This window comes from Ruditapes philippinarum, unplaced genomic scaffold (genome assembly GCF_026571515.1).
Source record: "Ruditapes philippinarum isolate M1 unplaced genomic scaffold, ASM2657151v2 ctg3681_1_1_1_1, whole genome shotgun sequence".
Lineage (NCBI taxonomy): Eukaryota > Metazoa > Mollusca > Bivalvia > Venerida > Veneridae > Ruditapes > Ruditapes philippinarum.
The window spans coordinates 66,173-210,351 of NW_026866106.1; the positions used below are offsets into that span (position 1 = coordinate 66,173).

The 144,179-nt window shown below is 31.5% G+C and overlaps 3 protein-coding genes and 1 long non-coding RNA gene across 12 annotated transcripts; 3 read left to right on the forward strand and 1 right to left on the reverse strand.

The window, feature by feature from the left end:
- The first annotated feature begins 22,955 nt into the window (after positions 1-22,955).
- LOC132731351 (uncharacterized) lies at positions 22,956-23,823 on the forward strand. The gene is made up of 2 exons (XR_009625871.1): positions 22,956-23,295; positions 23,635-23,823. It is a non-coding gene; the product is annotated as an uncharacterized LOC132731351 (long non-coding RNA).
- A 24,345-nt stretch (positions 23,824-48,168) lies between these two features.
- On the forward strand, positions 48,169-115,730 carry LOC132731350 (roundabout homolog 1-like). Of its 9 annotated transcripts, none has more exons than XM_060717523.1 (28): positions 48,169-48,226; positions 81,533-81,785; positions 82,143-82,529; positions 86,583-86,861; positions 87,207-87,345; positions 92,082-92,209; positions 92,652-92,776; positions 92,995-93,154; positions 97,651-97,872; positions 98,209-98,298; positions 98,423-98,607; positions 98,875-99,025; positions 99,243-99,370; positions 99,615-99,852; positions 100,371-100,486; positions 101,067-101,232; positions 105,961-106,038; positions 106,344-106,505; positions 106,840-106,932; positions 107,410-107,603; positions 107,989-108,187; positions 108,569-109,379; positions 109,557-109,675; positions 109,869-110,048; positions 110,421-110,555; positions 111,124-111,186; positions 112,999-113,216; positions 113,787-115,730. In XM_060717523.1, exons 2-28 carry the CDS (start codon positions 81,725-81,727, stop codon positions 113,793-113,795), a joined length of 4,836 nt encoding a protein of 1,611 aa, XP_060573506.1. In that variant the 5' UTR covers positions 48,169-48,226; positions 81,533-81,724; the 3' UTR covers positions 113,796-115,730. The 9 variants fall into 9 exon arrangements, with proteins under 9 accessions (XP_060573506.1, XP_060573504.1, XP_060573503.1 ...); XM_060717521.1 differs by lacking the exon at positions 48,169-48,226 and adding an exon at positions 67,381-67,824; XM_060717520.1 differs by lacking the exon at positions 48,169-48,226 and adding an exon at positions 67,381-67,820.
- Positions 115,731-121,519: 5,789 nt separating this feature from the next.
- On the reverse strand, positions 121,520-137,340 carry LOC132731354 (MKI67 FHA domain-interacting nucleolar phosphoprotein-like). Its single transcript, XM_060717529.1, has 5 exons — positions 137,182-137,340; positions 127,276-127,413; positions 126,610-126,718; positions 124,904-125,115; positions 121,520-122,524 (listed from the first exon to the last, which is right to left on the reverse strand). Exons 1-5 carry the CDS (start codon positions 137,278-137,280, stop codon positions 121,733-121,735), a joined length of 1,350 nt encoding a protein of 449 aa, XP_060573512.1. The 5' UTR covers positions 137,281-137,340; the 3' UTR covers positions 121,520-121,732.
- Positions 137,341-141,951, forward strand: LOC132731352 (putative malate dehydrogenase 1B). Its single transcript, XM_060717528.1, has 3 exons — positions 137,341-137,465; positions 138,957-139,069; positions 140,638-141,951. Exons 1-3 carry the CDS (start codon positions 137,381-137,383, stop codon positions 141,934-141,936), a joined length of 1,497 nt encoding a protein of 498 aa, XP_060573511.1. The 5' UTR covers positions 137,341-137,380; the 3' UTR covers positions 141,937-141,951.
- Positions 141,952-144,179: the final 2,228 nt, after the last annotated feature.

Genomic DNA, 144,179 nt, shown 5'->3' on the forward strand with positions numbered 1-144,179 from the left:
GATTAAAACACTTTGTTTAAATGCTACCCTGTGACATTTGAATATTCAATGGTCTCAGATTTTTATGTGAAATTTAGAAGAAAATAGAATGAAGAAATACAGAGTTTCATTTTGATATCTATTTTAATCATAAAATATAGAAATTTGCATAAACAGGTATCATCAACAGCATTGCATTCCAAAATTATCTGACGTCAAAATAGTGTGACATTCCCAGGAACCAGTTTAGCATCGCATGTATTTATAATTATTAGGGAAAAACTTGGTAGCTAATTTCTCGGAGGTAAGTTGAAATATTTTTTGGTTCAGTTGAACAAATTTTTTGACCATACCTTAGCATATAAAAAAAAGAAATTATACACTATAATTATACAATATAAGTAAAATCTAGTGAATAATATTTGTAATACTTATAACACTGTATAAACTTTGAACTTTGGTAGCTTTATATATTTACTCCAGAATTAAGAATATTTTGGGTTTTTCCAAGCTTATAAATAAGCGTAACAGGTTGACTAATCAGTTGTGACCGGTAGTGCACAGTGTAAAGGCGTAATAGTAAAAGTTTGCACTGGGTAATAATTTAAGGTCAAAAAAACCCACATTTTCCCAGTTCCAGTTCCGGATAACATCTATTTCTAGTGGCAAAAGTTCAGATGTATTTTAGTTTGTATAACAACTTGGAATGAATTGACCTATGCTCATTAAAGTGTCTGTTATATTAAAGTACATTGAAATTAAATTTTATTATCGAATAAATGATCTGATATCACATATCATATAACACTTTGTAGGGGATAATTATGGTACAGTTTTGATTAGAAATTACAATGTCATAAAGTGCTTTTGTAATTAACAACTACCTTTAAACTAGTCCTGCCTTTCAAGAAAAAGAGCCCAAATTACTTTAATATCTGTGATTAAATTTAAGTGTAAAATGGATTAATTTGATGGCTGCTTTTCTATACATGGATGAGATTAACAGTGTGAAATAGTAATAATTATACTTTAATAATCATTTGGTTTGAGTAAAGACCAGAGATTTTATATTGGGGTGTGGGGATTAAAAGGTGTTGGGGTAAATTGGTAACAGAAAGGGTGCCTTTGATGTACTGCATGTATTATAGGATAAAAGAAAATTGTCTGCAGTAATAATCTCCCCAGTATACACTATAACTACGTAGGTTTTAGCGTAAACTGTAGTTATGTTAATTATGTAATATATTGTTTTAAATTGGAACATCATTTTTCGTATGTTTGAAAGAATATTAACTGTAGAGTCTAATAGAAACGGCATGTTTTAAACAACAAAGAGACATGGTGTTGATAGTTCATAAGACCAACATCATTTCATGTTGAATAAAAATGAGTGAAGAAATTTTTGTTAAAAGGTTATAAACTAAGAAGTATTTGAAACTGTTATCTTTCTAAATAGTGAGGTATAGGTTCTGTATAACCCATGCCGGTAGCATTCACAAAACTTTTTAAAAAAAGGCCAACTGTATCTGCAGAATGTGCTGACTGGCCTGATTATTATGGTGGCATTGGCCTAAAGTTATTATTGCTGCTGCTAACACTCATTTGGTTAAGAAATGAACTAGGGGCTGCACAATTCTTGATCCTGTTATGCAAACTTTTAAAAAATCTATCAGAAAATTGTCAGCCTATTCTATTATTTTCAATCACTAGATTGTATATTGCAATGAAATGAATGCATGTTAGTAAAGGATGTGGCCAGAAGTTGGTCAAGTGGTTAATGACACTGATTTTAAATCACTGACCCCCTCATACATGTGGGTTCAAATCTAGCTAGAGACTTTAAGTATTCTTACATACAAAGAAACTATCCAGGTTGGGTAACGAATATGGGCGGTTCTTTTACGCAGGTGCCAGCCTCCTCCATTAGTTTATGACTGTGTAACTCAAACTGACCTCTATCTAACAATTTTTTTTGGTCACTTTATCAGGTTTATCAATCTCAATTATTTTTTTTAATGGTTTCTACATGATCCTTGAATCAAATGAATAAATATATTTTTATGGTCACATGGTACCTATCATAGAATATCATATTCTAACTTGTATTAATATTTTCAAGACAGGCTTGCATGAAAATTAACATCTGTTGAGTAGGGAAAAAACTGAATGTTTGCATTTCAATACTCGTTTTCATGGATTACAGTTTCTAATATGTTTTAAAGTGGAAATTAAATAAAGTAATTATTCAGATTATATCTCATTTCCTTGCTGTAAAATATCGGCATTATTAGTATGCTATAGAGTGTTGACGCGATGAGAAAATAATCCATTGGAGGGTAGATTTAGGGTCATGCTGTATTTATAAAATGAAATGATTTCCCATTTTATATTTGAATAGGGCTTTTATAATGTATAAATTGGATTAAGATTATGTAATGAGAGAACAGCGGAAATTGTTTGTAAAGAACACTATTGAATATTTGATTAGATTGAATCAATTTGGATAAATATCCTTCCTCAGAAACTCTGTCTTTCATTTAAATCATAATGTTCGTATTTGCATACAACTGTACTTTACCGTCAACTTTCCAATATGTTGTATTCACTTAAACGATTCTGTTAGAGTGACAGTAATTTCTTGCTCATGCTACCTTACAGTGATAGAGCCATACCTTACAGTTTTAGAGCCATACCTTACAGCTTTAGAGCCATAGAGCTATACCTTACAGCTTTAGAGCCATACCTTACATTTTTAAGGTCATACCCTACAGTTTTAGAGCTATACCTTACAGTTTTAGAGCCATACCTAACAGTTTTAGAGCCATACCTTACAGCTTTAGAGCCATACTTTACAGTTTTAGAGCTAAACCTTACAGTATTAGAGCCATACCTTACAGTTTTAGAGCCATACCTTACAGAGCTACACCTTACAGATTTAAAGCTATACCTTACAGTTATAGAGCTATACCTTACAGTTATAGAGCTATACCTTACAGTTATAGAGCTATACCTTACAGTTTTAGAGCCATACCTAACAGTTTTAGAGCTATACCTTACAGTTATAGAGCTATACCTGTAACAGTTTTAGAGCCATACCTAACAGTTTTAGAGCCATACCTTACAGTTATAGAGCTATACCTTACAGTTATAGAGCTATACCTTACAGTTATAGAGCTATACCTGTAACAGTTTTAGAGCCATACCTAACAGTTTTAGAGCCATACCTAACAGTTTTAGAGCTATACCTTACAGCTTTAGAGCCATACTTTACAGTTTTAGAGCTAAACCTTACAGTATTAGAGCCATACTTTACAGTTTTAGAGCCATACCTTACAGTTTTAGAGCCATACCTAACAGTTTTAGAGCCATACCTAACAGTTTTAGAGCCATACCTAACAGTTTTAGAGCCATACCTTACAGCTTTAGAGCCATACTTTACAGTTTTAGAGCTAAACCTTACAGTATTAGAGCCATACCTTACAGTTTTAGAGCCATACCTTACAGAGCTACACCTTACAGTTATAGAGCTATACCTTACAGTTATAGAGCTATACCTTACAGTTATAGAGCTATACCTTACAGTATTAGAGCTAAACCTTACAGTTTTAGAGCTATACCTTACAGTTTTAAAGCTATACGTTACAGTGATAGAGCCATACCTTACAGTTTTAGAGCCATACCTAACAGTTTTAGAGCTATACCTTACAGTTTTAGAGCCATACTTTACTGTTTTAGAGCTATACCTTACAGTATTAGAGCCATACCTTACAGTGAGAGTTATACCTTAACAGTTTTAAAGGTATACCTTACAGTTTTAAAGCTATACCTTACAGTTTTAAAGTCATACCTTACAGTTTTAAAGCTATACAGCCATACCTTACAGTTTTAGAGTTATACCTTACAGTTTCAGAGCTATATCTTACAGTTTTAGAGCCATACCTAACAATTTTAGAGCTATACCTTACAGTTTAGAGCTATACCTTACAGCTTTAGAGTCATACCTTACAGTGAGAGTTCTACCTTAACAGTTTTAAAGGTATACCTTACAGTTTTAAAGCTATACCTTACAGTTTTAAAGTCATACCTTACAGTTTTAAAGCTATACAGCAATACCTTACAGTTTTAGAGTTATACCTTACAGTTTCAGAGCTATATCTTACAGTTTTAGAGACATACCTATAATTATCTTACATAATTTTCATTTCAAATTTTACAATGTTTTTTTTTTAAGAATTATTGTCTTCAAGATAATTTGATGGGAAGTAATTTGACCAATATAAAGTTATTTCAACAGAGACATCTCTTAATATTCTTTGCCAATTTATCAGATCAGATTGATAGACAAAGAAAGGCAGACAACAATAAAACATTATGTTTTATATATGTTCTGTATAGAAATGTCTAATATTCTGTTTGTTTTGATGAAGTACCAGACTATTGCGGCTGTACTAATAGCTCATAAAATTAAGAAATAAGAAATATGTCAAATTAAAATATGCTGCTGAATAAATCGTAGCCAAAGGAACAGTAACTACATCACATTTTCATATTAATCAGTTGCCAATTTGCTGATCAGGTGCTGAGTCTTTTTATTAGTAAAATAATGAACTAGAATAAAGGAAGAAAATAATTATTATTCTCTAGTTATATTATAAATTTTCAGTTAATTGTTAGTTTGCTTTCATTTTAAAAATTTCAGTGGTTTTATATTTATTTAATATTCCAAAGTTGGTTGTTTTTGATAGATATTCTCTATTTTAAGAACTTGTAGAAATTGTGTAAAGTTACAATATATCATTTATTGTAATTTTAAATGTCATATATTGCGTCGATAATCACTTCAAGGAATGATCTTTAATAAAAGTTCAGTAGTCTGAAAGCATTCGCCAATTTTTTAAATTTTTTTTTTTTTAAATAACTTGGTTCAAAAATAGGTGATATTGATATTGAGGAAAAAAAAAATATATATATGACATTAATGTACTGAAATAAGTGTCAGGTGGCTAGCAGAATTAAAGAAATAAAGATAACAATTTCATTTAACTGTCAAATTACAGCGCATATTTTTGTGAAAGCACTGTCAAAATCATAAGGAAATATATTTCAAAGGCATTGTACATATATCATTTTATACACAATTTTTTTTTTTTTTTTAAATGAAAATGATAATATCAAAAGTTTATATGGGTGTATGTTTGGGTGATTGAATATTTTAGTGCAAAAATAGAAAATCGGTTATGATTCATTATTTTGTGACCGTTTTGTGAGAATTTTTTATATTTTTTTTAAACCTTTACAGTGTAAAAATTTTATTTGCCCATTTGAAAAAATAGGACATGCTTGAATTGGATCACCCTTCAAACTTGAACATCACCTTTGGCCTCCAGTATTTGAACTGTCTGTTATTCTGAAATTGTATAATGGACTTGCCTTTCTTTAAATTTGGAACAGTGAAGTGATGTCATTGTCAAATTAAAAAAAGTTGAGCTGCCACCAATATAGATTCTGGACAGAATACATTTTAATGAATCTAGCCGCAGCCTACAGAAACCCCATCATGATCTTCACTGTTTAAAAATCATGAAACATTGCCTATAAAATGAATCATATGATTTTATTAATATTGTCATATTTGATTTTCATAGACTTTCCTTAAAATATATCAGTTTTTGAGGTAAGAGATGTTGCCATCATTAGGGAAATTTTATCTCCCACATAATTTAAGGATATAGTCAGACATTTATTTTATTCGAAGTTGAACCTATGTCAGAACTGCATAGGTTAGTTTTCTAATAACATTCATGATTTGTATCAAATGAAAACCCTGTTGTGTTTGTAATCCTTTAATATAGAAACTCCATAAAATGTTAAATCTCCAATTTTGGAGGATTAAGAGGCAGTTGGATACATGATGCATTTAATGAAGTTAGACAGAAGCTCTAATCTAGATGAATGTAAGTGATGTATGTTACAGAATTTGAAATATTGTAACAGAGGTTTTTACAGTGTTGCAGATATAATCGTCATTTTAATACACTTGTATTTGAAATAGTAATTTAAATTTACCCATTGAACTGTGATTTTAGCGATGTCGTAGACAAATTGGGAAAAACCGACAACATAAATTGTGTACATCAAATAAAACAAAGAAATGAAAAAATTTGTTAATTAAAGTCCTTTATTTCACACATAAGCACATATTACAATTTTTAAGGCAACGGGGAAAATTACACTTTTCTAAAGCACAGTGCAGTTAAATGTAACAAAATGGCAATTATTTTACTTATTATATTTATTTTCAATGAATTTGGAATTTTATCCTTGAAATTGGGAAAAAAAGTATACTTGTCGGCATTGCAGAAACATGACCCAATGACGGTCATCAAAATGGGCCAGAAAAACCCTGATTTACAATATTAGGAGATTATGAATTGTCCTGAAGTGACTTGAAAAATTATATATCATACTTAAAATATTTGATATTTAGTAATTAGTAATAAGTTTATTTGTTTGTTTTGTTGGATTTATACACCAAATTTAACAGTAAATTTGAATCATGTATTGGCAGGCAATTATCTAAATCTATATATGTACTATCCTTCTTATCAACTTTAAAAACCACAGTTATTCTAGGATGAATGGCATTGAAAATAAAATGTTATCAACTGCATTGTAATTGAAAAAACATGTACAGTCAAACCTGTGTTCTAGACCACCTCTGAATAAAGATTACCTTGTAAAAACAGGCCACTCTTTGACAATCTTTCATTTGATGAATAAAACAGTTACCTCCAAATAAATATCATAAATATCACATATCTATAAAGATAATGCTCGGTCTCTCATTTTGATGGTCTTTGTTTACAAGTTTGACTGTACTGCGGTGTGGGGGGTTTTACCTATCACAGTCCCTACACTGAGGTAATTGGTAAAGCCAATCTTCAGTAATAAGGAAATTTGCTATATTTGATAATGATTTCATTTTGTAAATTTCAGCAAAATAAAAGATGAATGATACTTTAATAATTAACAGACAAGATAATTTATCTAAATTTGTAAAATTTGAATAATTGTAAAATTTCAAACAAATTTGACAAGCAATACTAAATGTATGATTTTATTGGCAACGAAGTATGCAATCTTGTAACAGATATATTATGTCAATTATTGAAGCTAGGACATGCAAAAGTTTAATAATAGCTCTCCTTATATCTTTAGAGAATAGATGATTAAATATTGATCTTTCCCTTCAAAAGAAAAAATATATATATTTTTGAGATATAATTATACATGTATATATTGATAAAATATAACATATGCAAATTATTTCTGGTACTTTTTATTTCAATATATTTGTACTTGCAAAGTTTCTTGCAGACTGAAGTGTTTTCTTATTATTTGATAAAACTATTTATATCATAATTTTGTGAGATATATCGGGTCATATATCGGAGGATTTTTGTAGTAAAGAACGATGATATATCAATTGAGAAAAGCAATACATTGTGGAGATAAGTATCAATATTTATTCAGGGAGACATTTAGCTGAATGGTACTTATGTTTAAAACCGTCCTGTCTCTTTGCTTGCCCCTCTATGTCAGGATGCAATTAGTTTCTGCCAGGATCATAAGTTACCGGGGTGTGGAAGGTCCGTGGAGAAAAATGATACAAATATTTGTCTATGGCATCGGTAAACACTGAGATTTATGTATTTATGTCTGGGGAAATTTATGAAAAATCACTACAGATATTTGTTATTGGAATGAAAGGAGAAGTAGGGAAAGTAAATGTAATTAGTACTGCAGAAACCATTCATATTTCATTGTCTAAAGCTAGTCTTAGGGTTAATGCAAACAGGCCCAGAAAACTAATTGATCATAAAATCTTCTGACATATTCTTCATCCATGGTCATTAGATAAAAGCTGAAATGTCTTTCACTTCTGAGAGGCGATATATACACATCATTTATTTGTCATGAACCACAGCCATCTGTCTATCAAAAATACAAGAATTTCTGATGAAGCATTAGTTTTACAATTTTTCATATATCATTAACCCATAACCTGCTGAAATTTCTAATAAAACATACCTATCCTTCATTTTTTGAGACTGTCCATTATTAATTTTATGGGATATCAAGATGAAAATTTAATAAAAGTAAATCAACAAACAGTAACGAGCCTATTCAGACCGCATGGATGTTCAAGCAGGCAGGGTTCTATATGGGTGGCAAAGGCTTGCCGCTTTCAGTTCCAGCAGACTTAAATTAGGGTCAGTGGAAGTTTTCCAGCTTCTATAATACTCACGCGCATCCAGTTAAATGATTTATGTCTAACTGTGATAATTTCCTGCTTGTCAATTCACTTATATTGTTCAATTATTTAGTTGAAATAATTCTATTATAACATGATACCTGACAAATATTTATCTGTAAGGAAACTTACTCCTTGAAGTTTATTAAAAGCACTTAAGTATTTTGCAAATCTGAGTTATACCTTGTGTTAAATATTTTAGCTCTGAATTTATCTTTTGAAAATGTGTTTATGATAGTGATTCATCCAAGGCCTATAGTTTGATTTCATTTAAAGCATGAAGACTGCATGCATAAAAATTATTGTTTTTATTTTGTATTTAAATTTTTTTTCACAGTTCGGCCATAATTTAATTGACTGTGGGTGTGAGAAATCACTTGAATATGGCCTTAAAATGAACTACCCAGTTCAGATGAGTGTGAATGGGTCATCATGACCCTCTTGTAATGATTTTGTTCACATCCATTTTCTCATGATTTTAGTTATGAATTATTGCTCATGTTTCAAATCTGAAGAGTCACAGATATGTTTCAAAACATCTGAAATTTTTCTTGATAATCTTACTTCACAAGATGATGTAATTTGAAACGTGATTCAATTTTAACAGAAAATTGATAGCATACATCACACTGGGTTTTTAATCTAAAAATCTGTGATGTTGTAATTTATCATTTGGTGTATCTCTTTAACATAAAATGTAACATATGATTGGATTGAAACATTTATTGTCTCAATATTGATGTAAGTAAATGTATCTGAATCTACATCCATGGGTTGTTGGTGTTGGGTTATGTCCACTGTTCCTACAAATGGCACCAGAACTGGCTTGTTCCAGGAAGCAGACCAGAAATTAAGACAGGTTTAAATAAATAAAGTATATTTCATAAAGAATGGTGCCTTTAGTGGTTAATACTTCTGCAGGAAGTGATTGCAACATTAAGACAGAGTTGAATAAATGTGTAATGGAACTTATTTGCATAAGGAGTGACGGCCTTAGTGGTTATTGTTTCTGTCTACTTCCTTCTAACACCATGTTTCCTCTTTGACTTATAAAACTTTTTTTCTGAGTTCTGTCTCAAATCTCATGATTTGCATTGGTCAGTGTACATTCTGTGGCAATTTTGGACCAATCAAATGCCTGAGTTTTATCTCAGAGAATTTCTTTATATTTAACCTTGAACCAGTACTGGATAGATTTGAGAATGGTTAAAATAAGCTAAAAGCCCTTTTCATAATCAAGTTTAAATAATGTTTTAAAATTAAACAAGTTGTTTAAAATTAACTAGTTGCAGTAGTTTACTATGGGTTCTCATTATGTATTTCGAGATAATTTAGCTCATATTAGTCATACAATTATCAACTTGTATTACGAAGATGAATTATCAGGGAAATGATATAAAAACTACAATAAAATAGGTTTATTATGTAAATGATGAAGCTTAACCTTTAATGCTTTCATAATTTAATGGCAGAAGGGCGACTTATTGTGTTACTCATGTGCATATAGAGCTAGTATCAAGTGGTAAATTATGCAACATTTCAATACATATGATTGTAATATATGTTAATATAAAAAAAAATTGTGTTGTGAAAGAATTTTTTCCTTCGCTTGAAATTTACTTTGATCGTTCATATCAATATTTTATTCTTTGTACATATTTTAACAGCTACAATGATCAGTATTTAAGTTTTCTTTCTCAAAATATATCACTTTTATGAAATATTTTACTTCCTTCAAGAATTGAGTCTGAGTTTTTACAAGATCTGAACACTGATGAAGGACTAGACTGTCCACTGTTTCAACTGTGATCTTCTGCTCCTTCAAGTACTGGACTTGATAATAATGGACCTTTTGACAACATAACAGCAAGATTATCATTAAACTTGGTACATAATATCCCTGGAACGACTTCTCTTAAGTTTGTACACAGAAAATGGAGCTATCAAAGAACATTCTGTTCATCTTTGTTGCCTTTGCTCTGCTTTGAGGTGATGGGGTGCTACCAGAGTTTTCAAAAAGTAACAATTTTTTTTAAATAGGAAAAACCTTGCAGATTCTTATACATTAATATTTCATAGATATGCTGGTCTTATAAATGTGAATGTAAATTGGAGATTTTGACATTTTGTCCCTGATTTGGTCTCAATCTGTTGTATATACCACAAAGATATCAGAATATCTTTTTAATTATCTAGGGTAAAACTTGAGCCCATTTTGACAAGGCTGTACATCTGGTAGGAAAGATGGACGATTTTACATTTGGCAGAGGAATTACTGCTAATGAATGTTTGAAAGTCTACTGAGATTTGACAGATGTAAATTTTACATTACTCTGTCTGTGTGTTTGGCCCGTTATGAATAATAGGAATTTTGTTTGGAAGGCTTATAGATGAAATTGGTCTCGATGTGAACTGTTACCATGCAATCTGAGAGAAAAAATGTTACATTAGCAATATCATTTATAGCATTTAGATTTTCTATTCAATGTACAGGTTTTTATTCAGGAGGAATTGTACTGATATAAAAAATAAGGAAGCTAAAATTATTGGCGTCCGCGCCGAAGCCCGATGCCCCTTATGGAATGAAATCAGATTTTGTGAAAGGGCAATTGCAACTTCTCGGGCGTTTTCGTCTGTCATAATACCGATAATTACGATTGGTATTTTGTTATAGAATCAGATAAACAAGTTGGTTTAGACTAGTGGGGGTAAAATTCAGTCACATTGAAGGTAAATGAACTCTTGTACAGGTGTATACTGTAATATTCAGATTGATTCTTGCCATACTAGACAATGTTGAATTTAAATTATATAGATATATTTCCAGACTGATTTAAATGTCTCCTCTTTTATCAGGTTACATAATGCAGAGAAGTTCTTCCTTGGCATTAAGTGGTAATAATACTTTAGTGAAGTACTGGTAAAAATGTGTAATTTGATGGTTTTAATTATTTCTGTCTGTTTATTTTTTCATTTTAGATTCCCAATTTACTGAAGTGTTTGAATGAATGACGAGAGCTGACATAATATCATGACATAGAGGATGCCAAATGCAAGTTGTTTTTAGCTTTACCTAGAATGTTCATATAAGCCTTTTGCATCATAAATTCAAGGGATGTAACAGTTATCTAAAGGTAAAATTTTTGTTGGCAATAATTAACGATATCTTTTGCAAAATGTTTATTTAAAAGTAATGCGTTTACCAGGCATCCTTTATTTGAGTATGGTTTGTCCATCATTAGCAATTGTTAATCTTAGGAAAAGTGTTGTAATATAGTTTTAATAGCATCTATATCATAAGATATAACTATATCAAACATAATCTTATAGCCTTGATCAGTGATGATAGTTGCAATAATATCAAGAGGCAAGATTGTTATCTATACCCCTTATAATAATAACAAGCATTCTGACAAATTTTTCTTAAGTGTTCTTTGTTTTACTAAAAATATTTTTTTTTTTCAATTAATTTTTATTTATTCATTTTTGAATACGAGTATGTTTCCGTATCAATATCTGGATTGTTGATTGCTATAAATTGATATAGTTATATTTGACTATGTGCACATATTGTATTTAGTTGTTTCAACTGTTAAATTGTCAATTTCATATTGACATAATTATGTCTGAATATATATTCCGCTCTTCAAGTACCTTGAAGGAAAATAAATTATCGCAGCTAATCTACCTTATCTACCTGTAGATCATACATTGCATCATGAGTAGATTTTGTCATGACTTACAAAAAAACAAAATATGAACATTGTTAAGTTAGTGTTTATTTTGATATGTAACATAGAAAAGAAGTATGTGTTACAAATATTTAGCTTGTAACCATTTTCTGTAACTATTCCCAGAATGTTGCTTATGATGAGAATAGTTTAGTGTTTATTAGCTCACCAGGTGTTCTATATTATATACCTGCCCTCATCAGTATTAACAAGTTTACTAGTGCAAGCCATCATGTGATTAGTTCAATATGTTACATGCAACTTGATTGGATTATAATAACTTGATTAGATTCCTGCTGACCTATCACAGAATGATTTACATTGAGATATATTATTATAAGATGTTTATACAGATGATGCTGGGGGCACAGTTAGCAACATTTCTATCTAAATCATCAATTTTCATTCCAGAGAAATGATTTATTTCATTTTGATGATAATGAGTTAGGTGAAACATCAGTGGTCCAGGTGTGACAACCTTTCTATTATTTACACATATACCATGTTAAGACCATTAATGTTTCATTTAATCATATACTTTATTTTGTATCATTTTGACAGAAGAAATTTGAAATGTAGATTATGCCTGAGACATAATTTAAATTTTCCACACCTATTGTTAAAACTGTATTCATGAGTTAGATTCACCTTAAAATCTGTCTGTTCTTGTGTTTCTGTTTGACTGTCACACATTTAGGAATCTTAGGATTTATGCACAATATGTTAACAAAATGTATCGTACTTGAGCATTTAATATTATTATATACCAAAAAGATAATTGTAGGGATACTTTATGTTTAAGTGTTACTGATCAAATTTATTTACATGATCAAGTGAGCAAAGGGAAATGATATTTTCTTAAGACACATTAACTAAGGAGCCAAACTCTTCTTGTGCTAATGAGAATAAATGAAATTTGACTCTGCAATAATAATAACAAATTTTCTTCTTTATCTTTTATTGATGTTGGCATGCCAAACAAAGGTCTTTTATATTATGCAACCATAACATCACAGAAATCTGTGTTCCTATAGCATAGTTATTATTATTTTGCTTTAATAAGCTCTTTTTCATGTACAGAACAAAAACCAAATTCAAATTTTTATTTAAAACAGTGTGACATGATTTTTTGTTCTTGACAAATTGTAGTATTTAATTGAAAAGCTCCAATAACTTGATGCGAAGAACTATTACTGTAAAATCTTTGCTGGGGTTTGAATTTTGTTAGGATTTTTGTAAAAATAAATGTTTCTTAAATCTATAATTCATAAATATATAATATAAATTAAACTGAGCAGAAAGTAGAAATTTGAGAATATTTCATGTTGCCAATCCATCCAAAATGTTGATTTCACAAATTTTGTCCTTGCAGAAGTGTCTGATTTTGCAGTATTCAAGTGCAAGGCAAAAAAAAGCTTGTTTTAATCTCCGTGCACTCATTATTTCTTGAATAATATTTATATAATATTTGTCTACTTATTTTTAATATATGCCAGATTCTATAAAATGTCTTGTACAAAACCATATAGCAGTTGGACTGTAATCTATAATTTGCTATGTATTTCTATAATTTTAGAGGGTTACTCAGATATGCAGAAATTGCATGTTGGTAGTCTCAGAAAATAGTAATTTTTGATTATTATGCAGAGCAATATAAGTGCATGAAGTAGGAAATTATGTAATACTAATTGAAGAGCATGTGTCGTAATTTCCCATGATGCCGTTTTAGATGTTCAAATATAATAGATAACCCACATGTTACAAATCATGCATACATGCTATTTAATGCATTTTCACTGGGGATGTAAATTGCTAGCACTGACTTAGTGAGCGAGAAACAAAAAAGAGGCTTTTAATTCTGTCAGTAAACAAACTTTTGTTGTGAAGATGAACAAGGTTTAAACTAGATAATTATCTGGGAAATATGGTTTCAGCAAACTCTACATTAGCACAAATATTACTTGATTAACATTATTTATCCAGTTAGTTTGAGGAATTGGAAATTTTACAACTTTCAGCTGCAGGTACTGCAATTACTGTTTGAAAATTACATAATAACATTTCAATTGACATTATTTCAGACAAGTATTGCATACTTGATTTAAATGTCAAGTTTCAATAAGGGTCTCTTTTACCTGCTTATTTTGGCATAAAAGATTGAGTTGAGCTATTATTAATGTAATATATAGATGGAGTTACAGGTCTTTTTACATTTGTGGAAAATATCATTGTAACTATGTCCTTAAACAGTTTCTATCACTATCCATAAATTTCCTTAACTTATTGATCTTGTTTAAAGATTCTCTATGATATAAATTCTATCATGCAATTTTCATCCTGTTTATGCATTACCCTAATGTAACCTCTACTTAACAACCTGCCGTTAGTTAAATATAATGTCCTTATCTCACAAGAATCACTGTACAATGTTGCAGACATGACCTTGTTTAATAGCATGACCTAGTTAAAATTTCAGAACAAATCGGTGCTGGATCATTAACCTCTGGAGACAGATTTACACAATAAAAGTTTACAGATGAGGTTGCTATCATCAGATAATATTCTCTTTATAACTTACTGTAATTTGTTAAATACTGTAAAATATGAGAACAAAGGTCACCAAGGAAAGGTGCAGCCCCACAACAAACTCCAGCAACACGGGAGTCTTGTTACATAGCAAGGCTCTGTTGAAATGGCGGTGGGAGGCCCGCTTATTGAATGATGGTGACTGCCGGGACCAAGTTTCTTTATTTGACACCAGTACTGGTTAGTTCCAGGAAACAGACCAATTCGATTGTAGTTCTAATACATTATTAAATGCATTAAAACTCAGATTTATGTAAGAAAAATCCTTTAAAAATTCTAAATCCTAAAATATTCTCTTAGTTTTCATTAGTTTCATTTTCTGACATTTTCTGTCTATAAAGTGTTCAATTGATGATGTTAGTGTAATATTTGAAACTGATTGAATTTCAATGGATCAATGCTATTGGTTGTCAACAAGGTGATAAAGCATGACCTTAGTAGAGGTCACACAAGTCAGAGTGTTGAATGTTTTCCTATTAACCTTTAAATTTAATCCATTGTGCAGAAATCTCACATTTGACTTGATGTTGGTGTTGATAGTAAATCATGTTTCAATCCTTTGTATCAAGAAAGAATTAATTTTCGTGTTGACAGTTTTAGATTAGGAAGAAGTTAAATCAAACTCACCTGTTCTCTCCAATTTCTTATACCTTGATTTCTGATGGCATGATTTAAAGGTATTGAAGTGAAGTATTTAGTAACCATGTTGAAGATTTTCATTTCATTGAGAAAATCGAAACTTTATGTTAATTCAAAAATAATTTTCTTAACATGGTATAAAGTTACTTAAATAATCTGCATGACACCTTATGGCAGAATTTGTCACATTTTAGTGTACCCAAGAACTCCCAATTACGCAGTTTGTGTTATATTTAATAAAAAATGTTGGTTTTGCAAAATGTATGAGTGTTTTACTTGGTGAATGGTTTGATCATTGTATTTCCAGTCATAAAGTATTTCATATGTTATTATAGCGAATCATAAAAGTGCCAAGTGGCTAATGAAGATTAACACCTAATACTTTAATAAAATCACCTCTGGGAGTCTCTGTGTAACAATTTGTAAGTTCTCTTTCATTAAGTATGAGAAGTTATGAGCAGCGTGTAGGATTTTATTGCATTGATAATGGTTGTTATCAGGCCCCTATGGGAGAGATGTAATGAGGCTTGTAGATCACTATGATATCTTGTCATCGGTTCCCTGCTATCTGTCTATCTGTCTGTGCCGGTTCCCACTCCAGTATTATGCTGACTAGTCAAGTTAAATTCTTACTGATCACTTTTATTTTTTTTCTGTTTCTGAAACTTTAAATTTGTATCAATTATTAAAATTTGTATGAATTATTAATGTGTTGTATTGTGATATTAGATTTGTTGAACGCTGTTGAAATATTGTAATATAGCTGAATAAACACATTTACATGCAGTATTTATTGTATAAATCTGCATGAATATCATAAATATTGTCCTCAGGAAATGATTTTGTATTCAGTTCTTGTAAAAAAAGACAAAAAGAATGTAAGAGATGATGTATTTGTCAGCAGAAATCTCCAGGCCATTATTATTGTTAAAGAGAAGTACCTAATGTACTATGTATTATGTTTCCTTGTTTTTGGCAGACAGTCTACCAGTCCTTTTAGTACTTTGATTTTAATTGTGCGACCACACATTAGAATGTGCGAAACTTTATAGCAATTCCCTTTCATAACAATAAATATGATGATTATGAAGGGCTGGAGAGGAAATTCTCGTGCTGCAATAAAGTTTTTCACAACACTGCAGTTTCCATTCAAAAAAAAAAAAAAAAGTTCACACTTTAAATTTGGAAATTCCCATTTGCTATTAACCTCTTTAATTTAATTTGGTATTCCTTGCCAAACACCCACACTTCCTATAGAGTATCCGAGGAATCTTGTAACAGTAGTTTGTCAGGCTAGTATTATGTCATATCATATTTCTTAATTAGCATATCACATAAAAAACAGAGCATTCCATTGTAATCATTATATTTTTCTTTAATTTTCAGCATTTTGCATTATTCAATACTATTAGGTTCATACGTTTGTAGGTGTGTTTATTTTACAAAATATATGGAAAATGTTTAATATTTTAGTCAAATGAAGGTCAATGGGGAATTCATCCAAGAAATCTATTCCTTTCAGATTTGTGGTCAAATTAAAGCTATTTTTTGTCATATTACATTAGATAAAAGTAAAGCTTCTGCATTCTTTTCCAATTTTTGTCATACCCCCATTAAGGTAAGTATTGAGCACATTGTGATTGGAATGTCTATCTCATGAACCTGTAAAAGAAGAAGTTTGGTAAACTTCGTAAAAACAATTTGCTTATGGGGCAGTAGTTGATCCCTACAAATTTTTAGGGCAGTTGGTCATATTTAAAGGTCACATAGACCCTTAAGTCTTTCTGTAATTAATAATTAGAGTTTCTTTAGTCATAGGTTTGTGAAAACACTATTGTTGTTATGCATATAGTATATTATATACAACTGTATTTTATTTATTAATAGAACACTTTTATGAAATATGCATGAGTATGTACATATGTAAGATTTCTTGATTTAATTTCTAACAGTAGCATACTTATTTGCTAGGTTTTTATCAGATATTTATTTGACTTCTTGTGCAAATATGAACATGGTTAATTGGTAAGAAACAGCAATAAATAAAATATTTAACTACTTTTGTTCTAGAATTGATGACAATGACCTATTAAGTTTATAATGAAGTTGTTAACAAAGAAAAGAAGACATGTTTATCTGGCAGAAACACTTTGTAACAACCTCATCAATTTCTTAATTGGGCAGTTCACACTAGCAAGTAAATAGACCGGTGTTGATTAATGGACATCAACTGACCAACAGTAGGAATTACCAATAGACCAGAAATATTACAAATGAGCCAAAAAAATGGCAACAATCAGTTCAAAGAGGTTTAAATAAATCTGGCTCACTGTTGTCACATTTCTGATATTCTTGGAGAAATGAAGGGTGACCAAGGTCCATGCCCAGTCTGAAATGAGGCTTTACATTGTGTTTGATCAAAGTCTGTGTCAACGTGTGATATTAGCTGAAACAGTCCAGATGTTTTATAGAGAGGTTCTTGTTGTTGTGATATGCCATTACAGACCCGTCTTAGTGACCAACTGTTATTATGTCGGCTTGAAGTCACTTATGGTGGCAAGAAGCTGTTTTATGCACTTGACAAAAATAGAGTGTATTGATTAAAAAAAGAAAACTTGTTTAGATTGACTCTATTTTGGGTAGTTAATATTCATTGGGTTTCAAAAATTATTCATGATTTTGTTTATGATGGGTTTTTAGGGGATGAGACTATAATGCTGGTATTTTAATACGATTCTTCAAAAAAGTGTACAAGTGTAAATGAGGTGTAAACAGTTTTGACAGAATGATGAATTCTTGCACATGTCAGATACTTTATGCTAAGACAAAGGGAGAAAATTTTCTTTCTTTAACATAACTTGATATATTATTGCAGGTTCTCCAGTGTTTCAATGCAGATTATAAAGCTATCATTTATCATGTGCAATTATTTATAAATACTGAATGTGGTGTTGCAATGCACCTGCTGTGACAATACAACTGTATTGAAAGGCTCTCAGGTTCTGGGCTTAAAACTTGACTAAAGTCGTACATAATTCTAGTATTACCAATATAACTGTTGTCTGCTGCTGAATTTTATATAACAAATAATGTTTTCCGTTGCTCTTACATTACATTAAATAACTTAATGGACTTTTGTAATTATTTAAAAAAAACAATTTATCTATTTTAGGGGAATCATTTAATCTGGTGGATCCATAAGCAATCATCCTTTGCCAGTAAAGAGCCAGGCTTACCTGCATATCAGGCTCTGTCCTATTGGAAACTCAATTATCAGGTCAAAAGGTCAAGGTCAATTGTATCTGTAATAGCAAAACATAAAATAGGTCATTAAGTCAAAGAACAGTTTACTATTCAATTTTGATAAAATTGAAGTGTGCTGCTCTTCAGGGTGATCATTATTATGTTGTATATTGATATTGAAAGTTTGTATAGACTGCTCAAATTAATTTCAAAGAAATTTAGAATCATCACACCAATTCACCAGGTTAAGTGTTTTAATGAGAACCTTCGTCACACAAAATGGGTACACTAGCTAGCCTGATTTTGCACTAGTGACAAATTGTTATTTTGCTATTTCGGGGTAAGAGTAATAAGAAGTTTTGAAGGAACAAAATTCTAAACAAATTTTATAAATGACAGGCAGGAAACAAAATGAATGAATTGATTCATAGGTACTTTAAGTACTATAGTTTAACCATATAATTTCATGTGTTATGCCCTATTCTTGTTGGAGGTATTGACATCAGCTTTCTTTCATTAAGCAATTTGCCGTAAATCTCAGAATCTTGTCAATGAATGTGCAGTAACAGTTTATTGTAGTGGTACAATTGTGAGTTAATACGTAATTTTCATGATGCATTTGCATGATCACACAGCGCAAAAAGAAATGCTTAACTGTTTTGAATTGTAAATGAATGTGTACAATGGTTTCCGAGCATAAAATGTGAACAGTGAACCTTTACGGAATGATAAATATTTTGTGCATTTGTTTGCACTCGCATTTCCTGAAGGCCTGGCATTTATAAACCTGTTAGGTGCAAATTTATCGTTTTAAAACACATTTGTTCAAGATCAGCTGACACGCTTGCTTCCTGTTTATGAAAGTATAATGTAAGTGAGCAGTTGCCAAAGCTAAGTAGAAGTGAAATCTGTTCATACTTCAAGTTAATTTTCATAAATTTACCATTATATACTTTTTTACTGTTGGCAGAGAGAATTGTTGCAGTCTAATGATGTCAATTCTCCCAGAATAATTCAGCAAGATCTGTTTGATGACTTATTTCAGTGCTTCTCACTGTTTATTTTCTTGTCCTTTCACTAGATGTCTCTTTTGTATGATTACTATGTATGTTAAATTGTCAATTTATAAAACATATTCTCTTTTGTATAAATGTAATAGGTATGTTAAACAAACACTGATTTTGTTTTATAAAACATGGTAGAAGATACAGAAGGTGTTGAAGTATAAATTTTCATGTTTGAATATTGAATTCCTCTTGGGTTATTGCCTCTTGGGTAATTGAATTTACCAATGCCATCAATAAACAGGGTCAAACAAACTGACCCAGCAAACTTTTTAACATTGCCTTTATGGGCAACCGGTTTTAACCATTGTTCCAGTCCCAATAAGATATACTCATTTAAGTCAACTAAATCTCTGTAAAGTTATCCTAAGTGAATTGCAGGTTTAATAATTACTCCATCTTCTACAACCATTTCTTTTTTAGACAGTAAGAACAGACAATATCTTTTGAGCATTTCAAATGCGAAAGTGGAAAGTCTGAAAGTGGACAATAAGAACTGTTTTACATTTTGGGTTTAATATATTATTGTTTTGTTTTTTTTAAATTGAGAGGGGCGTTTGAGGCTAAGAGGTTTCAATTGTTGACTTCAAAGAACTTGCCTTTCATGGCTGTGATTGTTTGTATCCTCATTGGAACTTTGGATTTTTAATGTGAGGAAGCTATACAGCTAGCTTACTGAATGTCAGTAGTTCTACTCATGTGCCTTTCTTTGCCTGAAATAATGCACGTAGGGGCACCAGAGGTCTTCCTTCACCAATAATGCTGGAAGGTCGCCACCTTTAGAGTGTCATTGTGATTTAAATTGCAATCACTGGGTCAGTCAATCATTTTTGTAAGTGAACAATTAGAAACTGTTAATTAGATTTATCAGAAACTGTTATAACTGATACGGTTGTAGGTGTGAGAAATGTTTTTAGGGAAATTTAGACAATATCTTGTTTATAATGTTAGAAGTCTTGCTGTTGTTGTTGTTGTTTTACACTCAGAGTGAGAACAAACAAATACACCATTGTGAATTCATTAACATGTGGTAATAGTAAACAAACCATTATTTATTTACAAAATACATATTTTATATTCATCTTACAGGATCAATGTGCATGACTCATTTCCTTTATAATAATAACATGTAATAAAGTGGTCATAAATATAAAATGATTTTATTATAATCAATCTCTTCATCAAACAAGGAACACACACAAGAAAGGGACAGGCCTGGTAGTCATGAAAGTTGTGGGAAAACTGTTCTAGTTGAATTATTTTCTATATAGCATTGTCTTTCCCTTCACATATAAAATAACCCATGACACAAGTTTCCTTCAATCATGTATAAACTACATCAGAATTAAAGCTTTGTTAAGACTAGTAAAGGACACTTGAGAATGAATATTTCAGATTTAATATGTTGAAGTGTCTTAACCATAAAATTCCTAATTTTTTTCCGGGAGAAAAGTATAATGATGCTTTTGACATTATGGAAAGTAAAAAGAACTGTTAGGGCAGACAGCCTACACAACTACAAATGTATACCGTTGTTATAGTGATCAAAACATGCCATTATACCAAGTAAAAGAATATCAAAATGAAATTTAAGAATATATAAATAATAAATTCTCTTTGTGCAGAATCTGTACTTAATGCTAAAGGATAATACTCAAGATTGTATGGGAGTCACAGGGTCAGAAAAAAGTGCAGCCTGACTAGGACTTGAACCCCGGGACCCTGGGAATACAGTTCCGTGGCTCTACCGACTGTGCTATCCAGTCGCTTACACATCTTCTCCCCTTAATTGTGAACAGTTCTGAACCATGCAATCAAACCATCCTTTACAGATAGGCATTAGATGAACAAAATATCGCTGTCCATGGAAGTAATACAAATTGTTTATTTTTGTAAGAAAAAAAATTGTTTGAAGTAATTTGAAACATAATAGACTCAATTTTTAATGGGCAAGATTGTTTTGCCAGTTTACCTGCCCACTATATGGACAGCCCCATGTTAATGTTCTCAAAATTGTGAAAATTTCTTACTCTGTATTGGTTTTCCAGCTGTTAAAATTACAAACTGCATTGCTTTCAAATTGTGAAAGCTTGCAGATGATTGGCTGTTTGCAAGTACTAGAAGGTAACGTCCAATTGTTGCCAGTCAGATCCTAATTTGTAGTGTTAATAAGGAGCTGATTTTAATCAGATTGGGTGAACATGTATTCATACTTTGTACATGAACATGTTTTTGAATATTTTTGCTTATTTTTGGATTTTCATTGGCAATTTTGTATAATCCATAATCACAAATGAAAGGTGAACTATACCCTGTAAACATGCAGTGGTTGGGCCAACCACGGAAAATCGTCATAGGAAAATCGTTGTTGGGCCATGGTTGGCCCAACTCTAATTAACATGTACTATAAATGCAGTTGTTGGCCCAACGTCGAACCAACTATATGTTACGCCAGCGACATTTCTGTATTGGCCCACTAACGATAAATATGTACTTTAAAACAGACGTTGGGCCAACGTTTGACCAACGATACATTTTCGTCAAATATATTAATTACTGCACCTTACCCAAAATTTATTTTTTTAAAGACAGATATGTATGTAGATATTTTACTGTATATAAACAGTACACTACAATGAGTAAAGACTAAAGTTTATAATGTTTTTTTTGAAGCCATGTTCAATATTGTCACATTCAAGAAATACTCATATAAATTAAATGAGAAATGTAAGAAATAATTACTTTTTGAGTCTAGAAATGACCAAAGCCCATGCTATGCAGTATTAGGGGATATGTATCAATAGATCTATAGAAATCTTGAAGATCTGATGTATAATCTAAAGCAATTATACATGTGCTGGAATAACCATAATAAACCTCCGGAATCTTCCACTCTGAACTCTAATTAACCTCTGGTTATGTTATCAATGAATGAAAAATTTTGGCACTACCCATCCTTTCCCTCGCTTGATTTCGAAGCTGCGTGGACGTGTTTACAGATAGATCTAAATAAATTTGTATTAGACTGCAATTTTTCAACACTGAAAAATGTAAGTAGATCTAGGTGTTTTACTTTAATCTTTTAAATAAACCCTTCTAATATAGTAATGTATTTAAACCTGCACGGAATTAGTGTTTTAAAACCTGTTATACTATCCACGTGACCAGGTCATGTGATTAATACAAAATGGCGGATTGGTAAAGGAAAATACAGGTAAACAAGCCAGAATGAATTTGATTTTTGTAATGAAATTAAAACCATTTAATTCTATCAGTGTTTATCAGCTTTAAATATGATATGTTTATAGTTTTACATCTGAATTTATTGTGATAACTGCAAAAAAATTGCAAGTTAGTAAAAATTGACAAGCTACAATTCTCATACAATCTGTTTCTGAGTATAAATAGGTAATTATGATTGATTATGAGTTATTTGCAAAATTCTGCTTTGTTACTAGACTTTTTAACAGTTACACCACTCATTGCAGTAGAGTGTATACGAAACTTTGTGTAAATTTAATTTGAAGTGTAACTTCGCATTAAACACAAATTACTTTACCCGACTGCAAAAATTGTTTTTATTTCATTTCAGACAGCAAATTTATGTCTAATTGGGAGAGCATTGTTCGCCATGTTATGTCTCACACTTTGTCTCAGGAAGTTGCCCTAGAATACAACTGGGTTGGAAAGGGCTGGAAAAAACCATTCGAAAAACTTAGACTTAAAAAAGTCATATAAGGTTTGTATTTTTACTTTTTCAAAGGTGCTAGAAAATTATTTTACACCGTGGGTGTAAGATGTGACTCTTGTGTTGTAAATGATCATCATAACTCTATTTGTATTTTGACAGAATTATGCCCCTTTTTAACTTAAACATTTTAGGTTGAAATTTTTAATTATGTCAAATATCTCTGTTACTATTAAATCTATTGACTTGTAATTTAAAATATTTCTTTACTATCAAAGTCTTATCCCCTTAGCTCTATTTGCATTTTGACAGATTTATGTGCTTTTTTACTAGTAAATTATAATAAGTAGTGTATCTTTAAATAAAATCAGTAAACTGTATAAATTTCAGATGCTGTAAGAGGAAGTAGACAGGGGTTTACTAATAATGAAATCGAGAAGACAATGAAGGAGTGCCTAAGATATGCCAAGGATAGGGAAGGCGGGCGGAGGAAGAGATTGACTAAAAAGTTGCAACAACAAAGAGAAGAAAATGAAAATGATATGTGAACAACATTTAGTAATAAATTGTAGTAATTAGTATATATTTTGTTCTTTTATGAAAACAAGGCATTGGGCCAACAAAGGGCCAATGTTTATTGTAGGAAACCAGTCAGTGGGCCAACGGGGGGCCAACAAGAAGAAGGGAAACCAGTTGTTGGGCCAACAGAGGGCCAGCGATAGGAAGGAAAACCAGTCATTGGGCCAATGGAGGGCCAACGATAAGAGTAGGAAAGCAGTCGTTGGGCCAACCATATACCAACCGTTGGCCCAACGTTGCCCCAATTAGCAAATTGACATTGGGCCAACGTTGGCATTATGTGTTGGGCCAACAAAGCAAATGTAATTGGCCCAACGTTGGGCCAACTACTGTCTGCTATCTGGGTATCTCTTTATTGCCGAAAAATGAATTTTAAACATGCCTGCTTTCATAAAATGAAGCCTGTGATCACATTGTTCAACTTGTGTGTTCATGCTTATTAAGCATATCTTACACAAGAAGCACAGAAGTTAAACTATGCTTCAGGTAATATTTTCCAACTTGAAAAGATTTTAAAAGTCATTATTTTTCCGAGTTTATGTTATAAATTGATAGGCGGATCTAACATGTGAGAAGACGTGTGGTGTGGAACAGCATTTTACTCTTTTAAATGACTCAATAATTACTATATATCCGAACAGAAGTGTTAAATCTCAAAAGAAAGGCAATGGCTTACACATGTTTAACTTGTTATTTTAAACATGTTGATCTTTTTACTGAAGTTTGTTTACATTATCATATTTTAATGTAATTTTCATGTTTCCCTATCGCTGAACTTTAACTTATGTTCTTATAATTGCTGTTTCTAGCTTCCAAACTTTGTGAAACATAATTTTTCGAGATTTTCACATATGTGTTAAAGAAACATTAGGGGAATAGTTGAGATTTTTTGGTGAGACTCATTAGTAAGGTGAAGTATTTGATGTACACATGTTCTATGGTATGACAAAAAAGTGAGCATATTGAGAGACTGTGAATGAGTCTTCTTTGATGTGACAGATATGTTTAAAATAGGACATTAAGCTGACAGTAACTGTTCTTATATTGAGTACTTTTTAATTACAACATAATACAAACCCTCTAAACATGTGTTTTAAATATGTAAAATTATTTTGTCATGTGTACTGATCTTTTCATACTTTATTCTGATAATGACTGTGTTGACTGTTGAGAATGAAGGGTTGTGTTGGGTATTTAGATATAGTGTGGGCATGGAAAAAATCAATAAATAGTTGGGAAAGGTATTGTTCAAATTTAAGGTTGAGCATTTGAGTATTGCTCATGTGTGATACCATTGTAATACTTAGCATTTAAGTATTGCTTATGTGTGATACCATTGTAATACTGAGCATTTGAGTATTGCTCATGTGTGATACCATTGTAATACTGAGCATTTGAGTATTGCTCATGTGTGATACCATTGTAATACTTAGCATTTAAGTATTGCTTATGTGTGATACCATTGTAATACTGAGCATTTGAGTATTGCTCATGTGTGATACCATTGTAATACTTAGCATTTAAGTATTGCTCATGTGTGATACCATTGTAATACTGAGTATTTAAGTATTGCTCATGTGTGATACCATTGTAATACTGAGTATTTAAGTATTGTGCATGTGTGATACCATTGTAATACTGAGTATTTAAGTATTGTGCATGTGTGATACCATTGTAATACTGAGTATTTAAGTATTGTGCATGTGTGATACCATTGTAATACTGAGTATTTAAGTATTGTGCTTTAAGTATTGTACATGTGTGATACCATTGTAATACTGAGTATTTAAGTATTGTACATGTGTGATACCATTGTAATACTGAGCATTTAAGTATTGTGCATGTGTGATACCATTGTAATACTGAGTATTTAAGTATTGGTCATGTGTGATACCATTGTAATACTGAGTATTTAAGTATTGCTCATGTGTGATACCATTGTAATACTGAGTATTTAAGTATTGTGCATGTGTGATACCATTGTAATACTGAGCATTTAAGTATTGTGCATATGTGATACCATTGCAATACTGAGTATTTAAGTATTGCTCATGTGTGATACCATTGTAATACTGAGCATTTAAGTATTGTACTTGTGTGATGCCATTGTAATACTGGGTATTTAAGTTTTGTGCATGAGTGATACCATTGTAATACTGAGCATTTGAGTATTGCTCATGTGTGATACCATTGTTATACTGAGTATTTAAGTATTGCTCATGTGTGATACCATTGCAATACTGAGTATTTAAGTATTGCTCATGTGTGATACCATTGTAATACTGAGCATTTAAGTATTGTGCATATGTGATACCATTGTAATGCTGAGCATTTAAGTATTGTACATGTGTGATACCATTGTAATACTGAGCATTTAAGTATTGTACATATGTGATACCATTGTAATTCATGGTATTTAAGTATTGTACTTTAAGTATTGTGCATATGTGATACAATTGTAATACTGAGCATTTAAGTATTGTACATATGTGATACCATTGTAATTCATGGTATTTAAGTATTGTACTTTAAGTATTGTACATGAGTGATACCATTGTAATTCATGGTATTTAAGTATTGTACTTTAAGTATTGTGCATGTGTGATACCATTGTAATACTGAGCATTTAAGTATTGTGCATGTGTGATACCATTGTAATACTGAGCATTTAAGTATTGTGCATGTGTGATACCATTGTAATACTGAGCATTTAAGTATTGTGCATGTGTGATACCATTGTAATACTGAGCATTTAAGTGTTGTACATGTGTGATACCATTGTGATGCTGAGCATTTAAGTATTATACATGTGTGATACCATTGTAATTCATGGTATTTAAGTATTGTACTTTAAGTATTGTGCATGTGTGATACCATTGTGATACTTGTTAAGTTTTGTACATGTTTAATACCATTGAAGTACTTAGTTATATTTAAGTTTTGTTCTTGTTTTATATCATTGTAAAACTGGATTCAATCCAATTGAATTTAATTGTGAATACAACATTATTTTATGACTTCTGTATGAAGGATGACTTTATAGTTTATCAATATTTCAGTTTTTGGTCAGATGCCAGTCAGTGTCATTTAAGATGACGGAACCATCTTTGATGCAGTCTCTATGGCACCAGATTTAACATATAATTTAAGAATTCCTATTTCCTAAATTTTTATGGAAAAATATATAATTGAGATGTTATTATGTTTCATTAAACTGTTGCATTTTATAATTACACTACTTTTGCACAATGTTATTTGATGATGAAAACATCAAACATTTTTTATATGGCTTTAATGATAAATACAGAAAGTGCCATGTCGCTGATTAATAGAATATTTCATGGGATGAATTAATAACATGTTACCCTAGTTAGTAAAATTATTTCCAGGATGTATATCTTGGTACATGATATGATCATAAAAGTTCTTTAAACTTTTATTAGATGCCTAATGTATGAGTCCCACCCCAGATAAAAATCATCATAAAATGTTGACATGGGAACTTAAGATGAAGTTACATATTAAAGGTAGCATTTTACAAGAATATATCTGATCTTTATTATATTAGAACTTTTGTAATGGTCAGAGGAGAAAAAAGAAGGCCTAAGAAAGACAATTAGTGAAAAGTGTAAAACACCTTTACATAGTTTTTTGTGTTTTTGTTTGTATGATTGTGTACTTTTTGTGAGATCCACATGTGTTGATCACATGTTTTAACATCAAAATGAAAAGACATCAAAATAAGATTCTTTTTATTATTGTTATTTTACTTTCTTTAACTATCATCTTTATGGATTATTACACCTATTCATATAGTTTATGGCCAACCTAAGCTTTGTTGAGAAAATTTGCAATTAGCAAAACAATTGAACTTCGATATAGAACAGACCAGAAAATTGAGGATGGACTTGAAGAGAAATTCAGGTAATAGTTCCATGAGTAAGAGAGGAGACTGTACTGATATTAATTAATTTTTTTGGAAGGTGATAAATTGTTGCATGATTTCCACTTGAGTAACCCCACTCCCTATCTTTCCCCCACCTGACTCTGGACCCCACTCCCTATCTTTCCCCCACCTTCCTTTGCCCCAGAACAACAATCAGAATCTGTGTTTGCAACAATAAATATAGTTCAGTGTCATTTTCAGTAATTCAAAAACTAAAAGTAGAATCTTGAAAAAAAAATGTACCAAGTAGTAATTTTTTTAAAAACATTTTTGGCGCTTAATAAAAGTTCTATAATGTCATTTTTGGTGTTGCAAAGAAATGCTGCTCTATATTCTATATTTTTGTTTTTTTATGGGTGTTAGTCTTTCATTCTAGCCAGGTCCCTGTCCACTGATAAATGCTGTAGTGTAGGATGACAGTCTCAGTCACTGCGGGGCTTGGGGCCAGAAGTATAAAAGAGCAGCTTTCTATGACATTAGGCATACTTCTGATTTCCCTTCGCGGTGTGCACGTCACTCGGAAGGTATAGGTCACACCAGATGGGTGACCTTGTTAGGTCACTTAGCTGGTGTGACCTAACCACCCTAGCATTCATAAGCTTTATAGCTTTCTGCCCAATCCCAAAATGTACTTTGTAAATATTGTTCACTTGTTAAATGTTTTGTTGAATAAATATGTTTAAACCAAAGGGTGTGGCCCTAAAGAGAGCTGCTGCTCCCCGAAGAGGTGCTTTTCCTTTATTGTCTACTGCGTTCAGGAAGCGAGGAACTGGGTCCTAGAGAAGATCTACGATGAAAGACGGCATGAGAAGACCTCCGTTGTGGCTCTACGATCGGCGACGTTGCAGGTGAACTAATTCCTCCATTGCAGGCTCTACGACCAGCGACGTAACAGAGGCAGATAGTCTGGGACATATGGGAAACCGGCGCGCAGTATAAATAAAACTAAAAACACACACACATTAGGCACTAATCACCCTTAAAGTGACATTTTACCCATTTAAGTGTAAATCCACAGATAAAAGTGAAATAACTTTACATTTTTCCATAATTGTGTTTAACTGTTTACTGTGCAAAAATGGTAAATAATCACCATGACCCACAGACATTTCTATAAATTTCATTTGGAATGAAAAGCTTTTTTGACAGAAAATAAGTGAATAATAAATGCATTTGTTGATATTTTTAAAGAAAACTGTTAAGTCTCATTTCTCACTCAGGTATGAAAATCTATTACCCTCAATATTCATTTCAATATCCCTAAATCATGTACAGTAACAGAACTTTTGTAATTACTGAACTGTACCAACATGCATTTACTGTTAGACTTAAAGTTATAAATAATAAAAAAAACTTCAATATAGATTAAAGCAGCATGGACTGCGACTGTAAAATGTATCATAGATGTACATGCAGCACACTTTTTATACATTAACTTTGACAGGTCTCGGCAAAACTAATAAAGGAAGCAAATCATGCAGAAAATTTGAAGAATTTGTAGAAAAGCACTAAACACTCATCAGTGGCCTACAGTTTGGTGATAAATTGCAACATAAGGCCAGTCATATGTCAGTTAACTCGTTTTAACAACTGATATTAATGGCCTCGGTAGCGAGTCTAAGACAATGGTGAGGGGCCATAGAATGTTGTAGGAATGTCAATGAGAAATACAGGACCAGCGTGGTAGGTCAACATGTTCTTATTCAGATCACAGAATCTGTAGCTGACTATAGTACCACATTTACCATGTACAGTTTTGTCATTTATGCATTTATAGATGGAAACATCAAAAGTTTTATCCTTCATTTTTGAAGTAACGTTTCCTTGTTGTGGTCCAAATATCTGTTTAGAGCTGTTTATTAAACATTCAAGCATTATTAAATTTGCCTGATAAACATTTTGTATTGTATAATTTGATACACCATTGTTCCAGGTATCATAAAAGTAAATGGGCACCACTGCATTGTGTGTATACCATCTTTATACCTGCAGCATCAGTACAGCAGATGTGATAATGATTTTGATTTTGAGATTATTTTGAAATGATGGTAATATTTCTTTTATGATGGGTGTTTATCAGAAGCCATGGTGAGTGATAGCTCTATATAGTTTACAGTAAAGAAGTATGAGCTCATCTCATTACCAGCTCTTCAAATCTTTAGAATTCAGGTGTTAATATTTAATTCTGTAACAAATTTGCATATGTTTAGTGCATTCTGGTAATTAAAGATTATTACATGGCAAATTTTGTTTTATGTGTCTGTAGTTAGCTCAAGGGGCTGGCTCATGCATACTGTCGGGATATGGACTTGTCTAAAGTTTGTTGCATCATGATTTTTTATTCTTTCAGGCATATTATGTTATACCCCCTGGCATCCATTTGTCCATCCGTCTGTTAGCAATTTGTTTTCCGGATCATAACTTAAGTTCCATCTGGCCCACAATATTCAAACTTCATAGAATGATTGCCCATATTGAGTAGAAGACTGCCCATATTGAGTAGAAGACCCCTATTGATTTTGGGGTCACAAGGTCAAGTGCACTGTTCCCTTAAAACTGAAAATAGTTTTGGGAGCGTAACTTAAGTTCCATTTGGCCCACAATATTCAATCTTTATAGGATGATTGCCCATATTAGGTAGAAGACCCCTATTGATTTTGGGATCACAAGGTCAAAGGTCAAGGTCACTATTACCTTGAAACTGAAAACAGTTTCAGGAGCATAACTTAAGTTACATTTGACCCACAAAATTCAAACTTCAAAGGATGATTGCCCATATTAAGTAGAAGACCCCTATTGATTTTGGGGTCACAAGGTCAAAGGTCAAGGTCACTGTCACCTTAAAACTGAAAATAGTTTCTGGAGCATAACTTAAGTTCCATAAGGCCCACAATATTCAATCTTTATAGAATGATTGCCCATATTAGGTAGAAGACCCCTATTGATTTTGGGTTACAAGGTCAAAGGTCAAGGTCACTATTTCCTTAAAACTGAAAACAGTTTTGGGAGCATAACTTAAGTTCCATTTGGCCCACAATATCTTAACTTTATAGGATGATTGCCCATATTGAGTAGAAGACCCCTTTTGATTTTGGGGTCACAAGGTCAAAGGTCAAGGTCACTATTACCCTAAAACTGAAAACAGTTTCGGGAGCATAACTTAAGTTCCATTTGGCCCACAATATTCAAACTTTATAGGATGATTGTCCATATTAGATAGAGGACCTGTATTGATTTTGGGGTCACAAGGTCAAAGGTCAGTATTACTTTAAAACGGAAAACAGTTTCCGCTTAATAACTTAAGTATTAATCAACCTACAGCTGCAAAATTTTATAGGAGGAACAGCCATGTCCAATACATGACCCCTATTGATTTTAGGGTCATAAGGTTAAAGGTAAGGGTCACAATGATCTTTACACTGAAATTGTAGTTTCTGGAGCATAACTTAAGTTCTATTTGGCCCTAAGTGTTTAAACTTCATAGGATGATTGTCAATATTGAGTAGAAGACTCCTAGTAATTTTTGGGTCACAAGGTCAGAGGTCAAGGTCACTATTACCTTAAAACTGAAAATGGTTTTCGCTTAATTACTTAAATATTCATCAACCTACAGCTGTAAAATTTTATATGATGAACAGCCATGTCCACTACATGACCCCTATTGATTTTAGGGTCATATAGTCAAAGGTCAGGGTCATAATGATCTTCACACTGAAAATTGTTGTTTCTGGAGCATAACTTAAGTTCCGTTTGGCCCACAGTGTTCAAACTTCGTAGGATGATTGTCAGTATTAAGTAAAAGACCCCTCTTAATTTTTGGGTCACAAGGTCAAGGTCACTGTTACCTTAAAACTGAAAATGGTTTTCGCTCAATAACTTAAGTATTAATCAACCTATGCTGTAAAATTTTGTAGGATGAACAGCCATGTCCAATACATGACCCTATTGAATTTAGGGTCATAAGATCAAAGGTCAGGGTCACAATGACCTTAACACTGAAATTGTGCTTTCTGGAGCTTAACACAAGTTCAATTTGGCTTACAGTGTTCAAACTTTATAGGATGATTGCCTATATTGGGGTCACAAGGTCAAAGGTCAATATCAAATGACCTTAAATATTTTTAACAGTTTTACAACTGTCAAACTTCATAGGATGATCACTTATATTGAGTACATTATTTATATGCCCTAAAATATTTGCTTATATTATGTTATACCCCTGGCGTCTTTTCGTCCATCTGTCATAGCATTTTACTTAAAAGATAACAACTTGATGGTGGTGCTTTGGAAACACTGTACATATATGAAGGTTCTTCAACTATAAAGTAGCATTGCTTTTTGAATGTGGTAATACTTTATTTAATTCCTGTGTCTTACAAATGCTTCATCCTTACTTAAAAAAAAAAACACTTTCGGGCATACAGTGCTCTTGTTTATTACATACTTCTGTAAGGTCATAATTAAAGGGATTCCACTGAGGTTTTTTGACTTGAAGGGACCGAAAATATTTTTTCAAGATTTTTGTATAACTAGATGTATGTCTAGACCAATAACTCATGTACAAAATTTGAAATTATTCGCTCACTCCGTTGCCCAGAAATAATCAATTTTATTGTGAAAATTGGCCCAATAAATGAAAACCGTTTAAACGCTTTTCACTCAAATCGGCAAAAAATCGCATGAAAATCGATTATCAATTTAATACCTTGTATATTTATATATCATCTATTGCTTGGTTTCAAATTCAAATGTACCAGTTGATTTAAGGAAGAATTTTAAAATCTATTATTTTAGGCTATTGGACCTCAGTGGAGTTCCTTTAATAGAATAAATGCAAATAGATATCTCACATGGACTGTTCCATTTTACTTATCAAATCTAGATTAGAAAATCTATTACTCCATTGCTTACAGTCTTCCAGCCATTTTCTTGTTTTGTTGGAATTTGTTTGTCATACTGACAGTGAGAAGCACCACAGACTTTTCTTAAGCTAGCTGGTTGCCGCCTTATGTAAAAGAATTAGTTTTAGTTCTTGCTAGGAATCGAACCCATATCAGTGATGGGCAAGTTCAGCAATTTTCTAATTTGTTTATAAATTGTTTACATCATAAACATGATGTCACACAATATCGCATGCAATGGACTATATACATGACTGTGTATCTGCATGGGGTTGTATTGTTCAGGCTGATATATCCTTCATAGAGGGCCTGATCAATTAGCACATGTGCAAAAACGCTCATATTGTTTAAAGTACACAAAAATACATTATCTAATTTATAAAACATAACTTTTCTACATTATATATATTAGTAATAGTTAGTCTCATTATTGAAATTTGTTCTGTTACTAATATATTAAATGAAGCAGGCATGATATTAGGTATGCCAGCATAATTCTAACATTAACAATATTAATGATTATTCATGCAAGAGGTATTTTATAAAGGAAGTGCCTATTATTATATTAAGTGTACCGATATTGAAATCTGCTTCAGGACACATCTGTTTAAAGGTAACTGTTTTTTTCCCCCAGAAAAACAAAATTATAATTGGAAATTTGTAAGTAAAATATTAGAGATATGATTATTTTACCTGCCTATTTTCAATTATGATTTATTACATTGTGAAATAAATGAAATATTTTTGGAAAAATAAATTAGTAGTACATAGCCTAATAGAATTTTAAATATTCTATTCTGATGCTTCCATTCTCAGACTTTCACTATTTTAATTTTCAGTTAATTTGAATTTCAAATTCCATGTTATAGAATCAGACAAGGTGTATTTTTATTTGGTGTAGCATTTAAAACATCCAGTTGTTATTTGACAATGGAACTATAATTGAAATTGAAGTTTCAATTAATTTTACGAAAATATTCAAGCATACGATAATTAAAATCCAAATTGCTTGTGGCTTTCAATATTACTTGATATTGATCACAGACAATTGGATTTTTTTTTAATCCATGCTCCATATTAGCTCATGATATTTATTGGAGTTTAATTATATATACATGTATTATAATTGTTGTACATTTTGTTAGTTAGTATATAGAGAAATTATATAGAAAATAAAAATAAATGTGACAAACAAATAAATGTTGATGCAGGAATGTGTTTTCATTCTTTTCTTTGCCCCTTTTGCACTAAATTGCTGATATAGAAATACTATATGGAGTATATAATCAATCAATCAATCAATCAATTAAGATTCAGAGAATTTAGCGATATATTTATAAATGAAAAGAATCAAATGATGTTTACAAGTATAATTGTATAAATGTTTTCTCTGTGATAAATTCTAATAAAGACAGCAACTTGTAACATTCATGAATAGTTGATCAAATAGTTATTGACTTGGTTTATACAGAATAAATTGTGCAGGAAGATATTAGCTTATCAATTCACTCTCTAATCTGTTCCTGGGACCAATCAGTACTGAACAATGAGCACAAGGAAACAGTGTTTTGCCTCTAACAGGGTTTGAACCCACATGGCTAATAATCTTTAGTCCAGCAAGTTCACCACTTGGCCATTCTGCCACCACAAACTTATTAACTTATCAACTTACTCGCCCACCCACCAATATCCTCACTCATTTATTAAATTTTAAACGAATTCAGACAATAAAACAGGTTGGTCCATTGATAACTAAATAGATAAATTGTGCCATATTGTCATATAATAGCATATAAAGTTGCTATAGTTTATTTATTTAAGATGATGTTTGGAGAAGATTGTATTTTTAGGGGACCATCATTGACATGCAGGGACATTTACCAGATTGACAAACAGCCGTAAATATTTATCTTGTTAATATGAAATGTTTGCTCAGTTTGAAAACATTTTAACCTATCTCACTAAATTAACCAGAAAGTTTAAACTACATCAAAGAATTCTGCAGAAATTGAAGAAACTGTTGAAATTCACATATGTAATTACTTGAAATCTGTTTATAATAAGACTCTCTCTGTTATTGCATGAAGCATGGTTGGAGTATATTATAGTGGGAGGGAAGTTTTGTAGATGCCTTATATTGTAGAAATGCTAGAATTCTCATATCAATAATTTTAATATAAATGTTGATATTGAATGTTTTAAACAGTTTCTATATCATTACAGCCAACAGTACAATACAGTCATATAATTATAGTCTCATCCAACTGCGAGTATAGTCTGAAAAAAAATCTGAAAAAGGGATATCCCTGTGAAACAATAGCGAAAATTGCATAAATTATTATCACTTGTAACCATTGAAAGGCTGATATACATGTATTTACATCTATCTAAGACTTTTCCAGAAGGAATTAAAAAAAAAACTATTGAAATTTTGTAAATGCATTGTTATGTTTGTACATGTAATTGCTAACTGTAATTCAGTAACAGAATTTTTTAAGAATGTGACTTAATATATTTGTCAAGTAAAAGCACTTAATGGACCCGTCAAAATAAATGTATATTTATGATGAAGGGTATGATAGTTACTGGTTATGATAACAGGAATGATTCCTTTGTTGTAGAGTTTGATGTTTTATCTCATATATCAGATAAATGATATGTAAACCTAACTATACAATGATCATTTCATGTTATAATGTAAACACTGATAACCCTTTCCTCCTTCGATTACAGAAAAAATACCAAATTGAATGTTTTACAAATGACAGAAATCAAAATAGAATAATAATTCTTACAAGGATATGCAAAGGTATGAAATACCCAACCATGGAGTTGTTTCCAAATGTCAGTCTTCAAATTAATTTATCATTTTAGAAGTAAACACCATTGTGAGAAATTTAGAAAAGATAAAAAAAAAACTAAATTCTTCAATTCTGCAGCTGTATGTGAAGAGAAATGTATTGTAGACAAATTGAGAATATAGCTTGAAGGTGGTGGGTGGCTATATAACTTGGTTATATAGGTGATATTGCTGGAAGACTTTCAGCTAAACATATGGAATAATTTAAATCTGGGAAACTTTAGATTTTAGCTTAGAAAATTTTAATGTGTGTTTAATTCTTTTTATTTTTTTTATTTTTTATTTTTTTTTATGCCCCCGCCATGTAATGGCCGGGGCATATAGTGTTACCCTGTTCCGTCATTCCGTCCTTCCGTCCTTCCATCCTTCCGTCCTTCCGTCATTCTGTCATTCTGTCATCATCAGTTTCCGTTCATTATCTTAAGAACGGTTGCACACATTCAACTCAAATTTGACATATGGATATGTTATGAGAAAATACAGGTCAAGTTCGAATTTGGTCATGGTTCGATGATTTTTGGCAGAGTTATGTCCCTTTTACTTTGAAAATAATATGAAATTTCAGTTTCCGTTCATTATCTCCCCAACGGTACAACACATTCAATTCAAACTTGACATATGGATATGTCATGAGAAAATACAGGTCAAGTTCGAATTTGGTCATGGTTTGATGATTTTTGGCAGAGTTATGCCCCTTTTACTTTGAAAATAATATGAAATTTTCAGTTTCCGTTCATTATCTCCCCAATGGTACAACACATTCAACTCAAACTTGACATATGGATATGTCATGAGAAAATACAGGTCAAGTTCGAATTTGGTCATGGTTTGATGATTTTTGGCAGAGTTATGCCCCTTTTTTGTTTCCGTTTATTATCTCCCCAATGGTACAACACATTCAACTCAAATTTGACATATGGATATGTTTTTGAAATGCCCAGGCCAAGTTCGAATTTGGTCATGGTTCAATGATTTTTGGCAGAGTAATGTCCCTTTCACTTTGAAAATAATATGAAATTTACAGTTTCTGTTCATTATCTACCCAATAGAGTTAAATATTCAACTTAAATTTGACATATGGATATGTCAAAGGAATGGGCAGATCAAGTTGGAATTTGGTCATGGTTTGATGATTTTTGGCAGAGTTATGTCCCTTTCACTTTTGAAAATAATATAGATACATCTTAGGAATAAGCAGTTTAAGTTTGAATTTGGTCGTGGTTTTGAACTTTCAGTTTCAGCACTCATACTTTTAGCCATTATTTTGGCTACAAATATGCAATATGCTATTTTTAAAAGTTCAAGACTGAATTATTTCAGTGCCTTGAACATTGTATGAAAATGGTTTGTGTTAACATTGAAAAGTTTTAAGGGCTTTGAACTTAAAATGAAAAGAATAATTAATGCACCATCTGAAATTTTGGCTGCGTGCAGGGGCATCCGTGGCATGATGACACATTTCTAGTTTTTAAATGACATGATGTGATATTAGATAGCAAACATCTATGTAGAAGACTTTGGTTTGCAGCTGCATAACATGCTATTGTTATGGCCTTTAGTAGTCATTGGCCTAAAGCAGTATAACTTTAACTGAAAGGCTTTGGCCTCGTTACTTGAAAAAGCTTTGGTCTAAAACTGTATGTAGATTGTGATTGCTTTGGTCTATTGGTCTATAACTGCTTAACTTTATTGTAATTGTTATACCCCCAAAAACGAAGTTTGGGGGGGTATATAGGAGTCATCCGGTGGTCGGTCGGTCCAGACATCCGTTGCATTTTTGTCCGGAGCATAACTTAAAAACTAATGGTTGGAATTCAATATAACTACATACAAAGGTCAAGCACATTGAGAGGAAGTGCAGTTCACAAGAACCATAACTCTATCTTGACTAATTACAGAGTTATTGCCCTTTGTTATATTTCCTTGTCCGGGGCATAACTTGAAAACTACTGGTTGGAATTAAAAACAACTTCATACAATTGTCAAACACAATAAGGGGAAGTGCAGTGCACAAGAACCATAACTCTATCTAAAGTAATTACAGAGTTATTGCCCTTTATTACTTTTCCATTGCTTTCTTTTGTCCGGACCATAACTTGAAGACTAATTGTTGGAATTCATTATAACTTCATACAATGGTCAAGCACATTGAGAGGTAGTGCAGTGCACAAGTACCATAACTCCATCTTGACTTATTACAGAGTTACTGCCCTTTGTTACTTTTCCTTGTCCAGAGCATGACATGAAAACTACTGGTTGGAATTCAAAACAACTTCATACAATGGTCAAGCACAATAAGGGGAAGTGGAGTGCACAAGAACCATAACTCCATCATGACTAATTACAGAGTTATTGCCCTTTGTTACTTTTCCATTGCTTTTTTTGTCCGGAGCATAACTTGAAGACTTATGGTTGGAATTCAATATAACTTCATACAGTGGTCAAGCACATTGAGAGGAAGTGCAGTGCACAAGAACCATAACTCCATCTTGACTAATTACAGAGTTATTGCCCTTTGTTATGTTTCCTTGTCTAGAGCATTATAAACTTGAAAACTACTGTTCAAAACAACTTCATACAGTTGTCAAGGACATTAAAAGGAAGTGCAGTGCACAAGAGCCATAACTCCATTTTGACAAAATACAGAGTTACTGCCCTTTGATACTTTTCCTTGTCCGGAGCATAACTTAAAACGTACTGGTAGGAATTCAAAACAACTTCATACAATGGTTAAGCACAATAAGAGGAAGTGCAGTGTACAAGAACTATAACTCCATCTTCAGTATTTATAGAGTTATTGCCCTTTGTTCCTTTTCCTTGTCTTTCTGGACTTATTACAGAGTAATTCAATAAAACTTCATCAATGGCCAACCACATTGAAAGGAAATGCAACATTCAAGAACCACAACTATCTTTTATTGCCCACAACCATAACCCTATATTTCAATTCTTTTACAAGGTATTCTGTTTCTAGTAACATCCTCATTTCTGAAGCAGTCTTGTGGGGGTATTAATTACATTTAGTGATAGTTCTAGTTTTAGTTTGAACTGTAATATTATAATATTTTAAGTTTTAAATTTGTTATAATTGTTTTGGTTTTAACTTTGTTGTAATTGTTTTAGTTAAAACTTTGTTATTGCTTTGGTTTTAACTTTCTTGTAATTGTTTAACTTTGTTATATTACTTTTTGTTATTGTTTAAGTCTAAACTTTGTTGATTTGGTTTTAACTTTGTTGTAATTGTTCAACTTTGTTGTAATTGTTTTAGTTATAACTTTGTTGTTATTTTTCAGTTATTGTTTTGGTTTTAACTTTATTGTTATTGATTTGATTTTAATTTTGTTATTGTTTTAGTTATGGATTACTCAGAATTCCTAATTGTAGCAGAATAACTTTAGAGAGAACATAGCTGGATAACTTATGATTGCTTTGACCTATGACTACATAACATGTTCTTTGGCCTATGTCTGGTTAACTTATGATTGCTTGGACTATGGCTAGATAACTTATTATTGCTTTGGCCTCTGACTGCATCATGTGTAATCACTTTGACCTTCAGCTGAATAACTTCTGATTGCTTTGCTATACATATGGAAAACTTTTAAATGTTTTGGCCTATGACTGGATAACTTGTGACTGCTTAAGCCTATGACTGGATAACTTGTCATGACATTTTGCCTATGGCTGGATAACTTAAAATTGCTACAGCCTATGACTTGATAACTTGAAATTGCTTTGGCCTATGACTGGATAACTTGAGATTTCTTTTTACGATGGCTTGATAACTTGGGATTTCTTTGGCCTTTAGTTGCATAACTTGAGAAAGACTTCATCTTCATAGAATAATTGAATGTAAACAAATATATTCCATTGTTGAGAATCATTTTCTGTACACTTAAATGAACATAATTTTGAAATTGTTGGTCTTGTACTTACCAATATTGAAATATTACAAAGGTTTGGATAAAACCATATTATACATGGCAAGACATCTTATTTTGATTTTATATAGTTTTATAACAATTATTTGTTTAAATACATATCATTTATGCTTGACATATCAAATTAAGTGAATTTGTCTGAATATTTCTGTGCATGAAGTAAAGTTGTGTTTGAAGTCTGTTGTAAATTAGGCAATGTGATTGATGCTGAAGTACCCATCTGTCTTATATCTTGATGCAGAAACAAATGCTTTACTAATTTACAAGATTGATTTATTATAAATGATCTACTACAATCTATGTACATGTGTAACCCCTTTGAATGCTATCAGCTAAAATGATCTACCATACTCTATACTGTTGACTTCTTAATTGATACATTTAAACCTTGAAATCCCTTAAACTTGCTTTGGACTGTTCCAAATTCAAAGCAGGGCAAGTTCATTATACAAATTTAGTAGGGTAACAGTTGGTATGATACTACTGTATATAATTATCATAGTATACTATTGTATATAATTATCATAGTATACTATTGTATATAATTATCATACTATACTATTGTATATAATTATCATACTATACTATTGTATATAATTATCATAGTATACTATTGTATATAATTATCATAGTATACTATTGTATATAATTATCATAGTATACTACTGTATATAATTATCATAGAGACCATTTTGTTCTGTAAAGAAGAAATGATTGAAAAAATCACATAATCGTTACTGATCTAGAACATAGCAGCATTTTTGTTGGGTTTTTATCAGACAGTATTGCATGAATCAGTAAAAATATGTTCACCATGAAAGCAAACAGGTTTTCTGAATTATAAATTTCTGTTTGTGCCAGGCATCCATGTTTTTTTTAATGAAATGGTGCTGTTTTTAGAAAGAACAGGTTTGTGAATGGCAAGATATTGTACCTGTTCCAAATAATTTATCTACTAACTTGTCTAATATTCATCAATAATTACCATTTCCATTTATGATAAATTCTTTTGAGAGAGCATTTTTATTATTAATTTTTTATGTATTTTTTTTTTTTGTAAAATGGTATGTTCACATATTCACATAAAGAAGAGGAATGTAAATTTGTTCTGTGATCAGAAATCAGGAGTTGAACCTCAGTAGGGGTTGGGGTGGGGAAACATTAAAAATTTAATTGTTCCATCCTTTAATTTTCATTGCCTCAATATATTCACAAATTTTATGTATTGCATTATTAGATTTAAATATGTTTGATGTGTGTGTGTAATTATATTGGATAATGTCTAGTTATTTACAGAGATTTAAGCAGAATTATATGCATACTTAAAATCAGTAATAGTATTGTATTTTTTCAAGATATTAAAAGAATATTTAAGAAAAAAATAATTCCAATTACCACCAGTACAGACAGCCATGCAAGCCTGTATTTCCGTCACAGCTAACCGGCTCTATACTTGTGTAGCTTTATTTTAGAAATCTCTTAAACTGTAGGGCAAATTAAACAAATTCAGAAGGTCAAGGGTGAATGTAAGAACTTGTATGTATGTAATTGAAGGATTGGAAGAGAGCAGACAAAATGTTAAAGGAAATTTATGTACCCTGTCACTCATTTGTAACAGTTCAGCCCTACATTCATTGTACTAATTCTTGCCACACTTGTCAGTTCAATGTTTTCTCAAATACAGTACTTAAGTAACAGGAAAGTTCCAAGACATTTTACATTAACAAATTGCACTTTCCTCATTCCTTTTATAGCTATAGAAAGGTTAAGTAAGTGGAAACATTTATCACTTTATTGTGTAGTGATACCCCAACTCACAAACTTACAAACAGTTTTGTTAATTAAACTTAGAAAATTGTTTAATATAATCATAACATTACTTGATATGATTTGAGTGCCAATTACATTGACAGTTGAGAACACATGCAATGGGGAACCATGCTAAATATCTGAATTTTTAAATCTGGACAAGACTGTTTCATCACCTTAGTGCATTAACAGGTTAACTCCTTTTATAACTAAATAGGAGTTAACCTGTTACTGCACTAAGGTAAAACATCCTTTTTAGAGAAAATTTTGAAATATGTACTGGCTGAATAGCTATATTATTACAGTGCAAACCATGATCTGACCTGGCTGACTGGTCTTTACTGGTCACATAGATAAGATTTGTCACATATCTATAGACTGCACTTTTGAAAAACAAATACCTCAGATGCTTTAAAGAGGCAAACTTCCAAATTCATGCTATTTTTCATGAAAATTTAGAAAATATATTAAAAAGTACAATATCATCAAGTGAACTAAAAAAAGAAATTTTCACATTGCAAACAGTAATGGCAATCTACTTAAATTACCAAAATCAGGTTACATTATGTTTTAAAATCAAAGGGCTGCAACCTCTGTGGTATTTTCTGATCTTTGCAATCTAAATCATACTGACTATCTGTATGTATTTTCCTTTATAAGTTTATTTTTATATACTATAATTAATCTTACGCAGCGACTGCGTCTATAACAGTTTGAGATTGGTACATAAGGAATTTTGCATGACTAGAGTTGCATCAAAAAATTATTTTTCATTTTTTATGATAGCCACACTTTATCCTTGCATATCGTGGCTACTTCCTTAAAAAGGACACTTCAAAAAAAAAAAGTTGCCTCGACTAGGATTTGAACCTTAGGTCTCTCACACCCTAAACGAGCGCGCTACCTCTGCACCACGGTGAAGTAATACATATGTTGTTGGAATAAAAACAAATACATTGTAATTCTAATTTGAGAATTTCCATTTCGTGTTTGTAATCCTTACTAATTTCGAGGTATTTTGTTCACGATAAACCTGTTGTTTAACACTGATGAAAATAATTTAGCGAAAATCTTCTCGACAAAACAGTACGACATGTTTATATTCCACTACTTGACAGTCAAATTTATTTGGTTTATACAGAATTTATTTTAGTTCGATTGTGTAGGAAGCTATAAGCTTATAGACACACTTTCGAATCAGTTCCTGGAACCAACCAGTACTGAGCAATGAGTGTAAAGTTTCTTGCTCAAGGAAACAACGACTTGCCCCTGACGGGGATTGAACCCATACGGCTAGCGATCATTAGATTACTAGTCCGACGCGTTATCCACTCGGCCATGTGGCCACTCAAATTTATTTGTGTACTACGCTCTGGAGTATTCGGTAATCAACATAGCTAAAAATAGCATTTTCATTGATTAAGCTTTACGGAAATAGCCGAACATTTTTCATTGGGTAAAAAATATATTCATCCGCGAAATTTGTGATTGTAACCACATATTTCTATTGACTACTCTAAACTTTTAATGCACTGTAATTCGTTTACTGCCTACATTAAAAATTATTCTTTCTTTTAAATTGCTGGTTTTTAAGCAGTTCTGAGTGAGAACTACTTTGCGTTGTTAGGTCTGTTAGGAAATTTTGTGTTAGACCGTGGATGTTAGCTTTGTATTTACTGATCTTGCGATCAGAAAATACAAAAACCCTTACTGTGTCAGTCACACTGTAGAAATATCGTGAAAAATACTGCAAAATCATTTATTGCATATTATATGTAAAAACTTATTTCTTGCATTGAGAATATTTTTCCTTAAACTCATAGTTCATTTTTCTCAAGGTTGATGATTTTCATGAAATATTTTTGCTCATCTTAAGGCATGCAGCTTAAAATTGTGTCTTTATTGCCCCCCTGAGTTGATAGGCAGAGAGCCTGACCACTTGACTGTCTTGTTCCATAACAACAATCATATAATTAGCTGATAGGTATAAATGAGGTAGCATTCTTTCATCATGTATAAACAAGTGGCAGGAGGAGAACATGGTGTTAGAAATCACTATTGTTGTCATTATAAGTGTTTTTTGTTTACTCTTTTAGATTCTGGTGATAGCAACTACATGTTATGTTTTGGGTAAACAAGATCCTGCAGTTGTTTACAGGTAAACTTGTCAGGTAAACTCTTCAAGGTTTGTTTTGGTTCCTCAGTTTTTCTCATGCAGTGTCAGGACTTCATTGTTTGCTAATTTCTTAAAGACCAATTTCTTCTGTTACATCAGTCCAATCGGTAAGACATGTTGTTTTTTTTTTAAAATATGCTCTTGAAAAAGAGATAGGATGATCTTTGTGAAGCAGATTACTGAAAGTTATGAAAGTTATTTTACATGTATGTAAAATAATGTACAAAAAGTTCTTTCTTAACCCATTACTTCATATACACGCCTTTTAACGCCCTTTTCACCCCCCCTTTTTTGTTGTCTCAAATGATGAAAAAATGCCTTATTTAGGCCCCAAACACTTGTTTTTGTTTGAGAAATGTTGTTAAAAAAAATGACCTCTTTTTCGGCGGGGCCCCCCAACCAAAAGATACATCAGGGGGTTGCCAAGAAGGGGGATTTGCCCCCTTCTGTTTTGGGGGTTTGAAGGGGGCGGAGTCCCCCTCATCGCCAAGAAATTTTGGACTTGTGAGAGGCTGTAAATGACCCCAGATTGATCATAAGGTAATGTGTAACCAACGCTGAAAAGCATTTGACTCTATCTCAATCCATTGATAAGTTGCAGCACTTTGAAATCAATTTTGATGGAAAAAAATCAACGCAAAATAGTGATTTTTGGCAATTTTGAGATGTCCCCTCGTTGCCATGGTAACAGAAAATTTAAGTCTGAGCATGTTGTTGCAAGGACAATGGTCCAGTCAACATTTGTGCCAAGTTTGATTAGTGTTGAAGCAGTTTTTATAGTATTATAGCAATTTGAACTTGTAACGGGAGACTTTTCAATGAAAACAGCCATTTTTCACAAAATGCTCATGAAGCAATGGGTTAATCAGGAAAGCTGGAAAAGCATAATGTAACATTATTTGTGTCATCATGATTTTCAACTCAAACAAAAACTTTATATTGGCTGTCTTGCCACATTACTAAAATTGAAATATATGTGAAATGAAAAATAACTACTGTCTTGGATAAATGGAACATTATTTTAAAGACTTGCTGATAGCCTAGATAATGTAGGATTGGCTCCACATTTGTGTATTTTTGTTAAATTTCTTTCATTTCAGTATAGTAATAATTATTGAAATATTCAAAAAGGCTGACTGCTTGCAATAATTATGACTTACATTTCCTCTCTTAACTCAAATATCTGACAATAGTACTGTAAACAACCGAAAATCACAAGTTTTGTTTAAACTGTTGATACTGACACTTGATTATTATATACCAGAGTGAAAAAAATCTTACTTTATGTTCATCTTTATCAGACTAATTGTTGTTACTTTTTTTTAATTTTAAAAATGATGTACCACTCGTTGTTCTGAAGAGTTGTTTTTGATGATTTCCGATCTATAAATCACTATTCACAGCAGCTATGTTTCTATTGGGTATGAGGAGTAAAGTGGTACCACATGTTTACTGATAATTCAGACAATCTTAAAAGTTAATTTAATATTGTTTTGCATCAAAGCTGTAAAAAGGTTGTTAAACAGTGTTAGAGAAGTAGTTACGCAGATTTCTATTTATGTTAATGGTGAGATTTTATATAGGCAGTTTCATTTTCAATTTATTTGAAGCTGGGACATTATATGACTACCAACCAGATAAGGGTACTTATCCGTCTTATGTTGGCATCCCTTTGACAGGCCAGCAATCAATACACATAAGTGTAGTGTTTAAAAGCAGTCATTTCACCAAAGTGTTCGGAAATTAGATATAAAAAAATTGAGCCCTTTTTATGCTTCATGAAAGAAATTGATTTGAAATGGATTTGATCAACATATAAAGCATCAATCATCAACAAAATGTAAAACATCTTAGCAGTCAAAAAATGTGTGTGTGTTTTTTTTCTTGTTTTTTTGTGTGTGTGTTTTTTCTTTCGGCAAATATAGAAAACTGATTTGGCATTGAAAAATGTTATGGCAATTTCAAACTGACAGGACTGATAATCTTACTGTATTTGGCTTCACTTACTAAACATTTTAGTGCAAGTTATATATCTTAGGAATAACAATGTTTAACAACCTTTTTATAGCTTTGATGCAAGACAAATCATTATCTGAAATGATTTGTTTTCACTATTAAGACAACATACTATCCTCAAATAATGATGATACTTCATGTTGTCTTGTATATTCACAGGAAATATACCTTCTCATGGCAGCGTATTCTAAAAACAAAATTATCAGCGCTGGCAGCGTATTCTAAAAACAAAATTATCAGCGCTAGACTTTAATGTTTGTTTTCAGTTGTAAAATAGTTGTTTGTACTAATAAAGATGTTTTACAACCCTATATATACCCCACAGCTACTATATCTCAGGCTACCTGAAAAACGACAACTTCTTAAATTAAACCATTATCAATTTACTTTGATGACAAAAATGCACAATAGTGTGGAAATTGGAGAACTTGGTTTATTATTGTAGTCAGGTAACAGTTTTGTGTATCCATTTCTAAATGTGTCATATATGATACAATCACCACCTACAGGTTTTCGTTTTGTCATGTTGTTGTGAAAAGTGTGTGATCATTGAGGTGTGTGATTGGAGGAGAGGTAGATAAGATCTTGTATCAGTGAAACATTGATGATATTGCTATACTAACTGACAGTAGTGGTCATATTGTAATGCTTGTAGATAGTGATATAGACACATTTAAACTGTAGGATAAACATCTCAATTAACCTCATCAAATATAAACTTGTCTACAATTTTAATTAAAAGTTTACTAGACTACTGGTGTTCGATTATCTGCGGTATATACATTCCACACAGACAATGGACTGTATATATGTATATGTATATATTACAAGCATATAGGTGTTTTCTTGATAATTATTGTATTAACACTTTTGATGTTTGTCTTTAAAATCATTATTGCTTTAACCAATGAATTGAAATATATAGAGAAAGAAAGTATAGTACATTAGAACAATTTCTAAATCTTTTCAAATTCTTTTCAATTTTTAATTGAAGAATAATTGGGCTACTTTGCTAATCCTTGCATTATGGTATGTGGGTATGACAGTGTGTAAATTAATATGTTTTATCACACACACGTGCCGATTTTGCGACTCCGTAAATATGGTATTGCACGGCCGTGCATATATTTTGATGTGACATCATTAGTGTTATACAAACATAGCGTAAAGACACGCTTAATGTTAGCGTTATACTATAGGCGCATCAATGAAAAATGACTCTTATTTCACTTTAATCGGTCTTTATTTTGGGTATGTGATAAATAGAATATTTAATTCGTGTAACTTCATTACTGAATTTATTGCACTCGTTGAATAAAATAATATTATGCTCACCAGAGGCTCGCATGATATAATTTTATTCAACTTGTGCAATAAATTCAGTATTGAACTTACACTCATTCCATATCCTCTATATATTCACAGACGGATTTCACTTTAGACTGTACCAATCTGTGGGATATAATTATTCAAGACCAATTACACTTGCATGAATTTTGACAGAATTACAGCTCTTCTTGACCTTAGATGTTGTTTCTTTAAAGATTTTGCATGAAAGTTTTGTTGTTTTTTTTTCAAAAAAACCCTTAGTAAGTTTTTTTTTCACTCAAAACTTCACATAGTTCTAAGAAATCATAATTGGAGATCATTGTTCAAAATTAAATGAAGCTAGCATAGATGATTTTAACTTACTGTACCCAATTGTTACCTTAGAAAAATTCTGCTCTTGTTTTACTTCCTAGGGCTGAAGAGTTCAAAAAGAAAATGAATCCTCTAATATAATTAATTATACTATCTGGCAATATACTGGTCCTGTCTGAAGTAATGGAAGTATTCATCAATTGGACTGCCTCCCTATTTCATCAAAGTGTCCAGGTAATGAGGCCTAATTAAGTGCACACTAAAAACTTGTAACTGCCTGCACATTAACTGTACTTCATTCTCAGCAAATGTCCATATAATTCCCTCTAATGATAATGACCTAGACATTGCCGCTAATTAACAGCCCATCATATCTCTCTAACCTGGACCTCCCAGTCTAATCTTTGTTTTATTTTGTTGTCTTTCTTCTTTATCACTTCTAATTTACAGCAAGTTATTACTTGGCAACAATATTTCAATGGGTCAATTTGGCACTATCATTTAGAAATCTTTTACTCGCCTTTACAATACATTGTAACTTTTATACCAATAGTTGTTACAAATTCTCCTGAGGTTCATGTTATCAACCAACCAATAACCTTCTGAGAGAAAAAAATCATGAAATTTGAACCTTATGTTTTGAAACAGTTCATTTTCAATATTAGGTACCTTACAATGAAATTTAAAAGTTGTCTGACTAACACTACAAAGTCTTGTCTTCAGGAAAGCCTTGTTTTATACTGGTGGTGTTTATAATGCCTGGCAGTTTTATTTTCATTATTGTAAGGGAAACGGTTATTTCAATCTTTACATTGACATTTGCAATAGAATGAATTCTTCCCGTTCAAAGGAATACAAAATATATTAAATACCAATGATATCTGTTTGATTTCATTCTTTAAAGTCAACACCACTAGTGTTATGCCAAGAAATATGTTAGAAAATTAATTGCAACAAGTTTATTTTCTATGAAATAACTTTTGTCTGTATTATAGGTTAAAAGTTTATGTTTTATGGTTACCAAAACAAAACATTTTCTATTTACAGGAGTGATATAATTATTTGTGAAGGAAAAGCTGACAGTACAGTCTGACATTAAGATTATAATACAAGGTACAACTTTACCATCTCGTACTATCGAACAAAATTTATTTGTCTGTTTGTATTGACTTTATCTTCCTTAAAATATAAAAATGGTACTCGTTTCCTACATCATAGCAGAGGGAACATATTGGTTCAGGCATATGATTCTAGGTTATGTATTGGGAAAATAATGTGTATGTCAAACTAAATTGCACTTTGAGGAACAATATTTATCAATCTCTTCATGAAATTGTTTCTTTAACGTCTGCATGTTGTACAAATAATGCTGATACAGCAAAAGAAAAAAAAAATAACAGCAAAAAAAAGTTGCTTAATTTTTCCTTGCATGTTTGAGATTTTGAATAATGACAAATGGATCTAAGGTTATAGGTGACTACCCCATTATTTTATTTTATTATTTTTATATTAGTAAATATGAAATAATGTCAACATTTTGAAAGTATTGCATAACAGTGACAAGAGACTTTGTGGCAGATTTATTTCTTCATGTTTATTCATAGCTTTTATTAAACTGGTGTCATTTTGTGCTTGATGATCCTGTATATCATTTAGTTATAAGATAATAGATGTAATCATTTGGCAGTTGTGACAGTGGAAAAATCAAGTAAGATATATGCTGCATCTTATCCCACATCAGCCATCCCACAATGCATTAGCTAAACTGCCCTCTAGGTTGTCTGGCTGTCCCCTCCAGGGGGAGATAATTGGTAAAATTAGTGTCAGGAGGAGCTTCATAATTGGCTGTCAATCATTGTAAGGTGTAAAATGATAGTACCTGCCTTGACTATAACTGTCATGTTAGGTTATAACTATATGTCCAGTATAATTTGTGTGTTTTGTTATACTACTATTAAAACATCTTTATGTTAATTGATGATTTTCGACATTTACTAAATGTTATTTTGTAGTTAAATTATAGCAGTATCTGTATCCAATAGTTGAGGTGTAACAGTACACAGTTTATTAGTACAGTATTTGATTTTAACAGACTTCCCGAAAGTTGAAAAAAACTGTCAGACATTCGGTCTGACAAACCATGAAAATCCGTCGGACCGAAACGAAATCTGTCGGACCAAATAAAATTGATCAAATTCAAAGAATAACGTGTGTTTGTATTTCTAAGACACTTTTTGTTTTTAATTTTTTCGCCGTAAAAATCGGCACATTCCTTACAGCGCATTTTCATCTCCTCCCTATCATACACCAACGATTCACTGTCTTGCTTCTAATTTTCATTAAATTTTGTCTCAGGTCCTTCTTTTTATCCTTTTACTACTGTTCTGCGCGTTCCTCTGACGTAAATTTTTGATTTTTCCAAGGTTTGGCACCTTTAGCGACGCCATTTTGTATACATGCGGCTTGGATAAAAGCCGGACAGTCGGACCGATCCGGAATAAAAACTCGTCGGACCTGATCAAAATTTATCGGACATGTCCGTCGGACCGACGTATTTCGGGAAGTCTGTTTTAAGAGCAATGATTTGTCATAATGTATGTTATGTTAAATACAAACATAATGTGCTTAATGAGGAGAATAAATAAAATGAGGTTTACATATGTTTTGAGAGTAGAACTTTTAATTCATCATTTTAGCATTTGTTATTAAAAGTATATAACCACATCAGTGAGGCAAGACATCTTTGGTTTTAGACAGTTCTAAATGTAATAACAGTCTTGATCAGAAATGAATGATGAGTACTTTCAATGTCAGATTCCATATTTGTTAAAGAAGTAATTTGTCAAACAACTGATAAATGTATAATGTTGAAGTTTTTGGTTCATATTTTGGTTCATGTGTGTAGTAATCAAGTCATTAGGGGGACAACCACATGGTTACACATTAATAACAAGCACATGGACTCCATTATTGTTTATAACAGGCACATGAACACCCTCGCATATGAAACACGTACACATTGTTCTAAAAGTACATGAATGCCTTATAGTTTATTTCAGACACATGAACACCCTCATGATATAAATTATAGACATGAACACTGGTTTTTTAACAGACACATGAACACAATCATGTTTAATTACCAGCACATGAAAAGCCGAATGGTTTAAACAAGCTCATGTACATTATAGAATAACAGTAAAAGCATCAACAATCTTATGTTTCATATAATAATTGTAGTTAAATATATTGGCTAAGCTCGTTTTATCTAAAATAATAGGGATAGCATGGCACTTCAATAGTAGTGCATACAAATGTATTTCTTTGTTTAATTATAGATAAACATATGTCATTATGTAAAAAAAATTGTTGCAATTGTCAATGTTAACCATATTTACCTTACCAGTCTGATTTATTATTTTAAGCAATTTTCTTTTCAGAAGTCTACAATAGAACATATAACTTTGTTAAAAAAATGTTTTTTCAAATGAATGCCTCCAGGCTTTTTTTATGCTAGATTTCACATCCTCTTAGATAGAATAATTTAAATTATTACTCTTCCCTCGAAGCCATACTTGTAATATGTTATTCTTCAGGATGATAAAGTTTTCACAAAATGTATCCCATAAGCTATTTAATCTGGGAATAGATATATTCTGGTTAGCACTTACCATATCTTACCTAACATTGTGAAGAACTTGTCTGGGTGTGCATCATGTGTGAAAAATTGTCAACTGCTGCGTGAAATTCAATAGTGAAGTTGTAGTGTGATTATCAGTTTGTTGTTGATTGCATTGTTAAAGCGTGAGGGAATGGCCTGATTACCATCGTACTTGATTGATTCCAACATTTGCCGATTGTCATGTCATTAGTACACCACTGTCATCATCCACTGGTCAATATATAGAGAGATTTGCGTAGAAGGAGATGAAGAAATATTAAAATTGCCAGCGTTTAACTGATGATGTACATGTTAAAAATGAGAAAACTGTTCATTAATGATTCAATTGTTACAGGTAAAATTGTTTTTCAGATACCATCTTTAATTGCGACATTGTTGATTGTAAAACAGAATGCGATAAAACGCAACACTAATGGAAATGATTTCAGAATAGTCGACCCGATTTGAATAATTGCTGAATAATCATTTCTTTGAATTGGGAATAGAAAAGATATAAATTAATAATTCTGAGGATTATGTTTGCCAATGAATGTCGTAATTCTGTCAATTTGATAAATTAGAAATATATGAACCATGTTTAAATAAATCCCCTTTTGCATAGACAAGATGAATACAGTTTTTACGAAATAAATAATAAAATCTCACTCAATCAGATCTTGTCACAAATTTGTGCAGAGAAGCAGAATTCTGGCATACCAAATGAGGGCATGGAATTGGTAGAACTTCTTCCTGCTTACATTTTTAGGAATAATCAGATTCGTTTCCATATGAACCCGATGTACAAGTAGACGGTCTATCATCAAAATTGTATTAGTTTTGAAAGACCAATTTTTATCAGCCCAAATTTGACTAATGGACATTTTAATAATCTTTTGTTTGCCCCTTTTTGGAAAAGAATTTCTCTAATAAATTGAGTTTTTACAAAGTTTTGGGTCGTCCCTTTAAAACATATATAGGAAATTTTTTTAAAATTTCCCAAAATAAAAACGGGGGCCGTACCCATTTGTTTTTGTTTGGGAAAACGAATGCAGTCGGGGCTGAAATGACTGATGGCTTTTAAGACTGATGGGAATTTGTTGAGCTGGCAAAACTTGATTCATTTGTCACTGTTTACCAATGTCCATAGTAGTGTTTCTTGGGAAATCACGACTTTGTTATGTAGCATAAAATGCGTAGAATCAACTTGAAGGTGGTAATGATATAAATGTTTTGATGGCCAATTGTTGTTCTTAGGCATGTTTGAATATGTTGCCTACCAAAACACTTCTCAATATTTTGTGTGTTGCACATAATGTTTTCAACTGTTTCGCTTTACATGGTAGCAAGAGACTAACTAATAAACAAGAGCCATGTCAACATGGCCATCCCCCGCCGAATGTGTTTGCTCATTGGAAGAATGTATATGTAGTAGAGCAGAATAATTCCATTTTAAGAGGTCTTTTGGTAATGAAAACTGATGGCTATAGTGATTACAGATTTTAAACCTATGTAAATACTGATGGCTGTAAATAACAAAGGGCAATAACTGAAAAATAATGCAGGGTAGGTTATCATTCTTGTATGCTGCATCCCTCCTCAGTAAAATCTATCCACCTATGAAGTTTCAAGTTGATACCTCAAATACTTTTTGAGAAAAAAATTGAATTGAAAAATTAAGTATGAAAAATAACAAAGGGCAATAACTCAAAAATTATAAAAGGTACAGTTATCATTCTTGTGCAGTGCACACCTCCTGAGTGAGATCTATGCACCTATGAAGTTTCATTTTTGATATCTCAAAGGCTTTTTTGAGTTATGCTCTGGACAAAAAAATTAATTTTGAAAAAATAACAAAGGGCAATAACTCAAAAATAATGCAGGGTAGAGTTATCATTCTTTAGCACTGCACTCCTTCTCAATGAGATCCATCCACCTATGAAGTTTCAAGTTGATTACTCAAATACTTTTTGAGATAAGCTCTGGACAAAATAGCATGAAAAAAACAACAAAGGGCAATAACTCAAAAATTGTATAGGGAAGAGTTATCATTCTTGCGCACAACATTCCTCCTCAATAAGATCTATCCTTCTATGACATTTCATGTTGATATCTCAAACACTTTTTGAGTTATGCTCCACTCAGGTGAAAAATTAGGTATGAAAAATAACAAAGGCAATAACTCAAAAATTATGAAAGGAAGAGTTATCATTCTTGTGCACTGCACACCTCCTGAGTGAGATCTATGCACCTATGAAGTTTCATGTTAATATCTCATAGGCTTTTGGAGTTATGCTCTGGACAAAAATCAATTTTGAAAAATAACAAAGGGCAATAACTCAAAAATCATGCAAGGTAGAGTTATCATTCTTGTGCACTGCACTCCTCCTCAATGAGGTCTATCCACCTATGAAGTTTCAAGTTGATAACTTAAATACTTTTAGAGATATGCTCCGGACAAAAATTTTGGACGGAAGGACGGACGGACGGAAGGACAGAAGGTCGGACGGACGGACGGACGGAGACTATTTCTATATCCTCCGCCGAAATTTTTCGGCGGGGGATAATAATTATTTATCAGTTTGAATAGATGAATACCTTTGCAATAAGTATTTTTCTATGGCATTAAAGCTTGAACATTTAACCTTTATTGAGTAATGGGTTCAAATCCCAACTTTAATGCAATACTCTTTTATGTGAGGTCAGTTATGTTCAATGACAGTGAGCATGGATGCCAAGGGTATCATCAGTCATGCCTTAAAGAAGAAATTTAGTCTTAAATTTACCACTTTGCTCTAATTACCTTAGAGTATGAGTCAATAAATTATTTTTTAATCCAAAAGTAAGGTAAAAGTATGTGGCAATTTAAAGAAGAAATTTAGTCTTAAATTTACCACATGGTTTAATTACCTTAGAGTAAAAGTCAATAAATTATTTTTTAATCCAAAAGTAGGTAAAAGTATGACTTATTGTGGCAATTTAAAGAAGGAATTTAGTCTTAAATTTACCACTTTGCTCCAATTACCATACAGAATGAGCGAAATAAATTAATTTTTAATTCAAAAGTTGGTAAAAGCATGTGGCCATTAAGACCTGAAGAAAAATAGTACCTGAAAAAAAGTCAGCCCCTCCTTTTTAATGGTTAATATCAAGTAATGTTTAGAGAGCAAAGTGCAATAAGTGTAGTAGGGTTGTTATATTATTTGTTAAAAAAGATTTTAAATTATTCCAGGGTCTCTCCCCATCAGTTTAAACTTTGGGGGGAATCAGACATGGGGTTTTTATATCACATTATTTGTTAACCCAAAAGACAAAAAAAAATATTTTCAAAAAATAAAATTTTTTACATGGGCAGACAAATATTTTAAAATTTAAATTTAAAATTTTTCTTGTTTTTTTCTTTAAAAGATGACCTGAAGTGTGTGCTGGGCTTAAGTTTTGAAAAGAATGTGATAAAATCAGCAGCCTGCTAGAACATGTTCTCATCAATAAGGGGAATTGATTGAAATTCTAGAATGCATGGACGCTAAATATTTACTCCAAATATCAATGATATCACTATTAGCATCAGTTCTTTTCTTCGATAGACTTCTCAATATTTCTGATTCAGTCAATTCTGATATGGCTGGAAATCAGTAAAGCGTGATAGATATGGCCCTGGGTTCCGTCACATAGCGATAAACCAGACTCTTTCAAAACAATATTTCTAGATAAAATCAATGTATGCAATGTTCCATTATTACTGATTGGGTTATTCAAAACTCACCATGTTGTTAGTTTTCTTTTGTGCTGTATGCCAGTTTGACATATTTTATGGGTTCTGAGTGATTTTTCATTGGGACATTTGAAAAGGTGAATGGTAGAAGCATAGCCTCTAGGGAAGATGGATCTATACGGAGATAAGCTTAGATGACAAGTTCCATCACAGATTCCATTTTGTCTCATAAATTTTTTCCGAAGGAAAAAAAACTGCAGCTTACAAAGTATAATTTATGGTCTTTGTGACAGTTATACTTTTTATTTTATAGCAAGGGGTGGGGTGTATATAGAATTGCCCTTGTCAGACCCGCTGTCAGTCCATAGACTGTAAAAACATTTCTGTTAATACACAAGTTTGATGGGCAGTCTGGTGGTTTTTATTCCATAATTATAATGTTAAAATTATAACAGAATGCTCTATTCATTTCTTTGCATACCTGTAAATATTCAGCTATATGCCTGCATGACATGCATTATATATTCAGTCATTCCCTTCATTTCAAGAATGGGACTTTCACTACCCTTGAAAAGACAATCAGATGATAAGACCTAAACTAGTACTTGCACTGTCATTTGGAAATATCCTCAATCACTTCCTCAGCCACCTGACAGTGTGATTGGCTGCAATTATGCTTGGCCACTTAGCACTGTGATTTTACTTTCTTTGGCCACTTTGACACATTGAGAAAGATAAAAGATAAAACTCTTCTAATTTCTCTGGCCCTATGGGGAAGCATAATAAGGTATGCAATGGTACTAAATGTTTAGTTGAAAAAGAAATACTGAACTGTTCGAAATATGCATTGATGTTAAGTGTAAATTTACCATGCCTCTGAAAGGTGTTACAAATGTTGCAGATTATTTAGTCTATACATATTGTGATTGACAGTTTAGAAACTGTAATAAATTGATATAATATGTCAATGATTGATTCTGTACTTGAAGGGAAACTAATTTTCTGCTGTAACAATTGATGATTGTTGATCATTTTCTAGCAGAGTATTCTGTCATTGAACAATCATGTTTTAATGTGTTTATTATGCATTTGACAAGAAGCTATTTCTGTAAAAGAAGTTATTGCATAATCCATGTTTGGTAATTAATGTTTGATGTAATTAATTCCAAACATGTGGCTGCACTGTCATTTTTCCTCCAGAAGTATGCTATTGTCAATCAATTTAAGTTGACCTGCCAATCAAAATTGGTTACTGAATGGTTAATTACCCCACCCCCCTCTGGTTGCATTGTTTTGTCAGGATTATTCTGGGATGATCCTGATAGCTTTTAAATGTTGCAGATTTATCGTGCATTTGCATCTTGTGTTGGAATAATACAGATTGCAGCTTTTTATTGAAGATTAGTTTAGGCCCCAATTTGCAAATTTAAATCTCTATAGTCTTTTGAAGATTTAATTAGATTGTATGAATTTTATCAAATCAAAAGAGGCAGCTGTTGTTAGTTGAAGTTCTGTTTTCAAAGTTTTACAGTTTTAAAATGAATAAATAAGAACTGAAGCAAGTGTTAAATATTTTTGTTAATACAGATGTCTGAATGGTTAGTACTGTAATTCTGGTTTTGATATCCTTTAGGGCAGTCGTAATTAGCTGACATTATAAGGATGTACTGCCTTGTCCACCCATCGTTTTTTCTCAGTAAGGCCACATGCCACTTTTCAAGGCATGACACAAAAGTGTAATATTGAAGGTTTCATGATAACTGCCATGTGAACGCAATTAAAAATTTCATCATTTTCATGTTGAAATGTTGAATTCTGCTTGTGCCGGTACTAGAGGTGTAGACGGTAGCTTACAATTACCAGTAACGTCCATGTACAGAGTATCAAACCGAGCTGGTAACATTTTCAATTTTTGTTGAAAAGGATTGGAGGAAATGGAAATTGGTTCTTAAGATATCCTTTAATTTTTCATTGCCAATTGAATTAAGAGCATAATTAGTTACTTTGACAAGTTATTCTATTATATTTTTACATAGTAAATATCGCTTGGCCAGTTTTCCAATTATTTATTATGAGGATTTTTGTAAAATATTGTACAAGTCCCTGGTATAAGTCCATTTATGGAGCATTACAAATATATAAGCACACCAGCTAAACAAGCAGTTTTCTTCCTTACCTTCTTTATACATTATTGGCTAAACTGAAACACAAGAAAAATCTGGATATCTATGGATACATTGTTTCAGGCCAAATTGTCTTGTTATAGCAGAACATGAATAAAGGAAACACATTCAAGTCTGTATATTCTGAGGAGAAAATTAATCGATTATCATATTTTATGACATACTTAATATTTTTAGTTTCAAATTTCTGTGTTTACTATTGAACTCGAATCTCATTTCCGAGGATGTTTACAATTGATTTTTCTGTTTGAATAACGCTGACATTGATTGAATAGCACAGATTTGTCTTGAATTTCAATTCCAGGCACTGAATATTTTCTGGATATTCTTTTCCATATTTAACTGTAAATTGATATAAGTACATCAGTCATGTTGTATCTGAGTGAGTTAATTTGCTCTTACTGCTAGTATTTCAGTTTAATTTTATATGATTTAGTATGATTTACTATATTTAGTGAAGAGTGACATGGCAGTTGTACACTATTACTAGAAATGGCAGACATGCAAGAATTGTACAGACTGTATCTGAACAGTTAATCACACACCCTTACTTAGCTTAACCTTTCTTCAGAAATGACATTATGTCTTATTTGACATCTTATGAAGCACCCTAATTCCCCTGGTGAACATCAACTTCAAAAAGTTCAATACCCATATGAATGCTCTGTGAAAAATTAATGTGACATGCATTATACATACTTAGAAAAGTGAGTTTCAGTGACATTCAAATATATTTATATATGATGCCTTGACATGAACTCGAAATGAACTTCCATTTTGTATTTCTAAGATGCCTTGCCCAAAAGACATTTGTTTTAGATATTCCTTTTACTATACCAAGAATGCCCTCATTATTTGGAGTTTATGTATGTGTTACTTAAAGACACTTATTTTTTTTCTTCATTTTGCATATCGTTTATACGATACTTTGCATGAACCCAAGACCCTTCTTGACAGGATATTGTCAGGACTGTATTCCATGTGTGTCATTCTTTCCTTGTTAATGATCTTTAAGGTAAAATTTCCTTTTACATACTCCTGTAGTAATTGTCTTGTCTAGTAGATATGCATTTGGACTAACAGGACTCTCTCAAAACAATTCCTGTACAAGAGGTAATTTTCCCATTGTTATCCCATAAAGGGGGAATTTTAGGTAGTTTTTCCTCCATATTCATATTTAAAAAAAATGTACAAAATAGTACCTGTCTAGAAGCTGTATGGAATACAGGTTAAACTGCAATGTCATTCAGTATTATATACCAATTGACCATCCTTATATAATGATTATAATGTTTTCAATTTCAATTTTAGGGGACTTTGGCTTTGAAATTGCAGGAGTGGGGTGGGGGAGCGTGGATCCCACTTTTTTGGCAAGGGGAATGGTTCAGAATATCAGCACTTAGGGAAGATCAAGAACCCTGACCTTGCTTATACTGCATCCTGTGAACGTTGACTATACCTTGTTGATCTTTATTCTTGTTTTTTTGCTGATAATGAGAGGACACACCTTTCATATACATGTATAAATTACATGTTTTGTCTGGGAAACACTATAATTGAATATGACAGGAACTAATTTAAATTTTAAATTATAATCCATTTTCTAAGAAATTATGTAAAACACTGTTAGAAGAACATTAGTTTTTTATTTTAGAGTACTAATGGATAATTATAACAAAGTTGAATCCTTAATTACAGTACAAATTTGTCATATAACTAGCCATTGATTATGTTTTTGGTTACAAAGCTTTGTGATGGTTGCTCGGCAACAAGGCTTCATGATGCAGACAGTTGGTGTGTATGAAGCATCAAATAAAATACCATTTAAAAGATGCTATTATCTTTCCTTTGTTCTTTGTGATTTAAACATTAAAAATTAGATAATATCAGATTATTTACCAAGCTTCCAGGGAAAATTCCTAATGAAACAAAAAATGTATTTTATTTTGCATGTGAATATAGTACACCTGGGATGAGGAGGAAATGCTGTCACGAACATGTGCTGTTATTTTTAATCTCGAGGTTGAAATGTACAGAAATAAATATACTTAACCAAACACTTGCTGCTTAAACTATGTATTTCTAGTGTATTATATATCCTTTCACTGAACATAGCATAATAAAATGTTATTGGAAAGATGGCACCATTTTGCTTTCATAGATTCTATATTGATAAAATGTTTTTGCAAAGATGGCACCTTTTTGCTTCTGTAGATTCCATATTAATAAAATGTTAGTGCAATGATGGCACCTTTTTGCTTTCGTAGATTTCATGTTTCTGTCCCAGATTCGGATATGGCCCCAACATTGAAACATATACTGGAGTTTTCATTGGATTTCACGTGATTAAGGTCAAGGACAAATTTTGGACACCATTGTGTCCAGTTAAAAACATGCTTCTATGCGGCTGTGACAAAATTAAAAAATTTGAGTTCCAGCACAAACATGATAAGGAGGTCATGTCATGCATCATCCTGTCAAAATGTTAATTCATTTAGAAAAGTTAAATATCCATGGTAGGGATACAGGGTCTCTACCTCCTTATTTATAAGTTGGTCACTCATTCATTACCACGGCAACCTGAGCATAATTTAACTTCCTGCAATCATGTGCTCTGATGTGCATGGTTTCTCAATCTTGATTCTTCACATCTTCTTTTATAATAAAAAAAACTAGGTAGAGGATTAAAAGTTTTGAGCTTTCATGATTATAGTTACAACTGTAGTCTGTCTCTAAGCTCAGAGATATGGATTTAAGCACTGCTGGGGTCACAACCATGTTTCCTCATACACCAGTACTGATTTTTTCCATCAAGCAGACTCTTTTAATGGTTCAAAAATGCTATAAGCTTTTATCACTTTTAACCTCAAATGAATAGTATTTTTTAATTTTCATTTTACATTATAAAGAAGTTGTCCCTATCAACAGGTCTTACTTTGCTCCTCCCACCGGGAGCTGTTCCCCTGCTGTTTTAATTACTTTGGATAATCACCTTCATGATAAATAGACATAGATTATCTATATGATAATTTACATAATATTTGCATGAAGATAAGTGATCATTTCCTCATAGGGATTCTGATTCAATATTTTGTCAGGATGTGAAGATAACATTTGGTCATTTCCTATCTTGGTAATTGATTCATCTCCTCTATAACCTAGATATTTGTTTGAAGATGATAAAATATGACAAAACAAAAAGTAATGTCACATATGCTATCTTCTGTATATAAATTTTACTGTATTATAATGGCTGTATGAATGTATGAGACTATGAATATGTTGTATATTCAATATAAACTATTACTGTGTAGTGTCTGAGTAGGTAAGCTCAGCTAGCTCATGATGCAGTGGTAACCAATTTTGTTTGATCCTTTACCTATTGTCAACTAAAATCACTAATATCTTTTGGTTGAGATGCGTTTTTTTTCCTTTTTATTACACTTGACACAAAAATAAACCATACAGGCAAAAATATTTGCATGATTGCTGTTTCAGATTTGTTCCCACGTCACTGGTGACTTGTCATGCTGCCATGTGCCTTACAGCCTTTCCTGTGTTCAATGTTGGTAAAGTTGTTCCTGTGTTCAATGTTGGTAAGGTGTTCCTGTGTCCAATGTTGGTAAGGTGTTCCTGTGTCCAATGTTGGTAAGGTGTTCCTGTGTCCAATGTTGGTAAGGTGTTCATGTGTCCAATGTTGGTAAGGTGTTCCTGTGTCTAATGTTGGTAAGGTGTTCCTGTGTCCAATGTTGGTAAGGTGTTCCTGTGTCCAATGTTGTAAGGTGTTCCTGTGTCCAATGTTGGTAAAGTGTTCCTGTGTCCAATGATGGTAAGGTGTTTCCTGTGTCCAATGTTGGTAAGGTGTTCCTGTGTCCAATGTTGGTAAGGTGTTCCTGTGTCCAATGTTGGTAAGGTGTTCCTGTGTCCAATGTTGGTAAGTTGTTGTTGGTAAGGTGTTCCTGTGTCCAATGTTGGTAAGGTGTTCCTGTGTCCAATGTTGGTAAGGTGTTCATGTGTCCAATGTTGGTAAGGTGTTCCTGTGTCCAATGTTGGTAAGGTGTCCCTGGCTGTGTCCAATGTTGGTAAGGTGTTCCTGTGTCCAATGTTGGTAAGGTGTTCCTGTGTCCAATGTTGGTAAAGTGTTCCTGTGTCCAATGATGGTAAGGTGTTCCTGTGTCCAATGTTGGTAAGGTGTTCCTGTGTCCAATGTTGGTAAGGTGGTGCAGCCGCTACCAGCTTCTTGTAGTGCCATCGACATGAGTAAGTCATCAAAGGTTACCCGTTCGTCCCTGTTACAGTTTAAGTGATCTGTGTGATTTTACAGCCGCAGACACACCCCAGGAGTGATTTGAACGTTGCCCTTGCCTAGCTGATCTTCTATCCATGTATATCCATAGCTTCAAAAACAACCCACATATAAAATTATACTAATATACTTTGTAAAAAGTTGCTGAAAACTAGATAGGTGATAATGTATATGATATGACATTGTATTACATATACAGAATTACATCACCATTTTTACATTTCTTAATTTCAGTTTTTGTTCGGAGTATTACTCTTTCATCTACAATTGTTACTTTTTTATTGAAATAAAATAATTATCTCACTTTCACTTTTTACCTGTGATACCATTTTATATTCCTTAAGAAAGCCTCTTCAGTGACTGAATTTGCATAAATTGCTGTAACTGATAGTTATAATGAAAGATTACGTTTAAAAGTTTATCTACCATCCAACAGAAATAACACTTTGTAGTTTTCTTTATTTCATTTCATATGCACTGGAATATGTACTTTTTGTATACCTTATATGAAATTTATATTAAATTTATTTTTTTTGCAATAAAAAAAAAAGGGGTGATCAGACAGACTTTGTACCCACTTGACCTTCAGACAACCTCCTATGGGGTTCAGTTAAGTATTCCAGATTAGGTGAATATTAGCACCATTGTAAACAATTACCCAAATGCACCCACCAGTAATCTTGTTATTAGCCTAATTAGATCAGACCCTATCAATATCATACAGAAAACCATTCCATATGATCTTATATTAACTCTCCCAAAGTCTCCTTACATCATCGTTGAGTTGGTCTTTACTCTCATTGGTATCCTGTCAAATTTAGAATTTTACATCAATTTTTAGCTCGACTTTTCTATGAAAAGGGGAGCTATCCTACTCGCCCCGGCGTCGGCGTTGGCGTCACACCTTGGTTAAGTTTTTCGTACCACCCCACTTTATTTCAGAAGTATTACAAGTATGGCTTTGAAACTTACCATACTTGTTCACCATCATAACCTCCATCTACAGACAAGAGTACATAACTCTGTCAAGGTTTTTGACAGAATTATGGCCCTTTTTTGACTTAGAAAGTGTATTGAGCTTGGTTAAGTTTTTTGTACCACCTCACTTTATTTCAAAACCATTGGAGGTATTGCTTTGAAACTGACCATACTTGTTTACCATCACGACCTTCATCAACAGACAAGAGGACATAACTCTGTCAAGGTTTTTGACAGAATTATGCCCCTTTTTGACTTAGAAAATACATTGAATATGGGTAAAAATCCACTTATTGCCTTAACCCTTTGAGATATTGCTTTGAAACTTTTAATGCTATTTCACATCATTAACCCCATCTGTACGCAAGAGAAGGTAACTCTGTCAAGGATTTGTTTTAAAAATTAAGGCCTTTTATCGACTTAGAATCTTGGTTAAGTTTTTAGTACCAGTCCACTTTTTGACTGAACTGTTTGAGATATTAATTTGAAAGTTGGAATACTTGTTTACAATCATGATTCCCAAACATGTCCAGGAGAAGGTAATTCTGTCAAAGATTTTATTTGAATTATGGCCCTTAACTGTCAATGTTTTGTATTATAGGCAAGCACTAAAAAACTTAAAAAATCTAAAAAAATTCATTCCTATCCACTTGTTCACTTTACCATAAATTATGTCATATAAACATTGCTGCAGTGTTCAAGGGTATCACACAATTCAGTAAAATAATTCTTCACTAAATATCTTAATGCTCATGGCCATTGTTCACTTTAAAAATACAGAGATTCTTGTATTGCCTTTTACTGCAAAAACTTTTTTTATTGGCAAGCAATAAAAAAGTCGAGCGCGCTGTCTTACGGACAGCTCTTGTTATTATCACATTACATGACTTTTTACTTTGTCAAACATTTCTGTTTGTAATGGATGACTTTTAAAAAAATTTAAATGTTTAAACTGAAGTATTAGGCAAGAAATTTGTGATTTCAATAAATAGTTTTATAAATTTATCTGTAATCTTTTAACATGTGTTTGTGATTATTCTGAGAGAAACCTAAAAGTAAAGAATAAATGCATCTGTTTACCATTCATTCATGCAAGTGCAGAGTACTTGCTCTTCTAAAACATTTGATGGAAGAATATTCATTAAGTCATTAAACAAACGTATTTTATGGACTGACAAACTCTAAATTGCAAATCAAATATTTGAGAGTTTTGCTAAATGACTCAGAACGACCAAATATTGACTATTATATCAGGTATTGTATAGCAGGTGACAAGTATGCCACTGTTATACATAATCTCTTCTTTACTCCTCTTTAATGTTATTTATATTTCTATATAAACTGTCAGCTAGTATAATTCCACAATTTATAAAACAATAATAATCTCCCTGTGATCTGGTTTGGATAGATTATCTCTAGTATAAACAAGAAGGTGTTACAAATCTTCGAGATTATATCATTTTAACACAGCTACACTTAATATTTTCATCTCAGATCATATATAAATCTATTGACACATAGTGTGTAAATAAGAAATTACGAACATTGAATGAAGAATTAAAAATATTTTTTTTTTTTCGTTGAGTTTGAAATCACGCTGACACTGTAGATTTCAGGCCCCATTGGCAGGAGGCAACTGGCAACAGAGTAGAACAAATTGCCTTGGTGGATAACTTCCTCATATGAAAGATACCAAAGTCCCTGGTAGGATTTGAACTCATGGCAGTTTCGGGGCAAGTGATTTGAAAGTAGTGCCTGCTCAACCATCCAAACAAAAAATTTAAGAGCATGGGTACATATAAAACACACACATACAAGAATGTAAAAGGTGGTATTGTGAATTGTCACAAAACATGGCCCATTATAAACCACTGTAAAACAAAGGTACAAGCAGGTAGCTGACCAGGATACTCAGTGGGTTTCTGTAGGTAACCTGATTGTTACATAATGCACTTTCTCCCCTATTAAAGGGACTCCACTGAGGTTTTTTTACATGACGGAACTGGAAATAATTTTTTGAGATTATTACTCCATTTGATTTAGATCTATACCAATAACTTATGTGCAAATTTTCAGATCATTAGCTCACTCCGTTTTTCCAGAATAATTATTATAATAGTGAAAAATGACCCAAAATTGAAAAGCGTTAACGCTTTTCACTCAAATCAGACTAAAATTAGCTCAGACATACGATTTTTAATATATTTCTTATATTTTTCTTAATTATATCTTATTTATGTTTCTGTTTTAAGTGCTCATGTTTATCTACGTGAAAAATTAAGATTTTATGTTTTTAGGCTTATAAACCTCAGTGGAGTTCCTTTAAGTAAACAATTTTATAACATAACAATGTCAGCTATAGCTGTCTAATTATGAAAGTATTGTAGGACTATAAATTTTAAAGAGGTTTCTAGCGCTACTGCAAATTTTTACATAGGTAAATCTGAAAAAAATTGCAGTATTCCCTTTTAAACGTCTTAAAGTAATGCACATAAAGGCATTAGAAGTCTGCATTCAACATGTAAGTTAGAATTACTTCAAAGATGACATTTGGCTGTATGTGACACAAAACTCGGTGAAAAAAGAAAAAAAAAGGAAGAAAAAAAGAAAAGAAATAGAACAATGTTAAATTTTAATTGTGAAGGACATGAACATGTGATCATTCATGTTTTGATTTATTATCTTATCTGGTGCTATAGACAATTGTAGGATATCTATTGGACATTATTGTATACACTTAAACTCCATTAAACCCTTTAAATAAGCAGAATAAACAAACAGAAAACTGTTAACCAAATATTTATTGAAATATCTAGAATAGCGGAAATCTTGCCAAATTTGCATAATACTGTTCAATAATGACTTGGACAGGATTTGTTTAGCTCTTCATGTACAGATATAAACTGTGAATAACTTATCACACTAATCTCAACTGTTGGCAATTATTTTACAATCACCTGCTTACATTCAATGATTAGATATTGATGATTTTAAAAATGATAAAGGGGGGTAATTATGACAACATTTTAGGGACTCTGTGTCCTCTGGGAGCTTGATAAGTGTGATCTGTATCAGATAAAAGGCTGCAGTTGAGACAGTAATTAGCCAGTGATTTTGTTGTGTTGTGTTGACAAAGTATTAAAATGATATCACATTATGTAAGGATTTGCTGGGGCCTTGATTTGAACAGTGTGATAAGGGGGGCAGCTGGCTTCTAAACACTTCTGTTGAGCAGAATCTTAAAAAAAGAAAAAGAGAAAAAAGACTGACACTTGTGATCAAACAAGAGTCCATCCCAAAAGAACATAATTTTTATGATGCTTAAAAAATTAAAAAAAATTGTTAAAGCATCTTTTATAAAGAATACCTCTTTGATATCATTAACCAAATTTATTTTGTTTAAATAATAAAAATTCCTTTTTCCTGTGTGTGTCTGTGAAGTAACATGCAAGTCTGATTTTTTGTTGTGTTTTTTAAATTTTAATGAAGCTTTGCTTTTAAAATATGAGCCATATAAGAACTTTGGCATGTAATCCTGTTTAAACCTTCCATTTTATGTTCCTTTCATGTTGTCTTCTTGATTAATTCAGTTGATTTATTATGTCTTTAATTTTGAATTAATAAAAGATTTTCACTAATTAATTCCTGTTATTTTCTTTATTTCAATATTTTGCGAGTGAAACCAGAAAATTGACATGTTTTATATGAAGTGTTTATTCAATTAGATAACATTATGGTCAGTGTTGTTTTTTTACATCAAATAATTAATTTTAGTGTTTCAGTCTTAACGAGGTACTGTTGGACACACCTTTATAAAATTTTGTAATGGGACAATAAAGTCTTCATTTTAATTTTGATAGGAAGGAATTCAGTAAACACCCATGATGATTATTCTCATTTTGTACAAAAGTATGATGCAGGATTGTAAAAGGTATACCATAAAGCTGGCACAAACCTCAGTGCAATTTTAAGAAGATTGTGATACTAGTGTATTACACTTGCGGATGCATGCAAGAAAATCAGGAATTGTACCAAAAGCTCTCAATGATTATCTTGCAATCTTAAAATCATTTTTAAATGTTTGATTAGTCCTGCAGTCACTAGTCTAACCAAAGAAAAATATATATTTATATTTAGGATATATTTGTCACTTTTCGTGTGGGTTGGTTTACTTATAAATTGATTTATACTTGATATGAGAAATATTTCAGATTGAATCAAAATATTTGTTAATGTTGTTGTTTTTTTTTTGTTGGTTGGGTTTTAATTAAGTCACACCAACACAGGAAAAGTCATATGGGGACTTTCCACAGCTTTACTTGTGGAGGAAGAATTTAGGTGTCCTTCTGTAGGAAAAGGCACTTGAGTAGAGCCACTGTCGTAAGCTAGCTGGATAGCTTTATCGCATAAAAGAATCCAAAGTCCATGCCAGGATTTGAACCCACAGCAGTGAGGGCACAAGTGGATTGAAATCATCAACCTTAACCACTTGGCCATAGACGCCAATTTGTTAATGTCAAAGTTACTAAATTTATACACTTTATGAATGAAGACTGTATATCATTAATATGTAATACCTGTTACAAAGTTTAAACATGTTGCAGATCTGTTTTAAGAATCATTGTGGGGGGTCACATCTTTTAACAGCACTACACATGCCCTGGTAAATTGTTTGTTAGAAAACAATGAGTACATTATATGACCTTATATTTTGACCTGCTGTCTGCAGGTAACCAGAAAATGTGGTACAGAATTCGGTATGAGGATGTGCCAAGTTAAATTTAATAAATAGGACTTATTAATATGGTGCCAGAACTTTTAAATGCAAGGCGTCTGCTCGGTTTTTCAAATTTTTAATATTTAATTTCATTATTATTTTGATTTGCAATACAGAAGAAATCTTGAACTAGTGTAAATATTTAGAGTTAAATTTTCTCTAAAATTCCCCGCAAGTTTAATGTAAATATTTTAAGTTTAAGGTATTCATGCCCATAAAATGACATATTGAATGAAGATATTTAAAATAATCAAAATATAGTAAGTCAGTGTAAAAACAGCTAAGAAAACTGACTAATGTAAGATGCCCAATCCTCAACCCAAATGTTTGTTTTCTTTGGAAATTAAAATGTTTCAAGCATATATAGCATGAGTGGTTTAAAAGTAATAGTTATATTGGTTTCGGTATTTAAACCATAAAATTATCCAGCTCAGTAATAAGCTTAAGTTGTCGAAGGACATTTATGCCTTTATAACATAAAATTTTTGTGAAAAGGAGAAATAGCTTTTATTATTGGTAGGTCTTAAAACTCATTTACTCATAATATCTTCAATACTCCAGTTGGAAAAATGTTGTACAGCACAAATTGGCCTGTGAGAAAATGCAGACATCTGATTGGTCGAGAAGGATCCATGTTCATTTCACACAAATCTGTCAGTCAGTCGTTCATTGAACAGCAGTTTGAATAGTAGGGTGTCTGTTGAGCTCAGAGAGAAAATAACAGCATGTAAAATATAACCTTATAGTTGACAGTGGATGTACAATAACATATCTACATATAAAACAATCATATTCAAAAATTACTGTGTGATATATAAAGGTGGATTTAGAAAAAGGTATTTTAAGCACATCACTTTTTACATTCATGCATTTGTCCCTGTAACTTTATTTGAATGGATGTTAAATAGAGTGTTGAGACATTATTGAGATAGGCTATCTATTGATGTAATATTTGTTGTATGTGGGAAAGTAAGGATGTAATTGAGTCTGATAGTTTGATATATAAATCACTGGATACATTATCACACACTAGCAAACCTTAGTGTAAATTATTGGATGTTACCACTGGAGTAAAATCACAATATAAACAGTTTGTATATATATTTTATCATATCTATATTTTATATATCAATGTGTTTTAATATTCAAACTACTTTTGTAAATTTTTGGCTAAAAAGAATAATGAGCGTTTATGAAATTTATAAACTTGACAATTTTAGGTTTATACTTGTTAATTCTGCATAGATTTGTTGTTACATGTATGTTGTTATATATTACATGAGATGTTGATTGTGTAATAACCACTTCAGAAAGTTATTTCTTACTTAAACATTCTTGATATTTTATGTATAAATATATATATACAATGTATATAAAATACAGTTTTAGATTTACATGATTTTATCTGGGGTACAAATTAGATTTTGCCAAAATTTACATAAGTTTTATTTCTAACAATTATTTGAAAGATTCTTAAGTTTTTAAAACTGATATTTTTATACGTATCACAGATTTTGCGGAATGGCCCTGAAATAGATTCAGACTGTTATATTTAATATATTTAATGATGCTTATAATTACTTATTAAATTACTAATTCATCTATCAAATTTAAAATTTTGGATAACAAGAGATTTTTCAGAAATTAAAGCAATTTAAGCTTTAAAGTACAAAATTTATGGAAATGAATTCTGATTCCAACTTTATTATATCATTTGGTATTCTCATTATACATAGTAATTTAATATTGATAAAAACAAAACGTTGACATGAATACCGGAAAGGCCATCATACTGTTTTAGACAGTACCGATAGAATTTTAAAAAGTTAAAAGACAAATTCAGACAAGTAAAATTTGATGGTTAAGGAAAGTTAAGTGACGGTTTGAGAGAACATGTATACTCAGGGGTTCAATTAAGATCTTATGTTGAATGTCAACAGGCACACAACTTACTTACTTACTTTCATTTAACTTCCCGCTGGAATTAACTCGAGACTTCGAGAAGAATTCACAGTTTTTTCAAGCTTAACACGTGTATATTCTGTCTATATATTATCTTAGATATACAGTATGTATATATCTTATTTTTTTAATTTTTTTATTTTGAATTATTTTATGTAATACACTTTATTTATCTAAAATACAATTTGATTTTTCCTCTTATTTGAATTAATCTATTTTCGTTTGGTATCTAAAAACAATTAGAAGAAAATATTTTTTGAATGTTGCGTAATTAAAATAACATTAAAACCGCCTTTTAAATGATTTTGTCAGCTAAAACAATTCGGTGTAGTGCATTTTAATGATTTAAATGATATGATTTAGTTACCAATAGCGACATGTGATTAAAGTTTGACAATATAATAACAGATAGCAACATAGAATCATAGCTTTAGAATAAAATGAGCCGGGTCATGACAAAACCAACATAATGGGTTTGCGACCAGCATGGATCCAGACCAGACTGCGCATCCGCGCAGTCTGATCAGCATCCATGCTAATCGCTTACAGACCCTATAACAAGCAAAGAAACTGATAGCGAACAGCATGGATCCTGATCAGACTGCGCGGATGCGCTGGCTGGTCTGGATCCATGCTGGTTGCAAACCCACTATGTTGGTTTTGTCATGACACGGCTCAAATATTGTGAAGCGTTTAAATAGCTCACTAATTGATATTGACCAAATTATAACATCAAGATAAACAAGCTCTCTATTGATCCTCTACTAGTAGAATTGTACAGCGGAAATGAAAATATTGAAAAACGAATTTAATGAAAAAAATGCGGAGTTATTTATTCCTTGTTTAAGCAGTATAATTAAAGGGGATGTGTACAGTGTCAGTTACGGACAGGTAAATTTGTCCCCTGGGGTTGAAATACCTTTTTGTTTAGCAAATATTTGATGCACTAGCTATTTTAGTATTGTATTTCTTTAATGTAACTGGCTAATAAAACAACTTGTTAAGCATTGAGAATATAACATTACTGGTATAATTTGTGAAACTTTTTTTTTTGTCCTAATTTGTTTGTCTGAACAGCTATCTTATTGCATGTTAAACACAAATATTTTCGTAATAATCTTGTTTTCAACAATCAGACATCAACTTATGTATGCTAAAAATTTGTTTTATATAAATGAAACAAGACAAACCGGTTTGAAACACGTTATCAATTTAAAGGAAACACAATACTTTTTCTATATAATGTAAATTAGTTTTAGCCTCTTTGGAGAACTTTGCATTTTGCATAATAGAAGACCTATAATTTCACCATTATTGAAAGTACCTTATTGCCAGTTTGGCTAAAAGCTGACAAAATTTCAGACAAGAACTTTTATTTTAATGTTGGTACAAACTTAGTTGACTACACATATATAGACTTTAATATTTTGATAAAGAATCTCTCTTATTAACAATGGACAGGTTCAAAATTCAGTGTAGCATCACACAAACTAAGCATGCTATGGGTTAAAGATTAGAAAACATGAAATAATAAATCAGAGTTAAAGTATACACACATGATACCCATTTTAAACTGCTTGTAAATTCTCAGAAGCTCAGTTTTCCTCCCGGTTCTCTCTATTTAATGCTGATTAAAACATCACAGTTTTCACAATCCTTCATCAAAATTTAATAAACTAACACATAAAATCATATTAAATCATACTGTGCCAGATTGAAGGAATTATAATTTGTGGATTTTCAGATTTTAGATGGTGTGAACAAATTTTATGATGATATTTGTAGAGTTAATCAAATGCTTGAAGTTATATCATTTTATTGTCAAATAATTAAAATACCGTGAGATTGAAAAAAATTATAACCCTTAACCTATGAATTTCTTAAATGAACTTGTCCAGCTTGTCTGTTATCATTTTATTTGTCAGTGCCTCTATTTTCAATGCCAAGTAATGAAAAAAATCTTTTTTTCAAAAGTTTGGAATGGTTTTCAATGATACTAGTAGGCTTGACCACCATAAACTATAACAAGCTTGTAACGTCTGATATATTGGACTAACTTAAAGTATGTTCTGTTGTAGACAATATGTGGTTGTCAACTGTTAATTTACCTGTAGATCCATGTTCCGATATGGGAGTGTTTTATATAATACTTGAAAAACCCAGTATCTGATGGTGTAAATGGATGCCAGCATTCACCAGATCATAATATTGTCATATCAACAGATACCTGCGATGTGTGAAAAGCAATCAAACAACTGACCATAATAAAGTAATGATTTTCTCTAAATATGATATTGGTGACAACAAATCCCAACAGTTTCTATGGAAATATATAACTACATCATAACATCTGGTCATAGAATACTTATATAACCAGTTAGCGCTCAATTACCAGTTCATGATATGTTGAGGAATATTTCTTCAAAATTAACTTTATTTCCCAGATTTTTGTTAAATATGATACAGTATGAGTACAGCCATCCTATGCATACAGCCAATCAATACTATGATATCCGGGATATCCTGCCTTTCTTAGGGCCTCATACCAGTGATATTACATCTTAAATATTTACCTTAAAGTTTGTATTAGGCTTGTGTGTCTTACCTTTTGAATTTATATAATATTATTTATTTATAATTCATGATGAAAGCTTTTTGTCTATGGATTGAATATTCAAAACTATAAGTTTCATTCACAACATAGATACAACTTAATTTGAGATATGAATGATGATGATGATGATTGTGGTGGTGATGATGATTGTGATGATGGTGGCGATGATAATGTAGATATTTTTATATGATGACATATGTTATTGCGATAATATTACTGTATATCTATCAATCAGTCAACTAATGCATGAGTTAAAATTGATTAGGAAAGTTTCAACAACAAAAAAATCATTGTATGTGTAGTATGTGAAGAATAATCATAGTAATCATCACAATATGATGGTGTACATAGTTCAAGTACAATCTTTGAGTTGTTACTGTATCTTTGTCTTTTACTTTGTATCTGTGTCAGTGATATTTAAAATAACAAGTAAAAGCTTCATGTACAATTAAAGTCAGTGTAGACAGTTCCTGCCCACACAGATAGAACATGTGGGTTTATTGATACATCTATGGAAGAATGCTCAATGTTAGAAAATGTGTTTAAAATCTATCAACAGTTTTCGGTTTGCCAAAACCAATAACTCTTTGTTTGAAGTCTACAGACTTAATAACCCTGCAGACAAAATTCTAAAGACATGTTCCATGTGTTTCAAATTTTAAAACAATATATATGTAGATCTTCTAGACAGTTTATGTGACCAGCTATTGTCACTAGTTATGAATATTATTGGCAATGGTTATGAAAAGTTATTGGCAATGGTTATGAATAGTTAATGGCAGTAGTAATGAATAGTTATTGGCAGAAGTTATGAATAGTTATTGGTAGTAGTTATGAACAGTTATTGGCAATGGTTATCAGAGGAATAGTTATTGGCAATGGTTATGAACAGTAGGGTAATTGGCAGTGGTTATCATAAGAATAGTTATTGGCAGTGGTTATGAACAGTAGGGTAATTGGCAGTGGTTATCATATGAATAGTTATTGGCAGTGGTTATCATAAGAATAGTTATTGGCAGTGGTTATCATAAGAATAGTTATTGGCAGTGGTTATAACCACATTATTTTTCAATGGATATGACTATTGTCAGTTATTAAATTATTACCAACTATTGTTAGTGGATATGACTAGTAATTGCCAGTGAATGTAAGAAAGTTTTGTTGGTGGGTTACACTAATGTGAGAGGATATTAAGAGTTTCTTTCTAAGTTCATACCAAGCAGCCATCTTGTCAAAGATCTGTTGCTAAAGTCTCAGTGTAAGGGAAGTAAACTAAAGAAATTTAATTAGAATGAATTAATGAGACGCTGGCTAGGAAGTGAACTTGATTAAATGAACTGATACGAAAGTTTACTCCTTATTGATACTGATATAATAAGCTTAATAAGATATATTTATAAAATAGGAAATATTTTTTTATGACAAATATAAGAGCTACTTCAAAACAATCGTGACATTTTTGGATTATATCAGATCATGGTAAGAAGCACTTGACCACAGTTTTTGATGAATGGAAACAAAGCAGTAGACTGTGTGCATTTGTACTTTTATGATATTTGAAGCTGGGAAAATATGGGGTGTAAATAAACAAATAATGTTCAGGATGTGGTTATAATGTTTACCATTTTTGTAATTATTTATTTAGCAAATTACCTTTGCCTTCATGAGTAGTTTTTGTTTGGCCTTAAGGTCCAGCGGTTAAGGTCATTGACTTTAATTACTTGTCCATCACAATTGTGGGTGGAAGTTTTTAATTCTTTCATGAGGGTTAGTTGGTTAACTTAGGTACCAGCTTGTTCCTGAATGGGAACTATAGGTCTTTCTTTACTAATGTAGCTGGCAAGTCACCATATGACCATTATAGTACCAATGTGACTGAAAAAAAACCCAAACAAACAAACAAAAATGGTATAATACTAACACTATATTTTCATTATCAGGATATATCATACTGTGACAGTAACAAGTAACATTTGGGTTTTCAATATGGAGGTTATTAATAAGGTGATGAAATACCTGGGCATTCAAACAACAAAACAGGCTATACATGATTGTATTAAAATGATCAATAAAAAACTTATTTGAAAGTACTTTATTCAGCAAAGTTGTGATTGACATCATCAGGATAGGGTCAGTGTCACATTTGTTTGTGGCGACATAATTATGTTTGGAAAATATTCGTAAAACACTTTTTCTGTTAACTTTAGACATATACTATGAATCATGATAGAATATATTGTATATATTTGTATCAAATGTTTAATAAGGGGCCTCCATGGCCAGTTGACTTTAAATCATTTGCCCCTTACAGCTGTGAGTTGGAATCTGGTTGGGGTCCTTTGATTTTTTCATGTGAGGAAGCTATCTAGCTGGCTTACAGAAGGTTGGTGTTTCTACTCAGGTGCATGCTTGTGTCTGAAATAATGCATGAAGAGGTGTATGACCTTTATAGTGTGGTGGTTTTCCTATCCAACAAAGTTTCGTGTAGGAATTACAATCAGCAAACTTCTATTGATCTACATAAATACACAATTTTGAATTATAAAAATGAGTAGAAATATGAAGTTGAACAATTTTCTCAGCAGTTCATAGGAAAAAATCTGTGTATTCTTGAACATTTGGCACTGTTATAGCAAAAAGAATGTGAAAACACGAAATGATTTTCTTCAAATGAGAAGAAAAGTGCGTATGTGCCAATGATGATTATGTAGTTTGGTCAATAGTTGCCGTTTCATTAATGAGTATGGATGTGTCTGTTGTCGAGACGTTCTCTGTTTCCCCTCCAGATATGTTTCCATTTTATGCAATCGTCTTTATTTATAAGGCAGTCTAAAAACGAGAGGGGCATATCGGAGAAACTGTTCTGTACAGTCTTATACTCCCAGGTCACACAATTTTAAGATGTTCTTCAATCAATATTGGAGAAATTTCCTTGATGGTTCCATAGTTCTGTACTAGCATTTTCTCCGAAAATCTTGACATTTTTCTTGCGTTTCACAATAACCGTGTACTTTGTAACGAATTTGGTTGACATGAAAGAGATTTGTAGAAAGAAATGACTAAATTACAAATATTCTGTTTGCATTTATCAATCAGATTAAAATTAGATTAAGATGTTGAAAGCTTCAAATGTTTGATGAAGTTGTGGGGGAAGCATTTGATGAATCAGGCGTATAGTAAATCTTTTAGCGAGTTAAATGATTATGATGAAAACATATTTTACAATATATCTTTATCAGTTTTGCAGCTCTGTTCCTGCTTTTTTGAGCGTCATTTGAACAATGGTGTAATGAATTTTGATGTAGGCTGACAGGATTGAAAGGTGAAAGGGATGAGTACATGACCATTAAAAACCCATCAATTAATTGACGCCCATTCTCAATAAAATAAAGCATTTGAGGTTGAAAAATATTAAAAATTTGATGTTGTCATTGTGTCATTTTTTATCGCTGAAGTAAATGTTTAGGGTATTTTGCAAGTTTGCCAGAAATATTTTGAACAAGAAACTATGATATAACAGGATGGCATTTATTTCGGTAATGACACTGTATTTCTCCGGTAACGTAGATTTCAGATCTAATAATGTAACATATTGGCTGCATATTAATAACAAATGTCTGTAAAATATATCAAAATCTGTAAATTCTCTATCTAGAGGGACTTTTCTAACCAGGAAAATTCAAAGAAGTTGGGTACCTTGCTAATTTTCAGTCAATTTCTTCAAAGTTAAATATTCGTAGAAAGCAAAAATAGTCAATTTTGAAAATGATTATTTTATGTCTTCATTCAAAGGATATATATCATATATATAATATATGAGAGGTCGAATGCAAACACAATTTTTGTATTAGCAATTTTTTTTCTCAAAATATTCAACTTTCCACTTTCTTAATATTTGGAAAATTTAGTACTAAACAGTTCGATATTTATCCCCATATAGGATGTCACGTATGTTTCATTTTATTCAAATGCAAGTAAAGGTTGGGAAAACAATTTTATTTTTTGTAAAATAATTTATATTTATGGTTATTATTTTAACATTATTATATATAGAATGAAATACGGCCAATAAGCTCTTTGCAGAAACGAATTAGTTGTTGCTGAGAACATCAATATCGTGTAATATATTTTTAACATTTCTGCTGGTACATCAACATATTATTAACATATCTTTCCTTTGTAAAAACAATTTTGTGTCTTCTTACATCTAATACAAGGTAACCGTTACTAACAGGCATGCTAATCCCAACTTTATCTTTAATTTTCAAAAATTGTTGAATTGTAAGTGGAGAAAACGTATTTTCACACCGCTTTATTTAGAACTTTTATCACAAATTTTTTAAACTTAAACATTTTAAAATACTTTTTATTTAGGAACAAATGCCCACATCTTTCTATTGTCAAAAAATTGCGATTTTATGTTTTATATATGATGTGTAAACAATAAAAGCCCTTTTTGAAAAAAAGAAAACGTTTGTTTACTGGTTTTTACTTAAAAAATAAAAACAACCAAAGTTAAAAAAAATTTTACTTAAATGCAAATAGAAGTTAATGTTGAATATCGGCCGACTTCAATTTTTTCCCTTTTTTGATAAATTTACTTTAAAAAGTTGATAACGTAATTTTTTTTAAACGATGTTTCATTTTTACTTTGGGGAAATGGTTTTAAAAATGACGAAAAAACCTTTTTAAGCCCCAAAATTTGTGGTTAATATATCAGAGTTTACACACATGTTAATATTCTTTCTTGTTTGGATTCTTCTTTGAATGGATTGGCTCTTAAATAATGGTAACGTATGTTTCTTTTTAAAGTGCTGTTGAAAAGATTTGAATAAAAAATGAAAATTTCCGAAAATAGAATGATATTTGAGAGGCTGCAAGCTTATTTTTACTTATAATTATATATATGATGTATTATTAAGCATGCATCGATTCAATTATGTAATTTGGGTTTCACTTCTTATTGTTTTAGGTTTGTCACTATTTATTTATATGCATTTGGCGACATTTGATCATTCATTATACCAATGAGATTTTAACAGTCAAATATAATTTTAACCAATAATCAAAGTGCATATACACACATCAATGACTAATTGCACATGTTTCGTTTATTCTGGAACTTATTTTTCTGAAACACAATTTCAAAGTTGAAAATTCTAGGTGGCGACAGTAACGTATGTTACATTTTAGGGCATTAATGGTACTTGTAAAAGAAAAATAACAGATAGAAATGTAAAACTGAGAGTGTCCCTATTAGACAAAGTGGCAGCCACCTCTCTAACGACATTTTGACCTCAAGAAAAACCTTCGTATAAGAGCTACCCAGTGGAACATCAAATGCTGTGTTTTATTGAGAATGAGCGTATACTTATTTCTTTTAATTGAATATAGCAAATTGCTCACTTATATTTATGTACAAATCATTAGTTAATGCTATGTAATGAATTTTGTTGACCATTGTTCTCTTTTGTACATGTTGTTGATGTTGTTTTGATAATTTTTATTTGCTATAGCCTCAAAACCGCATATTTAGCTCAAAACCATTTTCATAAAAAGCCAAAAAATGAAAGCATTATTAAGGCTTAATCTTAAAAATGGCTTCAGAATGATTAAAAAAAACTGTCCAATTTATCAATGATTAAACAAGTGTTAAAAGCCATATAAAGGCAAAAATACTGCTGACTGTTTTAAAAGGAAATAATAACATTAAGGCACCAGACAGTATGTCCACGGTATGAAAAAAGGCATTTGAAAGGAATTTAAAAAGATTAAAATATGAAGTATAAAAAGATTAAGAATGAAGGTTTGGCGTAGAGCTGTAGCCACTTAAAGTTCAGGATTAGTTTTGAATTAAAGTTAATTTTTTCAGTATTGGATTAGGTTATTTCAATTATAGACTTAACACTTTACTGTGATAATAAAATTTCAATAGACACTTGAAGAATGGCTGTAACTATTCTACCTTAATTGGAAACATTTCAACGTGATTAATTACATTGTTGCAAAACTTTATTTTTATGAAAGGATGGTAGGTTGTTTATACCGTGATTGGATTTGTGTTTATTTTAAAGTTTTTCCTTTTTCATCAAAATCAAGAGAAATAGTATTAAGAATTTTTAAAAAAAATTTGCCAGTTTTACAAAAAAAAAGTGTTGTTTTTTTTTTGTTTTTTTTTTTGTTCAGCTTTTTGTTTTCTATGTGGAGAAAATATAAGACAGAAATTATTTTTTGTAAGGTAAAGAAAGCAGATAAAGAAAAATGTCCTAGAGCAGTTTAAACCATTTCTTTGGTTTCTTTGCTCCTCTATTCTAAACAAGAAAGCTGCGTTCTTTTGTTGTATAAATAGCTTTTGTGATACCTGTTCTATATCATGAAATAGCATGCTCAATGGACAGGTATTTTGCGTAATGGTTAAAAATTATTTAAAAAACTAATTTAACTGCCATAGATATACAGTGAATGAAATTATGGCAGATTTACTGGGCTTCATTCATTCTCGTTTAATTCAAAACAATAATTATCGTGTAATGAATGAGTTTTTGGTGGATCAAATTGAATGCTTTTTAAAATCGCTTTTTAATACTCTCGGCAAATAATACTGTAATTGAGTGTTTTATGGCGTAGAAATTGGCTTATATCTGATAGCTGTTGAATAATAAATGAAATTGTGTTTACTTACACACATTTAAATGGTTTTATGAAATATTTAGGAGGCAAAATACTCTGTCATCCGCACATCGTTTATCGTGTACCGAGTCTAAGAGTCTGTAAAATAAACTTTCGCTAAATGAATTTTATTCTCGTTTTATGTGGGCATGATGAAAATGTATTGGAGGGAAATGAGAATAAATAATCGGGCCGAGCAGATCGTTGTTGTTAATAATTGATGAATATTAGTTTAGTATTTGTGATGATGTTGTAAGACTGATATAATTTATGTTATGTCACACAAATGGTTTGTGAAACTTGAGAAAACTGCCATTTACAGCTGCTGTTGTAGGGACTTGTTGCAATAGATACCGGTCCCAGCTGTATTACCATCTCTTGTTTCATATAATGTCCCGCACTTTTATTTCATTATACAAAGTATTCCTTTTTGAAAACATTTTGTGAGTAATATATAAAAAACATGAAAATATTTGCTTAATGTTACATATTGCTTTTTTATCTTTTTAGAAAAAAAGGCCATTTATTGTTATGAAAGTGAAATACATTGATTAGTCATTGAAAAAAAAAATCATTCTTGTCATACCTTGTGTAATTGACTGTGGCTAAAAACGACTTTTGAATAATTCATTTAATTGTACCTTAATTATATAAGGGGTTTTAGCAGAGACATAGATAACTATGTCTCTGGTTTTAGTAACAATAATAACAAAATACATAAAATGATAATATTAAAATTGAGTAACCAACAGTATGATGGTGAGCTTTTAAGTCAGATAGCATGAATGTTCAAGCTGGTGGCATTAGGGCCGTTATAAATATCACTAGAGCTAAAAGGGTTTCCTATTTTATCTTATTGTACCAAAAGGAAAAAAGGATTCATGTTGATCAGTGTATAGTGATATAAACAAAGGAAATGAATGTAGAACTTTGTGCAAAAGGAAGCCACACTGTATATGAACAACATTTGTTGGTGAGAGTGTTGTAAGTGGACAGTGTGATAACTGTATGGACAGTATGGTGGTATCTACGGGGTGCCAGCTGGTGGTATGTACGACTGTATAGAGGTTTAGACATTGATGGATGATCAGATCACTGCAGGCAAATTTTAACATTGTTATTAGGTGTGATAACTTTCAAGGTATGCTTTATAACATGACAAAATATTATTTTACTAAGTGTGCAACACTAGTTACAAACATTAAAGAATTTAGTGCTACAATCTCAAACAGTATTTGGATTTTGAACATATAATAATTGTGGGTTTTGTGTTATAAAGGTGCCTTGGATCTAAACCTAATGATGTAAGAAATTTAAGTTTAAGTGCCTGTACAATTATAATAATGTAATTATAATGAACTTCATTAAATACAGCTGATGGGTTTATTAATGTAATTTTAAATCCAAAATATTTTAGGATTAAACAATAAGTTTGTACAAAATTCCATATTCTTTTCCAAGGTTACAAATGCATGACATTCAGTACAAAATAAATCATTTTTGAGGATATTTATGATAATAAAATTATATATTTAGATTATATTTGTGTCAAATTTTTAGAAGTTATTGTTATAATTTTATATGAGTTACATATGTGATATAATTGACAAGAATAATAATTATTAGAGGCTAGTGATCACCATCATTGATTAGTGGTGAAGTTGTTCAGTGATGCTGAAGTGGCAGTCAGTGACATAAAGTGGCACTAAGTACTAATGTTTACACAACTGCATCATAATGGCCACATTCAGTGCATCCATCTACAATATATTACATCACTAATGCTACATTATATAATGACCATAGATCAGACACATTGATAAATCTGATATAAATTAAGATAAAAACAACATCTCATTTGTTTAAGAATGCATAGAAATATAACATTGATGTAGTGGTTGTAAATCAATTCGTCTATACCAATTGATAAAATAGTTTAGCATTTATGATGGATGAGGGTGAATACAATAATTGAATAGGTTGAGAGATACATTTTGTATGTAATGATGTTATCTTTATCAGCAGGTATAAAATGATATATACATCTGATAACTGAGTTATCATAATAGCTTCATATAACCTGTAGTATGTATCAGAAAGTAATTATTTTAAGATAAAAAGATAACTCAGTAATGTATATATATATATATATATATTATCTAGATATATATATATAATAGTGATTGAAGTCTGTGAGGTAATTGACATGGATGTTGGTGTGTGTCAATCAGTAATTGTTTGTTTTAATTAATAAGTGCATTGTACTAGTATAACAATGATCTCAGACTGTTCTCATTGTGAAAGCTTTTACAACATGTCTGTGAAATATAACTTGAAATCATAACTGTGTTGTTGCAAAATAGTTGTATGGTGTAAAAGATATGTAGGAAAATGGTTTTACATTTTTGTGTATGACAGAACTATTTTTCTCAATATCATAGAAAAGAGGTTCATTAACTGTTCATGATTTGTGTTTATTGTTTTGAAGAATGGAAATATTTTCACAGTAGGATTTTATTTAGAATGGACATTAAAGGTATGATTTGACACATAATCTAACAGCATTGTATATATAGAGAGACTAGTTTCAACAGTTCTCACATATTATACAGCTCATTTTAATGGGTATTTGATTAGAAATGACATGGACTTAATAAGTTATAATTAAGAGAATGTGTTAGCTGCCAATTGGTTTAACTTGTTGGAATTTTGTAGGCCAATTAAAGGCAACAGTTTCATGTAAAAGCAGCGAGATAATTGCTCAAAGCTTTCAAGGACATTTCACTATGCATTTCAGCTCGTATATTTCTTTTGATTATGTGGGAAAAAAGGTGTTTTATAATATATTCTTTTATACTTTTAAACAATATACAAAGTCATTAAAATGTCTTGTGTGAAAGTTTTCGTAGATTGGATTTAAAATGGAAAAGGGTGTGATAAGTGCATTTGATTTAAAATGCAAAGGGTGTGATAAGTTCATAAATTATCTTTTATATCTTGTATAAGTTATTTTGGTCATATAACCCGGTAATACAAAAGTTTCCAGGACTAATTTCTACCTTTTTATTTTGTAATGAAAATCTTGTAATTGATGTTCATGTTTTAGAAATGATATAATGAGGTAGTTGTTGACAATGGTGAAGGGACTATATTACATGATGTCAATAAGTTCATGTTGTAAGAACACATGTATTGACACTGTTATGATTAATGAACACAGTGAAACTGATGTAGGTACATCACATTACTTAACTGCTCCAAGTTTGACAGAACTTCATTTTTCTTCATGTTTTTAACATGTAATTTTTGACAAGAGTGATTCATTTCTGCGCACAATTTGCATTCACGATGCAAGGTTTTTTTTTGTTTGTGTTGTTTTTTTACAAACGGTTTGCCAACTGATAATTTGAAAAAATTGATTTTCATAGAGATGATGTGTTTAAATTTTGATGAATTATCGTTGTTAATCAAATAGCAATTTAAGAGAACAATAAAAATTGATCAAGAATACTCTGTAATAAATTTATTATTATAAAAAAAACCTTTTTATTTGACAGATTGTTTGGTAAACCTCAGGAAGCTGTTTGAGTTATGTTCTCAGGGGACGTTTAGAGACTGTGTATAAGGATTGGTGGGAATTTTTAATACTACACTCTTTATATGTTGCTACTTGTGTGAATGTATGAGAAATAAATATGGATAAAATAAACATATGAGGAGAAAAGTGAAGAAATTAACTGACAGGAGTGATGATGTTTCTAACTGGATTAAAATGTATTTGGATTTTCTGCTGGATATCTCTCTCACAAGGTTTGTACATTAAAACAGATTGGTTTTGTGAAATAAGACTGTAGGAGTTCACTCCCTTGGATACATATCAAAATTAATAATACATAAATTTTTGTATAAATTAATGTAAAAAAAAGGAAAAGTCAATGTAAATTATGCAAAATATTAGTCAATTTTTCTTTTTATTGAAAAAAAAACAAAACAAAAACAAACAAAACAAAGAAAGTCTAAAGAAAGCCCAATAAACAATTCAATTAGATCTAATTAATGTAAGATAAGTGTCAAGACATAAATCATAATATAAAACATTTTTATCTGAAAAAAAAAATGAATGGAAAAATGTATATCTAGAATTAACATAAGTTGTTATTATTTCAGCTGACGCAGATCCCTCTGCTAACGCAGACCCTGCTCGCAATGCAGCAAATTTCCAAAATGGATTCCAGTCGTCATCATCATCATCAAACCCTCGCATAACGGAACACCCTCAAGATGACTTTTTCGCAAAGAACGAACCAGCGACCTTGAACTGTAAGGCTGAAGGTGATCCACGACCCACAATCACTTGGTACAGAAATGGCAAACCCGTGGAGACGAATAGGGAGAACCCAATCTCACATAGGATGTTACTCGATAATGGACAATTGTTCTTCCTGCGTGTGATACATTCTAAGAATAACCATCCCGATATAGGAGAATATTACTGTAATGCAACAAACTCGAAAGGTTCGGTAATTAGCCGGACAGCCAACATACAAATAGCGGGTAAGTTTTTTGTGAATTCATCAGGCTATATAAATATTAAAAGTAATCATTTTATCCCTAACCATGCTAGATATATTAAATGGACCTGTCTATTTACAAGTCTATTTTTCAATCTCAACAAAAACATTCATCATTTTTAGGGCAAATTTTAAAATATGCACTGACTGTATAGAGTAAAGTGGAGATCAGAAGGCACGGAAGTGACGGCTGATCATGGTCTGCACTGGTTGCATGGATTTATTCAGTTGCCACCAGTGAACAAAGGATTAAAACATTTAAAATATTTGAAAATCTTTCGTCTACAAAATTCAAAACTATCCACAATTTGTCAAATTGCAATAATGATAAGCATAATAGTACACTAATACAGTTTAAAGAGAATTTCCAAATTGTGTCAGAGTTTTTCAAAGTGAAAGAGGAGCAGATAAATGTATCTGTAAATGATTTTACCATCAGGTCAAAAAAAGTCTGGTTACTGATTCATTTAGATTTTCATTACTGTGAGATGCTATCTTGAGCTTGTTTTTTGTGTACCTTGGCATGCGAACTAAGGTTTTCTGAAATAAATGTGTCATCTCTATTTCTCTCGTAACTGAAGATGGAGATAGTAATTGCCTTGTAATCGTTCCCTAATCAACATCTGTAAAAAATGCTGAAAAAGCCAGAAATATGCACTTGGAAATTTTTGTATAGGCAGTTTGGTAGCCATAATAAATTATGTACTTGTGAAAAGTCATGACAAAAATGTAACCAATGGTTGCCTTATTGCTATGGAATTGTGAACCGGTTTATAATTATGGGAGAAGTCTGGTTGCTGTAAAAGAGATAGCACCATGTTTAACTCTCTAGCAATTTATCTTTGCACCTAGATCAAAATCTCATGAAAACATTAAACCTGCCATACATATCTCTGGTGACAGTTTTTATTTGATTTCTATGTTGGCAGTAGGACACTCATATTTTAAGCAGATTAGATAGCTTAATAATATTAAACATTTACTGAAAAGTTACTTTAAAAAAAAACCTTATAACCAACAACATGTGCTGCAATGATAACAGCAACTTTAGATTAATTAGTCTCTTTAATATCGAACATAATGTGACCAAATCTGACAGTAAATAATTTTGTTGTCTGTGATGTCACGCAAGACCCATGTGTTCCTGTGGGTCTTTAATTGGAATACCTGTATATTTAAAGGTAAATATCTGATTAAAGGAAAGATATTTGCTTTAATTTCTAGTGCTTTTTGGTTAAGATTTGATAATAAACATTTAAATATTCACTTGTATACATTGTAATTTGGACTTTTTTCTGGACAGATAATAATTGATTTATAATTTATGTTAGATGTTAATTGATTTATGATATACATGTACATTTATGTAATTTATGATATACCGGTATGTAATTTATGATATATGTAATTAATCAGAGTTGCCTGACATGATAGACAAAAGCATTTTACACAGACAATTAATTATAAATCTTTTGTAAATATAAGATAGAACATCATCTAAACCATTGATCTTATCTAAATTATTGCAGAAGTATTCAAAATATTTGCTAGGAAACATCAACTGTATTATGATATGTCTCTATGGGAAGGAATGATTAGTACATGTGCATTGTTCTCTTCTATATGTCTATATAGAGTGTAGATTCAATAATCATATTAATATTTGTTACACTGAATGGTGAATTTTATATTGCTATTCAAGGACTGCAAATTAATATGTAAAATGTCAATGTCACAGTTACCTGACAACTATGCTGGATCGATAGGTGAAGATATGTATTGACCATATTGACCATTGAAATTAAGAACAATTTCCAAGGGAGATAAATGTTCCTGCTTAATATCAGGAGACCAAAGCCAATAACTGTGTGAGACTTCTTCCAACCATTCTTTTTGTGTTGTCAAGATCACACAATAAAAACTAATAACAATTATAGACATATTTGGCTTCTGTGTACATTTTACCAAATATTTGGCTTCCACATAGTTTTTTTGCCAAGCATTGACTGCCTGTAGTACAATAAATCAAAGTTGTATTGATTTTGTTTCAGACGCTATCAAAGGCTATCATAGATGGTATATATGTGTTTATATACAGGCTTGTCTTTTTGCATCATAAAATTTTGAATGATTGATTCTCTCTCTCTTTTCTATTTTAAAGACTGTGAGAAAAAGCTTTGTCAAGTTCTTCTTACCAAAAACTTTATTTTGAAAAATGACATGAAGTTCGAGTATACTGATGTGTGTTTCTTCCCCAGATCTGATAGTTGTGTTATTTTCTGATGTTTATCACTTGGTTTTTTAAGCATAGTTTATAAGGGCGAGATTTTTATCTGTTGAGATGTAACTGATTTCTAATCTTGTAAAAGCCACATCAGTTATCAATTATAATTTGTCAAACAGTTTACTTCATTATCAAAATACCATCAAATTTATCATGATAATATTTATAATCTGCAGTAAATCCTTCTAAGAACTTGACATGAAATCTTTGGAGGACATACTTTTGTTTGATAAAAAAATCCTTTGAAATAGTTTTTACTTTTGTTTGATAAAAAAATCCTTTGAAATTCTTTCAAGTACTGTAGATATATAATATTTACAACACAGATAAATCATCTGCTATCACTGATTAGTTATCTTATATCTTAAAATTATATTGACAAAGAGATTTTTTTTGTGTGTATGTGAAAAATCTATGAGAAAGTTTAGTGACTGGTTGTTAACTATTTGAGTATGAGCTCTTGTAAAACAGACATAGTCTGGCAGTGTAGAGCCAGGCCAGCCTGTCTTGACTCCCCTCTCTTACCATTTGCTGCTATGGTTAAATATTTAGAGAAACACTTATGACCAATTGTAATATCAAAGCAGGGCAAATCTAATATTTATACAAAATTCAGCATTGTACAGGTTAACTTAAAGTCATCCCAGAGACTGGATTCTATAATACCACCACCAAAAACTGTTTGATAGAGGAAAATAGTAAAGACAATATCAGACAACAGACTGTTGTTCTATTTATTTTGGTATTTATAATTCTAGTGATGAAGTCTTTCCGTATTCATTGATACAAAAGAATGCTATTCGTTGGGAAGAGTTTTTATATTAATGGACTGTTTGATGAAGAAAAGAACAATGGTCATATGTGCCTATTGACTGGTAATTACAGATCAAATGATAAACTCTAGAGTATTATAATCTCATACATATAACAGCCAGTCAGTCTTTCTTCTTGTAGAGTTTTCCTATTGTAACTATATAAATGATAATAGGGGGAACGATTTTCTAGAATAACATTGACGCCATATTAACTGCTATGTTTATTTGATGGGCTATAGAGACTTAATGTAGCATTCATCATATGAACATATCTATAATTATATAATGTATAAGTCCGGCATGTATAAGACCAGCTTATAGACTGTATCATTAAGTACATTTACAGTACAGAAAACTTTTACAATGATATTGATGTAGCATTATTTACAAAGCAACATTTGATGGAAAAGAAAACATTTCATTCAAAGCATAATCTCCATGCTGACTCTAGTGAAAATGTTACAGGTTAGCCTACTGGCGGCAACTAATTCTACTCCATAGCAACCAGTACAGACAATGAACAGCACTAATGTCCCTGCTGTCTGATCATGGGCTGTACTGTTCACTATTCAATCAGTATATATGTTATAATTATCCCAAAAATAATAATAAATGATGAATCTATGCAGATTGATAAATGAACAAGTCCATTTAAGATATTTAGCATAGTTAAATAGGGTTAGATACATAGGTATACAAGACAATAATCTTGCATGTGATGTAAAATTGCAAACAGCTGATGTTTTCAAACTTATTATAAAATCGAACTGTATTTTAATGGATATCAATATTCATGAAGATGAATTTATGTCTAAAGTATCTGAGACTGTAAAGTCACCATTGGAGACTTCTTTAATATATGCACTGAAAATATACTTTCAACACATGAAAGTACCTTTTTTGTTTTTTTAAATTCCATGTGATATTTTATTTTCAGTTTTAAAGGACACGTTTGTAGAGGAGCCATCTGATACTACCACAGCTGTTGGTCAAAGGGTTGTACTACGATGCAGTCCTCCAAGAGGGAAGCCTGACCCTAAAGTGATCTGGAGAAAGAATGGTGAACTTGTTCAAACAGATGATAGGATACATATCACAGAGGAAGGCAATCTGGAGATAGATTCAGTAGAGAAACAGGATATAGGAGAGTTTATGTGTTTAGCAATAAACACTGGTGGTGAACGACAGAGTAGACCAGCTCAATTAAGGGTCCTAGGTAAGTAAAATTATATATATATATACATGTATGTATATTTTTGCATAAAAATATGTCATGATTCAGAGCTGATCATTAATGGAGGCAAAACTTTAAGTTGCCACATGGCATGCTTTGAAGAGCTGCTGAACATTATTCTAAGAGGCTGCACATTTTTTCTCACCCTGTCACATATATTATACATATTTAAATACGTAATTTGTGGCTCTCTAAATTCTTAAACATAGGTTTGTCTAATGTGTACAGATTTGAAAATAAATGGAGGTTTGTTTTCTAGAAGGAAACAAACAATTATTGGAAAGAAAAAAAGCATTGGTATTGATTGTAAATTTTTTTATTTTTCAGATGTGCCTGTTTTTCATAAGTTACCCAAGAACGTAGATGTAGAAGAAGGGGCAGATGCCCAGTTTTTCTGCGATGTAACAGGAGATCCACCCATTAAAGTGACCTGGAGTAAACATGATGGAGCCATCAGCTTCGGAAGGTAATTTTTAGTGATAAGTTCAACAATTCCTAGATCTAAATACTGTTATTATCATTTACAATTTTACATAATATGATTATAACATAGTATTATTCAAACTAGTTGTATATTACGGGTAACCTTTTCCGTTTCTTGAAACTGAGTTATAAGTCTTTGCCATCAGTAAAGAGGCATACCTGAACATGCACATCTTTGCAGTCTGACCAGGCTCTATACTGTTGCTTACTTATATTTTCCATCCAGATATCACCGGAATTGATAATGAACAGTTCCAAAATCAGAATTTCAAGAAAGTCAGTGCTTGTAAATCTGCTTTGGTACATATTGTATGAAAGGAAACATTATTGTATAAAAGAACAGGAAAAGCTATTGGTACCCATTAGTGTTTGCTTTTACAGTAAAAGAATTTTGGAGAAGAAACGGTTCCCTTCTGTCTGAACACATTGAAAACATAGTTTTTTTTTACGTCTTTTTGGAAATTTTAAAACTGGTGACTTACTGACTAATAATATTCAGATACCATTATCTTCCTGAAATCTTTTATGTAAATTTTAACACTGAAAAATTGTGATATTTTGAAACTTTTTAAGAAAAGGTCTGTAACATAGCTTTCTTATGCTTGTACATGTTGAAATTATGTTAGAAAATATAATTTTTTATTATGTGTGAGAGTAGATAATGATTTCAAAGCAGATATTAAAGAATTAACAGCTCATCTTCAGTACTGGGTACATTTACAACATGATATATGTTGTTTAGTTTCTCTCTCATTTCTACTGGAATATAGGAGTCAAATTTACATGAACTTTATCAGTCTGTTAAAGAGATAATGGAAGAAAAGAGCAGAAAGGGAGAAAATCAGATAGGAAAAATTAAACAGTAAAAGACACAATGTCTGTTGTATTATTCTGTCTCCTTAATAAGTGTTGTTTTTTTAACACCAATTTACAGAGAAACGCCATTTTTTGCTCTGGAGAAAAAAAGTCACACTTTATAATTGACATATAAGACATTTGTATTTTTTACTGGAAATGTTTTTTATTTGAGAAACATTGATTATTTACTTTAGAAAATAAGTTTCACAACATACAATATTCAACTTTTAAAGTATTCCAAGAGATCTTGTATTTTGCTTATTTTTGAAATGAAAAGTTAACATATCTGGCTGTTAAGGGGGCAATTAATTGGTGTTTCTAAATCTGTGCAATCTTTAATGAGATATAGTAGACAGGTTGTTGTGGGGAAAATTCTTGTTGATGAATTAACTTGTCACTTGTGTGATCCAATATACAAATGAAAACTTCCTTACAACCCTCTGATGTAACATCCAGGAAAATAGAATTTTAAGTCTCCCCAAGAATTTAACTTGATTTGCTGATGTTTCATACACTTATTTATACACATTACCAGTTATACTTGATGCATCTCCTTGGTTTCTGAATCAGTATAACTTTTTCTGACATGTTCTAAAAAAAACACTCTTTTTTTAAAAGAACAAAATTATGATAATTGCCATCCAAATCACTGCAGTAAGACATAATTTGTCCAGGACTCCTACTAACAAAGTCAAGGCAGTGTACCTAATATAAATTTTGTAAGAGTTGTATTGGTATAGTTGGTATTTAGGAGAAGGTATAGTTGGGATATGTAGGTAGGAAAATTGAATCCAAACAATGTATGTATGTAAAGGTGGTAAATTATGTAGGACTGGTAATTAAATGTTATATGGCAAATTGGTCAAATGAGTGTAGTAAGCTAAAAGTAGTAAGGCAATTTGGTCAAATGAGTGTATGTATATGAAGCTGGTAATGTTTTCAGTCAGCTGATCAAAAGTAGTAAGGCAATTTGGTCAAATAAGTGTATATGAAACAAACAAGATAATAAGAGAAAAAGGTCATTTTTAGTAGAAGAGCCAAATTTCTGGTAGTTTGTTAGGTAGTTAGATACAAGATCAGTATACTGTTGGTGTAGAAATGATATAATCATGGAAAGATGCATGCAGAATACAGGAAAATCTGTGAAGCAGGTGTTGTTAGCATTGTTTTATGACTCCTATGCCACATTTATTCTCCTTCTTTTCCTAGTGCATGCTCAGCTTACATGTCAGAAGCAAAAAGGAACCTGTACTGTCCCGAAATGTGTTTTAACAAGCAGTGTTTATAGGTTGACCATGTGAAGGAATTGCAGCTTTTAAGAATATTGTTTGTTATGGGTATTGTAATGTAGTAAATTATTGAATAAGTTAAAGCCAATACTGGTATTTTGTTAGAATGATTTCTATTTCTGTTCATTATCCCATGGTACATCAGTTATTGTTATGTAAAGAGAACAAATAACAGAATCTGCAAGGAAATGCCATACTTTAAGAACACAATCCCTTACAAATAAATTTTTGCAAGCAGCAGAGACGACTGCAATGAACAATCAGGCGCAGACCTTTATACAAATAATATGTAGATATGTTGGTAATAATAATTTATGTAGATATGCGGGTATCCCCTTAAATATATGATGATGAAACCAGTTTACAATAGACAATTTAATAGGAAGTGTCTGGAAGATGGTCTCCTAATGCTTTAGGTATATGCTCTATGGCCTAGGGACTCTAGTGGGTTTCACAGACCATACCAGTACTGATTAGTTCTTGAAAATCTCAGGACTTATATATAAGCTGGAAACTTTTTTCAAAATCAAACTTAAAATAGATAATTCTGTTTTAAATTAAGAGCAGATGATTTACAGCTGCATCTATTTAAATGTAAAAAGTAAAGTCCTATTAATACAACAGTTGCTAGTTGTTCTGTTTCAAATACAAGATCAGAAGTATTCTCAATTACATCAAACATATGTTGTCTTATATATATTCTATTTTCTGATTTATTTTATCAGTATGTAATGTTATATATTGTTTATATCTTAATAAAAAGCATCACTATGAGTGAAATTATTGAGTAACTTTCCCATTACAACCTGATAGATAGGGAGTGTGATAGGAACAAAAACATAACAAATGCTGGAACTCATCTTCTACTCTGTACTGATAACACAGTATACAGTTTTTGTTAGTAAACCTTCTAAGATGATTGATGTATTAATGGAGAGAATGTATCCTTAGATTTGAAAATGAAAACTTTTAAGAAGGGATAATCAAATCTTGTATAAACAGGATGTTGTTGATGTTTTGGGAGGGTATAGTATTATATGTGAACAGATTCACATCTTCATCTTAGATAATCAGTTTCGGAATTTTATGATAAAATTGTTCTGATATTAGTTGCTAATGTCTTATCTCTTTAAGTTATTTCATTGTATTTTTTCTTCTCTATTTTAATATGATTTTGTTTTAAAATCGCACTGACCGTCCGTTAATATTAAGGATTTTCACATTAGTCAGTGGTCATGGAAGTCTGTTCTAGTAAAGTGTTCTAAAAAATTCCATGCAGATTTGTAGGCTGCACATATTAATTCATGGACATAATATTATACATGTATTTGATTGATAAAATGCCAAAATAGATAGAAATTATTTTATCGAAATTTAACTGCATGCTTTAAAACCAGACTGCAAAATGTGCTATTTTTGATTATAAAAGTGTGTTAGGTCAGGATGTTAAGGTATTCTGGTTTTTGGTAACCAGAACCTTGTTATATTTTTGTTTCAGCCTAATGACTATGTTGTTAGCCACTAGCAGCCGCAGTGTGCTTTAAAATACTATCCCAAAAATGTTATTAAAGAAAATTTATCTTTTGTGATAAGAAATATTTTAGTAAAATACAAAGAAAGAAATACAAATGTAGAAGCTATTTCTTTATTCAGATAGTTATTGGAGAAAGTTTTTATGGAAGCCTCTTTTTTCATGTATAGATAAATGTGAATGTTCAGCTGTTTTAGTATGTGATGAAAGCAGATTTCTTGTTTTCACATCTCTAAGTCTTCCCCCTAACATTTATAACCCAAGTATTTATTTACCATAGTATCCACCTCTCTTCTCAAACAGATTATATTATCAGGGAAAGAAAGGAGAAACATTTAGATTTGTTATGTATGATACACATCTGTCACAATATTTACCCTGTCAGAAATATCTTACATCACAACACATAGAAATTACATGGCTTATCAGCCTCTTAAAATGATCAATTATCTCCAAGTATGTGTTACCTTTGACTACAAATAACATTTTAGATTTGCTGCCTCAGTTGAACCATGAAATATGTATAATTCTACATATAGAAAGATTTTGACCTTTACTAAATTAGGCATGAATGTCACTTTTTGTCTATGTGCTATAAATCACTGGTACTCTTTTTGGAGGAATTGAGCAAATAATAGCAGGGAGGATTACCATTAAACCATTATTATGCCTGGAGAATGATTATTTCTGGATATATCAAATCGTAAATTTAAGATCTGAACAAAATATCATCAAACATATTTGCTATAACCTGACACTCCAATGTTTACAAATGCATATTGTCTCATCAAATTTTTAAATGTTCAAAAAAAAAAACCACTCACAAAGCTATAATCATGTCCATTAATTGCCATGTACTTGCAATATCTAACAATATCTTTTAATATTGTGGAACAAAAATGTTGAAATTCATATGCAGAAATACTTTGGCATTCTGCATGAATTTAAAACCATATTGGAATATATATGATGATGATAATCTTGTGTAAATGTCATTCATGAAATTTCATCAGATTCTATATGTCATGTTGTATTTCCCAGGGCTCGAGTTTTACCGGATCATACATTACGGATAGAGAATGTGGAATCAGATGATGATGGGGTCTATATCTGCACAGCAGAAAACGCAGCCGGGTCAACACAAGCCACGGCTAGACTGGTTGTCTTTTGTAAGTCAATATGGTTGTCTTTTTAAGCCTACTTTCTACCCATATCATAGTATTATATCACCATTTTCTTTCTTCTGCCACAAGTATGTTTGGTTGTCTGAATTCTAAATTTTATCAGTTTTAATGCCAGTAATTATTTTAATCACAATAAAGGCTGATTAGATAGACTTTTTCATCAATTGTCAAAACTGTTGCAAGTTTCAAATCTAATCTTGAAAACTCACAAATAATTTCATGCAGAAGCATTAGAAATGTGTTTCATTACCAAGTGAAATAGGTATAATGTCATTATAGGTTAACCATGTTTTGGCACTTTTCGTATACTTGTAGTTTTCATGCTAATGACAGAGTTGTTGTGAAAAAAAATTGTTTAATTCAGATTTTCTAATTCGGTATCTTAGCATCATAACATAATATCATCATAATATTATCGTAATTACAGCTTCTCCAACATTCCTGATCAGTCCAAGAGATCAAGTGGTCGCTAAAGGACGTACGGTGTCATTGCAGTGTGTTGCTCAAGGACATCCCCCACCCACTGTATTCTGGAGCAAGAAATCTCAGGAGGTTTGTATATAGATTTCAGTAATTTCATGATACTTAAATATAAGTCAGTTACGCAGATATATCACATTTTTATGGTGTTTTTTTTTTTATTCACAAAAATAGATACTTAGGTCTTTTAATCTGTGATCATATAATATACTATTGAAAGAAAACTTTCCATTTCTCTTAACACAAATTATAAGAGATTTTATTTCTAATGTATTAAGTAACAATTGCAGAACCTTATGTTTCCGAATCGAGATTCGGGTCATTATTCGGTAGCCGAGGATGGAACATTACGTATTGAGGCAGTAAATGAGACAGATGCCGGTGTTTATATATGTGAGGCTCTCAACATTAGAGGAGCTGCATATGCGTCTGCTAAAGTTGAAGTGAAAGGTCAGTCACTTTTATGCATTTGAAAAAAAAATCACAGAACATATTGACATACTCCTCTTTATAGCTTTGTTGTTCTCATGATTTTTGTTTTTTTATTATAACAATTTATGTTGATTAGGTCACGAACAATAATCTGTATATTCATGAGCTAACTGGGTCATTAATGTGTCAGAATTAACAGTTTCTTCAGGAGCAAAAACTCATTAATATCTCTCCTTTGTACCATATTGATAATTCAAACAATATGTTTGTAAAATACCAATTTGTATGGAAAGCATTGTATTCATTTACCATGTATTCTTACTAATTGATGCAAAAAAAAAAGATTTGCTTAATAATTCCAAAAACCAATTTACCTGAAATACTACCCACGTCTTTTTATTTATAACACTTTCTTTTATGTGAAGTATTATAGAGGTAATCAAATGAAAACTAATTAAATTGAAGTAGGTTTTTTTTTTCAAGCTATAATAACATTAATTCAATGAGCATGCCTTAAATATAAAGAGTATAACAATAGTTATAATGGATGCATCCTTGAAACAAGCCTGGAAGCTGTTACATTTCCAGGCTATTTGGCATGTGTGTGTGATAGTTTTTCCAGAATGAAGTTTTGACGTGATGTATTATACCGAAAAAAATATTTAGTAGAAGGAGGTACTTTTTGAAAAAAGGTTTCTAACTTCTTTTTTTTTCTTGGTAATTTTATTCTAATGCATTCTTAAGCCTCATTATTTAGACGGTGTTTTTTTTGCTGAAGATTTTTTTTTCTCTTCTGCCTACAGATGTTCCCATGTATTGTCTTTAAGACCGGAGAACAACTTCGGTTTCCGTTTATCATTTCTTCTCACTTCTCTTCAAGTACTATGATAATTATAATAACTGTGAAGTAGGCATTAGAAAGTAAAACAGTTAGATTGGTGGATGGCATTATTCATAAACATGTGAACATTTGATTCATATTGGTGTATAAGATAATTCTAGTTTTGTTATTGGCTGGTTACAGCAAAGGTTCTTGTATTCTAGAGAAAGATATAAATAAAGTTCTATAAAAACTTATCGTCACTTGAACACCTTTCTTTGTCTTCAACATGTTCTAGATGACAAACTGAAGTGTTACATTTATTACTTTTTCTTATTTTTAATTTTGAAATTGGTTTTTGTTGTTGATTTTTTTTTCTCTCCAAGCACTAGGGATGTATTGTTGTTTTTTTGTTGTTGTTTTAATTTTTAACATTAACAGAATTTTCTGTAACCTGTATTACCCCAACCCTCAAGTATTGCTTAAATTCCTCTTTCTTTGAAACTACAGTTGTATTAGAAAATTGTTTAAATAAATAAAAATTTCCTTCTTTTGTGAGAACACAATTACCATAAATAAATACAATATTAAATTATTTCATAAAGTCATATTGTAAGTCTGACATAAAAAAAAAAGTGTCCACATGAGCAAATTATAAAATGAAATCTGTAAAAATAATATATGAAAGAAAAAGAAGAAAAAAAGGTACTGGTATTATGATATGATTTTAATTGTTGTTGTACTTTTAAAAGATAACTGTGTTTTTCATTACTATTTTCTGAGCAAAACAAATTTTAGTATAATATAAAATTTTAACAGCTGTATCTGTATTAAATAAATTGTAAACAAAAAAAGTACTTACATCCTTACATTTTAACAGCTGTATATTAAACGCAGTTTATAAATATTTAAACAGCTGTATTTAATTTCAAACAAAGTAAAATACACTTTTAACAGCTGTATTGAAATAGATGTTACGCCTTTTCTTTTTTTTTATTTAATATGCTAATGAATCAAACAATAGATTTTGAAGAAGACTCTTTCTAAGAATTATTTTAATATATTAAATTCTTTACACCTGCTGGTTTATACAAACTTGGAAAGTTGAATTCTCAAATTTCCTTTTAAATTGATCTACATTCTTCTGGTACAATGGAAATAATTTGTGAGAGAATTGATTAAAGTGTATTGTTTTGAACAGCCATTGGAATTTATCCATGGTTTAAACTCAAATGTTAGTTATGAGTTTATACTGAAAATATAAAGTTTTGCAGCATAGAATATGAGAATAGGCATCCTCAAATACAATTGCAATATTTGTATTTTGTTGAACTGAACCTTATAATCAGTGATAATAATAATAATAATAATACTTGATTAAATGACTTAACTTTCATAATAAAATATTACATCAAAGGGAAGACAACATGGTAGAAACTTATGAAGAGATATTTTGTACCAATGAAAGTTTGCCATCATTTTTGAGTGAACAGAAGTGAAGCAAAATACTTCATTGTTTTAAATGAAGGTGATTTCGGTAAAAAAATAAATTTCTGTATTTTTTGTACAAATTGTTTTAGAAATTCGAAAAAACAAACACAAAATAATGCCTCACTGGATTTGTTTTGATATTGTGTATCTCTGAAGAGCCAAAATATAAAAAATGGCTGCTAAGATTTTGTACATGAACTTACTACATGATATGTAATTTTTGTGAGATAACAATACCATGTTAGTGGACAATTTTCCCACTTTTATTAGTAACTTGTCATTTATTGTATCAAATGTCCATACAGTCTTTGGTGTGATATTCAACTTTATTATGATGGGCGTGTGTTAAAGAAATGCCAAAAATGTAGAGGAGTTTTGGCAATGGCGGCCATACAATATAGCTCTACTTGTTAATTACATATCCTATCGTCTTTCAAAATAATTTTGTTTTGTTGCATCTTAAACACATTTTAATTACCCAGAGGCTCAGTTCCCATTAAAACGATTACCTATCTCTTAGAATGATTTACGTTATTTCCATAAAAAACTTCTCATAATGGTTTCAGCAGATGTTAAGTATGGTGTTTTTTCTGTGAAAATTAATGGTTTATTTTGATGAAGAACTTGCTTTTTCTTCTTAGAGGTAGAAATTAATTACCAAATTTCCTGATACACTTAAAGGATTGGAGGGGTAAATTTTAACAGCTTCAAACATTGTTACAAATTGTCATGAAATTCTTGGTGTTAGATATATCATATATATCTGATTTATAGAGTAAAATGGGGTGATTACAGTTACAAACTATAAAAAATTGTTCTTGTCAAGTTAATATAAATTTTAAGATATGAAGTAATGCCATATAGGAAGTAATTCCATTATTTGCATGCTTCAACAACCTCTTAGCAACCAATTAATGATTTATTAGTCCCCTACCGGTTTACCGGAGGGGACTTAAGGTTTACCCTCCGTCCGTCTGTCCGTCCGTCCGTCTGTCCGTCCGTCCGTCAGTCCGTCCGTCCACAAAATTGGATCCTGAGATAACGCAAAAAGTACTGAAAATATTTTAATGAAACTTGATATATGGATTGATGGCAGTATGGAGATTATGCACGTCTTTTTCTTTTCTTCCTATGTTGAAAATTCTGGTTGCTATGGCAACAAATAGACTGAAAATATGGCAAATTTTACACATAACCTGGATCCTGAGATAACGCAAAAAGTACTGAAAATATTTTAATGAAACTTGATATATGGATTGATGGCAGTATGGAGATTATGCACGTCTTTTTCTTTTCTTCCTATGTTGAAAATTCTGGTTGCTATGGCAACAAATAGACTGAAAATATGGCAAATTTTACACATATCCTGGATCCAGTGATAACACAAAAAGTACTGAAAATATGTTTATGAAACTTGACATATGGGTAGATGGCAGTATGGAAATTATGCACATCCTTTTCTTATCTTCCTATGTTGAAAATTCTGGTTGCTATGGCAACAAATAGACTGAATTTCAAGATTTCTGGTTCTAGTTTTTAAGTTTTTTCACTATAAGTTCTTTATTTCTTAAGGTATTTTCTTCAAACTTTAAATATAAGTTGCTTGTCATCAACCACATCATATGTGACAAGGTTTACAACTCTAGCGCAGAATTTTTCAGAATTACCTCCCTTGAACTTTAAATTTTCATGAAAAAAACATTGTTTTTTTTTTTAATAACTTCTTTTTCTGAATGTATCTACTTCAAACTTCATATAAATGTTTCTTATTATCACTCAACATTAAATTTTGTGAGTGTTCAATACTCTAGCAAGACTATTTCCAGAATTATGCCCCTTTTGAACTTAGACTTTTTTTTGAGAAATTGGTAATTTTTACTCCAACTTCTACAATCATGATAGGATTTTAAAAATGTTATATTTTGATAACAGGGATGTTTAAAAAATAACTTTAGAGTGTCTTTCAGTCCGTCTGTCTGTACATAAAAACTGTTTCCTGTGATCACTTTTAAAGAACTTTTTCAACAAATTTACTTAAAATAGGAACCTAAGTGAATGGCCCTTCAGAATGTTGCTTGGGCTCTTACCGGTAGGGGACTTATGGATTGCTTGCAATACAATGATAATTGCTTGTTTACTAACTGTCATCTTGCATTGTTCTGTTATTTACTAACATACTAACTGATGATCACATGACTTTCAGCAGAAAGTGCATTCATTCTTCCAGACCATGACACTCGTCCTCCACCAATTATAACCATCGGACCACAGAATCAGACATTACACGTAGACTCTGTGGCGGTGTTACAGTGTGAAGCTGATGGCGACCCGAAACCTATTATACGTTGGTATAAAAATGGCCGCCCTCTTCTCATGTCTGGTCCAAGATATGCTAAACGAGACTCTGGAACTTTGCAGATTTCAGGTCAGTTATTCAACTTAGAAGTTATTTCTTGTTATGGTACATTACATATAGATGCCTAAAGTATCAATGAATGCTCATTTATGTTGATTTAGAAATTAACACAAAAAGTTATGTATATTGATAATTATACTATTAGTACATTGATAATTATACTATCTTCACAAATGTGAAATTAAAAAAGTCTGAAAGTTTTTGTATTTTTTGAGTGTCTGATTATAGAGATTTGATAGCTTTTAGGGTTTAATTATATTGAGGTGTGATATATTTGATATTGGTTGGTATTTGATTATGAATGTAGACATTAGGTCAATAGGATATTATAATATATATTTACAGACTTGAAGATGCAGGACACTGGCTCGTATACATGTAAGGCCATCAGTGAGACAGGGGAGACCACTTGGCAAGCTTTCCTAACTGTAGCTAGTAAGTACAATGAGATTGAAATACATCATTTTACATGATATTGTATAATAACAAGATTACTTTCATTTATAATGTCTGACTACCAGGTTTACATCTAATTATATTTATGAATTATTTGTTTTAGGTAACTTTGGTCAGGAAACTGTGAAAGCTGCTGCCTTAAACTTGCTGCCTAACCCTCCAACTCAGCCAGTGGTCAGTGATGTAACTGATACCTCTGTTCACCTGTCCTGGTCACCTGGGATTCAGACTGGTCAAGCACAGGTGTTGTCATTCTATGTTGAATACTTCGCCTATGAAACTACAGATGTAAGTATCAAACAATTGTGCCAAATTTGATATACTGTTTCAATGTATATATTATTTCTCAATTATTGTTTCAAAAAAAGAAAGAAATTGTTTCAATGTATATATTGTTTCAATGTGTTATTAAATGGTTAATATCATTTTTTTGTATAGTTGATGTAAAGTGCTAGCTAAATGGTGAAAAACTAAGTTAAGATCAGTATTTGTTTTATTCTCGAAGATTATGTTTGTTTAAAAATTTAACCCAGACATGCATTTTTCCATCACTAGGGTTGGGTTGTAGCAAGCACTGATGTGAAGCGAGAGAGTTTTACTGTGGACAAACTGCGTCGTAATACAACATACATATTCCTGGTTAGAGCTGTGAACGAATACGGTGTCGGGTATCCTAGTCCGGTGTCGGAATCTGTCAGGTTACTAGGTAAATAAAATATTTCAATGCTTTATCCTTTCGTTATCCTTCATGTGAGTCATATACATTTTAAAATATTTTCGTATGATAATGTCTTTGTCAGTAATGTTGATGATAATTAATTTCTTGAAATTTTATATCTACAGAAAGTAATACTAATGTCAACAAATAATTTCTTTATTTGGTCTTTATTTCATATGTTGAATATACTATATAATGTTTCCAGGTTACAAACCAAAACAATTGAAGCCCCAGTTATCTAAGGAAGAAATCATTCGTCAACTAAGTGGAGATCTTGTTGAAATAGATTACACTCATTCTATAAACTCTTCAGCTATAAGTCTGAATTGGAGGGTATGTACATAATATCTCTTTTATCTTGTAATTAAAGTTGAAAACACAAATTTAAGACGTTTTTATTGTTTGAAACCGATGTTTTGACTCTCTAGAAATAATACTGTTTAACAAATGATTTCAACATTTAATTTTTACCAAAGATTAATGGCATTTACACAAACCTATACAAGAAGCTCATCAAAGATCTGAAATCATATTGTTGCATACATAATTATAATTTAATGACAACTGATTTCTACAGGTTTTACAAGCAGAAAACATTGTAGAAGGGTACCAGATTTTGTATCGTGAAATCTTGGATATTAGACGTCTGACATATGGAGAGAAGAAGACAATACGTGTTCCGTCTACGGTAACAACTTACATGTTAACAGGACTGGATAGTTACAGTTGGTACGAGATACGTGTCCTAGCTTATAATGGAAAGATTCAGTCACAGTACAGTCATCCTGTCAAAGTACAAACAGCAGAACAAAATTGTGAGTATACTTTGTTCACTTCAAGCATTCTTAATTATTTTGTTATACATAATTCACTACATTGTGCAGATTTACCTTACTGCTAGACTGGTGGTATTTTAAGTCACCTGTGTATAATAGCACTACAGATATTTGCAAGATATGTATTGTTACTTGCCCAAGCAGTGAAGAATATCAAACATGTACTCTTTTTAATTTTTCATTTATCATCATTTATTTTACAAAGTGACTTTATAATACTGATAAAGTTGTCTGGCAAGTTTCCTTCTTAAGTGATGAAGGACAATGAAAAGTGCACACTTGTATAGTAGTATTTCTTCAGGCATGAGTGAAAATTTGAATAAAACTCTGGGCAATAATGATAGACCTTCAGCACTTAGCTTATTAACCTTTTTTTTCAATGGAAAAAATTGATAATCCTAGGTGAGATTAGTTCACTTAACTGCTTTACTGTACACAAACAAAACATGAATGAAAAACTCACTTGATGGATATAATATTTGTTACATTATTTGCAGACGTACCTGGAGCCCCTCAGGATGTGACTGTACATAAAATATCAGACAACAGTGTGTCGGTACAGTGGGGACCACCTGATACAACTTTCAAAAAATATTTGATGACAGGATACAAGGTTTGTTTGTCTAGTATATTGACACACTAACATGAGATTTTGTCACAGTATGACACGTTACATAGAATTTATCTTATAGGAACTGAACTCTGGTGTCTAAATCTGCATTGTTCAACACACTTACAGTGCAGTGTAGAATTTATCTTAATGGAACTGAATTCTGGTGACTAAATCTGCATTGTTCAACACACTTACAGTGCAGTGAAGATACTTGGTTTTAAAATAATGATGCAGAATTTTATTTTATCAATCATAAATTTATTCTATCATATTTATCATATTAAAACATTCTTCCTTTAGTATATATCAAGCATATTTAGCATTAACTACAAAGATATTATGTAAATTAATATGTTAGTAGTCTTTATTTGTTTGTTATTTGTTAATATATAGCTTTTTAGCTGATTTTCTTGTGATTATAATTTCATTATTCTGTATATTTTAATCATTTGTAGAATTAATAAATAAACATGAACTAAATAAAAACATGAACTAAATAAACTTGAACTAAATAAACTTGAACTAAATAAACTTGAACTAAATAAACATGAACTAAATAAACTTGCTTTGTTTGTTTTAGGTATTCTGTGTTAGTGCCGACCAGAAGAAGAACTGTAGTATACAGACAGACGGACATACATTTAGTACAGTTATCAGTAAGCTTTCAGGAAATCAGGTTTTCACAATCAAGGTAGCTGCAGTTACAAGTAAAGGTGTTGGAGAATGGAGTTCTGCCTTTATTGTTGGTAAGTTTTGTTTAGTGCCATCATGTTAAAAACCTCATTGGGGTCCCTTTAAGTAGTAAAGTATAAAGTTTTGTCTGTTAAGTAGCTGAAGCTATGCTTTCCCTGCCCGTCCCCCTCCCCCACCCCATTCCCCTAACCATCAACTTTTAGGCCCCCCTCCCCCCACCTCATTCCCCTCACCATCAACTGAGGATAACAGAACAGTAGTATGCATTTTTACTTTTTGATTGATTTTACTGATACCCCAGTACATGATTGAATTCTAATTAATTGAATTCTAATAAATAATCAGTAATGGGACATGTATTATACAATATTAGACATGATTCATATTGATAGATGTATTGAATCATAACTTATGAATAATTCAAATTGGTCTTAAATCAGAAATCTGCAATTTACAAAATCCCTTTTATGGCCATTTTCAAAACACAATCTGCATATTTGGATTAAAAGATTCATAATTACATCTCTTAGATATTGTTTATGCACATAATGGGAAAATTATCAACGGCAGAAATTAACAAGAGTCGACTGTTGGTAACTCCAGGGATTTTCATGTTGTATGTCACCAGAACAACTGACTCTTGTAGGTTTTATTTCTTTAATGAGAGGATTAGTTTATGATATTTATTTGAAAATTTACATCTATTAAATCTATTGCACTTGACAATCAGTTTACATGCAAATCTCAAATATGAAAATTTCTGTCATCTTTTTCTTTTTACTTTTTTTTTTGTTTTGTTAAAGACGGAAACAACTTGGAAATTGCTTTTTTGTTCTTTGAATGTTCTTTGAATGTATAAAACTGAAAGTCATTTACAATTTTAAATCAAGTAGTGGATATATGGAACTTGTCAGAAATCTCACTTCATTTAGATCGACCAGATTTCATAACATTAATCAAAATATTTCAGATTTGTTTGATCTCTCTGTGAACAATTTAAGTCATAATAACTTTCTTAAACGTATATATAGAGAACTAATTTAATTGTTCAGAACAAGATTTTAAATTCAGACCAGAGTTTTACGGCTTAGTACATGTATATACATATAATGTCTTGTGTACATCATCAATCTACTCTACTTATATTTAATCTTGAAGGTTTCTGTCAGGCATAGACAAACATTTGTCTGTAGGAAGTACCTGAAGTCCTTGTGATATAACGGCTATAGTTAGGTTTTAAACTGTTTCACCATTAAAGTCATTAAATAAACCTTTAAATAAATAAGGTAGTCCATATCTACATAAAAGTTGTGAATGAAATTTAATTTTAAAAAGTTTGTTGAGAAAAGGTTATAAAAGAGAGCCATATTTCTTGCCTTCAAGTTCCCTTGTGCTGTTATTTGCATGAAAAACTCATGGCAGTTTATAGATTGGATTTTACTAGGACCGTCATTCTGATACATTTATATTGTTACTGAAATAACAACCTTTTACATGTTAAGACAAGAAACCACTGGAGAAATCAATCTTGTAAATCAGAAAATTGTATCATTTTATATACAGAGGGGGAAATTTGACATGTTAATATAGAAGTATCAAAGAAGAGTCAATTAAAGGAAATATAAGTATTTTTGTAGAAACTGTTTATTGCTTTCTTTAAGTGGTATTTGAACAGCATGAGACAGTCATAAGAAATGGTGAACTTTCTATTTTTACTAATTTTAAGTTTTTATTGAAAATGATATCAAACAGTAAAATGTGGTAATATGTAATATTCTGTACTAAAGTATTTCAATTAAGTATTTTAATCACTCTTCTTTGAGCTTTATATTGCTTGCCTAGCAAATTAAGTATTTAACCTTGACATAGAATAGATACTCCTAGATTACTGGGGGAAACATAATGTTGATTTATCATGTACTATTTTTGTAATATACAAAACAATCTTATCTGGAAATCATGGTGAGTTGTGCCATTAGATAACTTGTAAATGTCTGTTCCCCTGTCTTATGTAATATAAAACTTGTGTCTATTAAAGAATACTGCCTGGCTAGCAGAATCACAAAATATTGATCACACAGGGAAACTTGAAAATGACGAGCAAAGGAAAATTGTAATTTTTTTTAGCAGGCTTCAATAAATTGATCATGTAGAGTATAAGGTTTCATCACACAGTTATTCTGTCATATCATATACATGTACCAGTTATCATGAAAACACAAAATATTCTAAGAAAGAAAAAAGAGCAGACGCAAAACAATCATGAAAACAAAATATTCTACAAATCAAAAAGAAAATATCACAAAAGAAAATAATCATACTTGTTATAGATGGTTGTTTGTAAGTTCACTTGCAAAATATAAAATTTTGTTTCTGTTGAGAAGGATTTATTATATTTTAGATAATTACAACCATGTGATGTTGTGTAATTCTCCTGTTATTGTCTTCTATGTTAAAATTCATTGTAAAATTACTTAAGAGCAGCTCACCTCCAGATTTATGCAAATTTTCATGAAAATTTTTGAAAATGTATTTAAAATTAAAATATTGTGAAGAAACCAAAAGGAAGAAATTTACACATTACAAACAGCACTCGCAGTCCATGTAAATTACCAAAATGAGGTAGCTTTTACTATGTTAGTAATGTAGTAGAAATATGGTTATAAATACTAAAAAAGTCAATCATTAATTGCACATAACATGTAAATTATTACTAAGATATTGAATCTTTTTACTTTTCCTTAAATCTTGGTACATCAGATTGGATTTTATTGGACTATTTATCTTGGGACATTTTTCTCAGATTGGGTTTTATTGGAATATTTTGGTTCATCTGGAGGCATGCAGCTTTATAAACTGAACCTGGTCAAGCACTAATCAATAATGAAGCCTTTGCTAATGCTTATTTATTGATAGATAGTGATGTTTGAAATTAAAATATCCCTCTCAATGTGATATATTACACTTAAATTTTATCTTTTGAAACTGGCGAGAAGTGACATATTAACATTGAATTTCAATTAAAGTGTATTTCTCTTTTATTTGTTTTCATTTAAAAAATGAAATGAAACGATTTAAAATTTGAGTCCGGGTCGAAAAAAAAAAGATAACATTTAAAAAAATGAAGTTATTTTGTTCTCCAACGTTCGTCTGAATGCATCGGTATTTTTTTGTTTCAGCAAATGCATTTGTATCAGCGGCGTGCTAAAACCCCAGAAATAATGAAATAAATAACGCCATCAGTCCAACTGCATATCAAGTTAAGATTGGATTAAATGGATGCTCTTTGAAATTTTACAATAGACTGATTCATTTGTAATTCTATTGTTGTTAAGAGATTTGAACAATTGAAATAGATTGTTTTCATCTATTTTACAGGCGTAAAACTGAGCGGTACAAATACAGCTACATTAAATCATTTGTAATTTAAAGCTACAGCAACAGAAATCATTTATCTTTCATTGGTGCATTGCATTCAACAAGTCACTTTATTGTTAAATACGACAATAACGCGGAGAGATTTCCACGACAATTTATCTGAATTTTAAATGGCATGCTAATGAAACAAATGAAAAGAATAAATATGTTTAAAGTTGAATACATATTACCATTAGGGAATACTGTAACATTTTCTCTTGTGATATGACATGATAAATATTTTATTGTAAATGACTACTTCTCAACAAAGATTGAATAGCTATTCTAAAACACATGACACTTGATAAATAAAGTAGAATACTCTCCCATGTTAAGTCAATTTTTATGTTAACATAACATTCCTTCATGTTGTTTTGTATCATCTCCCCTCTTAGAAGATTTTAATCTTTGATGGATTACTCGGATATGCATTTTCAAATAAAATAAATTGAAATAATGGAAAATTGTCATCCAGGCTATCGCGTAACATTGGTGTAATTTGTTAGCACAATACCTGGTGCTTACGGGAATTGTCTAGAAAGCTCTTCAATGATTAAGATTTGACATAGATTAATGTAAAACGTGTTATTCTATGTTTTGCGTTGTGTTATATGGTTCTCGTGAGAGTAAAGATCTATTTCCTTTAATTCTCCTCAATTGTACAAGACCGCTTGTAAATAATGGGACAGTTCAGAATAGAATATTTGAACAGCACTAAATAAAGATGGGCATATTAGTTTTCTTCTTAATGTCATTTCATCTTATTTAAAAGCAATTTCATACATAATTGAACAGCAAATGAGATATGCAATGCATGTTATATGGGCATGCAACATTGAGTTTTATGACTATTAAAAGCCGTTGCCTGCATTAGGAAATAATGGAGACAGGTTTCAAGTGCCATTTATAGGAAACAGATTTCTGGCGACTTTTATTTGTCAATGATCTCGTACTACAGGGATAATGTTAGATTTTTGTCCTTTTGCCCATCCATCCTGTAGCTGTGTCCAGAGTCCCATCGTGGAATCTGCTTGACAAATACTTTCATATGAGGAAACTGCCTGATTAAGTTAATATCCACTAGATACCTAAAGTTTCAACCTTTTTTTAATGAAATTTGAAAAATGTAAACTATTTATCATTGCTAATAAAATACAATAATATAAGCAAAAAATATTTGTTATTTAGAAATTCTTTCAATTTTATGCACAAATCACTATTAGATGACCTCTGAGTGTCAATAAATTGTCTCTCTAAATTATAAATATTATGCTTTACCATATTGGGGAATTTATGGCTGAATTTGTTTTTAATGTTAAGTAAACAATCATTATATACAAATAAGTATACTTTGTAATTTTCAGATGGTAAAGGAGTACAGTCAGTAAAACTGGACGGGGACTCGCATGTTTATAGTACACCTAAATCTGTTACCGGGGAAGGTAGGTTATATAACTGTCAATGTATAAAAAAACATTAGTGTAGGAAACATAAGAAATTGATAATTGTGTTATAAGTCAATAATCTGTTACAGTAGTACCATTTCTTTTCTAAAATATATGTTATAAACAAAAATTTATTTTCTTTTATTATAATTATTGTCGTAACTTTCTTCCTTTATGAAATAAATCTCCATTGATTATTTTACTTAAAATTTTACAGAGATTTACTCGATAAAAAGTACATTTCATTTAACTTTTCACTTGATGATTTATTAATGTTTTAAAACATAATTATTTTATTTTAGAATCTGGAGAGGAAGACTTGTTTAAACGATCCTGGTTTGTCGGTTTGTTGATAGCAGTGGGTGGGGTAATGTTATGGTTACTATTATGTATATTCTCCGTATGGCTGTGTAAAAGAAAGAAGCATAGAAAAAAGATGAAAGACCAGAGATTCTATACAGGAGGTTAATTATTTTATAGTTTTAACTAACAGTAATTATAAGTATACTTTTCGATTCAATTCAGGTTTCTTGACACATTTCATAGTTAAAGTTGAATACCCGGAAGTATTGGAATGCTTGTAGAAATTTTAATTTTATAGAGAACAGTTATGTTCAGGCATTAAAAAAACAAGATCTTAGAATAAGCAAAGAAACCTTTGTTACTATTCTTGCAATTATTTTATTTATTTGTTAATTTTACTATGTCTAAATGCTTGCTTGAGTATAAAAACAAATCAGCATCATTTGTAAACAATGATTGTAATATATAAAATGTTTATTGTGTTGTTTTTGACAGTGCCTGTACATAAAGGTGAAGAAAGTAACAGGAACAATATGCTGTACCCACCACAATATGCAGTCAAAGATCAAAGAATACATTGTACAAATGGTAAGACAGGTTTTATTCCATTTACTTATATTGTATACCCTGTGACCTTTGTTTTAAATCGTGAAACAATTTTAACATAACTTTGATTATATTACTTGTACTTAACTAAAAACATCATACTCTGTTCTTGAGTAGAAGTTGTATAGTGTACACTAATTTATAGACTTGATATGATTTGTCTGTCACTGGTACCTCTTACAAATTATAACCATCTGATACATATTTGTTGAGATGTTTGATGTTTGTCCAAATGTCATTTCAAAGAATGAAATTGATACATTGAGTTGAATAACAATATTGTCCAATAAATCACAAGTTTTTGAGACTGTATATTAAGAAGTGTCTAAAATATTAATAAAATATAGACTGTATAAAAGTGTCTGTCAATACACAAAAGAACTTTATGCACATATTATGAAATGTTTGCATAACTGACAAGCAGACGACATTAGAAATGTAACTGTTATGTTATTTCAGATCTAGATTTACCACCAGAGTTAAGGGTACTTTTACCAGGTCAGAACAAAAAGGAACAGGAGGATGATTCTATATATAAGATGGCAGGAGATGGAAGTTTTCCTGAATTAAAAACTTTCTACCAGAGAGTTGACCCTGTTGCTCCATATGCTACTACAGCCCTTATACAACAACAGCATCTCATGAAACAAAGGGTAAGTTTCACCTGTATGCAGTTTTAAATTATATTGATGAATGCTGAGATGTATTATAGATGTTGAATATTGCTCCAGCCTATAATGAAACATAGACTATGACTTGTAAAAGAGTAAAAGTAATGATTCTGGTATATAGTTTTCTTGTCCCTTTTTAAATGCAGCAAACTATACTAGTTTTCTTTATGACCATTACAGATAATGATCTCAGTTTTACTGTAATCTGTGGCATTTTTGAAATAATTTTATTACAAGATTTATTTATTTGTTGATTTTTTTATCTGCTGAATTGAAGTATTCTTTTAATTTCTTTTACATATCCAGCATTTAATAACATACCCATATTTTCAACTTGTTGTATATGTGATTGATTATTTTATTTCAGCAACAAGGTATAGAGAATATGTTCCGTCCAATAAACCAGGGATATATCCAGCATAGTGAGGGATCAGCAGACAGTTGCCAGAAACCAGCTCTCAGCACAGATTCTAACCCAGATCATAGTCATAACAGTCACTCTACGACGGATCATAACCATAGCGACCATATGAGTCCAACTAGTGACAGTGGTAGTCATACAACAGGTTTGTCATTAATCTCTAACCTTTTTCACTGTTAAATGTGTGAAATGGACTTACCCTGTATTGCATGTGGAATCAGCCATTGATATTTAAAGGGATGAAGCAATAAGAAATGATCAAATTAACAGTAAAGATTCCGGTCAGGAATGTGCAGGCTGGTAAAGTTTTATAGTGGTTTTATTTGCTTAGATTATTTATGAAGTTTTGATAAAACACATTGCATTTTGTTTCAACAGAAAGAAAAAATTATAGAATCTAGTATTGTTAAAAAATGATAAAATTTGTTGAAAATAATGTTTTTGCATATTTTAAAGCCAACATGTGTAATTAAAAGGTTTCATTGTAAAGGACAGATTAGAGTTAACTTGATATTTAATGTTTCAGATGAAAATGGCCTACTTATAAAGCAGAAGAAGAGAAGTAACTCACGAAAAGATAACACAACCCCTAAACAAGCTATGAACATGAACTGGTCCGAAATGCTTCCTCCACCACCAGAACACCCTCCACCGAGTGAATGTGGTGACCCACCCTTGTATAGTGAAGTAAGGGGAGACAGTCGCAGTAACACACATAGTCCAATGTCTCCGGTCTCGTTTTCACAGCTGTCGGCTTGTTCTTGTCCGAATCCACATACACAGACGCCAGTTTCAGGCTGGAATATGCCTGTGTATTCAGATAACGAGTGTCCTCGTTGTTGCTCGGAGAAATATTATGATCCAATGACTTACTGCCAAGATGCATATATACGGAGGACACATTCACCAAGGATGCAAGTGTTACAACATGTAAATAATAGAAACATACCAAATACTGGGCATACATGTTCTCCTAGAGCAACACCAAGTGTTCAATACCAGTACTCTAAACCCCACAAGGGATATCACTCTAATTGTGCTACTCCACAAGGGGATAAAAACAAATCAAACATAAAAAGAGCTTCACATAGCTCGCATAGTGACAATGAAGCACCCAGTATTATGCCATGTTTACAGTCATATAAAATTACACCAAAAAGTGAAAAAGACTATAGATTTATGCATGAGGAGTGGGGTCCTGACCCTGCTCCCCCATGTCACTGTGAGCATGATTCCGGGATGGGGATGGAGGAAGATGGTATAAACATTGATCGAGCATGCCAGTCCTCCCTGCCAGCCATAGCTCCCAGTGATGCTGTCAGTAATTATAATTCAAGGTGAGTTCAACCCGAATGGTAGCAATATAAACATCCAAATCTAATGTTGTTGGACACAAATACCTATTTTCCCTATATATTTTGCTGTAAATTTTAAGTTTCATTTTCCAAAGAAAGTAACTTCATTCTCTTTACTTGTGATATAGTAGATTTTAAGTGAAAATTACTAACTTTCAGACCAAACATGTCTTCCAGCATGCAGGAGAGGTACCAGCGTAACTGTGATTCCCCGACATCTGAGGAGGCGGACTATGCTACCGAGTCTGACCTGGAACAAAGCCAAGAGCAAACCGCTAGTATGTCTTACACCTCATTTTGTTAACTTTATGTTATAAATTACGATAATTCCCAATTGTTTATTACATTTGAGATGATTTAAATTAGATATCTATAATAACTGACATATATAAAAAATTTAAAAAGTTTTAAAGTTTTATCACTTACTGTGAGACTAGCTGTACTTATTTATCATATCATATCTTATTATAGCTTACACAGGCAATACAGATCATAATACAGACTGCAGTAGTGTACAGTCTAGCACGTGTAGCTCGGGCGATGGTACATTCCTCACAGAGGAAGACTTTGCAAGTGCTGTAGCTCGTGCAGCAGAAATGTCTGGTCTTACAGTGATTGGAACAACAGTCTGTGATCCTTCCAACAAATCCAGTAAGTAACTGTACTATAATCATTTAATCTGTAAAATACTTATATTGTATGTTAGTATCTGTAATACTATATTCAATCTGTTAAACAATTGTATGTAAGTTTAACATATTTCCTTCATCTCAAAGAAAGCTTGAGGATCATTTGAAATTAATCTAGAGACCACTTTCTAGAACTTTCAACAATTTCTGGCTTTAGATTAAAGACAGGCACATGAAGACTATACCACGTCATCTAATGGATTTTTATGCCCCCTCTTATGGGGGGGGGGATATAGATTTTCCCTTGTCTATCTGTCACACTAATTGTTGACTTATAAAAGAGTTGAATTCGGGGCTGCCCTATTTCTATAATTTGTTACATTTCTGTTTTCAGAAAAAGAGCGACGTGCACGTAAACAAGCACGTCCTGTTAGTCCAGGATATTCAACTGACAGCAACTATGGGTCTATAGATATGGTTCGTAAACCGTATCCGAAATCTCAACGTAAACAGCAATTGATTGAGCAAGGTAAGCGAATATTGAAGTCAAACAAAAGGGAATTTTCAAAAAGCATCTTAGATTAATTTTGTCAATCATCATACGATTTTTGTTAATTCTTTGTTACAGACTGAATTTACTACTTTGGGCTTGCCTTTGAATTTGGAACAGTAACTGTTCATTACTTGTTCAAGGGAGTTAAGTATTGAAATACTAAAAATGTGTAGCCAATAGTATAGGGTATATACATGTAGGCTGGTGTGCTAGCATTAAAAGTGTTCAAGCCCCAGCATTTATATCATGAACTGTCTGATTCTATTATTATAACAAGTCTTTGCTGTGTGTCAATGTATTGTTGCTATGTAAGTTCAGTAGTCCAATGTCAATGTATTGTTGCTATGTAAGTTCAGTAGTCCAATGTCAATGTATTGTTGCTATGTAACTTTCAGTAGTCCAATGTCAATGTATTGTTGCTATGTAAGTTCAGTAGTCCAATGTCAATGTATTGTTGCTATGTAAGTTCAGTAGTCCAATGTCAATGTATTGTTGCTATGTAAGTTCAGAATGGACTACTTACTCAGTTCTACCATTATTGCAGGTAAAGGGAAATCAAATTTCCAGCCAGTAAGTGAATGTAATAGCAGGGTGAATAATAATGGAAGTAAGTAACAACTTTGTACAAAAGGTTTCATTTTGTTTGCAGTATTTGCTTATCTTTTGCTTGTGTGAGTTTGGGCGAGAATGTTCATTGCAGGGTGTTTGATTTCTGCAATCATTAAGAAGCCATTAGCCATGTAAAAGTAAGATAAGAACAGAATTTACAGCTTTAAACTTCTGAGACATGACAATAATCAGGATTGTAGGATATGGTAACTTCAGGGATACGAAAAATGAGTTTATGTAAAAATAGCAGTCATTAGCAGAAAGAGCATTTAAAAAAATCAAAATCAGATAAACTATATCACAGAAATGTGATGTAATTTTTTATGTTTGTGAATTTTAATTGTAAAATGAAAAATAGAATTTAATATTGCTGACTGCATTCACCTACATTTTTTTTTTTTTTTTTTTTTTTTTTTGAGTAGACTAATATTCTCTTGTTTTGTCTGTAATGTTTATGTTTGTTTTCATTTTAACAATTTCCTTGTTGTCATTTCTGATGCGTAAAAAATTAAGTCTCCTAAAATGTTTAAGTCTTAACTTTTCTGTGTTAGCTAAAATGTAGGTTGTTTAAAAAGCTGTAATCTCTTCTTTTAGACATATGAGCCGCGTCACGACAAAACCAACATAATGCGTTTGCGACCAGCATGGATCCACGCAGTCTGATCAGGATCCATGCTGTTCGCTATCAGTTTCTCTACTTGTAATAGGGTTTGTAAGCGAACAGCATGGATCCTGATCAGACTGCACGGATGCGCAGGCTGGTCTGGATCCATGCTGGTCGCAAACCCACTATGTTGGTTTTGTCGTGACGCAGCTCATACTTTTTGTTCAAAAAATAAAAGAATAAATTAAAGCTCAGTCTAGTTTCATTTCCCTTGACTCGATTTCTGTGCACAAAAGTGATTAACAATGCAAAACTTTAATTTTACTACCCAAAACGAATAGCTGTTTTATTATTGGAATAAATCTTATAATTCTGAATTATATAGGTTTTATTGTGAAACACATTGCAATGTTCCATTATCGTACAGTGTTTCGCAAAATGTTACAGTAATATAATATAAAATAGAGTGCTTTCTGGATTGATATCTACATAATAAATAGAAAATTTGAAAACTGCTATTATTTCATAACTTATGACTGTAAATATAGACAAAGTTTGTGGATTTATAAATCAAACAGAAAATCTATTACTAGAGTATTGAGTTTCTATTGTACAAATTATTGGTTAAATATGTTTATTAAGTTTATTATGACAGATATCATTCTTTGATTTATTTCACATTTATGCAAACTTGCATCTTTCTCAATTGTGAACTTTATTACAGTGATAGGATAAATATTCCTGAATTTTTAGTGTCATATTATGTCAATTCACATGTGCCTTGAAATCACTTTACACATTGAATAACCCATATTATATTGATATAATTATTACAAAATATTGAGTATGTTACATATTTGAAATATAGATTTTTAAGCACAGCTTTGGCTAGATAAGATTTGCTTACATATAGATTGCATTAATTATGCTGTTTGCTGCCTGATTCTTTACTTGCATTTATGCTTGCATAAGAATTCTTCCATCTTGGCATGGTACAAAAAGTAATGTCTTGCGAGTCTGTATGTTGACTGTTTATGGTGAAGGTTTATTAAGTTTAAGAATTTAATAACAATGGGTATACTCAACTATTGCAAAGGCAGTCTCTATTGACTGACCAAGTATGTTACAATCATTTGAAGTTATGAAAAAAGAGGTATATTGTTTTAATCGGCCTCTGTATCTTACATTATTCGTTTTGCTTTGTAGTCTATGACACACCATATGCAAGAACAGATTATCCCATGAATATTACCCATCCTGCTTTCCCTCTTCCTCCTACAAGATTTGCCTCCCTTGGTAGAAATCCAGTTCAAGATGGCAGCAATAGGATGTCTCCACTAGATGGCAGCAGGAGTGTTGATAGGGGAGGCTACTCTAGCTTTGTTTACCCCCAAAACATTATTGATATGCATTTAAAAGAAGATGTGAGTGGCAATGTGTAACACATTGAAACAAATTTTACTAACAATGTGACAATATACTTGATTGAAATTTATTTACTCAAATACTTGGCATAAAACATAGTAACTGAAATACTGCATAAATATTGCATTTTCTGATCACTGTGTAATTTGTGATGTTTTAGTTTTGCTAGTTAATCGCATGTTATATCAGGTCTCTCTTTGCTTTCAATCTATGGCGTTTCAATCTTAAATCTCTGCCTGCTGTGCTTTTATACTGCTTATCATCAATTTATGAACTATTTTTCTCAAAACATTACACAAAGAATTTTGTTTACGGCAATTACTTAATATGTAAATTTTAGCCTTTAGGACATACTAGTAATCAAAATTCTGAATTGAACAACAGCATTTCCAGTCATTTCTTAGTGTAGTGTTTTCATGAACTTAATTCATAAAAAATCACCTATCACATGATGAGCTCATTCACAATCTTCCACTGTCTTGAAATTTTTATCATTTGATACAATTCATGTATAGTTGATCTGAATGTATCATACCATTATAGATGTTTTTATCTTCTTCTATTTACAGATTGTTTAAAAGAGTGAGTCAAATAGGGCAGTGTGAAACAGGGACAAAAAAGATGAGTTCTGACTGTGGAGCACTTAGATGAAAGTAACACCATGCAATATTAATGCAAAAAAAAAAACTGTGTGAAGAACTAAACTTTACAAGTGCTATAAACTACAGTCAAGAAGAAAAGCATACATGGTGCCCAGCGTTTCTGATACTAATACTGTAAACAATGCACCATGATATTATCTCTTCAACTTTCTAAGAATGTTTTTCCGGAAAATGAAAAGAAACAATTGTGCAATTTAAAGAGCTTACAACTTGTTCATGAGCATTTGAACTAAGATCTACTGTTTAAAAAATGTTTTATACACTGATTTCTAGGACATGAAGGACAAACATTGTTATATGTGCTATAAATGTCTTCAATACAGAAATAGTTTCTTGATGTTCTAGCTTCTGTGTAACTTGCTGTACAGACATTTAGCAAGGAATTGTGACAATAAAAAAACAACAACAACAAACACTCCCTTTGATGAGATTTCAAGATATTTATACAATATGAATGTCTTGGTGTTTGTAGAAAATGGATGCATCCTATGTAGTTCTGAATAAGTTATAAACAATGTACATATATATAGTGATATATTTACTACATAAGTCTTGTAATGTGATTATAATATATAACATTGGAGGAGAAAATGTCAACTGCTGAAATCCACAAGTAAACAAGTATTTCATGCATAATATATTTTTATTGATATTTATTTATGAATTTATTTCAATTACTATGTATAAATGAATGTATGATTATATGTGAGCAGTAATATACATGTATACAGTTGCATGTTTGTGTTTGTTGGTGTAACATTCTGTATGTGTAGACAAAAATATGGATAGATTGAATTGTTGTATACAATGTGTACTTGTAAATGATAATTACCAAATACAAATAAATGTTTCATTGATGCCAGTATGGCACTGAATGGAAGAACGGTAAATGTTTGGTCTTTGGTGCAATTGAATACCAGTTGATGCCAATATGAAATACCAGTAAAGGTTTGGTTTTAGGGCAATATTGAATACCAATAAACCTTTGGTATTATACCAGTATGGAATACCTGTAAAAATTTGGTTTATGCTGGTATGAAATACCAGTAAATATTTGGGTTATGACAAAATCAAATACTAGCTATTACTAGAAATTGGAACACCAGTTTATGTTTGAATTATACTGGTAAGAAATACCAGTAAATGTTTGGTTTATACCAGTACGAAATACCATGATGACAATATTAAATACAAGTACTAGAAATTGGAATGCCAGTTCATGTTTGGTATTATGATAATATGGAACGCTAATAAATGTTTGAGATGTGAAACAGCATAAGTAACTGTATATTTTGTTCATGTTTGAATGCAAGTTTTGGATTGATTACATGTGTTTTGTGTGACTTTTCTAAGTCAGATTTATACAGTGCAATAGTATGTATATTTTGCAGAATACAGTTGTACAGATAATCTTATATAATATTATTAGGCTTGTAAATAATTTACTTTGTTATATACATGTTATATTAGGGATGAAAATTGTTTTTAAATAAACATCCTTAATAGTTGCTTGTGCTAAATTGAAATTAATTTTTTTTTATACAAAAGTCAAGATGCACTGCAAACAATGTTGGATATCAAATGTAAATGTAGAAAAATAGATACATGTACTTCAAACTTTGGATGGCGAAAATTTGCTGTTTTCTTTATATGGTTCCAAGAGAATCATTGCTGAATCTTAGAAAAGCTAATTTTTAAATTTATTAAATTTTCTACTGTTGTTACTTTGTGCTGAAGCATGTAAGAAGCCGAAATATTAAGTAAAATATTGTAAATAGATGCTGTTTCTATTGTATTATTTGAAAAAAAAAGTTCTAAACTAAAATTAAATAAAAACATGAATACATATGATAGTTTTTTTGTTTTTAATTTTTTTTTCACCTCATCAAATGACAAAGTGTAAGATAAGCGCAAGTATCGTGTACCTGATGACGTCACAGTGATTAGCCTGCTCTTATGCCTATGCAAGAGATGAAGAAGAAGAACTTTTATTTGTACTAAGAGCCCTTAGAAGAGCCATTGACAAAGCAGCAATATATATACAACAAGCATTTGATAGTATTGCGGGCAATACAGTAGTCCCCTACCGGTCCCTCAAAAAGTTCTTTAATTGTCATACACTCCTGTGTATTGCCATTTATAATGAATTTGAGGATGAAGTCTGGCCCCGTGTTCACAAAGATTTAAGGATCAGGATCAAGATCAGGATCAAATTTAAAAACCCTGATATTCTTCATTGTTTATCCTCATAGATAAATATCTGATACTAAATTTGATAGAACTGGACTTGAAATAGCAAGTAAATGAAATTTTAGAATAAATTATTTGTTAATTTTGCAAGATATGGGCATTTTACAGTTGATCCAAATATTGATCCTGATCCTAAAATTGATCCTTATTTTGATCCAAATATTTTTGTATTTGTTTTGTTATTTCTTGATTTTATCCCAAAATAGTTTGTTTTCTTTGCAAATCAGCATATTTTTACATTTTGAATATTTACAATTTAATTCAACAAAACACAAATAATTTTAGTAACATTAAACAATGAAAATAAAATCAGGATCACTTGATCCTGATCCTGATCTTTTCTTAGTGAACACGGGGCCTGTATTTGAAAATATCAACCACAAAACATAATAAAATAAGTTTGTCTATATCACAGTAATGTGTTAAGTTTCCATGCTTAGTAAGGAAATTATGTTTATACAACCTTGTCATATTATTACGATGTTGGATTTTAAAGTAAATCCTATAAGGAATGAAGAAGTTGGAGTGAAAATACCAGTTTCTCGAAAAAAATCTAAGTTAAAGGGGGACATAATTCTGGAAATAGTCTTGCTAGAGTATTTAACCTTCTCAAAAATGTCGAGTGATAATAAGAAACATATATATGAAGTTTGAAGTAGATACATTAGGAAATAAAGAAGTTATTTAAAAAAGACAACATTTTTTCCCCTAAAAAATCTAAGTTCAAGGGAGGTAATACTGATATTTTTTGTGTTAGAGTTATAAACCTTGTCACATATGATGTGGTTGATGACCAGAAACTTATATTTAAAGTTTGAAGTAAACACCTTAAGAAATAAAGAACATATAGTGAAAAAGCTGAAAAATTTAAATCAGAAATCTTGAAATTCAGGCTATTTGTTGCCATAGCAACCAGAATTTTCAACATAGGAAGAAAAGAAAAAGATGTGCATAATCTCCAGACTGCCATCTACCCATATTTCAAGTTTCATAAAAATATTTTCAGTACTTTTTGAGTTATCACTGGATCCAGTTTATGTGTTAAATTTGCCATATTTTCAGACTATTTGTTGCCATAGCAACCAGAATTTTCAACATAGGAAGAAAAAAAAAAGACGTGCATAATCTCCATACTGCCATCTATCCATATATCAAGTTTCATAAAAATATTTTCAGTACTTTTTGCATTATCGCGGGATCCAGTTTTGTGGACGGACGGACTGACGGACTGACAGACAGACAGACGGACAGACAGACGGACAGACAGACAGACGGACGGAGGGTAAACCTAAAGTCCCCTCCGGTTAAACCGGTAGGGGACTAAAAATCAGAAACATGCCTGCACTCAGATAGCACCTCAAAATGTATCACCATATAAGGTATTTGTTGTTGGCTTGGTTTGTTATACCAATTTTAACAGATTTTTGGTCATATCTCGAAGATCAGTCCACCTTCCCTTACCTGTTTTCCTGGATAACTAACCAGTAATAACCAATTTCTACACAAGGGACTGGGTACATAACCCACATGATGTCTAAATTAGCTGTGGGAACGAGTGACCACAGGATTTCAAACAAATCTGATGCTCCCTCTATTTAGTAAGGGGGTTGGGGGAACATATTGGGTGTGTTCTCTAGTCTAAATATTTCGACTGCAAGAACAACCGATTTTTCAGACTGATATTGCATAGATGTTGGTCTTTACCATCGTCTGTATAATAAAAAGCCTTGCTAATATTATCTCAATATCTTTATCTTGTTTTATCTACTTTTAAATCTTAATACAACATTAACTCCTGGTTTAAACTTTCTACATCATTTCATTACCAATAATAAAATTAAACAAAACAGCAGCTATACTGGTGCCTCATATTTCTGTGGTACCCATAATTCCAAGGTATTAGTCATAAACCGTCTCAAGTGCCTCCTGGACCTCATGCACCTGCCAGTTTTACTTGTACCTTTTTATTGTATCTTTATCGAAATGCTACATATACAACTGGGAAAACTTTTTTTTTTCAGATTAAGAACACAAAGTAAATTATTTCACCATTTTACTTATAGTTTTCATGCCTTTTAAAACAATTGTCTTTGTTAAACCATTGAGATATTGAGAAATCCCCACTTTCAGTTGGGGCTAGGTATAGATGTACTAAAAATAAAGATTACCATTGGGTTTGCTTTTGAAACTGTTATGCCTTGGGAATAGGAGATCACAAACTTTACTCATTAGGCAGCAGATAAGTGTTAATTGCCATGGTACGTACATAATTATTTACATGCAAATATTAAATGGAACAAGAGCCATGTTAACATGGCCATCCTCCGCCAATGTGTTTGCTCATTGGAATAATGTATATGAATAGAGCAGAATAATTCAATTTTAAGAGGTCTTTTGGTAATGAAAACTGATGGCTGAAATGATTACAGATTTGATACCTATGTGAATATTGATGGCTTAAGTGATTACAGATTTAAAACCTATGTGAATACAAATTCCCTTATTTTCAGATCTTAATGTCACATTGCGAGCCCCTTATTAGCTGACAAGAACTGAAGGTTCTGTCTATGGCTAATAGTATCAAAGGGGTGCTGTGGTGTCCGTCGTCATGCGTCAACAATCGTTTTCTTCTCTGAAACTGATGGGCAGATTTACTTCGAATTTGGTCTGTAGCATCCTTGTGACAGTCACACTTGAATTTGCTACTGTCATTTCAATTGGCCCCTTTTAGGGGGTCAACAGAGCTAAAAATAGAAAAAACCTTTAAACATTTTCTACTACAGAACTAATGGATGGATGATCACATACTTTGTCTGTAGCATTCTTGGGCAGTCTTTTATCAAGTTTGCTCATATTAATTTGATTGGCCCCTTTTAGGGGTCTCTAGGGCTAAAAAGAGAAATACCTTTAAATGTCTATTTCTACAGAACTAATGGATGGATGATCACCAAACTTTGTTTGTAGCATTCTTGGGTAGTCTTTTATCAAGTTTGGTCATATTTATTTGATTGGCCCTTTGAGGGGCCGCTAAAGCTAAAAATAGAAAAACCTTTTTAAAAATATCTTCTACTATAGAACTAATTGATGGATGATCACCAAACTTTGTCTGTAGCATTCTTTGGTACTCTTTTATCAAGTTTGCTCATATTCGATAAACAATAGGGTCCACTACTAGTTATGACCAATCAGTATGTGAAATATGAAGACTTTGTGACAAAAACTTTTTAAGATAATGAGCGGAAAAATCAAAAGGGGTCATCTACTAGTTATGACCAATCACTATGTGAATTATGAAGACTTTGTGATGAATAATTTTCAAGATAATCAGCGTAAACCATCCTGACATTTAAGGCCCCTGTGACATTGACCTAGTGACCCAAAAATCATTATGGGTCATCCACTAGTTATGACCAATCACTATGTGAAATATAAAGACTTTGTGATGAATAGTTTTCAAGATCATTAGCGGAAACCATGTCGACTACTGACAGACAGACTGACCGACATTAGCAAAACAATATACCCTCTCTTCTTTGAAAAAACTGATATGACACCTACTCAGAGAACTTTAAAGTTGATTCCAGTAAAAATTGACCTTTAAACAGTGTTTTGATATAACAATCTTACATGTTAAATATAAACACAAATCTGATATCCTTCAAAAGTCTGAAGACAAATAGATGAACCGATGGACATCATAAATTTTTGTATTTTGGTGGTTATAAGCAAATAAAAGGATGGGAGTGTTTCAATAAGCTTATAGCTTACAACACAATCAAACTAAAATAGATTAGTATAAACTGAACCTAAACTAAATAAAGAGAAAAAGTAGCCACAAAAGAGCTTCCTGAAGATTCCTACTGTTCAAAACGCCATCTATGTTTGTTTATATGAATATATAAAACATGTGTTGCAGCATATATAGAGTGCTGCAAAGATTTGCAAGAGAATATATAAAGCTAGTTAACGGTGCATTACACATTGTAACAAGGGCAACATTGTCACATAATATGCCAGTCAAAAAAGCTTTTGACAGAGATGTGGGCATTATAAATATGCATATAGGTGATATGCTCTGGGCAAAATCTGGATATTTTATCAGCTCTAGTGAGCTTAACCTAAATTACACATGTCACACTTGTAGTCATGATAGTTATCATTTGTGTTACAATTCATCAATATATGAGGACTAAATGGTCCCAGTACACATCTTCTGTTTTTATCCTCTATGTGACCTTGACTTTGGCAGCAGAGACCTGGATTTTGCGAGCAATGCTTAGCCTCACAATGGTGAACAAATTATATTAAAATTCCCCGATGAATGTAGACGTTTTGCTCCGAACAAGCATTTCTCTATGACCTCTTAAGTGTGACGTTAACCTTTAACCTAAACCTTGTTAATGCATGTGACACTGCTTCTCATAGTGAAAAAAACATTTCTATGAAGTTTCAACAGAATCCCGCCATGTATGTAGGAGATATGCTCCGGACAAAATCTGTATACTTCAACATCTTTAAGTGACCCTGACTGAAGTGACCTGAATTTTACAAGCAACACTGCCTTACAATGGTTAAAACCTTGACCTTTGACCTACATGTAGAGACCTGAATCATGCACACACAACAGCTATTATAGTGGTGAACATTTCTATGAAGTTTCATTAAAGTTCCTCCATGTGTGTAGGAGATATGCCCCGGACAAAATTTGATGTCTCCCAACCGCCAGGGGTGTTCCTATACCAGTTTTTCAAACAAGCATATAAAAATCCCAAAATAAAGTCTCCACACATTTACTAGGTAGATGATAGAAACCATGAATTTGATGGACATGCATTAATAATCTTGCGTTTTCTTTATTGGTTATTTCTATTTATTTTTTTTCTATTTAATTTCATTGTCACCGTTCATCAACTATTACTTGTTTTTTGGTGTGCTGATGAATGTACAGAAGTGTATTTTATACTTGCATTGCTGTGATTTTCAACACTTATGGTATCTATAGTATGTGTTCTTAATAATACAGATCTAAAGAAAAAGAAATTCAAAACCATCCAAAAATCATTTTTCTTGTTTTTCTAGTTTTATGCCGATTTTATATATTTCTGGTCATATCTCTGATTGAACCACCTAACCTACTTTTCTGGATAACTAACAAGTTATTACCAATTTCTCAGCCAGTGACCCCAGATGATGTTTTGAATCTACTTTGCCAGAAAAATTACCATTAGATTCAATGCCTGAGATCAACTGTCACATAGGAATTACACCTCAACATAGGAACGACCCAGCCACCCCTGAAATACTAATCTGATGCATCAGAGCATCAGTGATGCTCTCCCTATTTGTCCAAGCATGCGGACAACAAAAAACATCACAACAATAACCACAAATATTGTTTTCCATCATTTCATTTTAATATTTTTTTTTATTTTTTAAACTTTAGTAATATTCCATTTTAAAACTTTATGATAAAATTATTTTTGATATAAGAGATGGATATATATTTTTTTTGTCCGAATTGTTTCATTTAACTCTCATTTCAGTTGATCTATTTAGTAAATGTTACAAGGCAGTAAAAACACTTAACAACATTAAAAATTGCATCACTTTTTCAGTTGTTTCTTTTTTGTTGCAGAGAGTAATGTCTTTTTACATGTAGTAGCTCTCAGAGTTCTGCCAGAGCTTTTAGGTGTATTTACATCTTTCTTAATTGAACTAATCTTTTTGTTTTCTTTTTTCTCAGCTGGTCCTGGTGTTAACTTCAGTTTTTTACCTGTACCTAGAGGTTCAGGTGTGGCAGCTCCTCTAGCTTTCAATGTCGTCTCATTCAGCTTTCTTTTTGGTGACCTCTTTTCATCTGTCACCGGTATTCCCTTCAGTGACTTTGTTGAAGAATCTAATTTAGATGATTTTACTGAAGACGGAGGAGTCTTAAATGATATTTCATCATCACTGTTGTCTTCAGTTACAACATTCTTTTTCCCTTGAGGCGTGTCAGCTTCTTTTGGAATCAATGATTGTCTTTTGTCAGTTTTCTTGGTACTTTTACTTTCTTTTGGACTACTTGATATTAACTTATTTTCCAGATTTTCATTGTTAGTTGTATTCTGACCTTTTTGTTTATTTGCAGGTGTTTTAAGAACTTCTTTACACTCCTCTTCTGCATCATCATTTTTGTCATCATCGCTTTCCTCTTCATCCTCATCATCATCGCTTTCCTCTTCTTCATCACTTTCCTCTTCATCATCATCACTTTCATCTTTATCTGTAGGGTTTTTGGCAGCATTTTTTTCTCTCTCCTCTTTTTCTTCCATCTTCTTTTTGTCTTCCTCAGTTTTCTTAATTTTCCTGTCCTCTGCCTTCACTTTTAGACGTTCTTTAACTTCAACCAAATGCTGAAAGAAACAAGATATCTTATTTTATAAAGTCAAAAAATGTACTTATACATTTATCATATATTAGAAGGAAGCCATTCACTTTCAATTTCTATTATAACTTATGTTAAACTAGAATATATACATACGTGTACTTACACAGTAAGTATTTCACAAATTTGAAAAAGAAATACTTTTCTAATATCAACACTAGTCAAACCATTTCTTAGAATTGCAGATACTTTAAAAAGGGCTTTGATAGAACTTTTATAGAACTGCTTTAAAGAACATGTTCAACTTCAAGATACTTTCAAATATGTTTAAACAATAATGGTAAAATGCCAACCACTAGTAATCATCCTGTAGGTAAATTGACCGTTGAATCATTAAAGGCAGAAGTTTTTCCCAATTATTGATACTAACGAGACTGTTTCAAATACAATACCTTGAAAATTAAACTATCAAATACTAACGGTCCTATTCCTAAATCCTAAGATACTTTGATGTTTCAGTTTGGGTTTTTGAACCTAATAATACATGTTCCAGTAATAGTGATTATTTTGCTGTAAAGTCACTAAGCTTTTACACAAGTTAATAATGGTTATCAGTGTTTTTTTTCACCAAAATATTCGACAAAATTCGGCCCCATTACCCCCTCAAAATAGTATGTTTTTTCCCTCCTCAAAGCCGAAATTTCCCCCTATATGGAAGCCCGAATTTATCTGCAATAAATATCATTTTTTCCGAAAAATGTTTTATTTAATGCCTGTAAGAGTTACTGTTAAGCAAGGTTGTTTACAAATCGTTCTATGGTAGGGAAAGGGGAGCTACTCTTGGCGTCCCAACAAGTTTAACATACAACGCATCAAATTTTAGATCCGTATATTAAGGAAAAGAGACGTATTTTATAACTTGTGTTGCAAGAGTTGCTCCCCTTTCCACCGCAAAGAAAACAATATAAAATAAGTAAACAAATAAATTCCCCCTCCTATTGCATTTTCCCCCCTCCAAAGAGCACCGACCCCCTTCCCCCAAAAGTGAAAAAAAAACATTGGTTATTAATTTTTTTCAGTAAAGAAAAGGAATTTTTTTTTTAAAAAGTATGGTTTAGCAACCAAAATACATGTGCAAAACAGTTTATCCAGCATTACAGACTTGACTTTTATGTAAATGAATTACTGTTATATAAATGAATAAACAGTTTTAAATAAAACAAGAGCTGTCACAGGAGACAGCGAAGCTCGACTAATAAAATACTGGACGCAGTAAGAAGGACAAAACTATGAAAGAAAAATCAATTATGTATAATTATGTATTAAGTTATAGTAAAAAAATAATATTTGTTAACATAAAATCCAAGATCAAGGGGAATAATTCTAGTAATAGTCATGCTAGAGTTATGGACCTTGTCACACAATATTTGTGTAATGATAAGAAATATATATTTGAAGTTTGAAGTAGATACCTTAAAAAGAAAAGAAGTTATTATATTTCTTAAAGAAAATCCTAAGTTCAAAGAGAGATAAATCTGTAAATATTGCATGAAGAGTTATGAACAATGTCACATAAAATGTAATTGTTGATAAGGAATAAGTATTTGAAATTTGAGGTAGATACCTTTAAAAATAAAAAAGTTATAATAAAAAATAACATTTTTCTAGTAAAAAATCTAAGTTTATGGGGAGATAATTCTTGCAATATTGGTGCTAGAGTTATGAACCTTGTCACATAAGATGTGGATGATGATAACGTAAACATATTTGAAGTATGAAGTTGATCCCTTTAGAAATAAATAAATAACAGTAAAAAAAATATTTTTTATGGAAAATTCTAAGTTCAAAGGGAGATAAATCTGAAAATATTGGTGCTAGAGTTATGAACCTTGTCACATAAGATGGGGATGATGATAACGTAAATACATTTGAAGTATGAGGTTGATCCCTTACGAAATAAAGAAGAAACAGTAAGAAATAGTACTTTTTGAGGAAAATTCTAAGTTCAAGGGGAGATAAATCTGAAACTATTGGTGCTAGAGTTATGAACCTTGTCACATAAGATGGGGATGATGATAAGGTACATATATTTGAAGTATGAGGTTGATCCCTTAAGAAATAAGGAAGTAACAGTAAAAAATAGTATTTTTTAAGGAAAATTCTAAGTTCAAGGGGAGATAAATCTGAAAATATTGGTGCTAGAGTTATGAACCTTGTCACATATGATGTGGTTGATGATAAGGATCATATATTTGAAGTTTGAAGTTGATACCTTAAGAAATGACAAAGTTATAGTGAAAAATATTTTACTGCACCAAAACTTTAATCTAAAATCTGGACGCGGACGCCGGGGCGAGTAGGACAGCTCTCCATATACTTCGTATAGTCGAGCTAAAAATGAACTTACCGGATCTTCAAGCTTATACTTGATTCCTTGAGCAGCGAGTTTGGCTTCCAGTTTGGCTAATTTGCCAATCATTTTCTTTTGGCTCTTCTCTACAGCATCAGCAGTCTTCTGTTTATTATGTTTAACTATTGCACCAGAAATTTCCTCAGGCTTTATAAATGGCCTTTTACAATTTCTAAATGTCTTTGGATGTGGATTTAGCAAATGCTTACCTGTAAATAATTTTTCAAAATTATCACAAGAAAGGAAATTTTCTAATATAACATACATACAATAAGAGAAATAATCATTTTCATATCAGAGAATTTTTTCATATACAGGTAAATGTTTACCTGCAGATAAATTTTCAATAAATCTTTATCTTTACAAAGTAAATTTTCTAATGCAACATTCCTTTTTTTTGGTTGGGTTTTGCGAACAGTGTTTTTGTCATGCTGGCCTTTGTTCTCACTTTTTATGTGGCATAAACATAACAAGCAATTATCATAGTATTGCAAGCAATCCATAAGTTCCCTACCAGTTAGAACCCCAGCAACATTCTGATGGGCCATTGGCCATTCAATTTTACCAGTGAATGAATGACATGAATGAACTTAAATCTTTTGAGTTCTAAGTTTGTCTATATCACAGTAATGTGTTAAGTTTCCCTGCCTAGTAAGGAAATTATGTTTATACAACCTTGTCATATTATTACGATGTGGGATTTTAAAGTAAATCCTATAAGGCATGAAGACATTGGAGTGAAAAATACCAATTTCTCGAAAAAAATCTAAGTTTTAGGGGGACATAATTCTGGAAATAGTCTTGGTAAAGTATTTATCCTTCTCAAAAATGTTGAGTGATAATAAGAAACATATATATCAAGTTTGAAGTAGATACATTAGGAAATAAAGAAGTTATTTTAAAAAGACATTTTTTTCCATAAAAAATATAAGTTCAAGGGAGGTAATACTGATTATTTTTGTGCTAGAGTTGTAAACCTTGTCACATATGATGTGGTTGATGACCAGAAACTTATATTTAAAGTTTGAAATAAACACCTTATAAAATAAAGAACTTAAAATGAAAAAGCTGAAAAATTTAAATCAGAAATTTTGAAATTCAGGCTATTTGTTGCCATAGCAACCAGAATTTTCAACATAGGAAGAAAAGAAAAAGACGTGCATAATCTCCATACTGCCATCTATCCATATATCAAGTTTCATAAAAATATTTTCAGTACTTCTTGCGTTATCGCGGGATCCAGTTTTGTGGACGGACGGACGGACTGACGGACGGACGGAGGGTAAACCTAAAGTCCCCTCCGGTTAAACCAGTAGGGGACTAATAAATGTGATGTTATTAAGACATGTTAAGATTTGCAGGGTTTTGGGACAATAATCATTTCAAGTTCATTTGCAGGTATCTTTTACATCCCTTAATTGTTATACTCATACAATGGGACAATTATCATTTCAAGTTCATGTTGTATTAATTACCATAACGAACTAAATAAATACCTAACAATATAAATACACTTTTTTATCATTAACATATTCAATAAGTTTATGGAAGTGTTATTACAAAATAATAACGGTTACGAGTATTAATGTCTCTGTAAGTGTTTTCATACAGCATGTATATGTAAATATATTTTAAACATTGCACGAGTCTGATGATAATTGCCCTGAATTAATTGTACACATTAACAGAAAAAGAAGTCTCACATTTAATCAATTTTCCAAACATAAGATAGTTATTCATTGTTTCAGCGACAATCTTTGCCACATCATCATGGCCAAACTGTATGTAGGCAAAACCACGGGGATTTCCTGTCTGAAATATATATAAATGTCTTCTATTAATAAGTATTTGATATTAACATAGTTAGTATGTAAGTAATGTTCAATTTCATATTTACAATAGCTGTTTTACGGAACTCACAAAATAATGTTTTTTTTAGCATAACTCCAAGTACAAACAAACTAAACATTAAAGCTTCACAAATCACAATAGATTTGTCAACCTGTTGATCTTCAAATTTCAAAGCTGCTACTGAAAAGTTTGTTTGTGGGAAAACATCTTTAATTTCAGAGTAAGCTTTTGAAACAGGAAGAGAGGACCATGTTGACCAAATATAAGGTAACATGAGAGTAACTTACTCCCTACAATAATTTAATTAAAATGAACAATTAAACAAGATGCAATAAGCAAAACCAATTTCATTGAGATTTTCATTCATATGTAAGAGGACAGACATCAACTACTAACTTTACAAAATTTTGTATTTATAAACCTGTAGGCTGTTTCTTCCAAACCATTTCTAGTAACCCTAGATGCAAACAGACAAATAGGACTGAAAATGATCATAATAATGGGATTATAAAGCATACCTTTTTACTTCTGGACAACCGTAATTGCTTGATAGTACCAAATTGACGAAAGTATTCTCGTAGAGGCTTTTCTTCAAATCCCCATGGTAGATGTGATACATACACAACACCTGGCACAGACTGGCCAACAGTTACCTCCTTAAAAAGGTAAATTATAATTGATGTTACATCTAAACAAACACTATATTAAGGGTAATTAACTCACATATAAAATAAATTCTACAGACCTTGAGCAACAAACTAATAATGCCATTAAAAATCTGGCTTTGAATTACTTCATGAATTTTATTAATATAGTCAAAGCTGGTACAGAATTTTTTATATATTTTAAAATAGGCAATGGCTAGCCATACAGAAGGTGTCCATGTCTAACATTATCTGTTGTTAAATTACTACTATGACGTCATTCCTTTGTTCTGACCGTACTGTATTTTTAATACAGTACAGGTAGGTGTCCAATATTAATGTGTAAGTCCAATATTAATCGTGTAACACATTAATATTAGACAGCGTTCCGTGTCTTGAAAGAATCTTGTACGACCACAGGATTTTGTGTAAAATCCCCGCCCCCCCTCCCCAAAAAAAAAAAAAATAAATCAAAAACATAAAAACAAAACGATTAATTATTAAGTAAAATGTAACCTCTTATCTCAGAGGTTAACACGAGGCATGATGCAACGTCTTTTATTCGCCCATTACGCATTTTGCATAATTTTACGAAAAGAGCAATAATTGTTATCTTGCTCATTTAACGAATTATTATTCCAAGCCTACTGATTTTCGATTTTCAAGTTCTTTACATCTTATCACTGTTTACGCTTTCCAAGTGAAAGATTTTTATGGGATTGTTTAATTTCTTGTCTATTGTCAGTTTTTTCTTCTTCTTTTTTATTAAATATACGTTTACATGACAATCATACTTGATTTGCTTTTTGTATGTACATTATGTTTCAGTTAGGTCAACTTTTCAAGTAAGTATAATGGTCAGCTATTCAAATAAATACAATAGAGAAAATAAATACATCTATTTAAAACAAAAGCGGCTATATTTGACTGCGTATATATAGAAACGATTCCAGACTCCTGTGGTATGACATATACCAATTCAAAAATAAGAAAATATCATTTCGTTGCGTTAATATCCAAAATTCACACTAATGGCAATTCTTACACAACATTTTACATCCTTGATAGTTGTAGTAAAGTAAGAAAAATATCATTTTAACACTAAATTATCAGTATAAATTCTTCTTCAATCATTCAAAATATTCGAGATTCAACACAAATTTGAAAACATTTCATTTTTATTATTTCTTGTAAAATCCCCAATGTAAATTGATGTATACTGTATGTGTGTTAAGTTCAACATTTTGTGTAACTGGTATATTTTGTGTATATCATTGTGTTCATGTACATAATTGGTCATATTTCAAAACGCGAAAATTTCATGCTACGGACATTTTGTTATTCAAGAGGCTACCTAGGGTTTTGCAAGTAAGAAAAAGATAATTGCTAAAGCATTAATATTGTACATTTCTAGCACAAATTACATTATTTCTAAATTTCGATTGATAACATGATATTTGATAGTAAAAGTAGTAATTTAAGTAAGATATAAGCCTCAAACTGACCAATAAGTAAAATATTGAATTCCCTTCTGCGCTACGCGCCTCATGATATTCAATATTTTACATATTGGACAGTTTTTGGCTTTTATCTACTACTTATATACTGGAAATATTTCACAGCAATGATGACTAACAAGAGCCACCGCCGGGCGGGGGCAACGCTCGACTTTTTACTTTTTCTAAACGCAAACATAGAAAGGTTTGAACATATATTGATGTTTCCTTTTTATAAATTTAGTTGGTCTGTCTTGTCACATTAGTTTTGTTAATATATTTTGTATATATATGAATAGAAACATTAAGCATATTTCTAAAAAAAGCAACAGTACGCAATTTCTAAAAATAGCAACAATGACGCAATTTCTAAAAATAGCAACAATGACGCAATTTCTAAAATAGAAAAAATGACGCAATTCCTAAAAATAAAAAAAATGACGCAATTTCTAAAAATAGAAAAAAATGACGAAATTTCTAAAAATAGAAACAATGACGCAATTTCTAAAAATATAGAAAAAATGACGCAATTTCTAAAAATAGAAAAAAAAATGACGCAATTTCTAAAAATAGAAAAAAATGACGCAATTACCAAAAATAGCAACAATGACGCAATTTCTAAATATAGAAAAAATGACGCAATTTCTAAAAATAGAAAAACATGACGCAATTTCTAAAAATAGAAAAAATGACGCCATTTCTAAAAATAGCAACAATGACGCAATTTCTAAAAATAGAAAAAAATGACGCAAATTCTAAAAATAGCAACAATGACGCAATTTCTAAAAATTGAAAAAATGACGCAATTTTTAAAAATAGAAAAAATGACGCAATTTCTAAAAATAGAAAAAAAATGAAGCAATTTCTAAAAATAGAAAAAATGACGCAATTTCTAAAAATAGAAAAAAAATGACGCAATTTCTAAAAATAGAAAAAAATGACGCAATTTCTAAAAATAGAAAAACATGACGCAGTTTTTAAAAATATATAAAAAATGACGCAATTTCTAAAAATAGAAAAATATGACGCAATTTCTAAAAATAGAAAAAAAAAATGATGCAATTTCTAACAAGAGCCATGTCAACATGGCCATCCCCCGCCGAATGTGTTTGCTCATTGGAAGAATGTATATGTAGTAGAGCAGAATAATTCCATTTTAAGAGGTCTTTTGGTAATGAAAACTGATGGCAATAGTGATTTAAGATTTTAAACCTATGTGAATACTGATGGCTGAAAATAACAAAGGGCAATAACTGAAAAATAATGCAGGGTAGGTTATCATCCTTGTGTGCTGCATCCCTCCTCAGTAAAATCTATCCACCTATGAAGTTTCAAGTTGATACCTCAAATACTTTTTGAGAAAAAAATTGAATTGAAAAATTAAGTTTGAAAAATAACAAAGGGCAATAACTCAAAAATTATAGAAGGTACAGTTATCATTCTTGTGCAGTGCACACCTCCAGAGTGAGATCTATGCACCTGTGAAGTTTCATTTTGATATCTCAAAGGCTTTTTGAGTTATGCTCTGGACAAAAATTAATTTTGAAAAATAACAAAGGGCAATAACTCAAAAATAATGCAGGGCAGAGTTATCATTCTTTAGCACTGCACTCCTCCTCAATGAGATCCATCCACCTATGAAGTTTCAAGATGATACCTCAAATACTTTTTCAGATAAGCTCTGGACAAAATAGCATGAAAAAAACAACAAAGGGCAATAACTCAAAAAATTGTATAGGGAAGAGTTATCATTCTTGCGCACAACATTTCTCCTCAATAAGATCTATCCTTCTATGACATTTCATGTTGATATCTCAAACACTTTTTGAGTTATGCTCCACTCAGGTGAAAAATTAGGTATGAAAAATAACAAAGGGCAATAACTCAAAATTATGAAAGGAAGAGTTATCATTCTTGTGCACTGCACACCTCCTGAGTGAGATCTATGCACCTATGAAGTTTCATGTTAATATCTCATAGGCTATTGGAGTTATGCTCTGGACAAAAATCAATTTTGAAAAATAACAAAGGGCAATAACTCAAAAATCATGCAAGGTAGAGTTATCATTCTTGTGCACTGCACTCCTCCTCAATGAGGTCTATCCACCTATGAAGTTTCAAGTTGATAACTCAAATACTTTTAGAGATATGCTCCGGACAAAAATTTCGGACGGAAGGACGGACGGACAGAAGGACGGACGGACGGAGACTATTACTATATCCTCCGCCGAAAATTTTCGGCGGGGGATAAAAATAGAAAAAAATGACGCAAATTCTAAAAATAGCAACAATGACGCAATTTCTGAAAATAGAAAAAAATGACGCAATTTCTAAAAATAGAAAAACATGACGCAATTATATACATGTATATATATGTATATATATATATATATATATATACCTGCATATATGTATATATATACACACACACATTTATATATATATATATATATATATATATATAAATAAAACAAAAACACAGTCCATGAGTTAACTTATTTAATTATTTGCCAACCGGTTTCTCTTATGATCATCAGGGCATTTTATTTTTTGCCCTGATGATCATAAGAGAAACCGGTTGGCAAATAAATAAGTTTAACTCATGGACTGTGTTTTTTGTTTTATTTATATGTGACTTTTTTTCCGGCACTTGTTTTCATTTTTTGTATATATATATAATATATATATATATATATATATATATATATATATATATATATATATATATATATATATATATATATATATATATATATAATACATATACTATACATACACACACACCAATAAATGCACAATCTGAGAAAATTCAGTAATATAACCTTCAAGGTCAAGGTCATTAAAGAGCCCAAGCAAATTTGGGTTTGATAAACAACAAGGTCTGGTCCTTAAGAATGTTCTGTTATAATATGAAGTTTATCCCTTCAAAAATAGCAAAGTTACAGTCAGTTACTGCTAAAACAATGAAAATTTCAATAATTTGACCTTCAAAGGCAATGTCATTAATGAGTGAAGGTCAAGGTCTTTCGGTATATTTTTAACAGTTATCTTTGAAGATTATTATGTTCAAGTTTGAAGACAATCCATTCAAAAATAACAAAGTTACAGCCAATAATAGCCAAAAAAATGAAAATTTCAATAATTTGACCTTCAAAGTCAAGGTCATTGATGAGTGAATGTCAAGGTCTGACTGGTTATTTTTAAGGGATATCCTTGAAGATTATTATGTTCAAGTTTGAAGACAATCCATTCAAAAATAACAAAGTAACAGCCAATAACATCATGAACAAGCAAAAATTGGACTTTTAACCTTGAAGGTCAAGGTCATTTATGGATGAAGGTCAAGGTTAGTGTGGTCTACTGAAAGGTCTTGTCCCAAGGGTTGTTGTGGCCAAGTATGAAGACAATACACCAAGAAATAAAAAAGTTATGATCCAGGTACAAGTTTTCGGACGGCAACGGCAACGCCGACCTGACTATAACAATACCTCTACTTTTTTTTTTCAAAAAAAAAAAGTCGAGCTAAAAATGGTCTGGATAAAAGTCATGCTATGGGCTTTTATAAACAAGACACTGAACAGAACATGTTGTAAACTGAAATCATTTAAACAGGTATAAAAGTGAATGACTGACAAGTAGGGCTATCATTAATTATCGCAATATTGATATATCAACAATATTTATCATCCGATACAATATCAATACACTCTTTTAAATATGGATACAAGCTAAAATTATTAATTTCTGTTACTGTATATACCTCTCTACTTTGCCTTATAAGAGAAGTCACTTTTTTCCAGTTTTCTTGGCTAACTTAAACGTAAAACTCTGTTTTCAAATGTCAGTGACAAAAATAAAAGAAAAAAACAAACTCTGTTTCTGTCTCCCAATTTATAACACATAGTTACATGTTTTTCATTGTATCTACTGTCAAAGTCAATATATCGATATTTGTCTCTCTATACATCAATACAAAATTTTTCATCAATGACAGCCCTACAGACAAGTAATTTTAGGTAATTATGGATATTGGTGTAGTGTTGATATTTGTCAACCGATATCGATATATCCTTGATATGCCTTGCCTTGAATCAAGGACAGCACTAATTACTGTAATAATTAATGTAAAGTTCAAGCGAAAATACGAAGAGAAATAAACTGAAACAGTATTAACTCGATTCTTTGGACAAATAGATACATTTGTAATAATTCTTTTTATCTTAATTACTTTTAGCGGGCACTGAAAATTTCTTTCAATGATGCAGCACTGCTGTTTTTCAGCATTGCATATGCATGCTATCTAATCACAGACTTATTTAATCACAAAATTTACACCTGTTTATGAAAATTACTAATTAAAGGTGAATTAATTTCTGATACATCTATCCAATATCTGGCCAAATATCATTCGTAAAATTATTTAGAAAAAATATATATTAGGCCTAAAAAAAAAATTGATGTGTTTCTGGTGGCGAGGCGAAAAAAAGTGGGGTCGGTAGGTGGACTTTTTTTCTTTTTTAGTCAATCAACGATTGCAGATATGTCAGATACGGATTATATGGACTTTAAATTATATTCTATAGCATATAAAAGTACTTAAAACTGTTAGACTACCAAACCTAGTCTTCAATCTTATATTTTGAAATAAATTTTACCAGTGGCATGACTCGACTTTTGTTTTCATTTTTTTTATTCTTACCGAACAACTGGCTTCAATTTTAATATTATCACTCTTAACATGACCATGCACATCCGAAAAATGTTTTGAGCGGTTTTGCTTTGGTCTATTAATTTGATTTCCTGTTTTGCCAAACTATGATCGTATTTTTAAAGAAAATCGCCAGCAGTGACACTTCGGCTGCTTGTTGTGCCGCCATATTAGCCGGTGCGCGTTAATACGTAATTGGAACACGAATCGTATGTGCCTCACATCGTTGTCGACTCGCAATACTAAAACCCGTCTTCGGTACGGGCGCCATTTTTTTTTGTACATCGATAAAAAACTTTGGGTCGGCGCTAAAAAATAGAATCGGTCGGGCCACCGGAAACACAACAATTTTTTTTAGGCCTTATAACGGGGAAGTCAAAGGGCTTTGGCTTGCCCGGCTATAGACTACATATGTATATTTAAAAGGAAATCTAATAAGAAAACAATTAAAATAATATATAGAATTCTATACCTATCAATGAAATTTCAGTGTCAGTTTTAGATGGGCGCCGCCATTTTAAATGTAACTCAATGGTAATGGGCAGGGTATTCCTATTAAGGAACAAGTGCAACTTTTCGGATTAATAATAATCAGGTCTAGGATTTCATGATATTTATGGACTGTCAGTAAATTTATAGACAGTCTAGAAATTTAAAGACTTTTCAATCCATAAATTTACAGATATTCAATGTGAAATTTGCCGTTTTTAGTTTTACAATAAAATCCGCAGCAAAAACAAGTTGTTCTATTGATTGTTTATATTTACAAAGGTAAAGGGTGTGTTACATCTTTATATGATGATTTTGAAATTTTTGTTAAAAGTGAAAAACAGAAGTCACCAAATTGTTCTGAATCTTAACATACTGTTACATTTAATCATATAATATGTAACCTTATTTGTTTTAACCTGCGGTTTTAAATTTTAATGCAACTTCTACTATTTTCTTACTGAATGTCTGTTAATTTACAGATAAGAAAATCTGTAAAATTATGGATCGTCCAAAAATTTACAAACTATCCGTAAATATCATGAAATCCTAAATGTGATAATCGTCCAATTCCAAGTGAAGCAGAAGCGATGCATGAAATACTGAAGGACACCTTTATAATGGAAAAATGAACAATTTTTTTAACCCGACATCCCCGTTCATAGGCTTTACCTAATTTCATTTTACCCCGACTTAAAAGTTTTCAACTAAAACAGCATATTTTATAGCGAGCACGACGAGCTGGCCCGAAGGGCCTGCTCGCAAAGCGAGCTTTACGGTAACGAGAGTACCTGCTAAGTGATGGTTTTGAAAACTTTCGTCCAAAGTATCGAATTGGACACATCGCAACCTTTCGAATTTAAAGATAACGATAAAAACTGAGGAATTCTGACTGAAAACGGATGTCTAGACTGGTCACCCGCGCACGTCTATGGGAACCATAGTTGGACAGGGAACCAGAATAACGGAAGCTGTGTATAAAAAATAATAATTGAAGGCGCCATTTTGTTTGAAAAATCTGATAAATAAGAACAATTTTTTGTCGAATTTTGTTGTGAAAACTATCTAGAATGAAAGAAAATGGTCTAATTAAGAAAATGAATCCGAACACCAATATCTTTTATTCAGTCGTTAACGCTGTACAGACGTTTAAAGTATTGTTTACTTGACGTCACAATGTAGCGCCAAACAGCACGTGCAAAACAAACAAATCAAGTACGCTATTTTAATGTCGCAAACGTTTTAAGTTTTACATTTATTTCACTTTAGATAATCTTTATTTCGCTTGAAAAATTATAGAGTGAAACAAAATAAACAAAGTTTTATCAACGTTTTCAAAACTCGTTATTCATTTCTAGACAGGGGCGGAGCCATATTTAACACAGTACGTGTGACGTCACACGCACTCGTTACTGCATTTGAAATAAAATTGAGCGATTATTTCATACTATTTCACGTAAAAAGTGCATCGAGCTCGCTTTGAGGCTTTGCCTTTTTCATATTATTGAAAATCTATAAATCTCTAGACTATACATAAATTTAGGGATTAGGGTCCGACTCTAGAAGTGTCTGTGCTAGAGGGCTTGATGAAAGAGACCAATTACCAGGTTTATGATAATATGAAATTAGGCAAGGCCTATGAACGGGGAAGTCGTTAAAAATTCCTTTCATTCTTTCCGTTTTAAAGGTGTTATTCGGTATTACATGCACCGCTACCGTTTTCACTCGGCACACTCACAGACACTTGGGGTTTGGAGCTCAAAACGCCTTTAAAATCCAAATAAAATGCATATTTGTCAATCCCAGCACATGTACTGATCATATATATCAAAAAAACTTAATATAAGCCGTTTTGAAAAAAAATCATATTTCAACATCTATAATAATACACAAGATAAAAATGTTCGCCGGAAAAAATCCGCACCCCTACCGTCATAATCACCATGTATTTTAATCCATTTCCAATATTTTCACATAATCCTTTGGTCCATCGACACAGAAGATATAATTCTTCACGATGATGGTCAATTTTAAACTTCAACGGTAATATAAACAACGCAACAGCCGACATAAACATCAATATTCTCGCCGTTTTTTTCAACAACAAAAACTTTCGATAAATTCAATGGACCAGACGGCTATGAACGAAGCTATCCGATTATGTGGTTCCCAAACTTAAAAGCGCTGCGCATTTTGCACACGGCAAAGCTGGGGCCACATAATCGGATAGCTTCGTTCATAGCCGTCTGGTCCATTGAATTTATCGAAAGTTTTTGTCGTTGAAAAAAAAACGGCGAGAATATTGATGTTTATTTCGGCTGTTGCGTTGTTTATATTACCGTTGAAGTTTAAAATTGACCATCATCGTGAAGAATTATATCTTCTGTGTCGATGGACCAAAGGATTATGTGAAAATATTGGAAATGGATTAAAATACATGGTGATTATGACGGTAGGGGTGCGGATTTTTTCCGGCGAACATTTTTATCTTGTGTATTATTATAGATGTTGAAATATGATTTTTTTTTCAAAACGGCATATATTAAGATTTTTTGATATATATGATCAGTACATGTCCTGGGATTGACAAATATGCATTTTATTTGGATTTTAAAGGCGTTTTGAGCTCCAAACCCCAAGCGTCTGTGGGCACACTCGACGATTATCATTAATCCGAAAAGTTGAGATTTGTTCCGTTATCGGAATACCCCGCCCATTATCATTGAGTTACATTGTAAATGGCGGCGCCCGACTAGAACTGAAACTGAAAATTTCATTGATAGGTATAGAATTCTATATTTTTTAAAATTTTTTCTATTTGATTTTCTTTTACATATACACGTGTAGTCTTTAGCCGTGCAAGCCAAAGCCCGGACCCGCTTCGCGGGCCCGGTCTATGACTTCCCCGTATAAATATGCGCGAGTGCTGAAATAGTTCAGGATCAGTGACTTATTAGCTAGACATAATAAGTAAATTTTTTTGGCAAAATTCGTCGCGAAATATGATGATTTAACGGATAGAGTTTTATACAGGCAAATTATGACATTACTAAAAGAATATTTTACTTTAAAGATAAGTATACATACATCTTTTTGTATTCTTTGAACTGTTTGATTAAACTGTTTTTGCTTAGACGCATCCAATGCAATATTGGATGGTGCACCACGTTTTCTGGACTTAGCCATTTTCTTTAATTCTGACTGTACACGATTTACCAGTTATTATTCTAACGATAGCGAATAAGCGTTTAGGAGACTTTGATGAGTAATAGAAACCCAGTCTAGAATGTATTCGGAATACTTTGAACAATTAGGCAGACGCTACCATGGTTACCTAGGCAAAACGAAGATGGCGAAGTTTGTAATAGCTGGTAAACTTAGGATTTATTATTTTATTTTTTTCCGGTTTTCCAACTTATGTCATAATCAAATTATTGGACTAAGAGTGTGTTATTCCAATTGATTACACTTGTCAAAGAGACATCGGGATATTTTGTTTATTAGCCGATGTTTATTGGTCATTTAGCTTTGTCAATTTTCTGTCTGAAAGGCATGTGATAAAAATTTATCGTATAAGTAGATCTAACTTTAATCTCACACCCAACCTAAATGTATTCTCAAACCTTTCAACCATGAGCTGTTTTTTTTGTTTTTTTTTTTACTAGAAGGGACTATGATGTCATAAACTTGTGTGCATAAAAGCTTAGTTTCTGACAGACATGTCTGCTGCTGTAAAATGAAAACATTTCATAGGGAGTGACCGGACAGATTTTTTCATTTCATATATATGATTACTTACATGTTTCATAATTTCAAACAAATTGGTATTTTCAAAAGAGGTGTGTGCCTTTCTAACATGGAAATACAAAATGTAGAGCTGTTTTAATTGTTGAATTTCAGTCAATGTTTACAGAAATGTTACATATGTAAAGATTTTTTTTAAAGATTAATTTTTATTTATACTTAAAAAGCTCTTGAATGCTTAGAAGTTTAAGAACTGGTTTGTCCACAATACATATAGATATATTATCTACATCTACATCTACATCATACTGCTTAACAATCAATTATGATTATGACTAGCAGGCTAGATCTATTTCAAAACAATGGACTTTGTTTTGACATCTGTATTTTATGAAATACAAGGATTCCGGGTCAGCTCGGCCCTAAAACGTACTCGGCCCCCGGGTCAGCTCGGCCCTATACCAACTCGGCACGGGTCAACTCGGCCCACTTTTCAATTATTTATATTTAGGTTTGTGTAATCACTATTTTTTGTAATATTTGTAATTATGTATAATACACGGACTTAATTTTCAGCTTTTGACAATTACAAACAAATTAACTGAAATTGGTTAAAGACATTAAAGGGACTCTTATTGTCACAGGCTATTATTATTATCAATCAGTGTGTTCGTAAGGATACCGATTAATTAGGTGATAATTATGATTGACGCATTCATTTAAAATTGATTAGTGACCACCTGCAATTAATTAGAAGCTTAATTATGATATTAAGTAAACATGTTTTTGTTTGATATTTTTTTTAATATTACTACGTTAAATATATTTTTTTAAAGTGGGCCGAGTTGACCCGTGCCGAGTTGACCCGTGCCGAGTTGGTATAGGGCCGAGTTGACTCTTTTTCAATACTAGACCTATGCCTTATTCTCATTGATTTGTGATTTCCCATCAAGGGAAAAGCATAACTATAAGGTACATGTATACAGAGCAGTAAAGCTTATTACAAGATTTAGAAAAAATAAGAGACAGAAGTATATATATGTCATATTTCAAGGTTTTTTCATCATTCATTATTGTGACTTCAAGTCAATAATGTTAATTTTTTTTTTTAATTTTAGGTCATTCAGATTGTCCATATTTTGCACGAGCAGAATTATTGGGAGACAAACTTTCTATCAATTTGCCAGATTTTAAACTGCATAAGATTGTCAAAACACCAGCAGAATGGAAGGTATTTTTGTTTTGTTTTGTTTTCCTGTAAATCACTAGCTCCTATTTGGGGACATAAACAAAAACACTTTATTAGTCAAACCAGATGACTGCTTCCTAGGTTAAAGGGATACTCAGGCAAATATATGACAAAATATTAAATTTACCATATTTACTTAACTTACGCTGAAATGAAGTTTTTAAAAGTGATTATAGTCCCAGCATGTTTTTTTTCTGTATAAATACTTTATAATGTGAGTTTAAAACGTAAATAAGTCTACATATGTTGAACGAAATGACGACACAGACAGAACTAACGAGTAGTTTTAAAACAAGTCATTTGACAATTACAATCCCTAGAATTTAAAAAAAACAAATACTGTAAAATCATTATTATTCTTGGGGCACGAATTGGTTTTCGTGGGTAGATCAATTCACAAATTCAAGATCCAACGAAATTTTATCCCTTTATCAAATTACTTCTTGCCATGTCTCTATTCTATATATATTACAAACATGCATTGGCGCTTTTTCGCCGATTTTTGTGTAATTTTAATAATGCCCAGAGGCAAGGATTAAATTTATTGACAAGCGCTGTGTGATACATAAAGATATATACATACGGTAAGTAAAATGCACAGCGATAAAGTGTAAGATTACTTTGCATTAGGTTATTTATTTTATTTTACTTTTACAAGAAATTGAAAATCCACGAAGTTAAGAACCCACGAAAATGTCGGTTTTGATAAAACCATGAAATTTCATGCCCATGAATATAAGTGAATTCGCAGTATTGTGGTTATTGTAAGATTAAAACAAGCCTAAGTCGCTCATTATGACAGGTTCTTTTACGTTTTTATAGTTCACGGTGATAACTATGGTGAAATCTAAATGTTCCAACTTGACCCGCGTGGGTCATGTTAGGAAACCAACATTTTTTCCTTTATATGGAGAAAAATTTTGTTCCCTAGACTGCTTAGTGTATTCATTTCAATGACATTTATAGAATATTGGATAGAAATCTAAAATATGAAAATTTTGCCTGTGTCTCCCTTTATTTCTCACTTCCTACCAGTTAATTCTCACTGGTCAGCATGGATTTTGGATGCCAAAAATGAATCTCTATAGCACATCTAGAAGGATAAGTCAAACCCGCAACTCCCAGATAAAGTGTCCATTGCTCTACTCTGCCTCCTCAAATGGTTCCAATCAAATTATTTATTTGAAAATTTTAAACTACAAATATGCAATGTTTGCATGTCATATCAGATTATTTTGTTCTTATATAGACCATTTCGTTTATTAGACCATAATGGCACTAAGATTAAACATTTTTTTATCTGAATGACATGCTCTGCTCAACAAATCTTTTCTTGCCAGTCATCTTAAACCATGGGCTAAAATGTTTTGTAATCAAATTGTTAGCTATAATACATCGCAATTTACAAGCTTTACAGGTTAATGAAATGTGTATGAATGTGTTAATGTGTATGAAATATATGTTTAAATTAAAATTAAAAGGAAAAAAAAAATCAAGATATTGCTAACATTTTAAGTTTGTATGACTTATTTATATTCTTTTATTTTCAGTCCTGGCTTTCAGAGGTGTGCCAGCAGAGGGGCTGGAAACATGAGAAATCTCCTCTTGTCTGGCGTGAACTAATTGACCGTGGTGGTAAAGGAGTCCTCATTGGTGGTGCCAACGAGTTCCAGGAATATGCTCAGGGGTACTACGGTATTGAGTCACAACTTGTTAGTAGTGACATGACCAAAATTGCTGCAGAAAATGCAAAAATCAAAACTGAAATGGATAAAGAGGATGCTGAAATCCGAGCACAGAGTCAACCAGTTAATGTTTGTATCACAAATGCTTCATCACATGTATGTTATGCTCTGCTTAATTCACTTACAAGAGGAGATGTTCTAGGAAATGATGTTGAAATGAAAGTTCGCCTGTTTGACAATGGTGACAAGAAAGAATATTTGGAAGGTGTTAGAATGGAAACTGAAGATCTTGCTCATGGACTTTTGAGAGGTATTAAAGTTGAAACAAATATTACAGCAGCATTTAAAGACTGTAGCACAATAATTTTACTGGATGAAATTCTACAAGGAGACAAAAGTAAGGAAGAATGGATTAAAGAAAACTCAGAACATTTTGTTAACTATGCTAAAGTGATAGATAAAGTGGCTGACAAATCAGTTAAAGTGCTTATAGCAGGGCATGGTCCAAACAACTTCAATGCAACTATGATGATTAAAAATGCTCCAAATATTCCAAGACAGAACTTTGTAGCATTATCCAGACTGGTTGAAAACCAGGCAAAATCAATAATAGCCGAAAGACTGCATGTCAATACAGCTGGTGTTGTTGATTTGATCGTATGGGGAAATCCTAATGGGCAACATTACATTGATGTTTCAAAAAGTCGAGTTCATGGTTACGACGGTGCAATCATTGGTCCTGAATCATTCTCAGTTTCTGGACCAGAGATGGTCTTTGATCGCCAATGGTTGGAAACAGAGTATATTGAACTGGTTAAAACAAAACAGAACAAGGCAGAAGAGGCTATGGGTCATGCGGCTGTTTTGTCTCAAGCTTTTGCTATCAATTCTACCTTGATGCACTGGTGTAATGGTTCACCGTCAGGTCAGATGTTTTCACTGGGTGTATGTTCAAATGGCTGGTATGGAGTACCAAAGGGTCTCGTCTTCTCATATCCTGTCACATTTCACCCTAAAGGTTACTGGTGTGTTGTCCAGGACATTGACCTTTCAGAAGAGGTCAAAGGACGAATTCTTGAAACTATAAAGGTATGGCTTAGTACCTCTCTACTGAAGTCTTATCAATGTACATTTGTAATTAAATTCACTGAAAACATCATTTAAAGTATGACACATCCACATACATAGAATTTATCTTCAAGAATATTTTATATTTAAAGAATTGTATGAATAATCATAACCAGGGTGACTTATTGAAAGTCATTTGAATTATTGAATATTTTAGGCTGTCTGCAATTTAAACTTCTACAAGTTAATGCATGTGCACTGTTATTTAATGTGGTAACTTGTAATAGAGTGATACTTTGTTAATTAACACAATGACAAACATGTTTTCTGGTTCTATGATAACGATTTTTTTTGTCTGTAATAATGAATAAAGAAATGGCATAAATAGTCAAACACTTTATACCAGCTTAAATAAAATATTTAGCTCATCAGAATGAAGAGTTTTTAGGACAGTAGTATCTGGCATTCTTATTATGTTAGCAGTTGTTTTGCATATCCTACATTAATTACTACAATCATGCAGAAACAATTACTTCACACTTTGTTCAAATTGTGACATCCTGGCATAATTTTTCAGGTTATGGATCACTATCAAACTGAAAAGTCATTATTATCATGTCCTGATTCAAATTTATTTTTTAAAGTAATCTTGAGATAGGCAATCAAAGTTGACCTTGTAATTAAAAATTAAGACAACTTTTTCTCATGAAAGTATCATTTGATCTTGAATTGACATTGATCACTTAATATGACCTGTTTTTTTCTTCTTCTTTTTTTTTTCAAGTGTTTTTCGTGGGAAAAATTTTTTCTTTTTGGGTCATTTTAAGAGTCCAACCCAGAAAATTAAAATATTAAAAAATAAAGAAAAACCTTTTTAAAAAAATTGGGTTTTTTTTTGAAAAAAAATTGGAAATTTTTTCGCCACAATATCAATTTTTTTTGGTCCCCCTTTTCCCCAAAACCCTTTTTAAAAACATAGTCCCCAAAAAAAGGAATTTTTAAAAATAAAATTTTTTTAAAAACTTTTTTTTAAATGGGAAATACAAATTAAAAAAGGAAACCCTTAAAACAAAATAAAATTTAAAACAAAAAGATAAAATTTTTTTTCTTCCAAAAAAAAGGGGCAAATTTTTTAAAAAAAAATTTAAAAATTTTTTTTATTGACTCCCTTCCCGGGTTTTTTGGAAAAATCCCCAAAATTTTTGGGGGGTGAAAAAATTCCACCCCCAAAAAACCAAAAAAACCAGAGAAAAGGAAAACTAAAAAGCCTCCAACAAACAGACCCCTAAAATGGTGGGATTAAAAAGGGAAAAAAACTTTTCATTGTAATTTCCCCATAAAAAATTTTGGCCCCTAAAAAAAATTGAAAAAAAACCCTTAAGAAAATTTAAAAAACATTAAGAAAAATTAAAATTTTTGGTTTAAAAGAACCCCACAAAAGGGAAAATTAAAAAGGGTTTTTTAAAAATTTTAAATTTTTGGGGTTTTCAGGGTTTTGGGTTTTAAAAAAGGGTTTGTTTTTTCAATTATTGTGATTAAACTTTCCCTTTGGCCAAAAATTTTTTGTTTTTTTTTTTTGCCAAATTAAAAAATAAATTTAAAAATTTTAAAAATTTCATTTAAAAAAAATTTTCAAAAAAGGGAAAAATTAAGTTGGAATTTAAAAAACAAAGGTTTTTTTTTATGAAAGGACACTTTTTTAAAAATATTTCAAAAAGCTTTTCCCCCCCCAAAAAAAAAAAATTTCCCCCTTTTTAAAATGAACAAACACCCAAATTTCCTTTAAAAAAAAAATTAAATTTTTAAATGTTTTTGGGGGGGAAAATGACCCTTTAAAATAATTTGAATTTTCCCCTTTTTTGAAAATAAATCCCCCTTTTAAACCCCCCATATTTAAAAATAAAAAACTAGTCAGTTTTAAAGAATATTTTTGAACAATTTGGGTTTTTTTTTTAAAAAAAATAAAAAGTTTGGGGATTTTTTAACATGTAGTTTAATATTTTAAAAAAGTTCCCAATTTATTTAAAACATTTACTGGCCCCAAACCCCCAACCAAAATTTTAATAATATAAAAAGATTCATTCCAAAAACTGTTTTTTTATTTAATTTTTTAAAACTTAAATTTGGGGTTTAAAAAAAAATTTTTTTCAAATTCCCCTTTTGTTTCCCTTTAAAAAGGGTTTTAAGTTAAAACTTTTTTAAATTTCATAAATTTTTTTTCCCTTGAAAAATAATTTTCTATATCATTTTTTAAAAAAAAAAACTTTTTTTAAAGGGGGGGGCAAAAAATGGGGAGCAAAAAGTTAAAAAAATACCCTTGAAAGGGGAAGAAAGAAAAA

Excerpts from the sequence above, each read along its gene's own strand:
- LOC132731350 (XM_060717523.1), top strand. The coding sequence starts at position 81,725 with ATGATGTTTCTAACTGGATTAAAATGTATTTGGATTTTCTGCTGGATA. Across the intron at positions 97,873-98,208 it reads TGGAACTTTGCAGATTTCAG|ACTTGAAGATGCAGGACACT; the intron begins GTCAGTTATTCA and ends ATATATTTACAG. Across the intron at positions 99,026-99,242 it reads GGAATCTGTCAGGTTACTAG|GTTACAAACCAAAACAATTG; the intron begins GTAAATAAAATA and ends TAATGTTTCCAG.
- LOC132731354 (XM_060717529.1), bottom strand. The coding sequence starts at position 137,280 with ATGGCTAAGTCCAGAAAACGTGGTGCACCATCCAATATTGCATTGGAT. Across the intron at positions 127,414-137,181 it reads TTCAAAGAATACAAAAAGAT|GAGGTAACTGTTGGCCAGTC; the intron begins GTATGTATACTT and ends TACCTTTTTAAG. Across the intron at positions 126,719-127,275 it reads GGTTGTCCAGAAGTAAAAAG|ACAGGAAATCCCCGTGGTTT; the intron begins GTATGCTTTATA and ends TATATATTTCAG.
- LOC132731352 (XM_060717528.1), top strand. The coding sequence starts at position 137,381 with ATGTATTCGGAATACTTTGAACAATTAGGCAGACGCTACCATGGTTAC. Across the intron at positions 137,466-138,956 it reads GGCGAAGTTTGTAATAGCTG|GTCATTCAGATTGTCCATAT; the intron begins GTAAACTTAGGA and ends TTTTAATTTTAG. Across the intron at positions 139,070-140,637 it reads AAACACCAGCAGAATGGAAG|TCCTGGCTTTCAGAGGTGTG; the intron begins GTATTTTTGTTT and ends TTTTATTTTCAG.